The sequence below is a fragment of the Lonchura striata genome, chromosome 1A (assembly GCF_050655825.1).
Source record: "Lonchura striata isolate lonStrDom1 chromosome 1A, ASM5065582v1, whole genome shotgun sequence".
NCBI lineage: Eukaryota > Metazoa > Chordata > Aves > Passeriformes > Estrildidae > Lonchura > Lonchura striata.
Window position 1 is genome coordinate 48,097,584 of NC_140741.1, and position 121,896 is coordinate 48,219,479.

The 121,896-nt window shown below is 38.3% G+C and overlaps 2 protein-coding genes across 4 annotated transcripts; both read left to right on the forward strand.

Annotated features, from left to right (window-relative positions):
- The first annotated feature begins 15,653 nt into the window (after positions 1 to 15,653).
- Positions 15,654 to 98,257, forward strand: CNOT2 (CCR4-NOT transcription complex subunit 2). Of its 3 annotated transcripts, none has more exons than XM_085569828.1 (15): positions 15,654 to 15,755; positions 66,135 to 66,257; positions 76,725 to 76,791; positions 80,138 to 80,285; positions 80,889 to 81,071; positions 83,420 to 83,499; positions 84,649 to 84,774; positions 87,282 to 87,406; positions 88,889 to 89,009; positions 89,121 to 89,277; positions 91,059 to 91,120; positions 91,217 to 91,266; positions 92,071 to 92,171; positions 92,754 to 92,898; positions 97,121 to 98,257. In XM_085569828.1, the coding sequence occupies exons 2-15, from the start codon at positions 66,147 to 66,149 to the stop codon at positions 97,205 to 97,207; spliced, it is 1,563 nt and encodes a 520-aa protein (XP_085425954.1). In that variant the 5' UTR covers positions 15,654 to 15,755; positions 66,135 to 66,146; the 3' UTR covers positions 97,208 to 98,257. The 3 variants fall into 3 exon arrangements, with proteins under 3 accessions (XP_085425954.1, XP_021384635.1, XP_085425953.1); XM_021528960.3 differs by lacking the exon at positions 15,654 to 15,755 and adding an exon at positions 16,234 to 16,277; XM_085569827.1 differs by lacking the exon at positions 15,654 to 15,755 and adding an exon at positions 16,864 to 16,882.
- Positions 98,258 to 98,436: 179 nt separating this feature from the next.
- KCNMB4 (potassium calcium-activated channel subfamily M regulatory beta subunit 4) lies at positions 98,437 to 121,693 on the forward strand. Its single transcript, XM_021528984.4, has 3 exons — positions 98,437 to 104,672; positions 113,059 to 113,186; positions 120,821 to 121,693. Exons 1-3 carry the CDS (start codon positions 104,334 to 104,336, stop codon positions 120,987 to 120,989), a joined length of 636 nt encoding a protein of 211 aa, XP_021384659.1. The 5' UTR covers positions 98,437 to 104,333; the 3' UTR covers positions 120,990 to 121,693.
- Positions 121,694 to 121,896: the final 203 nt, after the last annotated feature.

A 121,896-nucleotide genomic window follows, 5' to 3' on the forward strand; every position in this document is an offset into this window, starting at 1 on the left:
TATTACTGTATACAATTGCAGTGTTTCGTGTGAAACTCAAAATGCAGATACAGATATGCACCATAAAGCTCTAGCTTCCACAAAGTCCACTGAAGGAGAAAATAATTTTGAAGCTAAGCAATGTATGATCAAATAAAATCCCTTGACTGATACTCTAGATTTTTAAACCTTCTTAAGTTTTATGTGCCTTAGTCAAGTAATTTTCTACAGTTTACAAAATACTAACAACAACACAGCTGAAAAATGTGATCTAGTATTTTAAAGGTCTTTCAAATTTTCAGGAAAATATCTGTTATATCTGTTACAATGCATTAACATTGGTGACTATTTTGTTTTGTTTGTGGTATGAACTACTTTATCTAAAGTACGTTACAATAGCAGAATTGCTACTCACCTCATGGAGAACTTCAAAAATATTAAGAAGCTGGTTGCAAAAATTATTGATTGCAAAAATTTTTACTAGAAAGAAATAGGACATAAATTGAAGAGGAGGGGAAAATACCCCTCTATTTTCTTTCAAATTCCATTTTAAAAAGATAGAAAAAGACAGAATAAAGTATAAATAGTGGGAAAGCAAATAGCTTAGCTATATATATTTGCTGAAAATGCTGTGTGTATCACCATGAAGTGCTTGTAGCATTTGGTTTTACAAATCTTAGCAGGGGAAAAATATTTCTCTGTTTAGTGTGCAGAGCTAGAGAGGCAATGTAGAGCTTGACTTGGTCTGTGCCATGCAAGTGATTAACTGTGGATGGTTTTATTCTCTTTGAGGACCAGATAGGATATCCTGAGACAGATGCAGATGGACATTTTTGTCCTAGGACTCAGCATAGTATGCTAAGCACAAGCACCTGGACCTTGTGGGGTCAGGCAGCAGCAGGCAGGGAAGGCAGTGAATATCCTCTGGTGCCCTCCCAGGATGTCACACTGCTGCTCACTGAGCCATGCTCCATGTTTTCACTTGGAAAATACACCCTTAAATCTGACATGACAGATGACATTTTCCATTTTCATACTTTTAAGCTCTGCCTTGTCTTTGCTGAACCTTCGCTGGCGAGCTGAACATGGGCTCATTAAAAGGTTTGCTGTGATATCACCAAGGTGTTGCCACCAAGCTCTATTCTGCCTATCTATTGTGCCAGAGACAGACAAATTTAGCCATGTTTAACAAGTGATCATGATAAACATTGTGTGTGTGTTTGTCATTCCCATGCTTTAACATGTGCTATCGTGGCATTAGCAGAACAAGCATTTATTTTGTAGTAACTTTCACAAGGAGGTACTATAAGAGATCCATGTGATGGGATGCAAAGTGCTGTTAAAAGCTGGCAGGATGCCTGAAATTATCTCACTAATACTTCCCATTATAACATGGTAATCACAGGGGACCGGGATTATTTATAAATGATTGGGTGGGGAGTCTTAGAAATTGTTTTACACACATGGGTAAAAGTATTCAGGCAGTTTCTGGTTTCAAGATGCCCAAGGAACACAAAAAAGAGCTAATAATTTGGCCAGAAATTATTAAGAACAGAAAAAGGGTCGTTTTGAGGCAGTTAACATGATCCAACAGCTAGAGGCAGTGGCCATGTGATCTCAAACTCAGAACCAAGCCGGAAAGCTCAAGAGCCACCCTTGTAGCTCTAGCCTCATCTCCTACTATCACCAATGTGTGTCCCTCCCACCTTCCTCCTGGGAGGGAAAGCAGTGTGAAAAGAGACAATGAGGCCACATGGATGCCTGCTCAGCATGGATGCCCACCATAATTTGAAGAAGAACATGCCCTCAGCTACTGACAGACCTGAAAACCGACGGAGGACAGCGATGGGGCACAGCAGCATCCCTCTGTGTGCACTGCCAGGCTGTTAGGAAGGAAGTTCAGGAGCGCCTCGCTCCCCGTACTTGTACCATGCAACAAGGATACGGATTTGGGCTGCTTGGCCCACAAACTCACTGCGAGAAGCCATCTCAGCACACGGGTGGCATCTCTGGTGGCCAGTAAAATACCGACAGGGCCACTAGAGGGCTCAGAAACTGATACCGTGTAATTGCCATGCACTGCAACTCAGTCGTCACTGCAGCACACATCCGTGTGATTTACTGCGGTGTTTACTTCACTGACCACTACCAGGAATAAATGGCATCTGCAAAATATCTTCTTGTGGGTTTGACACATCAGTCTATTTACTCAGTGATGCATGTCAGCATCATCAAGTCCTATTTGCAAGTGCAGGGCATTAATTGTTACTGAAACTGAGTCTTCAGAAGTTGAAAGCAATTACTTATGGAGTGAATGAAGTCCAAATTACCACCTACAGGGGATTTCCCATTTTGGAAAAAAATTTTACTTTCATCTTACTGAAAAAAACGACATAATAATTTACTGAATACTTCAAAGGTAATACAACAGGGAATTATGTCACAGTTTCAGGTTATATTGTGTGCAGCTCATCTGTGTTTCTCAATTACTGAATAAAAAGGCAAGCTGTTGGTCATGTTGAACTTGCTGACTTTTGTTTTTTTTTTTTTTTTTTTTTTTTTTTGTTTGTTTTTTTTTTGTGTGTTTTTTTTTTTTGGTTGGTTGGTTGGTTGGTTGGTTGGTTGGTTTTTTGCATAGCCTGTAAAAGCTGTTCAAAAGCATTTTGTCTGAACTGTATTCTGTCATTAAAATATAAATATTTTGCAGGAGTGTTTCAATTTAAACAAAATAAGAGATGAGACAAGAGTCTTAAATAAGATTTCATCATGTCATTTTTTTTTAATATTGATTACTAGCTCACTGACTGTACCAGAATATCTCCACTGAATAGCTGAAACTAACTGCTTTTTCTGAGATTCTTCATGGACTCTAATCTGCTGAGTTCAGACACATACCTTTAAAATAAAAAAAAATCTTTCACATAAGGAAACTGCATTACCTATGTACTCCTATTTATTCTCACTATTTAAGTTGTAAGTTTAAAGTACAGAGCTCACAGTTCATGTTCTTGTTGTCATCTCTCCACCTACAAAACAAAGCATTGTCTAAGCACCATCAAATTTCTGCTGAATTCTGCAGACAGGGTGCTCATGTTTACTTTCATTTTAAATATAGTACCATGAATTTTATCATGAAGACATGACATAGTTAAAGAATGTCAAGAAAGGCAAGTTTATCAATGTAAGCCATGTGATCTTATTTTATTGCCCTTAAAATAAACAATGAGATGTGCAATGGCTTCCATTTGACTTCTTACTATGAAGTGTGTAGATAGGCATAACACATTTACAAAATTAGCTGAATTAAATGAACATACTGTCAGACAAACAGTTTTTATCTCAGTCTAACAATATTACATCAGAAGAATAGATTTCTGGTCCTGGGTTTTTGACCCCTTTTTGCCAGAGCTAATGGAGATATTGTGTGCTCAAAAGTTTCTCCTAGTTTTTGTAGATGTTTCACAAAAATATTACCTCTTTCTGCAAGTATTTGCTTGTACCAGATTTTGGAGCATCATGCTTAAAACACTACTATGATAGGTATTTACTAAAACTGATTTTTTTGTTGCCTGACAAAATTTTCTTTAAATATTAATTAAAATATTTGCTACCAGTAAATATCAATTTCCAATGTTTATATAATCAAAGAAGTGTAGTGTGGAATTCTATTTTTTTAGACCTGGGAAGATTCTTCTTGTGTATAGAGGTCTGAGTTACAGCCCTTTTTTGCTCATACCAGTGACTTGCACTGCCCTTCCCATTATTAAATATTTCACTGAAAAAGCTCAGTCTAAAAGTCTATGACATAATATAACTAGATGTTAGAGCTCCAATACTGAAAAATCTCAGCAAAATTCAGCAGATGCCAGAATTTAATCCTGATGGAAGGTGCCTTCTGCATAACCCCAAGTTATTGCACAATGGGTGTTGACTACAAGACCTGCCAACACCAGAGACCTGCAGGGACCTAAGAATTTTGCAGAGAATAAAGTCAATCTGTTCTGAGAGTGGTGATCCTCTTAGAGAAAAATTTTGCAATCCCCCTCTGTTTTCTCTCTTGGTCAGCCAGTGAGTGCTGAAGAACCTCACTATCAACAAGAGATTTTTTGTTGGTTGCAGGAGATGGACACAGACCCTGTTGATGCCTCTCAGCATTCTGACAGAATGCTGAGAGGACAGGGCATTGATTCTACAGTTACTCAGAAGGAAATGTGTCACATAATGAGTCACCTGCATTGCTACTCACAACACCTATGCTCGAGCAATTTAGGTCTCCCATACAAGCTGACAGTGACCTCATCTTACTTGTGATTCCTTGGGATGGTGAAAGCAAGAGATGCCATCATCATGAGGGAAAATTATCATGGAGACTGCTCAGCTGTTACTCTGGAGAAGAAATGTAAACCCAGGACAGCATATTCAGTACACTGCAGCTATTATCAGTATAAGTATAAATATTACTTATGATAAGTCATCGTACACTTTAGACTATGGCTATCTAACTATGATCCACAGCTGGACAAAAATTGGAAACTGTTTCCTTTTCTTTTTTTTTTTTTTAATCTATTAAAAGCATGACTACAAGGAAGAATCGGCTCACAAAGTAAACTGGAAATTAAGAAGGCTGAGACATTACAGGAAGCAGAATGTGCCTCAAAGAAGCTACTCCTAAATAATACATACTCTTTCAGGGGAGGACCTAATATAGTAAACAATCTCTCGCTTTGTTTCCATTTAGATAAAGGTATTGAGTTTGCCATTTAATTTTTCTATGTTACTTCTAAATTTAATATTTCATTTTTTAAAAACAATTTAAATTTAATTAATTTTTAATTTAAGTGGGTGGTTTGTTTCCTGCACTAATGTTTTTAACAATTGCCCCACACACTCCAGTCTGGCTACTCAGAAAAAGAAGATAAAGTAGCACACTGCTAAGGGAAAGATTCTTCTCTAAAAGCTGGTATTTCTGGTAATAAAATACCATAAAATGTTTTTGCTTCTGCATCTCCTACCAGAAGTGGATCACATTCCCCTGAAGATATTAAATCTCTTTGTTTGAAAAGCCACCGAACACTTTAAGGGCACATGAAAAATGAGAGGCTGCCATAAGGTGCTGTGTGATCTTTGCCTTGTCACTCCAAACCCCATCCTGGGTGCCACGGAGCAATGACCACTGATGTCTAAAAGATGGCTGGAGTCAAAGAGCATGACCAGAGGTGCTGCTGTGCTGGCATCAGTCATCTTTGCCGAATTTAATCTCTGGATTAAAAACACCTTGCATAATAAACAAATTGCACTATATGAGACAGAATTTCTGAAACATCAGCAGTTTGGTGATGTGCTTTTATGAGACATGTCATCAATGAATATGTATATAAAGGCTTTTGATTCTTTAATCAAAAGGATGAATTTATCTTGATTCCCCATATGCTAAGTGAGATTGATTAGTGAAAGATATATTATATAAAAACTTCACCTGATTAAAACTAAATTATTCATTGCAAATAAATTATCTGACAAGCTGGCCATTATCCTGTTTCTGAACCAATCAAAAACCAATCTAACATTCTCAAGCTCTGTTTTCTCAAGTTATGTCCAAATACTGACAACACGGGACAAAAACATCTCAGGAAACAAACATGGGCACTTATGTTGATTGTCTATCAATGTAAGATGGATAAGTCTGGATAACTTGGACTGCTCTTAACAATTTTACTGAATATCTGAAAAAATATAGAAATACATCTTATGCATCTTCCAATACACCACTTTTACATATGAATTTTCTGTATCTTGCTAGAAGATATTTAGTTGTTAAGGAACTTATTTTCTATTAGAGGAGGGACACAGTGAAGCATTTACTAGTATATTTTTATGTTTCTGAAGACATGGGTCTGAACAGCTGCAGAATGCAAAATAGTGGTCAAGACCTTGTGGCCTTTTTCAGGTTTTTCATGGACTGCAAGGCTACAATAGCCCCCTTCTCTTTTATTAAACCAGCTTTACACTCTGCTTTTCCTACCTCTAACATCTCAAAGCTTCCTGCTGCTTTCAAAAGCTCAAGCTAGCAAACGCTTCTGTATTTCACACTGACAGGTTCCTCAGGAAGCAGCGTAACATACCAGCTTGCCATGTTGCCCTGTGGTGGCAACAGGCCTTGGCATACCAGTGAGATGTGGCCCTGGCTCCACTGGCTGCCACCTGCAGAGCTGGGACCAGTACCCTCCCTGCTGCCCCCAGCTACCTTCAAGGCTCAGCAGCAGCTAGCTAGGTAACAGTGCAGGAAAGAAACCCAGAAGAGTGAGAAAAGGCTTTTGCAACCCCAAAAGATACTATTTATTGTGGGGTACCAGGCATCCTGTGATGCCTGTACACTCAAACAGCCCCATGCTATTTGGATGCAGTGGTGCCTATGATGGGGACAGAGATATCTATGCCTATATTATGGCACTGGTCAGTGGCTAAGGCTGGCACAAGCCCTTGCCAGTGGGCTGGATGCCACATGAACAGATGAAAAGCAGCACAGCCATGCCAGGGATCTGTCTGAGTTCATCCCAGGAGTAGCAGCACTGAGGTCAGCGGCATCACACCTGCAAGTTGTTGGTGCCAATGTGCTTGGCTAAAGATTTTAGGCTGAAGTTAGTAATGGGTGGGCCACATAGACAGAGGAGAATGTATCATTCCAGGCCAGAAGCAGATTATCCGAAAAATTTTAAATAAGAGTTTAATGGCTGTATGTGAGAAATGGCTGGATTAAGTTTTTAAATTAAAAAAGAGGAAACAATTACTTGCAAGGTTTGGGCAGGGGTTTTGCCTGTTGGAGGGTTTTCAGGCTGTCAGATTACTTGCATTTCAGAGTCATCAGATTAGAAATCCTGTTTGAATTCTTCACACTAGAAGATTACTAGAATGATTGGTATCTGAATTTTGATCAGGTTTTTGAACATTTTCTTCTTTCAAACCAAAATATCTACATAGATGCATCTTTCAGGGAAAAATGTCACCCAGTTTGTTCACGATTAGAAGGATGTTTCAGAAAAGCAAAAGCTTTTACCTACCTTTTATACATGAATGCCATATTTCCATCTGACTAGGAGGGTCACTAGAGTTTGAAACTGAGGTGTATAAAAAGCATTTCCAGGAAAAAACTGCTATGTGATTGAGCAAGGCTGCTGTTATTTAGACTCAATACTCCTGTCACAGTCCTTTCAGACAGAAAGAAGTAAAAGAGCCACCTACTGTGGATTCTGTTTATTATTCTGTCTTTTTCCAGTCTTCTTTTGCAAGAGGAGTGGCTAAAGAGGTACATAATTTGCAGAGAATTGTGCTCTTCTAAGTATTGCACATCCTGGGTTGCCAGACTCAGGTGTGTGTTGCTACTAATAGCAATGCCAGATTTTTTTCTAATCCAAGCACTTTTTTAGCTGCAATCCTTCTCGCTTCTATGAAGCAACTTCATGTGTGACACCAAAGTATGATTGTAAGCAAGGCCAAGGCTGGGGAGAGCTGGAGTACATGACAGGCACATCCTAGTGGGTCTGAAGCTGGCTCTGGCCATCATTGCCTTCCACTGTGAGAGATTTCATGCTGAATAGTCATGGTCACCACGTCCTTGGCCTTGGAGGTGATCCTCCATGATGTGTTGTTGTTGGAAAAAAGCAGCTGACTCCAAGGTGTTGACTCAAAAGCTTATTTTGACATGATGGGGTATGAGTACAATCCCTGATGTATCAGTATGCTCTGATGGCACTGAAGAAATCTGTGTACTACACCTTCCCTCAGAGAGCAGCATCATAGCTAAAGGCTTATAAAATTCCTGTCATGCAAAAGAGTAAATAGAAGCTAAAAAGGTCATGAAGATTTCACACTGAGAAGGGGGGATGTAAAAGAAAGCGCTGGATGGAGGCAAATGTAGAATGCAGAACTATAGCAAGCAGGGTACACAAAACAAAGGTCCAAGGAAGCATCCAGGCTATCAAAGAGCTTGCCAAAATTTGAGATATTGAGAACAGTCTGAAAGACAGAGGTTTATGGGCAAGAATGCCCTTTTCCATGATAAGCCAAATGGAGCTGAAGAAATTGTCAAAGGCCAGAGGGAGAGAGAAAGAAATAAAGAAAGAGCCCCATATGAGATAAAGAGAATAACCTAGAAGGGAATCCCAGAAAAAGGGGGAGGAGGTATGACGAATGGTGTCACAAACACAAAAAATTTACTGACCTAAATCCCAAGTAACAGTAAAATGCAGTAGGGAAATCAAGCAGACATTTGTATGGTAAATTTCTTATGCTGCTTAAAGTGAAATTCAGTTGAACATATTTAGTTCAGAATTAGTGTATCCACAAGATTTGGATTCTGGGATAACACAAACCAAACTAATGGGGTGTATTAAGTGGTTATCACTGCTCCAGTGATGTTCACCACAGCTACATCCCACACACAGTTAGTAGATCATGATGTAGAGATCTGTATATCCTAGACCTTTACTATCTACACTGACACAGGGATCTGGAGAGTGGCCTGAATGGACCAGTGGCAGAGAAAGTGCTGTGGGTTTCCCAGCCCAGGAGAGGCTGGCAACTGCACAGGGCAGTGCTGGCACACAGCACCTAGACATGCAGTGGATGCCCAGTGTGGAGTTTCGTGTCAGGCATTTCATACAAGATGAGAATTTCATTTTGAAAGCTAGAAGAATTCAACATTGAATATATGACTTAGAGAGTACCAATGGATGAAAAATGTTTCTTTTATAAGATGTGAAAAGAAAACCACTTCAGGTCAATCCTTTGAGGAGGTAAACAGGAAAATATTTTTATACGTAAGCTATAAACAAAATAGCAATATATCTACAGTAGAACTGATATAGGGAGGTGAATATTTCTGACATTTTTGGTGTGTTATGGCACTTTGGTTCCTTCTGTATGTGAAGTGGATTTCATTTTTCTGGCAATTTTAGTTTGGTATGGAAGTAGTGTTTCAATACTTCCACCACTGACATACAATAATCAGGGTATATCCCCTCTGGTAAAGTTCAGAGTCTAAAATAAATAAGAACTTGGACTTGAGAAGTATATCTGTTGGCCAAGGACTGCAAATGTCAGCTATATCTTGCAGACAAGAGAAATCAGAACGCATTTTTAAAATATTTTGATTTTACGTATTTTTGCCAGTTAATTGTTGTACTAGAATTTCAGGGAGGGAATGTTTGTGTGGAAATTATAACTAAGCATCTCTTTTTCTCAAGAAAGCCAAAAGAAAAAGAATGCAATGTGATATGTAGCATCAAGGATGACTAGTGAGCTTTTATTTCCATCCCAGGAGATGGGTTTAGAAAGTAGGATCCACAAATTCTGTTTCTCTCCAGAGAACTGTAACAGTACAGTATTCACAGACAAAACACACATGCATGTGACACAGCCCTTAAAACACAATTCTTATTTATTTTCCTTTTTGTGGGTGGGTAAAGCCTCAATGCTCTTATAAAGAAGTGAAAGGCTATTTGCCCAGTTTGGAGATACAAATGAGGAATTATTCTAAGCTAATTAAATAGCTTTTCTTTTCTCCAAACTGTGATAGAATGCAAAATATTTGATAACATTGCAAACAAAAACATCATGTTACAAATGATACATTTTTTAATGCATTAGATATTATTAAACCTATGAAAATGTTCAGTGATGGTAAAAAAATGTAAAGATACATTTTTATGACTAGGGTTAATTCCTTCCTCCAACTTAATTTTATCTATAGTATCAGGAACATCTTCTTTGGAAACTACTGTGAGGCCAAGACACAGAAGTCACTTGACACTAGACTCATGATATTTACTTGCTGATAGCTACTGCAATTTCATTGGATCATGCATTTATTTTATTTGCAATGGCAACAGATAATGGATGGAAAAGTTGAGGATGGACACTTGCAACAGAGCAACCATCTGGAGAAATGCAGAGAACAGGCTGCTTCAGGGGGCAGGGCTCAAGTGATCTGCCCCAGGCTTTGCTGAAAGAATGATAACCTTGGCTCCACAGCAGCTGACTGCTGTTCAGGAAACCTTTCAGGGCAGGTTCTGACCTAACACACTGCAACATGGGCTCTGTTAAACACAAATCTTCCACAGGTAGCAACTATATATAATTAGCAACTATAACAACGATAATACCGATAATAATAATGAATCTTGTCTTCCCAAATCCTGCTTATGAAGGCCAATGAGAATTGCAAGGGTGCCTATAAAACTCCTTAGGTGAATGTGAATTCACTCATGGAGAGGTAAGTCAGCAGAGGTTAATGCCTAGCAAGGTGTTTAAGTTTCAGCTCAGGTTCAGACACTTTTGGCAATGGGTGTCCCACAATTGACTTCCTTTTATTGATTTGTTGGTTCGACAACTGGAAGTGATGACTCCAGCTGTTACTTCAGTGGTTGATGGAACATTGAAACCCACATCTGCACCACAGAAGAGAGCAAAGCCACCTTGAGTACCAAAGGTTGTTATGATGGCTGACTCATGCACTTCCCCCAAGAAAAAGGGGAAGAAGAACAAAGGCCAAACTTCCTGGTGCTTCCCTGCACAGCAGAGCAATACAAGGCAGTGCTCTCAGGGCAGGTACAGTTGATGTTTTGAAGACAGATGTGAGGCCTCTCTAAGAGCTCATCCTCCCTGAAAACAACCCAACTTTGCTAGATGAGCACAGAGATCTTATTATTAGGCTTCCTGGCTAAGCAGCTTTTTGTCAGTTTGCAATGTGACTAGCTGTGTGGGAAAAAAGCAAACCAAGATATGGCTATCTACCCTCAGGCTGTGATGTCATGATGCTTATGCTGGATCTCTACACGGCTGGATTACTGCACACTCTGGCCCACCCCAGGATGAGCTTGCTGACCTGTATAGAGACAGTTCTAAGCTTTTCCTGATTTTACATCAACAGCTGAAGGATGGATAGTACATGGTCTTGATTGGCACAAGACCTGCTGCAATAAAATTATTCCATTTACATTTTTCTTCATATGTGTAAGGAAATATTAACCAACAGAAGAAAGGCCACTGTCTTTGAGAAACAATATTGGGAATGATGAAGTCAGATTTATTTTCTGACCAAACCTCAATTGGTTTCAGGTCTCAGAGTACCAAGTATCCTTTTACTGGTTGAGCATGTGAAATATCCATAAATGTCCTCAATAAAAAACCACTGCAGGCTGAATGGGGATTATAGCACAGGGCCAAAGTATATCTGGTCCACTGAATAGATCTCAGATTATCTCATATTTGTACACAAAAAACCCACAAAAAACCAAAAACATACTCATCAGCCTTTGGCTAGTAGTTTATCTGGGTGTTACTACAGATTGCTAACAAGGATATGGCAACCACAACTATTTCTCACAAAATCTTTTGCCATTCTAACAATACTAAAATGAATAAAATTCTTGCTCGTGATATTCCATGTTTGAATATAACTGTGATTTGTCATATTGTCTTTCTCCCAAGGGAACACTTGAACTGGAAAGGCCAAGCTAACTGTAAGGTAATCTAGTCCATTGGAAGTCCCAGTGAGAAGAATGTGTTCAAAGAATGTGAGAAGGTGGCACTTGGGGACACAGATTAGTGATGAACTTGGGGGCAGAGGTTAGTGATGAACCTGGAAGTACTGGGCTAACAATTAGACTTTCTGATCTTAAAGGTCTTTTCCAACTTAAGCAATTCTATGATTCCATGATTCAATTGTTTCAAAAGAGAAATAGCACTTCTGACCAGGCTGCTCCCCAATGACCATCAGCTGACTGCAATCTTGAGAACTAACATAAAAAGGGTTTCTCTTTCCCCACTGCCATAACTTCCATCTCTTTGGGGATAATGTTGTTCAGGAATGTCAGTCAGCACCTACTCGGGCACTGGCTTGTATCTCTAATGTTTCTCTCCCCCAGAAAACATATTTCCATCTGCATCATTATTCTTCTCTTTGTCTAAACAAACACTTGAAACTGCTATCTCTAATTCTTGATTTATCCTCTCATTTACTAGCACGCTGGTAGACTTCTTAGTTGCTATACAGCAATGTGAAGCATCTTATTTTGGGAAAATGCTACATTTTATCTCCTCTTTGGGGTCATATTACTTTCCAGAATTGTCAGACTTCTTTTTAAATTTGGTATTTTTTCCCCCTGATACTCTGTTATAATTAGCACTAAATCAGACACTGAAGGCACTAGAGCAGAAGGCTGAGAAAGGGTTTCCTGGTAGTAAAAATATGAAAGACTGAGATAAAGATACTTCTGCTCCCAATATTCCCTCCTGGAAACTACAAATCCAGCAGATGAGAAGCCATCTGTGTGGATACCTTGTGATGCATTTTAACGCTAAAATAGTAATTGAGCTGCACTTCTAGGGCTTCCCTTGCCAGCAGCCATCCCTGGAAATCCCCTGTAGGAGTGAAAGGATAGATAAGGACAGTGCCATGGAAACAGCTGATCCTTCCCCTACCTTTCTTAAATGCACTAGCAACTGGAGACTAACTTGCAAAAGTCAAACTATCTAACCAAATCTGCACAAATCTAAATATTTTGTGCTCAATTTCAGTGTAATAGTTAAGAACTACAAGTAAATACACTAAGAAAATGTGAGGTCTCAGTGCTTTTGTTCTTGGGAAAAAAAAAGTGTTGTCAACACCTCTCTAATCTCTAATAATAGATTAATTAATAGATAATCTCTAATATTAGATTTGGTGTACATTTTGACATACCTTTATCCTCCTGTTATAGAAATATTTGAAAAATCAAATAGGCTGTACTAATGAAAAAAATCTGCCACGTTCTTCTAGGGCACAGATTAATGCAGTGCAGTGCTGTAACCCTACAACCTTCCAAAGAAAGCAATGGAGGCACTTTTGAACATCATTAAGTAAGAAATAGATTAGGGAGAAGCTGCAGAAAACAGAAACCTCTGTCTTCTCCTGAAGCAGTATTTCACTGTTTTAGCTGATCAAATGCACTTTGCAATTCAAGCTGTTTCTTCCAAGGGACTTAATCCATAATCTGGGAAAGAAAAATACAACCTTGTTTCACCACTGCTGAAAAGCTGCCAACTCTTGCTCCAGGTGATTGCACTGTATTTGTTTTTCCTGAAAACTCTGGTGACAATACATAGGTGGGAGAAAAACTGCATTTCAATTAACATTTTTGTTCTATTTAAAAATTGCTTATAGGGTTGCTAATTCACCATGTTCTGCCTCCACTCTTAAGTGAGGATGGTCGTCTTACTATGACTAATTTAATTTCACGTTTTGGTGAAGTGGAACAGCCTAACCCTGCCCTACACATACTCTGGGTAATTTCTCCCACTTCTGCACCTGCATTGCCCACATCTGTTGGTGATACTTTGAGTCACGGAGCGTTGATGAACTCTCTGGAGCTAAGCATTTGGGGATTCAAAGCACACCTGACTCTTTTGATGACCTCTTCCCAAACTTTCCAGCCAAGTGCTGTTGGTTTTTAGCCTTCTGTAGGTACTAGCAGAAGCATTAGCCAGTGAAGTCCAAACGGATGGTAGGCAAGTGTTGGGAGTGCTTCAGAACACATGCTTTCAGGCCCAGCTTTCAAGAACATTAGGTAGAAGGCTGTGTCAATGGCAACACATGGATTGTTGACTGCAGGGGCCTGCACACATGATCACATGCAGGACAGGTTTCTGTAATCATGCTTTGTAGTTCCTTCACCTGTGCTGCTATAGACAAAAGTTTTCAGATTGACTCCTACAGGCATTCTTACACTGATTGAAGATGGATGTGTATCAACCTAGCCTGTGGAATAAGTAAATAGTAAGAGACCATTGATTAAATGAGAATAAAAATAACAGATGCATAACAGTTTGTAGACAAAGACCTAAAGAATGAGGTAAAACTCTACCATACATGGTTCAAAATGGATTAGGACTGTCCACACAAATTATCAGTCCTTGTGTTAGTTGCGTTCAGGGCACTTCTTTAATTAAGCAGATGCAACTATGGGAAACAGACCTCACCTTTGTAACAAAATGTATTGAGTCAAGACTAAAAGCAGCAAAGGTATGAGCACATACTTGACAATACACCTTCTTTACTGGTAGCCTTGGACGTTATTTTAACACATCAAAACACTAAATGCTTTCACTTTCTTTAAGAAAACAAAAGAGGAAGTAGAATACACAGCTACTACAGCTTGAGTAATGAACTTCCTCAACTAAACACAGAGTTAAGCAGAAGGACAGGTTAGATTTTTTTCAGTTAACAGAATTTTAATCATAATTTACACATATTGTGAGTGCAGGTTGGGTTGTTTATACTAAACTAACCAGTCTAACACAAGATAACACACTTTTTTCCCCATTACTAGCTCTGTTGAGCTAGTCAAGCTTCTTGTCCTATAAATGCTAATTGATTTGTATGTAAAGTGTTACTTTGCAATGAACCGAGAGATCAGCCCATGTACATGCAATGACAATATCAGGTTCTTAGTTTACTTACAGCATATTGTTTGGTATTGTCTTAATGACTTCTCTTTGGGAAAATTGAAGGAAAATTAGCTTTTAAAAAAGAAAGTCAGACCAGTGAAGAAGTGTGAAATGAAATATAATGAAGCAAGATGTTTATAATCAGATATAAAAGAATCAGACTATATAAACACTAATAACACTGAAGGTTAATAACACTGATTGTATTTTTCAGTATAAAAGTACTGCTTTTGTATTTGATTTGTGGTAAGAGGAAATTTTTGATTTTTCAGACTGAACAACAAAAGTGGTCCAGAAGTTCATACTATAAACAGCATGTCACTTTTGGTACTTTCTAATGGTTTGATTCTAGCAAATGCATGAATTTGTCACAAAGGTTTGTGATTGGAATAATAAAATGCAGTGCCTTCCTGGATGGTGTATATACACATCCATTTCAATGACATGGCAGCCATTCTCATCACACAACTAAAGCTGGTGGCAAAAAGAAACTGGTCTCCTAGCTTAAAAGGAAGGCTGCTCTTTTATCTTCAAAATGTATTTATGTTGATAGACATGTTACTGTAGTACCTTTTTCTATAAAATATTAGTGTTGTGTAACCTAATGAGTTCTTCAGTAATTCTAAATTCAATCTGAAGGTTCAAAATCAAACCTGAGAAGAAAGCACACGTGTGAAACTATTGAAAGAAACCTGCTATTGCTGCTCATATCTTTGCTTGAAATTTTAAACTTTATGATGATTTTACAAACTAAGGTGTCAGTGCCATTGTTTTGTTTTGTTTTGTTTTGGTTTTTTTTGATGGAGCAGAGCACCCAGCTCACAAATGATGTTGGCCATTATCCTGTGAACACTTGTGCAAAGGCTTAGCTTTTTTACCATTGACAGTCTCATTAAATTCAAGGGGATTATTTGCATGAGTGTTTTGTGCATCAGCACTGGCTGTACTGAAGCCACTGCTATAACACACATTTTGTGGGTCGATAAATTAAAAGTCCACTTAGGTCATCTTGTAAATGCTTTTCCTCTTTATTAACACACAAAGTTAATAGCTGGACCTGTCTCTCTACTGCTATCACACTCCAGAGAAAATAGGAACTTTGACACAATTTACCCCATCGTCGGGTCGTTCCTGACCTAGAACCTCCACAGGATGATGCACAGCCTGCGGAGAGGCCAGGCCGTTCCTTCTGCGCTCTGCAACCCAAAGGGAGTTGACAGAGCAGGGCCGTGGAGGATGGGACACCCTCTCTGGAAGCCGGGGCGCTCGCCAAGGGAGCGCGTCCACCCGGGGTAGGTCTCCAGAGGCCCCGGCAGCCCCGGGGAGCACAGCGAGGGGAGGACCGGAGAGCCCCGCTGCGCCCCGACCCTGCTGACCCCCACGCCCCGATCTGGCCCGGCACGCCAGGCCGGCGCCCTCTCCCCTCAGAGAACGGGATCTGGGCCGGGCGCGTCCCCGGCCAGCAGCGTCTCGGCGGGGCCGGCGGGCACCGGCGGCATCCGGCAGCCCCGCGGCCTGCGGGCCCTGCCCCCAGCGCTGGGCCGCGTCTCCCGCGGGAGGCGGAGGGAGCGCAGCCGAGGGAGCCTCGCTGCTCTTCCTCCTCCCCTTCCTCCCGTCCCCCCCAGCCCCTCCGCAGGGCCGAGCCGTTGCGGGCGGTGCAGCGGCGCTGCCCCCGCCCCTCGGCGCCGGCGGCCGGGACGAGCGGCGGCGGGGTCACGGCGGCGGCCGGGTCAGAGGGTAAAGGTTGCTCCCCCAGCATCCTCCGTGCTGGATACTCAGCCATCTTGGATTCGCGGGACAAGAAAATTCATGCGGTGAGTCCGGCCCCGGCCGCCCCTTCCCCGGCCCCGCCGCCGACACGGGCCTCGCCGCCGTCCCGGCCGCGGCCCGATGTGGGAGGCCCGGGCGGCGGCGCGGCCCTCGGCGAGGCTCGGTGGACCTGGGGCCGCCCCGCCGTGTTTCCGTTTGCTTTTGTCTCCGAGGGGGAGCGGGGGGGACGCGCGGCGCCCGAGCCGGGGGCGCAGCCGCAGGCCCGGCCCGGCCCGCCGCCCCCCGCCCTCCTCCGCGGCCGCGGGCGGCGGGACCCCCGGGCGCCGCTGCGGGGACGGGCGAGCCCGCGGCCCGGCTGTGTTTGGGCCCCGCATCCCCGCGGCCGCCGTTGGCAGCTCGCCCTGCGGCCCACTCGGCCCGCCCGACCGGCTTCTTCCCGCCGCCGCCCCGCCGGCTGGTCCCAGGCCTCCTCCGTCCCTCCGAGCCCGGCCCCGCGGGGCTGCGCGGCCGCCCGGCCCCCGCCCGCCGCCTTCCCCGGGCCCGGCGCCGGGGCAGCGGAACCTGCCGCCCACGGCCGGGGCCGCGCTGGCCCCGCGCTCCGCCGAGCGGCCGTGCGGCCTGCGCCGCGGGCCCCGGGCGGAGAAAGGCGGTGAGATGGGGGTGTTGCTGGCTGGCTTTCGGTTGAAAAATTATTTTATTTTCTTTTTTTTTTTTTTACTTTTTTTTTTTTTTTTCTCCTGCGCCTGTTTCACTCTCCTCCTGGTGCAGGTTAAGGCTGTGTGTAAACAGGTTCTGGCTTTCCCTCGAACGTGTTTGTAAAACAAACTTGAAAGGGACAGAGCGCGGGCGCCGGAGGAAGGAACCAGCCTTCCCCTGCCCGCCTGGGCGGCGATGACAAGCTCTGGCGTGAGCCTGACCCGTGCTGGGAGAGGAGGTGGCACAGGGTGACAGGTTAGGGATAAGAGGGGGACAGTAGGGCGGTGGGAAAAGATGCAAGTGTCAGTGTTAGCAGTCTAGTTAGTGTATGTATGCTTCTGGTGAAAACAAGGACCAACTAATGGGTGTTCTTGGTTTTAGGATGGGGTTTTTTTGGTGAAGTTACAAGTAACTTTGTTTTGGAGGCTCTGTAATGTGGGAAAATGAAAATATGTTTGTGTAAGGTGGTATTTGCTTCTGCTGCTTATTCAAATCTAACACAAGCATGTTTAATTTCTGCTGTCTCTTTTATCAGGGAAAAAGTTGTTCCCAACTTTGCAGTGTTTTATCCCCAGGGGAGGATAAGAACTTTCTGTGTATCTTTCATAAACATATATGTGTTTATGTGACTTGAGTGCGTGGAGGAGACACTCCTATGTGCCTGCACAAGCAGCAACATCTGGTGTTGGTGACTGGCTGCTAGTCTTAACTCTTCAGCTGGGGAAGGATAGATTAAGATGATCAAACCTGCTGTCATGCCTGTTATTGGAAAACTTTATGTTTTGGAAAACTTGGATTTGTTTCAGACTTGTGAAGACCTGCAAGAGCAAAGTAATTTTAGAAGTTTATATTGCAAAGGCATCTTCCTTTGGATCTGGAAGAATTGTTGTGTATGTGCTGATGTACTTTTAAGTTACCTTATACTGACACATTAATGGAACATAGCTCACAGGATCAAGTTTTGTGAACTTGAACATGATGTATCTGTCCCATGCCTTTTTTTCCCTCTTTTTGCCCCCCAATTCCACTGTTCTTTGTGTTGTGTATTCAGTTGGTATGCTAAACTTCGAGGTGTTGACTGCTTCTGATTTTAGAAAGGGATTTGAATACTCACTTATCAAGAGCTGACTGACTTGACTTGCAAGTGTATTTCCGTTTCATTTTCAGCAATCTGTTGATAAAGCTAAGAGTGTAGTAGTAGATAAACCTTGTCTACATATCTCTTCTAGAAACTTAATACTGCTGTCAAGGTAGTCATTGTTATTGCAATCTATTTGTGTGTCAGTTCTATCAAGAAATGAAAGAAAAGCCCTTGGCTAAAAACTGAAAATAAAGAAACCCCAGAAATTTATATAAAAAAAACAGATTTGAATTTTCTTTAACAGAATCCAGTTCTAGTAATTGTCATTTAGTGGAAAAAAATAGGACACTTGGTGTGTTCTGAAGTTTGATGCTAAAAAATTGTTTGATGCTAAGAAGTGGCTGTTTCCACCTGAAAATCTTGGTCTTTACCTTAGTAGCTTCATATGAAAATTCTATGTGCCTGCAGTGGACCTTTAGATCTCAGAAAGTATTTCTGTTTAATTTTTTAATATTTCTAAATGCATTTCTGTCTGGATAGAGATTAGCTTTGAAATCAGGAACATTATTGCTGTTTTAGCCTCTGTTGTAGCTTTCTTAAAAATTATCCTAATATTCATGTTGATGGAAGGGCTGTTGTGTAGTAATTGCTAAGTAGTAACCTCATTATGGTTTTAAAGGGGCCTTGTATCATAACTTTGTTTATTCAAAAATATCTTCCACCTCCATCCTTTTATGAACTCAAGAAGATAATAGAACTTAAAAACACACCGTATTTCAATTAAAACAGAGGTTTCGATCACCTGGCTTTCTGACTTTATCTGGAAACTAAAACTAAACATTGAATTGCTTGTTTTCCTTTGAGGTAGTATATAAAGTGCACCAAGTACAGAATTTTATTCTAATGGAAGTAGACCCCTGTATCTAACTTTTAAAATTATGTCTTCCCTTAAAGCTATAATTTGCTTGAATAAAAGGCACCTTAAAAATGCGTTATCAAAAAGGAAAATTTTTAAATTCTTGGCAGAGTATTTGCCACATTTGTTGTGTGTCTTTATAAATGTTAGCTTAAATAGAAAGCCTTTTACCAGTTTCTATGGAAGTACAGTACCTTAGGAAGTCAAATCAAAATTTTTATGACAGATTTAAGTGATTGCTCTGTACATGATACACTTTTTCTTATTTTAAATTGTTATTAATACAGAAGGTATGTAAATTTCAAGGATTGACAAAAGCATAGAAGCTGAAGTTAGGTTAACTTTGCTTTATCTGAGCTTTTGAGACATAAATAAGTAAATATATGTGAGCATTCTGCTATACAGCAGAAATCTGCTAATATATTTGCTTTAAATTTATTACTCAGTTATACTGCACTGAACAATTCAATATTCAATATAACTTGTTTCAGTTGTCTTTCCTGAGTAGAATTGGCCTTTTTTTTTTTTTTTTTTTTTTTTTTTTTTTTTTTTCCCTTTCCAGATGTGCTTTTGCACATAGGTGCTATGTTTGTGTGTGTCTTGTTGGTCTCCTGACCAAAGTTCCTGGAAAAGAACACCTAAACATATGAACACCTGAAAGTTTGTGTGTCGTTTCCTTGCCTTAAAAGCACCTGCTTACATGCTGAGGGTTAACTTTGTGCATGAATTTCCAGGATGGATGGTGTATTTTGACAGCTAACTATGCTTTTATTGAGCATTATAATAGCGTAGGAAGCATTGTGTCAAATGAAAATATTGCACAGTAGGATATTTTAAATTGTCCTTGTGGAATTATTTTGGTTTTGGAGCAGGTGTGTATATACCAAGCATGGTCTGCTAATCAACAAGAGATTCTTACATAGCATTGAAAATATTTTTGTGTTTGTATATGCAAAAATTAAAAAAAATCCTAACCAAACACCCAGCCACAAAATATTCATATTGCTTATAATAATATATTTTATCTTTAATTTTTAATACTCTGATAAAATAGGATATTTTTGTTGTGGTGGTGTGCGCTTGCTCATCTTCTGGTCTGGTTGTGTAATAGGCTCCAAATCAAGGTGTAAGTGGTTCTTGTCCAAAGGGGTTATTGAGAACCCTTAATTTGTCTTGTTATAGCATTGGTTATCAGTAGCATTACAGAAAAGTGTGCTTTATTGTTTCCCCCTGACCTGGTTACTCTGTCCTTTGATTGCTTTTTGCAGTGCTAATACATATAATTTCACAACTCTGCATTTCCTAGGAGGATTCCTTTCAAATTATGCTGGTAGGTTAACATTTTATTACAGTGAAGACTTTTTTTCAGACACATCCTTCTCTTGTTAAATTGCAATGCAAGAGTTGTTAATCAGAAGTTCAGTAGTAAGTAAACCATTGTTTCTTCCTGTTTCCCTTTTGATTTGGGATGATTTATGGAGGGATATTTTTAAATATTATTTTTTACCCCATGTCACTTGGGATTTTTTCCTCGTTTTTTTCATTTATTTAACTTCATAAGCATTTTTAAAATCATACTTTCAGATTTTTTTTATGCAGTTGAGATCAATCAGTGATGCTTGAATATAGCTTGCTGTGGTCAAGCTATTCATCAAATGATATAAAATGCTCTTGGATTTGTGGTACATAAAATGGAAACTCTTATTTTGCATTGCTGTTACTGAGGAGACAATTATCCAGTGGGCTTAGTAGGACCATGCTTTTTGTGTGTGTTACCTACTGAAGTGATGGGTTACTCTGGGTAAGTCATGTAACCAATTCATAGCCAAGTTCTAGTCTGTAGTAAGAAGATAATGGTTCCCTGTGTTTCACTAGCCTGGTTCAGGATTTCTGTGAACCAATACCAGTAGCAGTTAATCCATATGGTACCAGTGCAGTTAATCCATATGGATATCAAAAACAATGTTAACTCTTCCCAAAATGGCCCTGTACCAAGTTCAGTAGGTGGCAGTTGTCTGGTTTGTCCTTACATGTTTCAGAATGGCGCATCCACAATATTTTCATTACAATCTAAATATGTGTGCATTTGGAAACAATAGCAGGGAGTTTTAATTCACCAAAAAGAGGCAGTTGTACTCATTATAGCCAACTATTTTTAATTTTAAAATGTTAACATTTAGATTTGTAGGCAGTGTCTTGGCGAACAAGTTTTCCTAAAGCTGTCTTTATAAAACAGACAATGATAATGTAATATCATATATTATCTTTTCTGTCAAAGGGTTGTAGAAAAATACCTGTCCTGGTGTAAAATGGGCAACTAATGCTTGTGTCAGTGAACTGTGTACTTGTCTTGCTGTCTGTATGACTGTGTGAGTTCTTGATTTGAGCTTCAGTGGAATAGTATTTTTCCCCTTCCAGCTTATGAAAACCTTGCATTGTTTGGGGCAGAATGACTATTCCTTGTAAGCATTTTTCATTTGAATTGTAAAAACTATTCTTGCAAAGGAAATGTTGCCAGAGAATTATAATGATGGAAAAAATATATCTGCCAACCTTCCTTCTGTTGCTCTGCTGTGTAGGGGACTTGTTTGGGTATATGCTTGAAGTCTTTTACCTTTCAGTAGTGATGAGGTTTGTGCGAAAGTACTTGTTGCATATAAATATTTAATTTTGAAAACGTTATACAAGAGGAAAATAGCTGTGAAGCAGGTATTTTATGTAATGACCAAGTAGGCTAAAAAATTGTGTAGAAGAATGTAATCTCTTGAATGTTTGTTTGTACCATGTGTTGTGATGTGGAGAAGTGGAAATCTGAAAGGTTTTCAAATAGAAATCAGCTGGAAGCAATGTCAGTTTTTGAAAGACTGACAAGGTGATGAACAACTCTGAATGTTAAAGTACCTTGCGATACTGTGTCCATCTGTAAAACTGCTTGACTCAAAAAATCTTTTTAATGAGATGTGTGATTACTTATTGCAGTATTGGTACTGGTCTTGATACTTTGCTATGTGGCGTACTTCTCCTAACATGTCAAAAGCACTGTTGTAAAGTAGAGAGGTACCTTATGTTGAAATCTTAATTTGTTGGCTTATTTTCTGGATATGGATGCACATTTCCAGTAAGATGAAATTGATCAAGATCAGCATTACACATGAGAGTAAGTCAGTATCGCTTTTTATTTCATGGTGGAAGTCAAAGTAAATTCAGGAAATCGGGTTCCCTTGCTACTGTGGTATGGAGTTAATTTTTTTGCTTGTTTGGGGTTTTTTGGGTTTTCTTTTGTGTATGTTTTGTCTTTTGTTTTTGGAAATTTCAGGGTGGTATATTTTGGACAATAAATACATGTTTTGTTTCCCCAAGTTTCCTGGAAATTTAATTAGGCAGGAACATAACTGTTGTGAGATATCTGTAATGGAGCAGGGACTGTCAAAATTTCTTGTGAGGATAATATTTAGTTTTCAGAAGTTTGGTGCTCTTTTAAGCTTAGCTTAGGTCAGTGAATACCAGCAATATATGGTTGATGGCAAGTAGTATTTTCATTGGGATCAATATTTTAATTAGGAATTGCAAACTCTTAATATTAGCAGTGGTCCTAATCTTTTTGTCTCTGGAAGACATGCAACTCATTTAAATGATTTTTTTTTAAGCAACTGGCAGTTCTTTTACAGTCCACAGGGCAGATTCAATTTTGTACTAGTCTGAATTAGGTTTTATAGCAAGAGTCCAGCAAGTCTTGAAAACTGGGATGGCCAAGTGTAGGTCTGGTTGGTAACCAGGAGTGACTCACTATAACTTGCTATTTACTAAAAGCTTCAGAGTTTTCTGGAATACTCACTAAGCAGACATCTTTAACTTCACCTTAACAATGTATTGCAGTGTCCAACTGCTGGCCTTTTCTATACTAATGAATACCAGCATCTGCTGAGACCAGTTATTAAAGCAAAACCATTTTGAGCAGTGTATTTTAAAACTTAATAGACTAACGGTACTTCACAGACCCTGATGTTAATGTACTTAGGAGAGAGACTGGAGAGGAGTAACAGAGGCTGCAAATGCTTAAACTGTTGGTGGTAGTAAATAAATAAACTGTTGGTAGTAGAATGTGCTTCATGGATTAATTTATTTTTGTAACTGCAGAAAACATAAAAATTTAAAATAAATCATATATATTTAGGTAACCCAACTTTGGGTTAACTCAAAAGTTAAGCAGTTAACTGAATTTATATAAATATGCTTATATATGGAAACTGAAATCAGAAGGAGAAATTAAGGTATGAATTATGGTCCTACAGACCTCCTAAAATTGTGTCTAGGTGAAGGAAGGAATTTCAAATTAGTGCACCTTCTTGTAAAAGAAATAGTCAGACATGATCTACAGGTATGTATTTGCTAGGATGGCAGCTGGTTAAGCATCCTGTAAACACATGCAGACTTTGAGAGCATCTGCACCACAACTTTTCCCTGAAGTGGGGGGAAAGTCACAAAGAGATCTGGAAAAGAAGGAAGTTGAGGCTTACCATGGTTTAAGTGTTAAGAAGCAGAACAAATCTTTAAGAAACTAATTTTTATTAATTCTGCTGCTCACAGCAAAGGCCTTTATGATTAGTAGGGGTTTTGGTTTGTTTTTTCTTTATCTACTGAATGTAAGTTAAATTTTACAGTCTCAGATGGTTCAGTATTTTTGGGACTGTCAGGACAGAGCTTCAGTCTGAATCGAATCTAATATTCTGCTCCAGCTGAGCAATTGTTCTTTGTGCATATTGATGTAACTGCCCATGGCTCTGCAACAGATTCCAGTGCAGTACTTAATTTTGTAATGTGCTTCTAAAAATAAGTGCATAGTCTTATGTAACACATCTTGTATTGTTAGCACCTAGAGGCTTCATCCCCACTGGTATGAGGTGGAACACATCCTACATGATTTTTGATAGTGGGTATTTACACTTTCGCAGTCATTGGGAATGAGTAGTAGTTTTAAGAATATCAGATACCATGTTTGCATGCTCAAGTATGTTACTCCTCTGCATATCGGAGCAAAACAACAGCTGGAAAGGTACTATCTAGTTCAGTAGATATTTGATTCCTTAAATAAATTCTGTGGATTCCTGCTTATGGATATGTTCACTTTCTCAGAGCTCTCACTTAATTTGGCTCTGCACTGCAAGAGTTCTGAAAGTCTGTGGATGCTGCAGACATGAAAATAAGATATTAATAATATTAATGCAGCTTTGAGAGCAAACTTGAAATCTTGAAAAGGGTGACATTTATGATCAAATTAAACTGTTCTGTTAGTTTTTGTACACCTCTTGCTGTGGTGGTAGCAATGTTTTGATCTCTTTAATGTGGCTTTTCTCATGCTTTTTGAATTCAGGCTGCAGATAACACATTAAATTAGATTATAAAATGCATCATGTCTTGCTGATAGGATGACACCTGTACAGAACAAACTTGTCATATATAAATAAGGGACAGAAATCAAATTTATCAAGAGTTACAGCTTTACCCGAGTAACTTGGTTCTCATTTTTCACCACTTCTTGCAGTAGTTGCTATGCTTTTATGTTAGGGGCACATCTGAAATTTCAGAGTAAAAAATTGAAAGTTCATCTCAAAGTCTGAGGCTGAAAACAGAGGCAATCATTCTTTATTCTATTAGTGTCCCTCTAAAAGTTACTTTTCTATAATGCTGTTTACTGACACCCCACATGCTTCACTTTACAAAGTCCTCCTCTTTCCCTGAGAGATCTGGTACTTCAGTGAAGAATGAATTTAAAGGGATAAAACTAAACAAACAGGTAATCTCTTGATTAGGTTGCATCTTTAACAATAAATGAGATGTTTGTAGATGCTTTTAATGATTGTTTTATCTGAACAATTCAAATTATTTGATTTTCTAGCAATATCTAGGCCAGGTATCCATAACTTTGGGGCAGGGGAAGCACTGTCAGCCCTCACACTTTCTTTTGTCAACTGCGGAGGTAATCTGGAAAGACTGAAAATGTAAAGCTTGGTATTTATGACACCAGACGCCCAAGCTTCAGTGTTAGGTTTACCCTTGGCAAAGTGTGGGTTACTTTTGTCCATCTGGAGGCCAAAAAGCACGTATACATATTCAGGTAGTTAGTTATGTGCCATTTCTATGTGTATAGGTTTCATTCCTTGTATAGAAAGGCTGAGACTGTGCCTGGGCCCTAGTGGAGCAGGCATGCACCTCTGATAGGAGAGGAGAAGGTGGACCAGGGAGGGAAGTGTCACAGAGAGAAAGAGCCTCTGGTGTGCAGACCATGCCATGTTGTTCTGATCCTGGTCTGTCAGCCCAGACCTAGCCTGTCACTTAAAACCTGTGAGAAGAAAGCAGTATTGTTATAGCAAATATGTTCCTCTGTTCTCTCTGGTATTATTTCCTCTTTTTTTTTTCAGTAAGTGCCCAGGGAGCCAAATGCGAGAATAATGTATTGGTTGTGTATTTCAGCATTCTTACACCCAATCCTTTTTTTTTAAAGAGTGTATCCCAGAATTTGCTCACCACAGCTGTCTGTCATCTGTTTGCTCACTGGTAAGAGAAGACTGCTAACATGAAGTAGGTCCTGCTCTGAGCCTTCTTGGCCTCGTGTGAGTAGGGCCGTGTCAGGAAAATGTTGGTGTCACCAGGTTCATAGGGGATTGTTGAGTGAGAGGAGTTTAATGAAAAGAATGTGCCATTATTTTGGTGTGGAGAATCAGTACACACTTTTTACTTTAAACACTTAGTTGTCCTATTAATATAATTTATCTTTGTGAAATTAGTGTGTTTATCCCTCACTCATCATATAACTTGCTATTTACTAAAAGCTTCAGAGTTTTGTGGAAGATGGCATAACCTCCTTTTCCTGTCTAAGCAAAACTTTGAAGTTTTATGTGAGGTTTATTCAATATCTACCTTTTTGACTTGCAGCTTATAGAATTAATCGATAGTCTATTTTATTAATACAGGGTCAGAATGAGCTCATATCCCTCCAATGTCGCCTTTGCCGTAGCATGCTATAAAATTGTGTGGGTGTATTTTGATCCTCCTGAGATACAAATATTTTGGCAATGAACATGTTTTTTCTGAAGACCTATATTCACTAATAATTGTAGTGACACTCTGTCTGTTACTGTTTTTACTGGTAAAGCAAAAAGTGCGTAAGACCACAGAGAATGACAGATTTTGCTTAGAAGGTAAGCTTCTGAAATTGTTATGCATGAAGACCATTAAAAATAATTCAGTTGTGAGTGTTAAACTAATACTGAAACAGAAAAAAAAGTGAAAACAGTCTTGCTTAATCCATTGCCCTCATGCTTTGTAGTGTCAAACCCAGAAGACATACCAAATTTTGCCTTGGTTTGCAAAACAAAGTTCCCTTTCGTAGTGTGTTTCTTCTGTATGAATACAACTGCCATGGTTCTGCCCACAGTATAATTCTTTATTTTAATTTTTTTTTCCCCTATCTTTTCTCTATTTTTCTCTGACAGGTGAGACTCCAGTGGTGGTAAGAGTCTATCTTAAAACAAGATAGACAGCTGCTATTAGAATGGGTTCCACAGCAAGGCCTTGTCATTTCCAGGAAACGTTGCCAGGTCCTGCTCTTGACAGCAGTCTGGCTTCTGTGGAAACTGCCAAACTGGCAAAACAAAACGAACAAAAAATCAGAATTATAAATGGCAAGATTACTTATGAAAATGTGTCCCTTGAGTAAGAATGGGACTCCTAGTGATACCTTGTAATTACACATCTGTTATGAGAATCTAATCTAAATTTGAGGTTTGAAATGATAGAAATCTGTGCAACACTGCTGATATGGTCATATTCTTCATGTATTGGTTCTTTAATATCAAATATGCTTTTAAATCTTAGCAATTAGAAGTTTAAAGTTTTTTTTTTTTTCACTTAGTGTGAGAAGCTTTGAGTTGGGTTAGTACATAAACCTGGAGAGGAGCAGCTCTGTTCCATCAAGTCATGAAGGCTTTCCAGTGTTAATATATATAGGCACATTATGCTGAGAACTAAAGTTTTGTCTGAAGACAGGGGTTTAGGTAAGTGCAAGACACTCCAGGTAGCCTTTTTTAATCTCCTGTATGCCCAGAATGCCTCTGTTTTTTTGCCTTTTTATGATTTGTTGGTTTGTTTTTGTTGGAAGTTTTTTTGTGCTTTTCTTATTCTTTCATCACGTCTTTTCACTGAGTTTCATTTCTTCTCTCACAATTTAAGATTGAAAAGTGAAGTTTTGGATCACCTCATTGTTCTTCCTGATGGTTAGTTTTTATCTTGTGATGTCAGACTTGTCTCATTTTCAGTTCATAAACTGAGAGGGATATAGGTCACTGTTTGAACAAGTGTTTGAAGTTTTCTTGAAAACAAACCCCTCCCTCAGTACATAAGACCTTGCTTCAGTGGCCATTAAAGTTGCAGACTTAAGGGAGTCTGAATTCAAGGAATGCTGGAATGAAGGCTTTCTTTCCCATCTTAACTCGGGTTCCATCTGCATGTCACCATTACACAGTTTTTTAAAATCAAATAGTGTTTTTCCCAGAGCACTCTGGTCTTACTGGTTAGAGAGATTTCATGGTGTTCTCACACTGAGGTTTTTCTTTTTTAATCCTATTGTTCATATCATGCTATCCAAAATTATAGGCAAATTCAGGATTAATGTTTTCTCTCCAATTTCTCCATTACAGTTTCATGGAAGTGCTTTATAATATGTTTTTGAAAAGTTATATTTTTAAATTGTCTCACTGAAGTGACAGCCATGCATTACAAATAGAGAAACTGAGACACTAGCGTAGTATATCATAACATAAATACCTTCATTTAATTTGTGAATAGTTAATGCTTCTCCATAGACTGAAATATTTCAAGCAGAAGAACTTGTAAAAATCTGTGTGTAGCTCCCCCAGCATTATTTAAAAAAATTAAAATACAAACCTTAATGGACAGGCATAAAATTAGTCTACATATGTGGCATTTAAACATCTTAGCTAGACATGTTTTCTCTCTGTAGTTTCTGTGCCATTAATTCGAAGAGGACGGAGGTAGATCTTGACAGTGGTCCCTGTGCCATTGAACAAAATAATGGGAAAATCCAGAAGGGGTGGGTCCAGGATCTTTAGGCTCTGCATGCTGTAGTGTGTGTGTCTTTGGGGCTCTCTGCCTACCCATCAGCACCTTACACATCTGTCTTTTTCTTTCTGCAATTTCTTTTTGTGTTCTGAACTCCAATTCCTCTTCTGGTTTCCTCCTCCCCTGTGTTCTAGCTATTCTCCTGATAGCACCCAACTGGTATTTAAAACAATGACAAGCATTTCTCAGTCCTAGGATGACAGGTCCTTAGCTGTCTCATGGCTGAGCTTACATCCACGCCATCGCACAGCAGTCCTGTGCAAGAAGGGGAAATGTGTTGTAGATAGCCGAGAGCCTGCAGGATCTCAGGGTAGCATATGAGCATGGCGATGCAGAGCCTTGCAGCTGAAACAGATTTGAGCAGGTCTTCATTGTGGTGGTACGCAGTGGTTTCCTAAGACAAGAACAGACTGAACTTGTCACTGTTGCACAGCATTCAAGTACCAGAGCATCCCAACAGACTAGATTTTTGAAATGTTTTCAGCTGGAGGGGGCTATTTTTCTGTTGAAAAACATTGAACTATATTAGTGGCTCTAAAAAAGAATAAATGTTAGCAGTTTTGCCCAAAAGCTGGTTAAAGGTTGTGTTTAGTCCTAAAAGGCTTATGCATTCTGTGATTTGGCCAAGTGAATGAATATGGGGTCTTAATGACTACTGTTATACAATACAATATTACTGCCTATGCTTTCTGTAACAATTTAAGATGGTATTAATTTAGTAAGACTGAATCGGTATGGTTTCATAGCTTTTTCTTCTTCCAAAGCAATGCATTAGAAGGCAATTTTAAACAAGGCCCAAATTAAAGTGCATTTCATGTGCATGCAATTTATTGTGCTGTTCTGAACATGAAGCATAGGAAGAACTCTAAAAAATTTCTTGAAAATCCTTAGTTTAGAAATGTTGTCTTCAAATTACAGGATTTTGTTCGGAAATCCCAGTGTTAAAATAGGGACTTTTCAAAGGGGGCTATCCGCTCAAGATTTCTTTTGAAAATGGCTCGGGAGTAAATGCTTAGAAAAAGTATTTTTTATTTATTTTTGATTTTTTTATTTTCTTTCTGAAAGAACGTGTCACTTTAGGAGATATATTGTGTCTGTGGGAAAATTATTGATACTCTTAGAAATTGATTGGAAAGCAGCTTAACTTCATGTTTAAGGAATGGTTATCACTGTGTTGTAAATGAAGATATTTCTATCTTCAGGGTAAGCATATAGGAGGATTATGTCATGAGAAGTAGAGTGAAGCAATTAAAAGTGGAACTGTTACAAGAGGAGTGGATGCTCTCAGGTGAGGTGAAGGTTTTAGTTTTATTTGGTGTGTTCACCTGCATTAAAACTATTGTGAAAATAGTGAAGCTATTTATTTAAGGAATATGTGACTAATTTTCTCCACTTTTCTCCACTTTGTTTTACAAGTGAGACTTAATACCCAGACTCAGCTGTAAGTCTTGGGGTGTCAGCTGTAAGATCCAGATTTATCCCATATATCTTTCTTCACTTAGTTTTATTGCTGTTGAGTCTTCTGACTTCAGCTAGCTAATATGTAGGCATTTAAGCCTCTGCAAGTCCAGGTAAAGAAGTACAAGAGCTTGAGTATCCTTGAAAGTGCATACATACAGCAGGATGAGCCTTTGCTCTGTGAATGAATATGTGTACCTGAAAGAGTATGTGTGTAACAGGTCACAGGGACATCATGGATGTTGCTGTGCCCCTGTCCTCCTTTTCGGACTGTGCTTGTGGCAATACACTTACAGCCAGGCTTTATGTTGTGCACATACGCTGCAGATAACAGTCGGGGATTTTCACTAGGATGGACTTAAATGTGTGAGTAGCTGACATTGTGAGTTGCTGAACTAAAACTTCCTCTTTTTATGCCTCAATTTTTAGATAGGGATATCTTTTTCTTATTATGCAAGTCTTGTTTTCTGTGTGTAATTCAAGGTTTTGGTAAAAATCTTCCCATGTAAATAGGCAGTAGAGCTGGTAGACCAGTGCTAAAGCATAAGAACCCTGATAAACCTGGTATCACTGTAGCAATTACAGTGTAATGATGATTGATAAACCTTTGAATAATCTTTAAAAAACCCAAAAAAACCCCAAAACCAAACCCCATGCAACAGTGTATAGATAGTAGGATCCCTATGGGATTATGCTTTTTTTGAAGATTGCCTCTATGTGCCTGTGTGAGTAGCGATTATCGAGATCTCAAATGGGAGTATAGTTAGCATATTTTGCTGTTAGGGATCAGTTCTGGACTGATATTTTCTTTTCTGCCACTCTGTCCTCTCTGCATTGTGGTCATTGTCTTTCTTGGTGAAGGGCCTGTATTGAATTTTGGTTTGTTTACTCTCTTTTCTTGGACTGCTTACTGCCTGCTTTTTAGGCACAGCACCTCTGGAATCTTTCCTCTTCAAACTTCTTTGTCTGACAAAGCCAGAGTTTGTACTTCAGAAAATTTATTTAGATTCTCTTGGTTGACAGATGTGATAATTTTTGATGTATAATTTTATAAGGATGGGTGGTATTGCTTTTGCAGTCTCTGTGCTTCTCCTTTCAGATGCATATATAAATGATTACTAGTTCTGACTAAAAAATGTGTTTAAGTTACAGTTTCTTGCAGTTTTTTTTTTCTTACTAATGAATCAGAACAGTATTAATTGGATTAGGAGAAGAACATTCAGAATAAAAAGTCTGCAATATGTAAATTTTGCTCAATGACTCAGTGTCCTCTCTAATTGTGGACTTCTCTTGAGATCTACTGTGAAAAGGTCCCTACTGGGCCACCATGACAGTATGAAGTTAATTCAAGGTACAGACTTTGCTTGCAAAAACCTCCTTAAAATGTAAGCTACAGTACTTGCCACCAGTTTGTCCTAACAAAGTTCAAAATCAGGATACATATTTTTCCAGATTTTTCAATGCCTTTTTATTGTATTTTTTTTTCAAGTATGTAATGTACTCAAGAATCACTGACTTTTAACAGTGTTAATTTATCATATTGATGTTTTTGTTCTTTAAAATGGCTATTAGGCTTTCTAACTGTAAAAATATGCTTGATACTGATGGGCTTATGTAAACTGGTGGACTTGCTTGTAAACAGTTACTTGAATTATTTTTTTTTTAAAGAGTTCTGGATAATTAAGAAATATAATGGAAAAAATACAATTTTCTGGAAAGAGATAAATGGTTAAAGGAGCATCCATTAGGGCTGCAGACATACGTTACTCCCATGTACATCACATAACTGACACATGTTAATGGTTGTGTGCTTCAAAAGAGTAAACTACTGACACAATTTCTTTCATTTGGGTTTTTACCTAACTAAACCAATTAGAAAAGATCATGACACTCTTTCATACTTTATTTAAAACTTTTAACTTATGTTTCATGTGGTTTTGAAAATTCTTGAAGGGTCAATTCTTCTAAAAGGTGAGTTTTCTGTTGTGTTACGTGTCAGCCTTGCTGCACTTAATTTCAGTATTAAAACCAATAGTTTCTCAATATTGTAGTTAATAAATTTAGTTGTGAAGATTCTTTTTGTGTATGTGTACATGTGTCTTCATCTTGTTACAGAGAAGTTTTGACATTGCTGGATATTTTTTTCTATTTTGGCAATTCTGTAGTGAAGTGTAGTGAAAAATTTGCAGACATGAGTTGAAAACTCTGAACTGATATGCCATCAGGTATATATTCCAAAATGGGACAGTTGGGCTTTTTTACATCTAGATTTTTTTTGAGGGATAATATAACCTGAGATTGTGGATATGGTACATTTTTCTTTTTTGCAGAATTAAGTAAGCAATTCTCAAATGAGTGTCTTCCTTATAAAACCTTCTTATGGGAAATACACCAAAATTACAAGCATGATATCCATGCAAAAATATCTTTAGCTTGTGTCCAGATAGGAGACAGAGTACTGTCTTTTGTTTGTTTCAAAGTACACCTTTGTTAAGTGAACACTTTGGATTATTAGGATGCTTAAAATGACCTGATGGACATTTTAAATAAGGTCTTTCCTCTAATGTCTCTGTTAACCCATTAAATAAATAAGGTTAAAGGGTTAACACAGACATTACTTAGGCATTAAGTCTAGCTTTCCTTAGTTAACTCCAAGGAACTTGCTATAGGGTTGTTGTAAAAAGTAAATTCCAGTGTGGCGGCCAAATTAGGAGCAGGAGAACGGATTTGGAATCTCCTGTTTTGGCTTTCAGTGTATTGGAAGGTACTAGTAGGTGATAAAGAGATACCATTAAAGACTGTAAGGAGGGTGCCCCTTGAAAGCTGTTTAAGGGTTTATAAAGTAGAAGTTGTTATTATTAAGCTTTTATTCATTTATGTGGTTTCTCTGATCCCTTGCAGCTGGTCTTTCAGCTCCCCATTCCAAGGGCAGAGAGGAATAAGCTGTGTCTCTTAGAATTATTTTTATTTAACTGTCATTTCTTGAGAATGCTGGTGGTAACCATTCATAGCCTGCAAAAGGTTTTTTCTACAGGCAGTTGTAGTGGGTTTGGCTGAGATGAATTCATTTTCCCAGAGCAGTCCTCACAGTGCTGTGCTTTGCATCAATGGCTAGAAGGGGGTTGATAACGCACCACTGTTTTGGCTACATCTGAGCAGCTGTGGCACAGCATCAGACCTGTATCTCCAACATTTCCCCCACATCAGCAGGCTGGGGGTGGGCAAAATCCTGGGAGGGGACACAAATAGGCCAGCTGACCCAAAATAACCAAAGGATGTTCCATACCATATGAAGTCAGCTCTGATGTAAGAGCTAAGACAAAGAGGAGGAAGGGAGGTGGTATTTGTTATTTTACAAAGTTTGCCTTCTGCAGCAGTTGCTACAGATGCTGAAGCCCTCCTTCCTGGGAAGTGGCTTGCTGATGGGAAGTGGAGAATTAGCCTTTTTTTTTTTTCCTTTTTACTTCTGCACGTGTTAACTTCTGGTTTCAGTTTAGTAAATGGACTTAACTCTAGAGTTGTTTTCTGTCTTACTTTCCCCAGTGCATCTGGGAATGAAGAGCGATAGAGCAGCTTGGTGGGCATCTGGTATCCAGCCAAGGTCAACCCATTACAGAAGCAAAAAGCATTAGATAGAGAGATTTTAGAAAAATTGTGGAAATTAAGGTTTTGGACAATGTGGACAGTGTCACATTTTCTCTTTTGGAAGCAAGACACAGAAACTGTTTATCCAAGATGCTGCTTTCCCCTAGACAGAGATCATAAAAGAACAATGTAAACATTCTGTGGTGTCAGCCTTTCAAGTGAAATATCAGCTGCAGAGCAATGGCTTTGATACAGCCATGTCTGAGCAAGCTATTTATGACCATTACCAGCACAAAAAGTGTTCTTCCTTTTTCCTCTACGTTTATGAATGCTTCCTGGCAAACAATAGTCTGCCAGCACAGGTACCTGTATGACAGGGAAGTGAGCAACTGAACAAACCCAAGAGATCTGGCCAGTCAGTAAACTGGCTAGAAAGTTGCTGTTAGAACCAACGGATAAGTTGGTTGGCAGAGCCTGCTCTGATAAATGAGGAAAGTAATTTTTAAACTGTTCCTTGCTAGACAGGCAGACACTGCCTTAGGCTCTAACAATTATCTCTGATTTCCAGCAAGGCAGCTGAGTTAAGAGCTGCAACATCAGGAAAAGAGGAACAAGTTTCTAAAGAGGTATTTCAGGTAGTTTGCTGTGTTCTTCTCCAGTTTGGGAGTTTCCACTGAATGTAGTTTTGGAGGTCATAGATGGGAGTATTTCATAGATGGAGCAAGATCTTGGCTTGGCAATTAATTTAAACATGTCATTGAACTAAGATGTTTTTGGTCTGCTCATGGTGTGACTAATGTGATATTTCATACAGTATCCACTGGAAATTGGCTGAGTTGAGGTGAAGTCTGAGATTCTTTCTGTATCGGATGCCCTTTTTTCTGTACAACTGTTTGTAGCAGGTATACTTCTTTTGCACACCATTTTCAGAATAACTTCAGCTTTTTACAAATATAACTTAGTAAGCTACTAACCTAAAATAGAACAGTTCAGTTGGGATGAATTTGCAAAATGAGTTAAGGCAAAATTAAGCTTTGTGGGGGAAAATCTTCAAATCTGCCATCTTACATGCCTCTCAGTGGTTTGTTTATGTTTTGGTTTTGTTCAGATTTTATCTGTATGCCTGTCTTATCCAAAGGTAGTTTTCTGATACTTTCCTAACAATTAAATTACTTTTTGTCTTCAAGTGTGTCTGTTTACAGGAGCCAGACTTCTGTAGCAGCAAGTCCTAAGTCGAGTTCTTGGCTGCTATAGTCTGAGTATCCATTATAATAGACTTACAGAATTTATTTTGCTAAGAATAGCAGTTTTTATAGTAAGTTCTGTTTGTTTCACTTCTCAAACTTTAAATGGAGACAGAAGCTGCATTCTTAGCATTCTATCCATAGTGAGGGAATGAAGGAGGGAACTCGTGCCTTTCAGTAAAGAGTACAAACCTGGGATTTGCTCTTCTGTGTAGTTGCAAAATATGCTAACAATTCCCTCTAACTTTTGTTTGTGCTACTATGCTCAGCTGGTTAAGATCTGTCCAGTACTAAAAAAAAATTCAGTGCAGAATTTTAGCTTTAGAGACTCTTCAATAATATGCAAAGGAAGAAAAAATAGCTCCTATCATGTTAATTCCTTTTGCCAGTCTTACGGACAATGGGGATTACAGTATTACCAATGTGTTGCTCTCAGTGTTTAAAGGGTACTGTCTGAGACTTTTGGGGTTTTTCCCCTGGTCTCAGTTTCTCTTTATGCTCTTGTTAAAGTGAGCAAAAATTAATATAGACTTGCTCAATTTAACTAAAAGCAAACTCAAAAAGAGACCAGTTATTTAATAATATTTTTAATTAATCATGAACTGTTACATTATACTTTTTCCAAATCTTTCAATTTGTTCTGTTATGTTTTTTTGTTTGAAGAGTATGTTGAACTTTCAAAAATGTTTTGCATATTGATATTGTAACTTAAAACATACTCAGACTCCAGATATGTATAAGAACGGAGATTATACCAGCATTATTTCTTAATAGATTTGCTATGGAAGGGTTTTGTGTACTTGTTTTGTTATTGTATTGTTACAGCAGCTATCTTTAAGGGACAAAAGGCTGTCAAATGGGTAGCAAGAAGTACTGGAATGTAGCTGGGGATGAAACTACTGGGAAAACTTCCTAAAAATACTATATATTTTTATATTTAAATCTGTGTAAATATCATGACCTCTAGCCTTGACTTTGGAGCATTTTTTGGATGCTTTTGGATGATACATATCTTTTGGTCTTAAATACATATAGTCAAGATAATATCTGGGTGCTCATTTTTAGATGCTTAATACTGCAGGAGAAGGATTTAGCATACATAGTAACATTTAGCATACATAGTAATAATGAAATTTGACTTAGTCTTAAATGTTCTAGTGTATCTTACCTTAAAAGAATGGTTCTTAATATATTATGAAATAAAGGTGTGCTCTGTAGCTCCATTTATGAGTGCCTGTGTAATGACACAGTTTTAATTACAAGGTCATTGTACTTTCAGATGTATCTGTGCTTACGTTTTTTTTTTTCCTTTAGCTGCCATCTGAATGTTTCTAGTGCCTTATGAACTAGTGAGTGCAATTACTGTTCTGGTCCATCAATAAATTGAGAGTGGGGTAGCATAGACAATAGTGAAGCAATAGTTAGACCCAAAGAGTTCTCACATGATCATCTGCAATACATCAAAAGAAAAGTTTGCCATTTAGCTATTCCAATTTAAAGAGCAAAAGGCTGAATCATCTGCTGACTAGAGAACTGAACAGGTTTATGAGAGAGGAAATGAATAAATTTCATGTTTTTTCTAGGTACTTTGGATTTACTAATCAGTAATAGAAAGGTGTTTTTTCTAATCAAAAGCAAAATAACCTGGACACTAATCAGCTGGAAGAGATGTGTAGTTTGCTTAATTGTCAGTACTACCTTGCTCCACCTTATTAAATGAGTGTAAAATCTGGATGGGCCCTGGAAGGAGTAATTATAGGCTTATTTTTCATGTTAAATGCAGTTAGGTTTTTGCAGTTAGAGAAGGACAAGTGATGTGCAAAAAAAAAATTGTTTTATCTGTTAACCAATGTCTACATATAAGCAGTAAAGTCTAAATTGTTAGCGTACGTGGCCAAAGACAGTTTTCAGTTAAACATTCAATTATAAGAGACTGTGCTGTGATATTTAATGTGAAACCCAACTTTTTTGGACATTCCCGTATTAAGGATATGTTATCATGGGGCAGTTATATCATGGTGTGCTTTTTTTTGTATTTTTCTCCTTGAATTTTTTTCCCCTTGCTGTCTGTTTAAAACAAGAGGAGGGAAAAACGAAAGGTGAAAGTCTCTTCTACAACCCTCTTTCCCTCCTTACAAAAAGGGGTATGGATACAGCTTTATTTTCAGACCCTAATTTAAAACGGTTTGCACCCTGTTGGTATCAGTAAAATTCCCTGTGTGTAAAAGTGCTTGCTTTGGGGAAGGGATTGACTTCAATCCCTAACTAAATATAGCTTAATTTAAGTAATGAGTTTCTCATTTGACTTCAGTGAGGCTCATTGTGCATATGACATTCCCACTTAAAAGTATGTTGTGTAAAAATAAAGTAGAAGAGTGATTGAAAGGGCACTGCTAATTTGTTTTAAGTTTATATTTTCCAATAATGCATTTTAAGTACTTTACCATGAGGCCTTTTTATTTATTCAAATACACGGTTTTTTCCCCTGCATATCTCTTGCTGATCTACAATTAGCTGCAGAAACCTTTGCTAGTCAGCAAACGTATCTTGCTACTCTGTTCTGGAGCACCTTGTACTGTCTGCTCTCTCTTCAGGGACAGGGCTGTTGCCCTTGTTGCTCTTGTACACTGGTTGGTCTGGGCAGGTGGGAGTGCATGAGCAGAGTGCAGCATCCATGGATCAAACGCAAAGGGCCTGTAAGAATGAAACCAGTGATCTGCAAAGTGCTCTCAAGCCAAACAAGCAAAAAAGCTAATGATATTTTGAATTAACTTTCCTTAGTGATTTGGCATGTGTTTGCTAGTGGGGCTGAAAAGAGTGTAAACCACTGTTCATGGTTTAATAAAGTCCACAAGGGTTATTTAGTGAAGTCATGTGCTCTTGATTCTCTGCAGAGTATGTGTATATTAAGGGTGAAGGCATATCTCCTTACTTTTGTATTCCTGAGTCCTACTTAGGAGATATGTAGCTGTTTATCATTAATTGCAATTTTATTTTGATCTCGTATTGTTGCTGCATTACTATAAAGTTGCTTTACTGATAATCTAAAAATAAGGACATTCACAGTTTTCTTAATATCCACTTAACTGTCAGTGGATGAAATTCTTGAAACATGCATGGGGTAACGTACTGTGGTGTTGAGTTAAATGGAGCAACTGGAGAAAAAAGATACGCCCATGTCTGGACTGTGTTGTTTGAATAAATTAAACAAAATGGAATGGATCTGCATCAGTACCTGACTGGGCTAGACTAGCCCAGATGTGTGCCTATAGCTCCACATAAATATATGATGCTTGAGGAATTAAATGGGGGGAAACTTGGAGAAGTCAGAATCTATTAGATGAAATAGAATCAAATTCAGTTTCAGTATATGAATTGATGTAGCTGCAATGTTGTGTACTGACCAACTTCAAACAAAAAAGCAGGAATATTGCAGATGTGCTCAGATGAGTGCTGTTGATGTGTGTTGAACTTCCAGTGTCCAGGGGCTGGGTTGTTCCTGTTGGGACTGTCTTGGCTCTATTTCTGCACACATTGTGCCAAAGGCTGCACGTGCCCTAAAGCTGGAGCTTATATCCTGCATAAAACATTTGGACAAATACTTAGTTGATCTGTTAACTTATTTGCCCAAACATCTAATTCAATGTAGTAGTCCTTTAACTATACTAAACAAACAAAAATTTATTTTTGCAGATTTTTTTTAACAGATGTAAAGATGGCTTTACCTTTGAGGTATGAGTCACATAGGTGTTCACACAGAGATCCTTGTATGCTCACAGCTATTTGAATTAGAGACTTCTTCTATTTGTAAGTGGTATTTAGCTGGAATATTCTTGGTGCCCTCCCCTGTTTACTAACAACACTTGGCTATTTTTGTTTTTTCCTGAGCTGCACAGTTTTTTACTTGGAGTTCCTGGCCTTTAAATCTACTTGCCCTACTTGTCATTGGTATTTGTGGTAGTGGCTTTATTGTTTCTTCAAGCTCTGTGTATTGTAGGACAGGGCCAAAAGATGGTGGCAAGGTGAAAAAGCTTTTCAATAGCAGATGAGATGGATGTTTGCTTATTTAACCTGTCTGGGCATGTCCTCCAGGCTGCAGATTTGTGGGGCATAGTAGTGGATCTGTCTTTCCCACATAATCTGGGAATGAAGTAACTTCATAATACAATGCAGGTCTTCAGTCATCTTCATATATCAGAGAGAGTACAATCCCCAGGTGTTAGTAGGATAATGGCTTTGCTTCCAGGATTTAGATGAAAGCACGGCAATGGCCTGTGTATTAGAAACAGAAGAGGGAAGGGAAACATCCTGCGACTTCACAGATGCTGTGTGGTAGCTAGATTGTTCTTACCTGCAGGTGTGGCTGAAGCACAACTCTGCTTCATTGTTGATTTCTGTTTTCTTGGCTGTAGGAGAGAAAGGTCAGGAGTTCTACCCTTCTTGGGGGATATTCTTGGTCTTGCCTTCATGTCTGGCTGTCCTGACACAGTCAGAGAAAATTTAATAGTTAGAGTTTAGGGATAGGCAGGAATATGTTTTGCTAAAGCACTTGTGTTTGTTGTAGGGGATTTGCCTGTGTTATTTGACCTGAAAACATATGGTCTCATGTTGACAGGTTTTCTAGCTGACAGCATCCTTTCTTTTGCCTCATATTTTTTAGGTTTTTGTTTTGTTTGGGTTTTTTGTTTTGTTTTGTTTTTTGGGTTTTTTTTTTTGTTTGTTTTTTTTCCAGATAAGATAGCTTTTACAGTGCTTGGAGACCTTGGCTTCAGCTTTTCCTTACTCTCTTTTCAGACATGAAGAAAGAGAGTCACGGTTGAAGACTTTATAAGCTTCACCTCTAGCTCTAATGACCCATTTGTATTCAGCCTGTTGCTCTCACTGTAGGTGTCCCAGCCAGTTGATATTGCCCATTTTGTCCACCCTGCCTGCAGTTTCCTTTTGCTAGAGTGAAAAAAATCCCAGACAACCAACCCAAACCCACAACAAACTCACTCCTGTTTTTGATGCACTTAGCCACCAGTCCTACCATTCGTATATATCCTGTTTGCCACTACCTCTATCTTTCTGGAGTTACTGTGGAATTTTGTTGTATACAATTTCATTGCACTACAGAGAGGATATTTTATTTCGTGTTCTACTATCAAAAAGAAGGAGAAAAGTGACATAATTTTATTCTGAAGCATTCATTTTCTCTCCCTTTTCCTTCAGGCTTTGTGATTGGCCATTCTCTTGGCCATTTGGGAAGTTAATTGGTGTCTCCCTTAATTTCAAGACACTGCAATGGAAATATGGAAGTGAGTGTCACAGAGCAAATACCTGTATTTTTTTAGTGATGCAGATCTGCCAACAGTAAAATACCTGATTGATTGGCTTCTTTATGGCACTAGGGTTTGGTGATGATATCTCCTTCTGTGGGAATAAAATAGGGTTCTCTTAACTGAGATTCAAGAAACTGTATAGTTGACTTGAAGCATCGTTTTTTTTTTTTTTCCTTCTCAGTGGAAAACTAAACTTTAGGCCCAGTGCCCAGAAATTTTGCCTATGTCCTATTAAGTTGGATACAGCTGACTGGGTCATTTGTCCTGTTACCTGGAGTAAGGTCCTTATGATTATTTTCCAAACAGCTTTCTCCTTCCAATGTAAAGTTTAATTAGGGTTAGTTTTACTGACTCTACAATGGGATGCACAGGTCTTGAACTTTAGAGTTGTCCATTCCAGAGAAACAGAAATGTTACATCATTTCTTTGTAGCTGGTATGTGAAGTGGAAGGACTGAGAGGTTGCTGTCTTTGGGTGACAGTGATGGTATATATCACTACAGTATGGCAGTATTGAAGAAGATGTTGTAAAGTCATATGATGTTCATCAAGACAAAATAACATGTCAGGGATTGAATTTGCTTTTTGTTGTACTCTGGATGTTTTGAGTACCTTAGCAAAAGCGTCAGTCTCTTCATGACTTGGATCCTGAGTGGGAGGTTTGGACCTGTGAGGTAGACATCTACAGATAGATCCATCATCTCTGTTATGTATTCAGAGAATAATTCTTGAAATATCAATTCGGTTTATGATGGTGCTGAAATGGTGTGTGTTGTGATTTGAACACTTTAGCACAGCAGACTTAAAGTTTGCCTTAGACCAGTGAGAAAGTTTGTTACTCGTTTAAATAATATCCACGCTCCTGTTTGAACTTGCTTCTGCCTATTGTTGGAAACCTAAAGATATTTTTTCATTTTCCTTTTTCCAGCAGTAATGTCTTCTGGTTTTTAGGATAATACTGGTCTAATATTTCTTGAATGAAAATTTGGGATTAAAATAGTGATCACACACAATGGATATTTTGAAATATCCTTATTGAGAAAAACACTAAAACAGCATAATGGTTAGGGTAGCTGTAATTTCCAAGTAACAGAAGAGAGAGATGAGACTATAAAAGCAGGTAGTATCAACAGAAAATTATGTCATTTCGCTGACATTGTAGACACTTACTTATCTTGGCCCAAACCAGAGTTACTTTTTTTTTATTTTTTTTTTTTGATCATATACCCATATGAAGTTGCTTTCATCTGTATGTTTATTCTCATTTTGGGTTATCTCAGCACTGGAAATGGCTCAATATTACAGTGATGTCAATTAGCTACTTTTCATACTTTTCCCTGTACAGCATATTAAGATTTTCTTCCTAGTGTATTGTGTAAGAAGACTACTCGTGTTCATTTTTACCACTCCTCCTTGTAAGGAACCTCTATTACATCTGTGCAATTTGGACCAAGTCAGTGTCTTTGCAATGCTCCATTTTTAGGAGGTTTTTTTGTGACATTACTTGCCCCTTTTTATCCATTTAGCAATCTGAAATCTAATTAAATGAATGTTTTGTAATTTTTGGTTATATTTATTAAAAATAAGTAGTTTTTCCATTGGAACTTCACTCCCCAGATGAAATCTTAAGTGTATATGCTCTCCCAAATATGGAAAAAGACATGAATTTGTGCACAGATAAGAGATGTTGATTTTAGTTATCTTGTCAGAGGTCCAATATGTGGAGGAATTAAAAGTGAAAGATGAAAAGGAGTTGTCAAGTCATACAGGCTAATGAAGAATTTTGTATGAAGCAGTTAAGAAATGCAATTTAATGTGAATATAGTTAGCCAGAAACTGAATATTGTCTTAGGTTTTATGAGTTTCAATATTCTTCCATTGCTTATTGTGATCTTTTCAGGACAGGAGAGATAAAAGAAAGCTTACATTATGAAAGTTTTATATTTAATTTTTTTTTAAATCCTGCCAGTTGGTAAAGCTTTTGTCACCTGTAGTTGATTGGGAGACCTTTTTATTGAGATCTATATGTTTACACACGTGTGTGTGTGTATTGTTTATATCTTGATCTGTGGGTTGTTATACCCGACCCCCTAAGCTTGGTGAAATGAGAATGTTTGTTCTGCTAGGCTGTCTATGTGATCCAAGTGAACAAGAATTTGTTATGTACCAAGAAGAGAGGTTCATTTTTGTCTACAAGGATACTTGACAGAAAAGTATACAGACATGTGCATGTTTTAGGATTATCTCTCCATTAATATGTCAAAGCTAGTAATTAATAATCCTGCATTATTTTTCTTCCTAATTATCAGCTGATGACTTTGTGAATGGAAACTGTTGTTGTAATTAGGACTTAATGTATGCAAAGAAAGACAGTGGTGATTTTATTTCATGAAGTGGTTAAAGGGGAAACTGGTGCTAGAACAAACTGCAAGTGCTTTCTCCCTGCTTAATTTTACTTGGATAATTAGAAGATTAACTTGGATATTTCCATGCATCTCTGATTTCTAAGTGTGACCCTCACATCCTGGAGGTGAACAGTTGTCTGCAAAGTTATGGTGGTTCTGCTTTGAGAACCGTCTCCCACTCAAGTTAATAGTGGTAGTATCTGTAGCAAAAGATCATTCAGGATTAGTAGTCCTTTATGCTTAATGTTTGTTTTCTTTTAACTGTCTTTTGTATAGTTATTTTGTGCTCTTGCCAAAGCTCTGCATGTTTGAGCAGTTTATAAATAATTTTTGATTGTCCTAAGTGCAGTTCAGTGATGCCTGTTTTACTTCAGGCTTCAGGTGCTGCGTCCTGAGATACAAATGTCAATGTAGAGCTGTCTTAGGCGAGTGTAAGATGCAGTTGAAATAGAATGTGGGAGAGAATAACTAAATGAGCTGCAGATAAATATAATAAGTTGGTAAACTTAGGTTGTGTGTGTTTGTTCAGTTATTCATTTTAGATGCTGGTTGCATATCTGTGTGACAGATAAAATGATTGTATTCTCTTTAGCATGAGCCATTAGAATTCTGGTGTGACAAATTTAGCATTATTGGCTTTGTTCCAATCAGTAAGATCAGAGGAAATGTGAAGTATGCTCCAGTAGATGCAGTGACTAGGTCTGCCTCACGTATGCTTTACTACTTCTAACAAGTTTGAAATGTGATTCACCTGCCTCTTCAGAAATCTTTTGTAGGCAGTGGCTTGAGATCGCTCCAGGAGCAATTGCTTCCATGACACTACTCTTGCCTGTTGGTAAGGCAAACCTAGGTGTTGCTTTTGAAAGCAGGAATCTTAATGCAGCTGTTTCTGAGTTCTTCAATTACTGGCAAAGAAACTGTACTGCAAACTTGGTTGGTTTGGTGGAGCATACAAAAGGGCCTTATTACCTAGAAAAACATTTTTTTTTTAATTTATGCATTTGTACACACAGGAGGACAGTGATTTAATTTCAAAATTAAATAATGAAATCTTTCCAGTAATGAAATACTTCCTGTTGTCTTTGTTCTATGTGACCTAACGTTTTAATGTCAGAAGCATCTTTGTTTTCGCTTTTCATTAATCTGTATTAAAGTTTGGAATGCTTGAGAAAAAACCAGTTTTTCTGGCCCATATCATATGTGTTTTGGTATATTTTTTAACTGAGATTTCTTTGTATTGAGACAGTTGTCCAAAGTATATGGTCCAAGATTGAAAGTGGGACTTGTCAATGAATACTGTGTAGTTTTTCTGAAAATCAAATGGAGGAGGGAGGAAGAGAAGCTGTTCTTCAGGAAAAATGTTTTAATTTTTTTCCTATCAAATCTAATATTAATAGCCATTTTTTCTTTTTATTTTTCATAGATTTTTATTTCTTTTCTGTGACCTCTACTCTGTCTTACTTTTTCTGAAATAAGATCATTCTTAGTGTATGTTGTCTTCTTGGGGGGTTAGGTTTTTTGCATGTTTGTTTGGTTTTTTTATAATGTTACTGTTAAGATTTTTACACATCTAGCAATGTTTTTTCTCAGTTTGTTTAAATGGAGGGTGAGTTACTTAGAGTTTGTAAAGCTAAAGCCTAAACTTAGGTTGCAGATGGAGTCTGATTGGGTGTTACTCTTGAAGCTTATTTTGAAAGGTTTTGTACAGAACCAAACTGTGCTGAAACAACCATGTTCTCCAGTGGTGGAGCAGGATATTTGAGTAGAGAAGCAAGAGATCCTGTATATTTCAACAAGAGCTTTTGACATACACTGGTGTGGCCTACATAACTTAGTTAAGGAGGCGTGTCATAGACTGAAGCTTCTGTAAGTTGTTTGGAAAACCCTAGTATGAATATTTCACTGTGAAATTGTAGGGAAATTTCAGGTTTTGTATGCATTTTCTTGAGGGTAGTACTTGACAGTACTTCTCCTGAATTACTGGCTGATAGAATACAAAGTAAATGTATGCACTTTGCATAAAAAGGCTAATAGAGAAATGCCAAACAGTACAAATATATGATGAGTACTGCTCAATTAGCAGGAAAGGAGGTAGTGCTTGCACTGAGCAGTAGGGCATTCAAACCCTGCAGTATGTTGTTGAGGGAAAGAGGGAAACTGACATTGTTCTGGGATGTATTCATAGCAGTGCCTCTTGTCCAAACACTAGTGAAGTACAGTGGCTGTGTTCAACAATGTTAAGACCTCACATGGAGCACTGTACTTAAAGAAGTATATTAACTGCTACAAGGACTAAAAAGGAATGGTTCTAGCAATTTGCATCAAAAATGCAGAGACGAAGAACTGGAGATGTGCAACAGGAAAGTGAGAGGAAAATGGAATTGACAATATTGTTATAAAGGTTTGAATAAAAAGGTTTTTAAGAAGCTGAAGAGTATTTGGTCAGATACTGGGATAGGTTCCTCAGGGAGGTTGTATAAGGGCTCTCATGGGTTTGAGAGCCATTTAATGATACTGTTAGATAGTAGATACTGGCTTGTATCTTCTGGAGAACTGAAACCTCAGGAGCCAGAAGCTACCACGCAGAATATGGCAGCAACTACTCTTGAATGTGAGGTATCTCTTTGCTAGGGAGAATCTCATGTTTCCTGCAAAAATTTTAATCAAGTTAACATCTAATTTGGAAGAGAAGAATACAGTTTGATGCACAGCCTTTGGCTTGAAGAATTCTCATTTCCTATAAAACACAGAAAATGGGGTGAAATAAGGGTGACTTTAATGAGAATAGAGTTTGTGTTTGTGGAGGTGAAATAGACTAATACTTGGATAAGCATGTTGTCTTCTTAATATAACATTACATACATATCTAACAAAATAATGAAGATTGGCATTTTCTCATTGAAAAGATACTAATTTCTAATTTGGTTTGGCCATAGTGCTCTCAAGTCTTACCTATTTTGGTACTTGAGTAGAGTCCCACTCATGCTTTATCAATCCCTATTTTAGGGATGATGAGACTGGAGTGTTGTGGAATTTCAGCAGTACTGTTTTAACTGGTCTGGTAAAGTTCACATTGTAAGGGTGTGAGATGCCTTTCTTCCCTTGGAGCTAAACAAAAGGCTGCTCTTGTGTAGTTGTTTGATTCTGTCAAGAGAGGAGAAGGAGGAGCTGAGTGAAACCCAGCTTCCTGTGTGACGCTGCCTAGAGAGGCTTTGCAACTCAAGCCTTTCCCTTTCTGCCAGGTAAAGGAGCAATCTAGATTTGTGTTGGAATTATGACACTTTAGGGTTTATCCCCTGATACTAGTTGCTTATGCTGTGATTAAGTTTGTCATATCTGATCAGGAAAAGAATGTAACTCTTTCTAATTTCTCTTACAGCCTCAATATTATTTGCATGCCAGCTATGGTGCATGTTCCCATCAGTATGTTTATAAGACTCATTGACGGAGGCTATTCCATGTATAGCAAGTCTGAACTTAATGTAATAAATAAATGTAGTAGTCTTATGTTTATACAGTGTTAGAAGAAATACTTGATACTGTTAAGTATAAGGATGCTAGAATTGAAATAGTAACATTTTAAGGCAAGTAAAGAAAGCAGCCTTAGGGAGTGTGAGGTGAATACAGGATCTACCCAGAAGAGAGTTGAGGAAGCACTGAAGTTTTATGTTCTCTATGTTGAAGCTCCTGAAGGATCCAGTCCCTTTCCAGGCAGAAGGATTGTTCCTGTAAGACTTAGGTGGTAGAATTTGTACTCTTTATAGCCAGTGAAGTTATTACAGAAACCTCTTCCTCAAAAAAAGAAATCTATGGGTTTTCCACAGTACTTGATACCACCTCCATTTTGTCAGAGGAAGAGCCATTTGTCAGACACATCTTGTATCCAGCAGTGCCAGGTTCCACTTGCTTTGGGCAGCAGTACTGCTCTTTGCTAGTGCTGGTGAAGGGAGTGCGTCTCTGGATTATCTGGTTATGTAACTTGGGAGGCTAGGTTTGTTTGCAGAACCAGAGGCATATGAAACTCTCTCCTGTCTTTTTGGTGGTGTATGTTGACTTTGCAGGAAGGAGGAAGACAGCAACTTGCCTGCTGCCCTGCTGTTTCTTTACTGGATGAGATGAGGCTGAGTGTGCTGCTGTACAGTGGTGTGCCAACATTGGAGACAACAACCTTTCCTGCTTTTCTTCCTCCCATTGCCCCACCATTGCCAGACTGGGTTGTGTTGCTTGGTGCACTGGACCTGGGGCTGCGCTTGAATTGCTCAGGGACCACAGGGCTGACTGCTGTGGAGTTGGGCAACTTGTTTGCTTTCTTCAGGCTTTCATCTAGGCTGTGTTTGGCGATAGCCTTCTTGAATAGGTCAAGTGCTTCAGGAATGATTTCACTGAAGTGTTTTGGTTGAATGGTTTAAAAAATTTTGCAGAATTAAGTATGTCCAAATTAGTTAGCAAAAGGTAATTTGAAATGTTGCCACTTTTCTGAGGTAAAGAGCTGTACAAAAGTATTGTGAGAAGGGATGATGCAAAATGCTTAGTGGAGTTCTACCATGCAGCTGCAGGACCCCCACCTGGTTGTGTTATGCCTCTTCTGGGCATCTCTCTTACAGTGTGAATGTGCTCTTTGGCTTTCTGATGAAAAACAGGTTACAATTTTGTGATTGTGTGCAACAGCAGGTTCCTTCTCTAGACCCCGAAAGGTCACCATCTGCTTGCTCGATTGCTTTTTGGTGATATTTTTTTTTTCTGTTTGTTTGTTTTTAATTATTTTTATTTTTCTTTCCATTATTTTCTCATTAAACTAAGTTTTCTGTTGGGGGTGGTTTTAGTTTTCCTTTTTCTTTGGATTTGGAAATAGGGATTCTACACTTTCAACTTCTGGTTTTGGCTTTCCAATCATCTCTAAAAACTGTTGGTTCATGAATTTGAACTTGTTCTTTTTCTGTCCCAAGCATTGGGTTTGGAAGCATTTCTTTTTGGAAGGAGGAAGAGTTCCCTGTAAGGTAGATAATAGGAGTTGTCAGTATTCAAGTTCTGTTTGGGTTAGCAGAGAATAAATTGCATACAGTTAAAAATAACTTCAGGGGCATTTGTGATTTCTTACGTGGTTTTCTTACAAGGCAAATCTGTATTACTAGAATAACTTGTCTGTACAAGATCAAGGCATCTATGGCTTTGTGCTTGGAGAAAGGGTCTCAAGATACTATAGATCTAGATCTCTGCAGCCTTTAATTATTTTTTTTTTCTGGGAAAAAAGACACCAGCACCTACTGCTGATCCATCTTTTTCCTAAGTCTTTGAACGAGTAATAATTTTGTTTTTAAAATGTTAATGACTTCTGCTTTAGTTGGAGTGTGATTATTGTTTTTTATGGCATTTAGATTTTGCTTTAAAACTACTCAGAACCATTTTAGTATACTTTCATTTTATTTTCAGTGTATAGTAAATGTTTGCAAATGTTTTTTTTTTTTTCCTGTTTATGGAACAATAGGACTCGTAAGGTTGGAAGATAACAATATATTTTACTAATCTACTTTCTCCTCCATTTACAGGAAGCAGTCATCAGTCAAAATTTACTTACCTGAGCAGACACAAAAAATTAATGGGCAAAAGTACAGAGTATGTTGTGATTTTCAGTGTGCTTAAGGTTCTTTGAGGAGAACCTTATTCTAAGGGAATGGGATGTTTGTACTCTCAAAATGTAAGATTTTGGTTTTAAAAATATTTAGGTAGTAGATTCACAGTAAGATGTTGGAGGAACTGGTTTTGAAGTATATATTAATGTGTTCCCTACCTTTTTGAGTTTTTATTAAAAAGTGAAATGGAATGGTGTGTATATGCATTTGAGTGGTCAAGAGAAATTTTTTAAAGTCTGCATGTACTTTAAAAATTTTTGGAAATACTTTTCTTTAAGATTTGTAAACAGTGTTCCCACCCAAAAGTGACAGTCTTCCCAAATTTGAATGTTACTAATTTATAAAGTGGTATAGCATCTTTCGTTTTTTTTGAATGGTGTTTTACTGCATTCAGTGCATTGAAACATGGTGCAATAATTGTTACATTTCAGTATCATTTACTGCAGTCTGTAATCATAATGAAAGTTAGTCAAGGTTCTGTGATTGTAAATTTGCAGCAGCTTTACCACACAGTGAGTGGTTGAGTTCTATGTTTTGGAATATGAATAAGAAACATGTTTTATTTGGCCCCTTTTAAGGGGCTAAAAAATACAACCTTCATATTAAAGTCTGCTTTACTCATAAACATTATTTGGAATTCCTAGTGTACCTTCAGCTGAAATGGCAAAGACTTAGAAAGATCTATGAAAAACCCCCTTGGTTTTGCTTTTACAGAAATGTATGTTGTTAATAACGGTATGAAATACTTTGGGATAGCATTGCATTTAATTCAATAAAATCATCTTTGAAGATGAAAGGTTCAATTTCAGGACTGTTTTGGTTTTTGTTTTAACATCAATAAGTAGAATTTCAGTGGCTTTGTTTTTTATTGCAAGTCTCAAACTGCGGTGCTATGCAGCATAGCCAGTTTTTATATTTATTGCCTAAACATAGAGTAGGAAGGAGGTGACGTTTCTAAATTGGGTGTTTTGCCATTTTAAATGTAAAATTTGTTACATTCTTGTGAATTAGGGAGGAATTTGAGTGGACTGGATTCTGTGAGTTAGTAAAAGCTGACAAATTATTGGGAAAAAATGTGTACATGACAAATCACGAAGTTAAAAACAGATGAGTTGGCTTTGGGGTTTTGCCAATTTGCATTTGAAAGTAGCATGGTCACGTTCCCAGGAACATGTCATGACATGCTTAGGATTCATTAAGCTAAGATGATCAGAAATGTCAAAACCTCAAGAATAGCTTGCTTTTGTGATTACTCTGTTTTACATTTTGGCAATATGTGTTTGAATTTAATGATACACTCTGGAAAGTCCCAGAAGTGATTTTGAAGAATTCTTCCTTTCTGTTGTCATGTGTTGTTTGTTATGCTCAGTTGGCATGGATTGGTTTCTTGTTCCTCGGGGTAATTTATCAATGTGTTCCTTTTCCATCCAAGATAGTCTGCAGATTGTTTTGGCTTTCCTAGAGCAAGGCTGGGTAGGTAGTTTACCATTAGGGACTCTGGCTTTCACCAGTAGTTTCTAAAAATTATCTTTGTGGCAGTGTGTTTCTCCTCAGTCTCCCATGTAGTGTTTAAGCTGAGACCAGAGAAGCCTGTGGTGTGGAATTGCGGTTCTTTTTGCAGGTGAGAGCCAGTGTTTAAATTGCAGCAATGGTATGTGTAGACTGGTAACCATGAGTTTGAAAAATTCTAGTTCCAGATATCCTTGGTATCAGGATGACAAAAGTTGTCCTGACTTAGGTGCTGTGATAAGGAAGGCAGATGAGTGTTCTCGTTCATGAATTTATATATTCTGAACCAGTCAGTAGGATCCAGTCTTAAAGCCAGTAGTGCTTGAGACACATGCAGTACCAGGGTAGGAGGAATAAGGACTAGCAGAACTTGAGAGCCCCATGGGAAGTGATTCAGTGTATTTAAATTTGGACTAGATCTGATACTTCATGAAGCAGTACCAGACAGACCTGTTTTGAAAAACTAGATCCACAGATGAAAAGTCATTCATTTATTGAGAGTAATCTTCAGCCTTGTTCTTTCTGAAGCATTATAATTGAGTTTGTCTTGTAAAGGAAACCTTCTTTGGTTGAGCACATCTTTATCCATATTGTCTCTCATTTCCAGTCCAGCAATTTTTGTACCAAGGAATTTTACAGAAGCCTGTCATCCAAGACTGTATGTTTTGCTTCCTTTAAAAGTAGGTATTTTAGAACAGGATTTAAAACTTAGGAATGCTTTTGTAGGAACATTTTCTGATCTAGATTTTTGTATTAAATCCTTCGTTGATTTGAACAAGAAAGTTGTATTTCAGAGCCCCTGATTTAGAAGATACCATTGTCCCTATGAGCATATATGGGAAGAGGGAGCAAACTGTAAAGTTCTACTTTATGTTAAAGTGCAAGGCCAGTTACAAAATTTAGTAATGTTTATGGAAAGGGATTGGAAAATTGCTGTAGACAACCACATGCCTACTTTGCTCTTGATGAGAAGAAATTCAGAAACATCAGTACAGAGTAGAAAATCAGGTAAGTATTGGAAGTCACAAAGATCCCAGAGGGGCTCCTGTCTTTCTCCTAACTAGGTTAAGTCACGACTTTTCTTCCTTGTTTGTTGGGTCACTATAAACAATTGATATTTAAAATAATTTTTCTCTGAAATTCAACAACGTTTTAAGAAAGTAGGCTGTTAAACTGGAAAACAATAACAAAAGGGGGAAAATTGAACTAACCAAGGATGCACTTTCTAGAAAACCTAAAGGTTTTCGTTTCAATCTTTTGTCAATTAATCTGACTTAGACTTTACAGGAAGCCCATAGAAATTTATGCACAAAGGATTCAGAGAATAATTTTGAAGTGCATAAAGCCATAGTATAGTGAAAGTCTTCGTAGAATTATTTTTTGTAAATAATCTGAAATGTAGAAACTTGTAAGTCCTTTTTAAAAGAACATTTACCTCTACTTAATTTTATCTGCTTAACTAGAGCTATGCATGCCCAAACTAGCTATCTAAGCCTTTCATCTAAAGTTTAGCAAATTTATCTTTATTAACAAAAAAGGCGCTTCAGATCATGCATCTTTTCTCTGTATGTTCTTCATGGCTTGCTGACAGATTGTTTTCTTTTAATGTTTTTGAATCATTAATTAACAGGTATTGGTCAATATTCTGTTCTCTTCAATTGAAATTTTAGACTGGGGGTTAATGTTTGATGCTATGTGAGAAGCGTGCAGGTAACAATAGTTAAGATCTTTAAGTTCCCTTGGATTTATTAGGGTTTTATTGTCATTTTTTTCCCAGTGAAAAGACAGTTGAGCAAATAAAGAAAACCATGCCCAGGTGCTGGGTGCCAAGTGACACCCTGTGCAGGAGAAGTGGTGTGGTGCATGTGGTTACTCCCCTTGGCTGTGCTCTTGCTCCTGTCCCTGAGGTGTCTGTAGTTGCTGTAGGGATGGTTGGACAAGGTATTGTAACAAAGCCTGTGGAACTTCAGTATAACCTACCACAAGTAAATTGGTGGTACCCCAGTTGTTACTTATGTTTGCAGCTTGTGAGCAGCCCTCATGGAACAGGCATGATGGAAAAATTTAGGATGGCAACTTCATTGGTCACCCTAGTTCAATTTTACCATTACAGACGGTCAGTTACTTACTATACTTGCTTGATAGTGTTTTCTATCATACAAGAATGTGTCCTTTTGATAAAGTGAATATGGACAACGGGGTGCTTCCCTTGATCTTCCGATACAGTTTTTCGGCTGTTAAGATACTGTAAACTGGGGCTGTGTCTATTGCATTGTCCCATCTGCTATGGCTTAGTGTAACCATGGCTGTAACCACACAGCTGGACCAAGAACACAGCTGGTTGAAAACTTAAGAAGCCAGCCAGGAGCAGGACTGGGTCAGTAGGCTTCACTGCTGTGAAACATTATTCCTTGTGAAAATTCTACTTGGTGATGATTCAAACTGTAGTAAATCTTTCATTATGAAACACAAAATCTTCCTATTCAAAGCCTTAGTATAGAAATTGTATTCTTAATGTAAGAATTGTCTATTGAATGTATAGGTTTCTCTCTGTCATTTCAAAATCCAAAAAGCTTGCTTTTCATAAAAATTTTGTAGTTGCAGCCTGTAGTGAACCATGGTTATGTGTTTGTATTCTACCTTCCTGTGACTTACTGTCACTTTTAAACTAATTTTAAAATACCCTAAATAACCTTAGTCTCAAAGAATGCTTTGAGAGTTAAGTGAACAGCATTCTGCCAGCTATCTCTACTACATCTGGTTTTCCTTGTTCTGCTTTCAAAGCTTTTGTTAGGTGTTCAATTTATTGAATTATCTAGACTTTGCCGTTGCTTAAAATAATTAATACCAGTACTTTAGAAGTAGTAGATCTCCCTTTCTAGAAATCTCCAGTATTGGAAACAACTGGTTTGTGTGCATTAGTATTTGTTAGATAGATGTTTAAGTTCAGATTATTTTTAAAAAATCATGTATTTGTGACTGATTCTTCTTCTGTGTTTCACTTAGATGTGGGTGATATAGTCTTGTCAAGGTTTTTTTCTATTAATAAGCAAAAAACTTTATATGATATATATCCAGTCACTATATTAAATACATATTTTTGGCTCTTTTATACTTACGTGTATACATTAATAATATTGCCATTTCTGAACTAGTTTGAAGATAAATTCTGGTTAGAGCTAAGAAAACATACTTTTTCTTGTGTGGCTAGGTTTGGGGAGTTACAAATTGTGTGTCATCCTTACTCTATAGGCAGTTCATTTGTGCTGCCTCTGGGAACATTATTCTTCATAGCAATCAGCATTTGGGTATGTTCTTTTTTAAAAAGGGGGGGAAGGGGTTAAAAAAAACTGCAAGGAATATATTTAACAGAAAAAACTTACAGCACCACAGAGATACATAAACAATTTTTTAAAAAATTACAGTATTGAAGGAGAATACTTAAATACTTTGTAAACACTTTTGACATTTGCACTTTTTGAGAGCTAGTTACTGTATAATTTAGTCACTTAAAGAGAGCTGTAGAATCTGGGTGGCATTTTGTTTAAATTAAGAATAACTATAAACTTATGCAACATGTAGCTGCCTCCAGTTATCCGGTATATAGGTCCATGATGAAATAAATCACCCTCCATATTCTTGCCAGCCTGATGCTAAGAGAAAGACATATTCATAACTTTACTGTATTAATTTAGATTTTGAAAATATGGTAAAGAAATTAGTTTTTATCTTTCCTGAACAAGATTTATATCAGGAACAATGTTTCTTTTTAATACAAAACTTCTAAGATTCTGCTTCAAAATTGTGTGGGCCAGAGAGGGCAGGAAAGGGATTGTATCACTCAGGAAGCAAGAACTTCTTACAGGACTTGGCTGATTCTGAGAATTCTTCAAAGAATTTGGCATCAGATTGTGATGTAGTGATTTAAATTGCTTTCCCCATCTGCAATACTGGTAAAGTATGTTAAGACTAAAGTTCATTTGACTGTTTTGCTATTGCAAGTTTAGGTGAAAGTGAGGTAATGCTGCTGGTCAGGATAACTTCTGAATTTTGTGAAATCAGAAGTAGGAACTCCGAGTAAAGTGTATACATTAACTGAAGATTGAGAAGTCCCAATTTCAGTAAATGTACTCTTCTTTTTTTTTTTCCCAATGGCAATGAGACCAGAATAATGGGAAGCAATGCCTATTGGTTGTTTTACTGGGCTGTTGAGGCACTAAATATTGCTGTTCTGTTTTGTACCTCTGTATACAACTATTCTCTGAGAAACTGTGAGGAAGGTGTGAGATGGATGAGACCATCCCATGTCTGGGACTTGGGCCAGGTCTCAGCAACATTTGCAGTCTGAGCTTACACTGCCAATTTGAGATAGCTCTGTTTTAAAATGTTGTGGTGTGAAGTTTGCCCATTCCAAGAAGAGTTACTTTTAATTCAAAACTGGTATGTTATTTCAGTTTCTGATATTTAAACAAAGTTTACAACATAAAGCCAGATTCTTACAATATGGAAGTCTGACTAAAGTCCATATGCATAAATTGAGAGGGTGCATGACAGCTTTAATGGGCAACAGAGTGTTTGGAGAGATTTAACTACAACGTGTGGAAGATTAGTACAGTGGAAAGGCATAATAGGTGCAGTTACCACTTCCTTAATTTTACTTGTTGATTGCATTTGTGATAGTATGCTACGGAGCTCACTCTGATTTATCTTTTCCACTGTGGAGTACTATCACTTAAATAACGAGAAATGATGAGGAATTGCAGTTCACAAATTTAAAGTTTTAAATAATACCAGTACTTATCTATTATCTTTTTTAAAAGATCAACATTTTTTAAGACTGGTTTGGCCTTGTACTTCAGATATGATGTAAAAACATTCAAAGTTGTTTTGTCACACTTTATTTTGTCTGAACCTCGTTCAGCTGTAATCACAACATAGCCTGGTTGTATAATCAGAAGGTCGCAAGAAACAGGCCCTGGAATATGTAGGAAGCATCTGAAGGGTTTTATTTAATAAAAAACACAGTAAATAAATAATCAAAGGGTAAAAGTTTGTAATTTTGACTTGAATTTTTTCATTTGCCTTGTATAGTTACAGAGTTGTACATATGTTTTAGGAGGACACTTCAAAAACCCATAAATGAATTTAACTTTAACATGTCTGTGCTCTTGGGAAGTGTTTCTACTTTTGTAGACTGTAACATTAGTCTGGAGAAGGAGAGTCACTGAGAGGCAGGTATGCTGCCAGGAGGTTGTGCAGCTCATAAATACTTCTTTTCCTTCAAGGATTCAATATATTAAACATACTTAATGTTTTGAATTTTGAAGTTGTATTTTAAGGTAAGAAAGATGTTTGATGTGCTGTGTGCACAGAATAAATTTTTTGGCCAGAAATATTGTCAGTTCTTTCTATTTTTAAAACACCTCCAGGAAGCAGGGAAAAAAAAAAAAAAAAAAGCCCAAACCAAAGGGAAGCCTGTATTTCTTAAAATTCAGCTTAAATTAAAAATACTGTGATTACCTCCTTCCTGAGATGCTTCAAACAAATGGTTAGTGGCTTACATTAAATACTGTATGTGTGAATGTACTGATAGAAGATAAAAAGTACTGGATCTCTTATTCAGTTAAGATTTATCTACCTTGTGCTTCCTGTACAAACTCCCCCCACCCTGACACCTTCCCCCACCCCCCATCTTGGCAGAACCTGGAGTAGAAATGTGTCTGTATTGTGATTTATTTAATGTCAACAAACTTCATAAAAGTAATGAAAGATAAAAATACTCTGTTGTTACTCTGTTAATCATGTTGCACATCTCGCTGTATGTACAGTGCTTAACTGCAGGAAATGCTCAGGAAAGCAGGGCTTTTTTAAAATACAGTATTTTAGGTTAACCAAAGATGAAAGTTTTGACTCTATCCAGGAAGAAAAAGGAAGGCAGTGCAGCTGTCTTAAAAAGTTAGTGGAATTGGTACTATGCTTAAAAAAACCCAAAAAACAACAAAAGAACAAAAAAGCCTGCAGTATTCCTGGAAAGAGGAGCCTCTTCAAAATCATTGTGGAAGTGTCCCAGCTGGAGCAATGGTTGCCCATTTAGCTGAAGCACAGATGTAGAAATCTAACCTCCTGGCTGAGAGTATCAGCTGAAAGCAAGTAAAAAGTCAGAGGAGCCTGTTCTTTAATTGTTTATTCTTCTCATACAATAAATGAGATTTGGCATGATGAAAACACCTAAATCATGTTATTATGAACCAAAAATTAATTAACACTTCAGAATTTGTTTTTTCCATTTGGTTTGCAAGCTTTCATCTGCATGTCTGTTATACAGTGCAAAAGTTTTTAAACAAAAAACCAACAAAAAACGGTGTCCAGTGAACAGATGCAGAATACCTAATAGATATTGTGACACACATCATCTAATAAGACTTAATATTTTGTAGGAATACAGGTCTAGAAAGCTTATCAATGGGCATTTTGGTTTAAATTGATTAGGGCGTGTAGGAAGTGTTAAATATTACTTGAACGGTATGTACAGTAGTGACTACAGAGATAGCTGGAGGCACTTAGCAGATGAAACTCTGTCAGATTGGTTTAGGTGTCATGTAAAGGACCACAACAAGGTTAAGAGAAATGGGAAAAAGATACTCTCCCAGTAATAGAGCAGGCACGTGGTAATGGTGCTTGCTCACTGACAAGCATATCAACACTATCCTTGCAACCATCTTCCCTTCCCAGTGAGACCCAGCTGACCTTCATGTTTCCAACTCATCCACTCCCATCCCCATGCTACCGCCTCCTGCCCTGACAGTGTCCTTGATGCAGGCTATTTTCACTTTTGATCCCCTGGAGGGATACAGCCTCCCTAAAATCTGGGAGTGTTGTTTCCTCTTTCCTCACCACTAGTTTTCCTTAAATGTTTGTATGTTACTCCACCAGGGTGGTGGTGTTGTGTTTTGTTTGGGTGTTTTTTTTTTTTTGTTATTGTTTTTTTTGTTTTGTTTTGATGGCTTCTTAGAGGATTCATCAACATAAAAGGTTTTTGAGCTGCTCCTTATTAATGAAACCTTTGTATCATTTGATACTGAGAGCAGTTACCTGTGCTTCAGAAGTCAGACTATAGTTCTGGCTTAGAGTAGACAAGGACCTAGTTTGTTTTCCAGTTTAAGCTGTGTTGGTCCATTTGTTCATTGTCTGAGTTGTCTGTTTATGGAAAATATTTTTGAGAAGCTGTGAGCGATACCAAACATCAGAGGTAGCAAAGTATGTCATGCTGATATCAAAGCTGTAAAGTTCATAGAGAAAAAATACTTGAACACTGCAGTTCTCTTAATTGTGAAGCTGAAGTCCAAACTACTTAATCTTACTCAGTTAACTTCTGTTATAATTGCTATTTAAAAGTCTTTTTTTTTTTAATATGTGATGACTGTTAAACGCCAGTGATGAATGAAAAGTCTTAAAAGTGTTTGTCTTCCCCCAGAACTGTTCTATGGTTTTTATCAGAAGTCATACTATATTTCTTTGTATTTTTGAACATATTTGACTTGTCTGGGGATTCAATGAATTAAGATGCTGGTATTCCAAACTTGGCTTATGGCCTGTCTGATTATCACTTCACCTGCTTAGCTGCCTTCATAGGGAGTGCATTTATGTCCCATAAGAATCTTTCCTCTGCTACATGCCCATACACGTGTCGCAAAACATGTATTGAACAACTTCCCTGTTTTAGTGCATTCTATCAGAGGGGGAAAACTTACCTCAAGAGAGGACCAATACTCTGAGGTCAGAATGGTATGTCCCTGTTAAAATCCCATTTTCTGTTGCCAGTACAAGACGCAACAAATTTTTTAAGACACAAGCTTCTTATTCCCTCTATATGCTTTGCCTCATCTTGGCATCACTCTTTGAATTTTCAGCTGAAATTACTTATAACCAGTTCTGTGAATTACTTCATACAGAAATGAGTTTTTAGAGTAGGAAGTACAAACTTCTTTGAACTATTGGCTTTGGTCACAATTTTCTTATTTGCTTCTATGAAAAATTTATAGAATCTGTCACATTTCTAAGTAATTCAGTACAATGTGCATGTGCTTAGTGTGATTTTACTTTGTGGGTTCATTTCTCTAGTTACCTTATCCTTTCAGCTTTCAGACTGCACATGCATCAAGTGAGTTTGGCCATATACACAGTTTGCTGCAACAGAATTTTACTGAACACAGAAGTTGCATGTTTATTAATTTGCTCTGAGGATCACAGTGTTTAATAAAATGCCATATTCCAGCTTCTTGCTCTGGGGCCTGGAGGAAATGGTAGGATTTTGTTGTATCTGAAGACCTTACTATATTAGGCATTTTCTGATCTTCTAAAGCTGGGCTTTACAACTGGATATGCTCTACAAAGGAAGTCTCTAGACAATATCTGAGTAGATCTAGAATTTCTAATTGGTTAAAGTGTCGTTTTATTTATTTCTTTAAAGAATGTGCCACAAAGCAACACAAAAGGCAAGCCCAGGTATGAAACGGGAAATAAAATTCAAATAGATGAACTTGCTGAATAAGAGGTTATCTTATTCTGATTTGTTATAAAAGTGAAATTTATGAGAAACAACTAAACTTGTTGTGTCAAAAGTGAAATACTTAAAAGCACTAATGCATCTCATATGGCAAACTGCAATGTTTTTCAATTAGAAAATAAAATTTTTATTTTAAACTGCAAATAGTTTGCAACCAGTATGTCTCTGAATTACATAATGGGATGAGTCAAAGGTTATCAAGGTAGGAAAGTGCTATTCTGAGACCTTCTAACAGCAGTTTTTTATTATGACTGAGGTGTAAAATAGTGATTGGGAGAAACTCGCAAAATAAATTTTTGAGGAGCCAGGAAAAGTGTCACTGTAGTAATGCATTTATTATGAGGATATTTGAAGATATTTCATTGTCTTTCTGGAATGGAATTTTGAGGTTTTTTGCTTATTTATTTACAGACCTTGCAGCTGAATTTCTCCTAAGAATCACCCATTCCTACATTAACCAAGTACCAGTTTTTATAGGAAAAGTTTATTTTTATAATTATATCAGACAAGTAGTCATTGTTCCCAATGGATGATAGTCCTTAAACCATGGCATTGACAAGAAAATACAGCTGTGTGTTTTATAGTATGTGTGTGGCTGTGCAGATGTCTGCAGTAGTCAGGACTTGTGATTTCATTGCCATGTCTATGGAGGAGACACGTTCCTCCTACTCGGGTCATGCCATTGACTAAGGTGGATTGAATGTGCCATCATCCTTATTTCTCCCCAAATTGCTCTAGATGGAGTGCGAGTTTGTTTGCCCTTGTCACTTCTTCAAATCTGTTGCTGCTTTTCTTGTATTTGAAGTCTTTCTTGTATGTGTTTGGATTTTGTTGAATGGCCTATCAGTAGACTATTTTCCTTATGAGTATAACTCATTGATCAGACCCATAAAAGGCATTCAGCTTAAAGAGAAGTCATATCCCAAACTACTGTTGGTTGCTAATATATTCCAAGTGTTATTTCTGTACCAGGAGGAGAACCTGCAAGACTTTGTCCGAGGATGGGAACGGTGTCAACCATGTTACAAGACAAAATGGAGTTTCTTATAATCACAGTTTTCAAGTTCAGCTTTAGTAATTTCAGCGTTAGTTTATTCTTGTTTTAATGTAGGATAGTTTTTCCTACTCCTCCTGTGCTGTTTCAGGAGTGTTGTAAAATGTTTATTTCATAAGAGTTAAAGATGGTTAACAACAGTTAGGATGTCGATCTTGTTCAGGAGAATTTCTGTGGCTTGTTTGATGTTAGGGACTGCCATTTCTTGGATATAGTTTGTATGCAGCATAGATTCACTGTTTTAGTGTAGCTTTTGAAAGCATTATTATACTTCATAGAATACTTGTGAAACTTCACCCTGTAGATGATTGTTCTTGAGAACATGAGTGGAGGGTAGTCTAAAATCATAACTATTTATCCTTTATTTCTTTGATGCTCAAAATTTTGTGTGGAGTTCCTGCATTTAGATTGCTGTGCATCTTGTCTGTCATAGTTATATTACAAGAGGAAAGACTATGTAATGTTTTAAGGAGATCAGTTGCATCTTCAACTACTCAAGAGACTTGACGTAAGTCTGTAATTGCTGTTATTTTCTACAATGCTGTGTGAATTTGGAAAATAATTTATCATATGACACAAGTACCTGGAGTTTATTCTAAAGGCTGTCCAACTTAAAAGTTTTTTGACAGATTTATGTCTTATTTTGTGGTGGTCTTTTAGTCTTCTATGTTTGTGATTGAAACTTGGGGATTGACATAACTTAAAAGAATATGAAGCCATTTATTAAAGATCGCAGAATCATTAGGGTTGGAAGGGACTTCTGGAAATCATCTAGACCAACCCCCTGCCAAGGCAGGGCCACCCAGAGCAGGTCACATAGAAAAAACCATGAACAAAATACCTATTATACGATTTTATTCTTACAATGGGTAAACTGTGCCAGTATTAAGCTAATCAAGAAGAAAAAGAAAGAGAAATATAGTGAAATGTTCTGTTTACCATGATGACGTTCTTTTGGTACTACAAAGTTGTTATTTGTAGTCAGAGCATAATCATAAAGTGTACTGGTAGAGGTTATCATTCACCTTGAAGAAGCAGAGTGCAATTAGGAAATGAGAGCAGAGGATCTCAGCTTCTGGTTTTTTTTTTGTCTTCCATGAAGAAAAGGAAATCTATTTCTAGCAGTGCACTTTTTAAAATATTATTTTTAATAGCTTTACTTATCACTAAAGGTTTGGGATTTGAATGATTTTTTGGATTTAGCAACTTGGTAATATATATTCTATTGTATATCAGTTCCACTTAAGTTAAATAGGAATTATCTTTGACACTCAGAAATAGGACCATAAACTGTAGTAGTTTTTACTAAATTGAATTTATGCTAGCAAACCAACTGATGGAATTTCAGATTCTGTATTTTGACTTAAATTGCAGGCTCATTTGGTGTTCCATGTGATTTTTGATAGGATTTTGAGAGACACTTATTTCTCACTAAAAAGCTCATTAAGGGTCACTTTTGTAGATACTGCCAATGTGTAAGTATGTTATTTTCTGTGAAAAGAGTGATTTGTGACAGAAAAGAAATACAGTAAATTATTGCCTTTGCTTATTAAGACCTAGGCAGCAACATCAGAAGCAGTAGTATATAATTGGGTAGAAGCTCTGTAGCATCAAACTGAGATTACAAATTTTAATTTCTTCCATGTAGTGATAGTGTGTCTACTGTAGTCACTGGAGAGGCAGGAAAGGGAAGATGCTGCTAGAATTCCTAAAATGGTTTATCTTTTTTTTTTCCAACTTGTATTACTGTGTATAGTTTTAATCTCATTAAGATTAATGAGTTTAATCGGTTGTAGTTCAGAGTTGGTTTTTCTACTCTATGGAAATTTAAAAGTATTCATTCTCCTGCAAGATTTTATAGTATCATCTTAGTTTAGATTTGGCTATATTAATAGTGTGAGTGAGCACTCTTTAGGCACTGCCTATAGTAATATGGCAAAACAAAAATATAAAATTAATTTTCATTTTTTAATAGTATTATTTGCTTCAGGATGTTAAATTAACATTGATATACAGTCACAAAACCTCTTTATAAGTAAATTTTGAAGATTTTCTTGCAGCTTAAGACAAAATTTTTAATAGTTTTTCATACAAATTCAGTTTCAATAAGATATTTTCAGTTACTGGTGAGACATTTTTGTGTGCTGAATTATGCTACACTGCAGTATTCCTCCCAATTAAAAATATTTCTCTTTATATCTTTTTAAAATAAGTATTGATTATTGTTTTTGGTTATTTTCTTACCTGAAGGATAAAGGTCAACGACCACAGCAAACTGGTTATTAGATCCTTCAAGTTCATAACATTTGTACAGTGCTTCTAGTTCTTTTGTTGTTGGGAAATGTTCCACTGAAGAATTTAAAAGTCTTGTCAGGTTTCTGACTGCATTTTGCTTGATGAACATTAACTTGAAATGGTGAGTTTTAAACATAGAATCATAGAATGGCCTAGACTGGAAGGGGCCTTAAAGATTATCTGTTTCCAGACCCCTGCCATGGCAGAGATACTTTCCACTAGACCAGGTTGCTCACAGCCCCATCCAGCCTGAAAACTCTGGGGATGGGGCATCTAGAGCTTCACTGGGCAGCCTGTGCCACTGCCTCATTACCCTTACAGTAAGGAATTTCTTCGTAACATTAATCTAAACCTACTCACTGTCAGTTTAAAACCATTTCCCTTTTGTCCTGTCAGTACATGATCCATATTTTATGTAGGCTCCCTTCAGGTACTCCAGGGCCACAATTAAAATATCCTTAAAACTTCTCTTTTCCAGGCTGAAAAACCTCATTTCTCTCAGCCTTTCCTCATAGGAGAGGTGCTCCATCCCTGTAATCATCTTGGTGACCCATCTGTGGATTCATTCCATTAGGGCAATGTCCTTTCCACGCTGGGAACCTCAGAGCTGGATGCAGCTCTCCAGGTGGGGGTCTCACCAGAGCAGAGCAGAGGGGCAGAATCCCTTCCCTCACCCTGCTGGCCACACTGCTTTGGACAGCCAAGATCCAGTTGGTGTTCTAGTCTGTGAGTGCACACTGCTGGCGCATGTCCAGCCTTTCATTTATCAGCACACCCAAGTCCTTCTTGGCAGGGCTGCTCTCTCTCTGTTCATCCCCCAGCCTTGGTTAATACCAAGGGTTGCCCTGACCTAGGTGCAGCTTGTGCTTCAAAAGAAAAACCTGTGTTCACCTGATCAGAACACATGGCCATGTGTTTGGTGAGTTCTGTTAACTCCATCCTAATGTGTAGTTCCTTCCCTTTCTTTCCTCTGTCACCATGAATATTTTCTAATAATATTTTGCATGGGATTACCAGTGGAAGTTGTTAGTACTTTTGCAACACTATGCTAAAGAATGAATTTACCTAAGTGCACCGTTTTTACATTTTTAATGAATGGTTACACTGCCAGTCTGTCCTGTGCAACAGAGAACTGAGTTCCCAGAGTAGAACAGGAAGAGTAATTAGAGGATTAGAAATTGCCATGCAATTGGCATACTACTTCTGTGAGATTGTGTTGGCATATGGGTGTGTGTGTGTGTCTATGTATATATATGAAAGAGGAACTGAAATACAAGACCTGATTCCTACGTTTCTTCACCTCACCAGTCTAGACCCTGTGTACCTGAAGGTCCAAAACCTCAGGTCACTGTTACTTTCCAAAGGGTTTAAGACCTATTTGTAATAACTTCATGAACTTTGCTGTATTTACTTTCATAGCTGATTGGGCAGTGATCTGTCTGTCTGAAAAGCAAGCTGCAGTCTGTGTATGAGGTTTCCCAGTGGCTTCTTGTCCTAGGAAATAAGCAACTAAGTTCCATCTGCATATCTGCCTGCATTTGGCACAGACCCAGTTATTCTCACACCTTCTTACAAAGAGTACCACAACAGTGTTTTTCCAATATCTGTGCATATGCTTGTAGCATGAGTGACTAAATGAGTGTGTTAGTGAATACTGGAATAAGGTAACATGGATTGGAAGGTGCCTGCTGCTAACCTGGCAACAGTATGACACCATAATTGCATAAAGCTGCTGTAATATAAAAGTCTGCATGGGGATAAGTGCTCTGATTCAGAAGTCTGCCAGCTGTTTACTGTCCCCAGTGACTATTGGGAAGTAGATAAATTGGCTGCTGGTTTTAGCTTCAGAATGAGCACAAAGTAAGCAACCTGGCTACAGCAGCTGCAGCTTAAGTCTCTAATCCCAGTTTCTACTCTTTTTGTTACTGGTTTTTAGCAGCTTGCCTCATGTTACTGTGCTGTTAGTTTTGTGACAGGGATGGATAGTGGTGTGAATTGTACCACCACATTTCTTTGTTGTGACCTGTGCTGTGGTTCACCCTAAGAACAGGTGACAGCTCTTTCTAGTGGAGTGGAATCCTGTTAGGAGTGCAGGCAGTTGCCAGAATACCCTCCAGTGCCTGTCCCACTTCCCCTGGGAGTTTGGACAGCTTGGACACTGCATGTGACTGCTTCACTTGGCAGCATCGAGCAACACAAAATCACATACAAAAATGCTGCTGTTAGGAAGTGTCAGCAAAAAGTCTTTGAAGGTCTTCAGGGTAGTTGGGTGCAGTGATGCAATTGGGTAGCAGACAGGAGCACTGCAGGCTCTTAAGCCTTCCCCTCTTCCCCTACAGCTGCAGCCTGCTCTGTTTTCTCTGGAGTTCATCAGCACAGTTCTGTTAGGTGTCATGTAGAAATACAGGTTTCCAATTAAAAAACCCAATATTTATCTAATATTAGAAGTTTTCTTCATTTTCTTTCTTTATAACCATGCTATTGTCAGACTTCATATTAATATCATCGTACTTCATCAGTGTTCAGGGAATAATAGTCTTGATTAGTTTTTTGGGCCACTGTCATTTATGATTTTCAGTACAGAATATAATCTTTTAGAAAGTTTAAATTTAGTGGAGAATTTAAAATATCTTTCAACTTTTCAGTGAAAAGATTATATTTGGACATACTAACTTCTGTGCAGCAGCTACAGACATACATTTTGAGAGCTCTGACCCACCGACTCAGAAATCTTTGTGATGCATATGTAGCCAGCCACGTGTAAACCTTTGCAGAAATAAGATAAAAATCTTCTGGGTCAAAGACAATAGTTTTTTCCCCTTATATAGCTCCTGTATTGTAGCTCAGGGTTTATTATTACATTAGTACTGTACCACGTATGCATCAGTGACTTGCTTTCTATCACAATTCAGTTGTTATTCTGATGATGTATCACAAGAGAAGGTTATGTGGCAAAAAAATAATCCTTTTTTTATCCCAGGTGTTGTTAAAGGAATACCAAATAATTCTTTGGGACTTGTGAGAAGCTTCTTTTCTGTTTCTGAAGAGCAGCAGTTGGGTGAGACTCCAGTTTCTGTTTGTTGCTGAAGATAGCTTCACCAAAGTATTTCACTATCCCTTTTACTGCAGTTAAAGGCAACTGCTCATCTCTCTGCACTTTACTGAGGCAGAGCAAAGGACAAGATAATCCCCTTAGCCTGTTAAATGCTCCATCCCATCTGGTAGGTGATAATTGCATTGTAAGGGGATTAACACAGTGGGATATGCTTACAGTGTAATGAAAGCTTCACTGTAAGTGTGAAAGTCGACTGATTGCATCTAGCACGTGGGGACCTTAAATTTGCATGCATTTTTTATAAAACTTAAAAGACAAGTTACATTTGGGGAAGGTACACAGTACCTTTACATGCCATCTTTTACATATTTGTAACAGAATTTACATTTGTTCTGGACTATTAGTAGTCTGAATATCTGAAATCCTCTTGTAGGAGTAGAGCAGTAGATGCCTGTTTAGCCAAATGTTTTGACATCATTCTGTGGACTATAGCTGTATTAAATGCATCCCAGGTGTTGACTACTGTTAATCAAAAGTACTATGACTTTGAAACCATGGAGTTTAATTGTTACCAATCTAGGAACAGCCATGTTATTTAAACACTGCCTGGAAATCTTTATCAGTAAAGGTGAAATTTGAATAAGCCATGCTGTGAGGAATATCATTGTAATTTTGTGTCAGCGGGGATTTCTGTCAAGAAGATTTCTGGCTGAAAGTAATTCTTTGTGTACCAACCAAAATAAATACTTTGAAATTTTAGTTCGAAGCATGAGCTTAAGGTAATGCAGATTGACTTATTATTTTACAAAAAAAGTTTAAAATCCTATGGTATTTAAGTTTATCTAATGCTGTAGTGAAGATAGTAAATCTTAAGCATTTCATAAGCTAATTGCACCTTACCTTACCTTTCAAGATGATAAAGATCCTTGAGAAGATAATTTATGTAGAGCAGTAGCTCAGAGTTGATTATCACCCTGTTGGATTGCACTCTCTCTAGTCTTCCCATATGGTACAAGAAACTGGGCAAGTTGCTCTGTGCTGACCTGCATGTGCCACGTCACTGGTTTGAACATTAACCTGAGTGGTTAAAACAGGGTTTGGTTAGTGCACACTGTGCTGGGATAGATCTTTGTAGTCAGGTGATCAAATGAAAGTTGTGTATAGAAGTACCCACTGTGTGCAGAAGATGCTTTAGTGACATTGTATGACCTTGCTGCAGGATTAAATTTTGTAATGAATTAAGGTTCTGTGTGGCTGCTGTTTCTCTGGTTTCCATTTCCTGACTTAGCAGCACTGTGTGCATGTGTGATTCTGAGAGTAATGGTAAAATAAAATCTAGAGGGGTTTTGTGGGTGTCTGCAGTAATTTTGCCAGTCTGTGATGAGGTTGTTGAGTGTGGTTAAGCTCAACCTTCTCTTACTTAATCATGGATCTGAGTGGGGTCAAGTAGAAGGCTGGTTTTCCAGGTTCTGGTGATGAGACATGGAATATTTCACAGATTTTTTTTTCTTCTTCTATTTTTGCTATTTCTTTTAAGGCGACTGAACTCTAAAGAATATTCTTAATTATTTCCTTTTAGGCTGAAAACGTTTACCTGAGGAGAAGAAAACTAGAGAAGTTTGCTCTTGTTTTCTGACATGTTGTAATTTTAAATAAGCTTAGGTGTAAGGTCATGGAACTCAAAAACTAAACAACATCCTTCCACAAAATGAATACATTCCCCTTTTCCCACCTCACTCATTTCTGGAATATGAGTTTATGTCACATGAAAATCCCTCTTGAAAGAACCATTATGCTTGCAATATACAGAAAGTATTTTTAAGAGCAATTTTCAGATATTTAGAAATGGGTTTTTAACTGTCCTTCCATAGATATATATTTAAAATATATACCAACTATGTAGCAAACCAAATAATATATGGTATATAATAAATTTTCTTCTTATTTAGGTGACAAACAGCATGTTTGGTGCTTCAAGGAAGAAGTTTGTAGAGGGGGTTGATGGTGACTACCATGATGAGAACATGTACTACAGCCAATCATCAATGTTCCCACATCGGTCAGAAAAAGATGTAAGTTGAATAAGCTTATTTTTTCTCCTTTCAGTACTGAGATAGTTTCAAGTATGTGAAATGTATGTAAAGAAGCGCTTCATTTAGCTTTAAGTTGTACATTTCCAGTGGAAAGTGCTTTAATTTAGTGAATGTATTAATGTAAACTTCAGCCATATGCTTGCAATTGTTGTTTGGGTTTTTTCATCTTGAAGCATTGCAATTGTAATTTAAATTGAGTTATTGATTATATCTTGTGCTTCTGTGCAGTGTCTACAGGTTTGTTGTTGTGTTTTTGCATTTTAAATCTTCAACCATTTTTAGTTTCTGAAAATGCTTTGTGCAGTTTGTTTGCTGAAGTAATCTAAGTTAGGTATTTCTCCTATTTGGAGTGCCGCACGGTTACAAAACTAGTAATTCCTAAACAATTTTCCCCTCAGTAATGACAAATTTGATGTTAGAACTGTACTGACATTACTGAAGCTCTGTTGCTTCTTACCAAAGAGAAATAGATTAGGCAATAAAGTATTTCACTTTTATATGGAGTGGCATGAAGAAATACATGAAGGACTTGAAAGTATGACTTGAAGTTAAAGTCACCTGCAGGTCACTAATATCATCTCATGGCCGGCTTGCATTTAATATGTGTAGACAACATATTCTTCCTAATTAAAAAAAAAAATTCATTCTAATTTTTAAAAATGTAAAAATGCTTCAAGTCTTCCTCCAAGACTCTTCAGAAATATGGTTAATAGCAGTTGTGAATATAGTCTTGATAGACCTTGACCTGTGTCAATAGAAGCATTTCCTACAGACTCTTAGCTGAATTTTAATTTAGATTTTCAAAGAGAAGGAAATAGATTTAGAGTAGAAGGCCTTTTTCAGACAAAATTGAATTAAAAAAAAAAGGCGCAAATGCAGCTTTCCAGCTCAGTTTCATAAACTGATAATAGACAGCAAAGGATTAAAATGTAGTACAGTGTAAACAGAACTAAATGGGCTGCTCTTTTCTCTTTATGTTGATTACATGTGTACATGTACCACAGATGCACAGTGGAATATTTATGATGTGGAATATACATCCTTTTTCTGGTCACCGAGAGGTGCAGCTAACACTCAAAAACAATAGACAGAATTTCTCCAAAGTGATTTTTGTACATTAAATCCCTACTTTTAGATTTGATACGCTGAGGGTAAAATCATTATGGTGTAGTAAGAAAGGTAAAGTGAGATAAATGCTGCACTGCACAGCATACACGGTGAAAGCTGATGGCTTGACACATTGTTGACACCGTGAATGAATGTTTTATTTCCCTACTTTTTCTGTAGGTAGAATTGTAGAAGTGCATCTTAGAATGGCACTTCAAGAGGAGGAAGGTGGGTGTTCCATACATCAGGAATGATAAATGAGAAATCTTGAAGGCTTGTGGGAGAAGTGGCCAAAATGGGGCACAGAAGCCTGCTGTAGTTGGCAGAATAATGCTGCCATTTCAACAGGAAATAGAAGAGCAGATTTGCAAAAGCTTTTTAAAATTTTATTTCCAAATTATTTTAAGGTTACACAAGTCCTGTAGCTTCACTATTGACCATTACAACTGTCTGAGTTTGTTTATGAAATTTTAAACTGTTACATGTTACTCTAATTTTTTAAAATAAGCTTATAAAATAAATTTATGGTGATAATATTGACTGTACACCTTTGATCACTCAGGTATAGCTAAATGCATACTGTGAATTACATGTTCCATTTGCTGTTTCATTTGGCTCACAGTAGATAAAAGGAGGATTGGAAAGGTTGTTACATTCTCTTGGTCTCCAACTTCTTTCACAGCTTTGTAAACCTTTACGTATTGAAAATAACCATGTTTTCAAGTAGTCTTTAAACTAGAATTCAGCTAAAAATGTTGTATATGAAAATAAAAGAAATATATTGATTGCTGTTTATATAAGTGTTGACAGACTAAAATAAAATTGCTCAAAGTTTTTCCAAGTAAGCTAATAAAGACTAATGTTCAAAATCTAGATCTAGTTTTATGAATACCTGGGGGAAAAATTCCAGCATTCTAGATCTTGAAGCACTTTGAATCATTCTGTCTTCACATCTACTATGGGAATAAAATAAAGACAGAAGAAGTATTGGGGAAAGAAGCAAATTACTCTTATATTATCCAAACAAGGTGCAATTCTACTGCAATTTAAGCTATTCCTCTTTTTTCATTTTCAGCTTCATTTATGTCTTTACTGAAAGCAGATAAAATTAATGTTGAAGGCTTTTGCAACTGACCTATAAAAATTACAGGAATTTATTTTTTTTTTATCTTTGATGTATGATATGAACATATGAATGCAGAGTCCTTCATTTATGCTGTGTTTATCTTCTAGAGTTCTTCCAACAAAAATAGAATGGTTTTGGTGGAAACTTCTGTGAATGGCCTCCCTAAATACTGTTTTTCAGCAATGGCTAAAGCTTGTTTAGTATTTACCCTTATACTGGATATAACTAGGTGTTTCTGGTTTTCATTTTCTTGAAGTTTTACTGATTCTGATCTTGAAAGTTGCTGCTTTCCAAGGAACTGTTGCTGCTTGTGTGTATGTGTGCTCCAAGCTGAGTATAGGAATGGGGGAGCATAGGGAATGGTGAAATCCTCCTAAAATTTAGAGTAAAGGCTATTACTGCAAGTGTATTTGTACAAACTTCAAAACTTAGTTTTCACTTTATTTTTGCAGTAAAGTCAAGCCAAATCCTGTCCTAAATTTCAAAGACTTCTGACATGGGGAAAGAACTGGCAGCAAGTAATTTTGGACACGTTACTTTTATTTCAGCCTCAGTTTAGCTAAGAGATTTTTCTTTTCATTTACCTGTTCTTTCACTAGAGAAAGCAGCTGTAGATAAACAGGACTAATATGGTAATAGAAATTGAAAAGTTGCATGTTACTCACATGCACAAGTGCTTCCAAGATCATGTGGATACTGACTGGATAACTTATTTTAGACCCCCAGTTATGGTTCCTATCTGTGAATATTTCTGCACTTGGTCAGTGCATTATAACCAGGTCAATAATCCTTTGGCAAATAAATTAGGTGTTTTACAGTACTTTCAGAACAAAGAATAGGTTAAAGGAGTGTAACTTTTTACTGGCAACAAGTGGCATCCTTTTACTATAAATTGACAAGATGGTGCACTGGACACCTGCAAAACAATTGCAGAGCTTACTTGTAGCTAATTTCATCAACTTAATTGAGCTGTCTGTGCACGCAGCAAAATAATTTTCAGGACATGGATACATGTACTTTTATTTGGATAGAGTGACAATGGTATAAATTGGTAGCTCAAGGCCCTCATGTACTTTTGAAACTACAGTTGTTAAATGAACAAAACAAAAATGCAGATGAGCTTTGAGAAAAGATTGGACCAATTCAGTTTGAACTTCTTTGATTTCTCATGTATGAGAATATAAGAAGGACTCCACAAGGTTTGACCAATCTAGCCCAACCCACTGAAAATGTGTACATGAGAGTGTAAGATAAGGGCATAGTCTGTTGCTTTGTAGTCATAAATCTGACAGTAGACACACATGCATTTTAATTAAGGTCTACCCAATCAGAAAACGTAAGAGATTTTTTTCAGTTAGTATTGTTCCAAATCTTGGCCCAGTTCTTTGCTGTTCATTTTCATTTTGGGTTGCTCAACAGATAGTAAAATGCTTGCAGTGAGGTAGTAGTAATGCTTCTGATTTGTGTTTTTAATTGCAGCAGGTGAGATTTAGCTTGAAGATTAGATTAGTGTCATTGTAATTGTTTGTCTGACTCCCTAGCACTAGGAAGTCCTCAGATTTGGATACTGAGTACAGAGAAATGGATTGTTGGTTCTGAGAGCTTGCTTTCCAGAGGTTTCTGCCATCCTGAGCTGAAGCATGTCTGTGGTGGATGAAATTCAGGTGTTCCTTTGTCATGAGACAAAGTTGCACAAAGGCAGATATCAGTGGTGCTGATACAACAAAGGGTGATCACAGGCCTTTTACTGTGATTCTGTTAAACTGATTTATAGAACCTTTACTTTTACCATGTTTTGAAATACTTGGCCTTAGAAGGTGGTACTTTTACAAGAGAGAAAACCTTGAAGGTTTAGCTTACTGTTGTGATTGAGATGCAGAATCTTGCTAAGTTTTGGAAACTAGGTGCGTAAGAGTTTAGTCAGTTTTCTGGAGACAGCTTTGACTTTAAGGCTGCTGAACCTCATTGATCCAGATGAATTGCTGTCTTTTTAATGCTATTATTTCAGGATTCTGAGGATACCTATGGTATCATGTTCCATAAGGTATCTTTCTTGCTTTAGTCATAATTTACTTCAGATACTTTACATAGAGTTCTACGTATTTAACAATTCCCATTAAACCCCCTTGTGTCAGGAGCAGTTGTAGCATTCACACTTAATGCTGGTTGGCTGAATAGCTGAATATACTGTACTTGAACCTAAATTGTAATTGTCTGAATAGTTTTGATCCATTTGTGGACTGAGAAAAAACCCTAAAGTTTATTTTGAGAAATGAATAGATTAATGTTGTAATTATAAATGGCAAATGAATGTTTTCACATGCATTACTTTGCATGTAAACATTCTTACAGGTTTGACTGAATAGCGAGTTGGTTTGCCCTGCTTGCTTCGTGGAAAACATGATTTAGGCTTCACTCTTTGAAGTGTGAGTTACAAAGCAACAGAGTTACTTTTCACTGTCCAGAAGAGTGATTAAATATTCCTTGCATGTATTATTGAGTACACAATAAGGGTTGGTTTTTTTTTTAACCAAACAACCAACAAATGAAACAAAAATAAAACAAAAACCCTAATGGAAACAAACTTTAAATGTATGAAAATTGCAATGCCACTGATAGTGGCAAATGTGGCAAAGTAGTTGGAATAGTTGGATTTGAAGGGATTGAGATTAGTAACAGTTGAAGGAACTTTGTGTTTTAATGCAATTCCCTTTCAGAGCCTATCATCATTCTGCCTATAGTGTACATTTTCGTAATAAAAGTTATACATTATGCTGAAAGAACAAAAAGTTTCAAATACAAAATGCATGCTTTACTGTGTCACCTATAAATTTGCACATGAATGGATTTATCAAATAAAACAATACATCATAAACTAATTTTACTTAGAGACAAAACTGTCTTTATACTGTTTCACACAGTATATGTATCTGAAAAATATATATCTGAATGTAAGTTAGTTTAGCATCCCTTTAGAATCTGGAAATACGTCACAAGGAAATTAATTTTACTGTTAATGACTGTAGTATAATTTTCACTATGATTGTGTTTGTACTTAGGCTTTTTATAGGATAATTGAATGCCTATGGTAGGTGTTTATACTTTCCTGTGCCTTATCATTGCTTCATCTAGAAGCTTTATTTTCACTTCACCGTGTATAATAATTTTCATATGTCAGCTCTAGCTTTTGAAGTGGTGCCTTTAACTAGATTAATTCCATGCATAAAATCATGTGCATTTTCTAGAAGGGGAAGGTTATGGTTTCTTGCCCAATAACTCAATTCATTGAACATGCTGTTGTATAATATTGATGGTTTATGAGCTCAGTGGTGGGCGTTTTGTTTGGTTTGTTGTTGTTGTTTTTTTTTTTAATGTAGCTGGTTATTTAGTTGGTATAAAATATTTGCTTTGTTGTCCTAGTTCTTAATTGCTCTGGCATTTTTTATAGCATCTTTCAATGAGCTTTCAGTAGTCATTTGGCTCATTGATAAACTGTACTATCAAACAATTTCTCTGCACAGGGAGAATTTGTTTTTACTTGGGTAGCCATGTTAACCTCACGTTAATAATGTCATTGTCATTCAAAGGCAAAATCTTGTCTCTAAGGTCTTGAGATATTGCTGCTCTCAGCAGTATGGTCCTACCTCCTTGTATTCTCCAAGTGCTGCTGGAGGCAGAAGATCACAACAAATGAGAAATTATGAAATAGGAAAGACTGAATAAAATTTCATTTATTTTACATATTCTACATATGTTTATATTTCACAAATTATTTACATCAGTAGTAATTTTCACTGGCAGATAATACCCTATATTTATATATGTATACAAGTTTTTATTGATTTTTGATACTGAAATTTGGAAATACTTTATTGTAACATGGAACTGTTGTGAGTGCTGTATTACAAGGTGGTGTAAAGGGGAAGACTAATAACACTACTAAAAAACTGCCTGAATTCTAGTATTTTTATCTGTTATTTGTTGACTTGTTTTAGTACTGTTTTTTACATCAGTATAACACCACTTCTTTTGAGGCTGTGGGTCAGATGTTGTTACTAAATAGTGCAGCACAGATGGCAGATACCAGAAATAAAGTATTGTAAATACAAAATTATGCTGATGTTTGCATCTGTGAGAAACCCATCATTTATCAGGCCAGATACTTCTCACGAACTTGCTTATTCTAACACATTTTGCTTCTAGCAGTTGACTTTATAGTGCTAAATCAATATATTTTAGCTACAGCTTGTCTCATGTTTAAGAAAGTAGTTTTCTGCTATAACTACATAATGTAGCAGCCGTCACAGAATTGCTTTACTGAGTTTTCTTGGTGCCACCCTGCTGCCGTGGCAGCAGTGGTGGTAGGCAGCTGTCCCCACGCTGAGCTGGAGCTTTGCTGGGAGGAGGTGAGATGCTGCAGTGCACAGGGAGGCAGGAGCCTGTTCAGCCATCGCTGCTGCTGGACTTCCTCCCACCACCCCTCTGCTCGCAGTAAGACTGCAGCATATCTTCTGCACTCTCCCGAGGGGGTTGTAAGGTGCAGGGCTTTCTTCACAGTTCTGACAAATGTAAACATTTCTTGGTGCTGGTTTTATTTTTTTTTGGATTTGTTGACACTGTCAAACTGCAGTAAACTGATCAAGAGTAATAAAAGCAGGTTTGTTTATTTTTTTAATCTCTCAGCACTAGGGATTAGAAATTATCTGATATCCCATTGCAGCTTGTTGATTCTTTGTGTGAACCAGTCCAGCAAAATGGGGTCATCTGCTTGGATCATCACTTGGTTTGAGTTAAGATGCATAATCTTCTATGATCAAAATTGCACTGTCTCTGTTTGAGACTTCGGAGTAAAATTATGTCCATGTCTTGAGTGTCATGAACTCAAGTCTCTCAGCCTGCCAGTACTGAGTGTTGGTCTTTCCTGTATCCTGGCAAAATAAAGTGCAGCCTCCATGTTACACAAGGTCGTTTATGCTCAGTAGGACCCCTGTTCCCATGGGATAAGTTGTAGGCCTCCTCTGTCTCTTAAAAACAACATAGGGAAAGCTAGTTGGAAAAAAAAAAATCTACCTAGTTCAGTATTACAACTTTGGAATAGAAGCAGAAGTCCCATGCTGAGTTTAGTGGCTGTTAACCACTACCAAATAGATTTAGGTTGTGACAACTATAATTCTGAATTGCTTTTCCCTAAGATTCTTACATAATTGGGTAAAGTTTAATAAGTATTAGCAACTGGAAAAGGCTTTAGTCACCTTAAGGCTTAGTGTGCTTTGGTTTTCATTAAGGTTATGACTTTTGGCTGTTGCAGTCAAAAAGAAATTCAAGTGACTTCCAGTCAGAGTTGCAAGTATGCTCTTGGAGAGTTGTTTTATTTTCTGTATTGTGTAGCAAGTAGCCCAGTCAGATGTAATAATGATTGCAAAATGCCAGAAGAAATTGTTTTAGTACTACTAATACCATTAATCTTGAATCTTCATTATCTTTGCTGGACCAAGCTTGAGTAGACTGTCATAGTGACTCAGAGACTTTGAATGAAAGTCAAAGTTCCAGTAATAGAGGTTAAGGTTTTGCTGAATTTGTTGCTGATCTGAATTGTATGGAAATAAAAAACCAAGACAATTTTAAACTGTATTACTTAGATATGACAGAAAAATATGTTTAACAAAGTAGAGATTAAATAAATTAGGTATCCATACAGAATATTCCTGGTCCATAAAGTTTGAGAAATGCTGCATTTAATTTGCCTGGAACAGATCCACTGGATTTTTTATTGATTTTTTTTTTTTTCTTGAGGCTTTTTAACTTGGATGTTTTAAGTATGTTATGACATTAAATTATCAGAGTTACTGAATTCAACACTTGGCCTTTATTATGATTTTCTATAAAGGTTTCTCTACAAGTCATTTTGCATTAACTTTTTATGTAAAAGTAAGTGGCACAATAGATGTAACCTACTTTGCAATGTTTCAAAAGAAAATCTTTCTAATAAGCAGTGTTCAATAAATATTATTTGCTACTGCTTTTAATTGAATTTTAAAAATCAAGTAGTACTCATTGTACAATAGGTAGGATTCTTTTTTCTCTCTTTAAAGTAAATTATTGCCTCTTAGAGGTTTTCTAGTTATTGGGGTTTTTTACTCCAAATTAACATTATAAATAGAAGACTTTATGCTGAGGTCTGTACCATTTTCTGCTTATTACATCACATGCCACCACAGCAATTTTTTAATTCCCTGAGCAGATGTGCTTATGGGATATTCCTTTTTGACTTAACTGTTTTGCTTATCTGTCCCAAAGCTGGTAGTACTTTTTGAGTGATGTTTCTAGCGCATTGTCTGTTGTACTGGCTTTTATTTTTGACCTTGCGTGCCTTTATCATTGTCTCAGAAGGTGTCTTATGACTTTCTGCCTCTCATTTTTTCCCACAGAATTACAATTTTCCACACCTTGCAACATGTTCTAGGCTGTCAACTTGTTCTAGGTGTTCCTTGCAACTTGTCAAACTTGAATGTTGTTTTTTTTAACCTCATCATTTTACTTTCTTTCCTTTCTTAAAAACTACTGTCAGCTTGTTTTATCAGTGTTTAATGAACATCAGTTTGCTAGCTTGGGGTGGGGGGAAGTGTGCTTTTGAAATCTTGCCTCCCAAGTGTCTCTGCTTCAGCATGATCTGGTTTGTGTTGCAGAGCAATATTATTGTGAGTGAATTTTAATCCTCCCGAATGAAGAGTGGTTGGAAGATATGCTGCAGCACTGAATCAGACATGTGCCACTCACTAATGGACATCTAGTCTATGGCATCAAGTGTTTTAGTTTAGGAAAGCATACAGCAGCTGGTAGGCCCCCAGAGCCAACTTATCTTTTCACAAATGTATTTCCCTCTGGCTGCATCACTTGCTGATGCAGATATGGCCTGTGAACCTGGTTGTATGAATGCTGAGCTGAATCCACTGGGTGTTACTTAAAGTGGGTTTCTGTTCACAGTAAGTTCTTCACTAAGAAAGAAGATCTGTCTTCTTTCTCATTTCTACCATCTGGATTTGGCCCCAGTATAGACAATTAGCACATTCAGCTTATAAGGTTTGTTTGAATTTTACATCTGCCTAGATGATATCAACTAAGCCATTTTTAATTTACCACAGTAAAGTTATTTTGATTTGAATTCTTTACTCTCAAGCTGAAACCCCAGAAAGCCTTATGTCTAAGAATTCAGACATTTCTTTCCTTGAAACCATCCTAAAATTTAGTCTAAGTCTAGATTAATTCACTAAACAAGCAGCTATTTGCCCATGTGTTACTAAGTAGAAGTAACATGTTCTGTTGTGGATGGACGGATTAGGTCAGATAAAAACTCTTCTTGCTCCAGGGGGACAATCAGCTATATCCTAGTGTTGGTGATGATCAACAAAAACAGAGATGGATGTTCCAATATTTAACTTCCCTTAAGATTACAAAGGGTTTTTTTCCAAGTGTTTATGTTCTATGTCCCGTTTCTCAAAGTTATTAATGCTTTATATTTCTTCAGAAGCATGGAGAACTATTTATTCTTTTCCTCTTAAAACAGTGGCTGGAAATCTGATAGCAAGTGCCTACATTAGTTGCCTTCTTTCTTGGTAATACATGACTTCTCTAAAGTGGTCATGGTAGAGCAGGAAATATTGCTTCTGACATTTGTAGGTCCTATTATATCTGTGTACAAGCATGAAGCCAGCTCTTACGGCAATATATTATAATTTTAACATTAGAATCTTACCTGAAGTTCGTGTTGGTATATACCTGTTGCTACCTATCTAATCATATTGTAAATGATAGTATGAAACTCTCTTCTGATGAACAGGAAAGGATCTGGTTGTGTGAGACATGTTTTGCAAAGGAAAAGGACCTCTGATTTAAGTAAATAAGTGTTTTTTTTCTTCTGTAATGATGGGTCTTCTGGCTGCAAGGGTAGAAAACCTGAAAGCTTTAAATCTTCTGTGCTCTTTGTTGCAAGTAAAATCTGTGTTTATATAGATAGTCATGCATTTTTATTGATGTGTAATATACTGCTACACGTGTTAATGTACAGATATTTTGGGGAGTTTCTAAAATTTTTCATGACTTTGAATGAGTTTTCAATTGTTTTGGTTTTCTTGGCATAACACGGTGTTGACAACTTCCAGAGCAAGATAGCACAATAGCTTTGTCTTTAATAACCTCTTATTCTTACGTTTTAGATGCTGGCATCACCATCAACATCAGGTCAGCTGTCTCAGTTTGGGGCAAGTTTATACGGGCAACAAAGTAAGAATTCTTTTTATTAATAATATGTTTATTTTATGCTAAATAGATTACCGTTTGATAATCTGGAACATGCAGATGGCTTTGTTTTCTGGTGACTATGTCTCCTTATGTACAGTTATTTTAAGATACATTTTTGCTTTGCTTAGTATGCATTTTTGCACTGTTTAGTGTGCAAAATGTCATATTGTCACTTTATAACTGCTAAATATTCAAACACAATCATACTGTAAAAAATTTTTCTATGATTTAACAGACTCTCTGAAGGAAATCATAAAGAAGGCTGAGCCAAAATGAGCCTATTTCAGAAAACTATGTAAGGAATAGAAGGAAATTATACCTTAAATATAACTGGTACTTCCATGCTCTGTGTGAGCACAGTACATCTTGTGTACCTGTTTGGCAACTTGCATTTGACAAAGAGCTGTGCCATTAAGATTATTGCTTTCTGCATCACTGTATTTTTTCTTTCCCTGGCGATGTCATGTGTCTGCCACTCATGGACACTGTTGCAATAGAAGAGCTATAGAGCGACAGTCACGGGGTAATGCTGACTTAAGAACCACCTCACTTAGGGCCAGCATTGAGAATTGAGCCTTGTGGTAACTGAGAGTTGCACTCAGGCAGTGACTCAGAATATCTGAGATACACTTTCACAAGTAAAACTGCTTATGAATGTCATCTCTCCTGTGTCACTGTATGCTTTTAAATGTTTCTGCTGTCTTACTGAGTGCATCTAACTCAGATTCCAAGAAAAAGTGTACCCTTCAGAGTACTTTTAGAGAGACTGGACTTTATCTAGACAAACGCAAAGCTTTGCTTGCTAGATGCATGGCCTTCCCAACTTCTTTTGGCTTTCTTCAAATGGTTTGAAAAATACAGTGGTGTTTAGGTGTGGCTTTTTTTCTTTGTTTGTTTTTTGTTGGCATTGGTTTTTTACAAGTTTTTTTTTTCCTATCTCAATGGTTGTTGAACATTGACTCTGTAATATAAACTGCTATTTTATTATGCTACTTGAGATTTATATGAGCAGTTTCTAGCCAGTCTGAGAGTTGTGTTTGGTTATTTTAGGTGCTGATTCTGGCACTGTTGAACCTTTCAGACTTTACTGTATATAGATACCAAAGTCGTTTATTCATTTTGTTTATCACAGTTATTTGTTGTTTATTTTTTAAGGTGTTGTTTTTATCAGCTTGTTTTTTCATTCAGTTGGTTGCTGTGCCCAGGATGTAATCTCTGTAACATGTAGACATACATACCTACAACCTTGAAAGTAAATATCAGATGTCAGTTTCTATGAGATCTTGAGAAAAAGGGGCAAGAAACTTTTTTGTTGAAGTCATAGTTATGATTAAAATACTCTTTGGGAAAAACAAAACTGATAGTGCCTATGCACTTTTAATGATTGGTCAGTCATTAAGCAAGATGTCATATTACAGCATTAATGTAACCTAAATTTGACAAGTAGAAAGGAAATTGGCCATTTCATTAGTCTGCCTTCAACATAACCCATATAGGTCTCATCTCAGTGAGAAAACTGGGAAAAGAAAGTGTAAGAAAAAAGGGTTTTGGGTTTTTTTTTCTTCTTACAGTGAGTATTTCAACTGCCCTTCCTTGCCAGCAATATGGTTCTACTTCCCTATAACAGCCCTCATCAGTAAAAAAAAAATCTACTTTAATGAAAGCCAATGAGAAGAAATAACCATTAGTCTAAAAGTGGCTTTGCTAAAACAAGTGCTTGCACAAAATTAGGTTGAATATCCTAATTGTGTTTTTTGGTGTGCTGTATCTAGTTTGGAAGTGTATGTATTTTTTCTTTACAGTTTTATTTTTAAAATCCCATGTAATTGTTAATCAACATGAAATATTATTTATAATACATATTTATGCTCATTGAAATTATTCTGATGCAGCAAATTGCCAAAATATTTACAGTGAACACTTCAATGTAATCAACTTTTAATGAAATGTTAGGATGCTTGTTATAGCAAATCACACTACCACTTAATCTGAATGTATAGAGATAAATCTGAGTGTTACACACTTGAATTTTACTGCAAACTCCCTGGATTTGCAAATTGTAGGGTAGGACACAGACTACAGCTCTTATAGTGTAAAAGCTCAGTGACTGGGAGATTTCTTCAGACCTTGTCTGTGATAATAATTTGAGCATATGCTGTGTCTGTTCTTTGCATTCTTAATATTTAACCACGTTATACATTGGCATATTCAGCTCTTCTGCTGAGGTGTTCTACCATGGGAGAGTGCTGATCCATCAGAATTTTCTTTTGTTTGGTCTGCAAGATAACATTTTGAGTTCTGTCAGTCTGCCCCAGCAGCATTTATGCCAAAGCAATAGGAACTGTCACAGCCGTCATTTTTTATATGCAGAGTTTGTTATTATTGCCATGTTGCACTAAATGACTTTTTCTTGTCTTTGAACATAATTCTGAAACTTCTTAAACACAGAAAAGTGATGTGAGAATGATGAAAAACTTAATAAAGTTTTTTGACATTTTGAAAGAGGACAGTAACTGATTTCCAGCTGTTCTCAGTTGAAGTAATTTAATTTTTTTACCTCACTGAAAAGCTTGGTTTATTCCGTCACACACAATTGTTTGTGTAGAAAATACTTCTGATCACATGGTTATAACCATTCTCTGTTTCTAAATGCTAATAGAACGCTGTTAAAATTCTGCTTGCTTTCTTTTCTGATAAGGTCAAACTTACCACAGACATTGGAGTACTGTTGCCATAAAGAAGCAACTTGAACTGTAAAGAGAGAATTGGCCTAAAATGTTGCTTTTGTTGTCCTAGAAACAGTGTTATTATTAATTAAAGATCCATCACTTTCTTTTTTTATCAGAGATTTGCTTAATTTTTAGCAAGATAAATCAGTGTTCTAAATACTGGTCAAATACCTACTTATTTATTCAAAAGTATTATTTCTTGAGTGCATATTCAAAAGCATATTTCTTGAGTGCAGTTATTGATTTTCCTAAAATGCTGCTTTCTTTTGAGATAACTGTAGATTTTCATGTCCTTATTGAAAATCTCAAAATTCAATCCTTCATGTATACTATGTATGTCAAAGGAAACAAAATTTTCTAAGTGACTTCAGAGAAATTTCTTAAAGAGCTTTTCCAAAGTTAAACAGATATGAGGATAAATTTGATAGTTGAGTTTCTTCTATCCAAACAAGGACTTAATTTTTACACTGCACTTTCCTTCAGTCTTTACACTTTTTTTTGTACATTGTCAGCATAAATTGTTTCCATCTCTACCTGATGGAGAAGACCTTGTTGCTGATTGCTCTGTATCTCCACCCCTCTGAATCTTTTTTCAATAGGTGCACTAGGCCTTCCAATGAGGGGAATGAGCAACAATACCCCTCAGTTAAATCGCAGCTTATCACAAGGCACTCAGTTACCGAGCCACGTAACGCCAACAACAGGGGTACCAACAATGTCACTTCACACGCCTCCATCTCCGAGCAGGTATTTATCAATAGCCGATATTTCTGCCATTGTGTCTTTCTGCAGAGCTCTTGTTAAGTGTTCTGCATATTTTGCCTCATACTTTACAGTCTGATAAATTAAAAAAAAAAAAAAGTAGGTTTATGGATCACTTCCTATGTTAGGGAAATAATACCATTAAAAAGTAAGGGTTTACTGTAACACAGTATTTTATTTTTGTATGTAAAGAACAAATTGCTGGCATGTTCTGCTTCAGAATGTAAGAGGTGGTTATTTGATGTAATAGTTAAAATTTTGCTATGATGTCATACACTGCATGAGAATATAAAGGTAGTAGATCTGAAGTGCTCTTTAGAAAAGAGCTGTAACACCTTTTCATATGTATAATACTTAAGTATTTTTCTAAACCTGATGAAGGACTTGATTAGCATGTAATGGGTCATTTGGTAGTTCTGAAGAAATCCAGAACTGCGTTAATTATAGAGAATAATCCAAACTCAGTGTTTGGTCGCTAAGCACAAATTAAGGTGCAACAGCTTGGAGTCCATCCTGCGTTAGTAATCTAAATGAGTAGCCAAATACTGTTGTACAGATTCATCTGTGTGGATGGTTTTTCTTTTTCAGGGGGATATTGCCTATGAATCCTAGGAATATGATGAACCACTCCCAGGTTGGTCAGGGCATTGGAATTCCCAGCAGGACAAACAGCATGAGCAGTTCAGGGTTAGGCAGCCCTAACAGAAGCTCTCCAAGCATAATATGTATGCCAAAGCAGCAACCCTCTCGACAACCTTTTACTGTGAACAGGTAAGGCGCTTTAATTGGACCATCCCTGTACAGCCATATACATGCTGCTCTGGAAATGTAATTTTTATCCATTAGAATAAATCTTGAAACCTGTGTCATCTACTCATGTCTGGCAATAAACTTTGAAGCTCATTGTAATATTCTTGTAAGGTCTTTGACACCTTTAAGCTAAGTTCTCTTCATGACTGTTGAATTTCTGCTGCATCCGCTTTAAAGTATGTGATGTTTCTCATGTATTTCCAAGTTTATTTTTGAAACATACCTTGAATTTTCAGCATATGCATCTGTTTTAAAATTGTTCATCTAGGACTTTGGGAAGAAGTAAGGCAAAATTTAAAAACATGCTAGTTATTCTGCAAGGGAAGTAAACTGATTCAGACACAGTAAGGATCTGATATTTAACTACTTTAAATTCTGGAATGATGCAGAAAATAGTGGCTTGCCATTTGTTTAAGGACTTAGTGCTCATTTGGTTGCCAAAAGTTTCTCAATAGCTTCTTCTCTTTCTAACTCTGAGCAGGATACTAACATCACAAATCATTAGGCTTTAAGTGTGTTAAGTGCTGTGTTCATGCTTCATTCATAATGATAAAATTGTAGTAAACACTGTCTTAGTTCTAATTATTTAATGTGTGTAGTCACAGCTTAATATGGCTGTCTGCTTTTGATACGTGGTTCCATTACCTCCTGATCTCTGCTCCCAGTTAAGTCCTTTTCCTTCCTTCAGACCCTTCCTTAGAGGAGTGACAATTAGACAGATCATAAACAAGCTCGTAGTGGCCAGGTGCCACCTTTAACCCCATCTAGTATTTTACCTAATAGCTAAAGGAAAGTGAAGACGAGCGTTACAATTATCTGATTAGTTTTGTCGCTTCACATTGATATAGGCATACAGATACTGTTCTCAAGCACAGCAAATAATGATCCCTTAATAGCTGTTTGTGGTCTTGGAGTGTGAAAAGACTTTGTATCTTGCTTCTGATTACACAGAATTTTCCTTTTCTATCCTGTCTAGTGGCAAGCAGAGCTGATAATTTTAAAAAATACTATATTTTAAAGTATTTTTGAAATTTGAGATCACAACCAGATGAAATAGTAATGTACTTAACTGTGTAGAGGACAACGATACTGAATATTGATACATGTATACAAAGTACTTGTTTAAGTAGGTAATTAATTACTTAGCTGTAGGGTAGATAATTAAATACCTGTGTGTAGGAACTTTTGAATTAAAATGCTCATCTTTTATTATTTGCATTTCTTACTTTCAATAAGCTACAAATTTTACAAATTCAGAAGGAGATATCTCCGAAACAATGACTGGCTCTTATTCCACAGTTTATTAACCTGTGGAAGTATAGTAGTAGTACGTATCCAATGGCTAATTAAGGTGTTTAACAAAATTTGGAAATTACTCTTGGGGAAAAGAACTTACGGCATTTGCTTGTCAGGTTCATCAATTATGGAACTTTCAAGAAGTGTTTTCTGAATAGTTTAGGTTAGGTTTTTGAACATGAAGCATTTCAAGGTATTTCAAATTTAGAGTTAAATGCTTCAGCTTTGTAACTGTAGAAATTTTGCATAGGTAAAATTTCCACTAGGGAACCCTTTTCATATTTTTATTTATGGAAACTTCCAAAATACCAGCTTCTATTCTGTTGCAGGGAGAAGTGGATGTTGTGATTTCTCACAGCTCAAACATTCAGAATTTCAGTCACCTGAGGGCCTACCTTTGGGCTTCTCAACATCTGATTCCCACAGGATGAAAGTGATTATTTGTGAAGCTGTGCAACCACAGTAGTTCTCTATGATACTTAGATGTTTTCAAGCCTTTTTTGCTTGACTATATGAAATTTTAGCTCGTGTCCTTGTATGACAGAGACCATCCCTCTGCTCACAGTAATGCCGTGTGTACATGGTCATGATTGCATACCATAACTGTTCAGCTTATAAAGACAAACATGGTCATTTTCTTGATCCAGCTTCCCACCTGCCAATGAATGGATTGCAGCCTGATTTTTAATTACTGCATTTAATGTTGCTTCATTTTTGTATATTATATTATTGAGTAATGATCATGTTAGTCATAAATTGTTTGTTGAGAGATGTCTTAATACACAATGGCTATTAAAAAACTAAGCTATTTTGAAGTCATTCCAGTTGACCTGATTGAGCAGTGCCTGATGCTGGTGCTCAATGTTTTCAGAAAATAATTAAAAAACAAGTTGAGGCTAATATGGGTTGCTTAGACTTGAAATAATTTCAATTTTTTTCTCCCTTTAATATCTTCCACTAGAAATACAAAGTATCTATATTCTTTTGTCTGACTTCCTGGATTTTTTTCACAGTATGTCTGGATTTGGGATGAACAGAAATCAGGCATTTGGAATGAATAACTCCTTATCAAGTAACATTTTTAATGGAACAGGTGAGTTTACTCTCTTTAATGTTGAGCTTAAACTACAGTAGATTTTTTTTTTAATAAGTCTAATTAATAATCCTTTGTTCTGTTGCAGTGCAACTTTCTAACAATTTTCAGATGTTCCGTAGAAATGCTGCTCCAAAAGCAGTGCTAGGTAACTGGTACTACTTTATAGCAATGGATTGTAATACTTTTGAATACAAAGTGCAAGTAGTTCTGTAATATATTTGCTGTACGTCACTTGCCTATAGATTATACGTAATCAGTTAGGAATGCAAAACATCTCTTGAACTTGAAAAGGGTATTGGAGAAGATTTATCCATATTCTAGGAAAACATTAGGTATGTAAAAGTAGTGGGGAAGCATTTTTTTTTATATCAAACTCCTTTTGAACAGCTGGTTTATCATCTGATCCTTTCAGTCAGTTGTTTAAGTTATGATTTTTCTCTGGGAATTACTTCTTCACCTGAACTTAATGAACTAGAGAGGGGAAACTATCTTCGTCCATAAATGCTTTGGGTTCATATGTGCTTTTGTTTCTCTATGTGGCTGTGTATATGAAGCAACCTGAGGTGCTGGTGATGTCACAAGAGTTGAATGGTTTGGGAATTCCCTAGGACATTGTGACATTTTTATAGAACTCCAGCTCTGGCCTCACCTATGTAGCATTTCTGGCTGCAAATCAAAAAGTGTTCCCATGTAACTTGCACTGCATTGGCTTTTCAGCTGCTTCAGCTTTATCTTGCCTTATCTAAGGACAGTAGAACTCTTTGATGCTGCTGCTGCTAATATGGGTTATTCTCTCAAATTTCTTCTTGATAATTCTTCAAATTTAAAACAAATTTAAATACCTTTTCTGAACTGAAGTTTTGGTAATTTGTCTGTATTTTATATGTACAGACTAATTCAAGAGGAGTAGAGGAGGAGTCAGTACCATTACTAAATGGTATTGACTGTTGTTTGAAGGCAAACTTCAAACATACTGATGCTCTTCAGGGTATTTTTGTAACAAAAAGTCTGTAGTTATATGCAATAATTAGAGAATGAGAAAAAAGATCAACTTGAAAGAAAATATGTCCTACATTTATCTTGCTCACAATGAAGTCTTTGAAAAAAAATACATAACAGAGTTAAAAATATCTGTTTTTATTATAGATGGAAGTGAAAATGTGACAGGACTGGACCTCTCAGATTTTCCAGCACTAGCAGACAGAAACAGAAGGGAAGGAAGTGGCAATCCAACTCCATTAATAAACCCTTTAGCTGGAAGGGCACCCTATGGTAAGACCATACTTTTGAAAGCTCTTTGAATGAAATGAAATTTGCTTGATTCACCTGTTGCTGTTCATTAGACAATAGAGAGTATTTTCAAAAATGCCATAGGTGAGATGATAAGACTCATTTTTTAAAATGAATAATTGATCCTGTGATTGGAGAGTCCCTTTCATAGGTATTAGAATGTGTTTCTTTTAGTTTTACTGTCAGTAGGGATTGTTGGGGAATTTGGTTTGTATGGTATGATTGCTCTGAGGCTGCTCACTCTAGAAATTTCTTAGTTAATAGGTTTTATTCAAATTACATATATACAAGAGCTGTTGATGTCCGAGTAGCAAACTGCAGGAATAGTGTATTATTAGTAGAGGTGTTACTGTGTAAAAGGTCCTGAGCTGTAAACATACTGTAAACTTTTCCTGTTTATTTGATAGTATTTGCTGTTGTACTGTTCGGTGTGACCCTTATGATGAACATCTGATTTCAAAAAATAACCTGTAAGCATCAATTATTATCACTCAGATTCCAAGTATGTGTCATATAATTCTTGCTATACAGGTTAAAAAATAATAAAAGGAAAAACCTTTAGGTGGATACAAATCTTACTATTTGGGTCTTGAAAAAATTCAGGTAAGCTTAGCGTGAGGCACAAAACTTTCTTTTTGTTACTGCTTTAGTATTTTGTTACGCATGTTGCATCGGCTCTTGTGAAAAGTTGCTTTTATAACCATAAGTTAAACTTTTGTGACACTTGTCAAATTTTGAACCAGAAATAACCTAGTGTTTTCTAACTATAAAACACTAGTGTTTTTCAGAGATAGCGCCAACTTTAATTGGACAAAAGAGATACCACATTATCAAGAAAAAGTAGCCTCGTGGATTTGGCATAACCAGGGCCCTCTGCATAAGATAGCTGATAAGAAAGAGTTAAACAAGTTAAACTGAATTTTTAAACACGAGGAAAAAAGTGACTTCCCCAGGTAAAGACACTCGGAACCAAGCATGAGTGGAGACTTAATACAGCTTGAGGCTTATGTAAGATTTTGTTCAACACAGAATGGCTTGGGTTGGAAGGAACCTTAAAGACAATCTAGTTCCAGCTCTGGAAAAAGAAGACAGTATGTGAAAAATTGGTAGAAGATAGGCGGGAGATCCACACAGATGTACTTCCAGCACGGAGCTTGAATTCAGTATTAAACAGTACTGCAACATAAAAATACCTGTAATTGTTCTTTTGCTTACACCATTTCCCCATTTGTTGCTAGCATAGCTGTTTGCATGACTGCATGATAAACCAGGAAATAAAGTTCTCTAAAGAGCTACTCTGAGCATCTGCTTAGTGCAGCAAATGTGTATGGAGGTAGAAACAGTCAAAAAATGAAAATGTGAAAAACTGTGGATGTTACCTTTCAGCACAAAATGCAGAGAACACTTGGTTGTGGACAAGAAAAGGACAAGTTCAAAACAGAGCAGAGATCTATCTACTTTCCTCGTACTTAATTAATTATTCAGGAAATTGTACTTCAGATAACTTTTAGATGGAATAAGAATATCCATTAAAGTGAATTCATTATCAATTTTATTCATCCAGTGGAAGAAATTACTTCATCGTAACTCTGGATGAATAGCAGAAACAAGATTAATTCAATGTTGGTTTTTTCCTTAAATAAAGGAACTTTGATCTCTAATTCCAGATCACTGAAAAAAGTCATGTATTGTCATCTAGTGAACCATTTTAGTCCTATCCATCTATTAAGAATCTTCAACGTAGACTTCCTTCTGTCTTCTGTTCTTCTAGTGCAGTGTTCTTTGCAACCAAATCAATGTATTATGTCTCAGCAAAGTCTAATCACCCTTGGGTGCGTGTGTGGTGGCTTGTTTGGTTTGGTTTGAACTGGCATTAAAAAAAAGTTCCTGTTAAGTTGTCAGAATCCATGTTCCAGTGTGACTGGGCTGCTTTTTTTAAAGTTAGGATCAGAGCACTGAGAGTTGCAGGCTAAATGTTTTCAGTTTTAGTACTGAAAGTAGAAGTCACTTTTATGTCATGGGCAAGTATTTAATTGTTAACATACTCTGCTGCAAGTTAGCTGGTTGTCCATTGAGAATATTTGCTTCTGAAGAGATTATGCAAAAAAATTCTTCATGCACTTAGGAGATGGAGAAAAAAAGTATTATACGTGTAAAAGCAGTACATCTTTCATCAGTGGATTTACCTAAATACAGCTTTAACAATGCCTGTAAAGATTATTTGGTTATTTAGATGTGTGAAACAGGTGCAGTGGATGTTTCTATGAATTTAACCCGGAGTGTTTCTCAGCTCACACTTAAATAAGAGGCTTTAGTCTAATATGTGTGGATGTTTTGAATGAATATGCTTTATTTTGCTTTACCTGTTTCTTAAGTCATCGCTATGCAGCTTGTGCGTAATGAAAATGGACAGTAAGCAAGATCAACAGAAGAAAATTTTTTTACTTAGCAGTCATTTAATGTTATTCTTGCTTTCATTTTGATGATAGTTGGAATGGTAACAAAACCAGCAAGTGAGCAGTCCCAGGACTTTTCAATACACAATGAAGATTTTCCAGCATTACCAGGCTCCAGCTACAAAGATCCAACATCTAGTAATGATGACAATAAATCTGTAAGCAAACCTTAAATCTTCTCTTATTTTCAGTGTTCATACTTCTTTTGATGATTATATTTTAAAATGGTCAGTGATTATATTTATAATAAGATATTTTCAATTCCACCCCTCTAAATTAATGATTTTGTATAAGCAGCATTTAAAATGTAATTATATAAATGGAATTTCTCAGCAAGGTTTTTGGTTGAAACAGTCACCCTGCTTGGTCATGTCAAAACTTATTTTTGAGAACTGATAATATTTTTTAAGTTTACAATTTATAGTTTTTTTCCTATCAATTGTAGCTCATCTTTTTGCTACTGATGCAGTAGTAGTAATCGACACATTATAAGATTTTTCTTCAAAGTTGTCCAATCCTTTAAAAGTTAAGGGGTACAATATCTCCTTAAGGTGAAATGCTTAATTGTGATGTGGAATCAGAGAGCATTAATAGAGAGCATTGGTGACTATATTGTAGACTGCTGAGGTTGATTATATCTTAAGTATTGGCATAATTATTGTGCATTAGATATATAGCTTAGAGCATAAGATTATGGGCTTTTCTTCATTGTTTACTCTGAAAACTTTGTAATTAAAAAAATGCTATTTTATGCAAACAGGTGAATAAAATGTGGATGGCAGAGGACACTTTCCTGCACTATTTGACAAAATGTTCTAGTTTCAGATTTTTTTATTATTTCTAATTGCAAAAAATATGTTAATGACAGTGCCATAAATATTGGTGAGCAAGTAGTAGACATGACTACAAACTCATGTAAGAACTAAAAAATGAACTGTTCAAAAAGAGAGACATGAGGAAGTCTGTCCCCCAAGTGTTGTGGGTAGTTTTATCATGAGGAAAATGTTCTGATAGGATTAGTACTGTGTACAGTAAGGGGAGAGTAAATGTGATTAATTGTATAACTGTAGACTTGTTATGAAGATTATGAAAGAGTTAGAAGTTTTACATAGGGCAAATATATTTTCTCAGTATATAGATTTCTGGAGCATAGTCTGTTTTCCTGCCAGACATAGTCTGGCATAGTGTTTATATCAGACATAGTATTTACATGTCTTTCCTGATAGGTGCAAATTGTATGTTGCTTGCACCTGAAGTTGGCCTGAGTATTACCTGTTACTGTGTCACAGAGTGTTATTCAGGAGCAGGCCTTTGGGGAAAATCCATGATATGGTGATCCAAAGGAACCTCTAGTCACAGGCACTTGGGATAGCCCCTGTATATTCCAACTTGAGTGTAAAATAATTTATTCTTTTGACTGCAAACCTTTAGCCTATTAATACCTGTATGACAGGTATACTTTGGAAAATTATAAGTAACATATAAGGTTTGCCAGCAGAGCTCAGGGGCTTCAGCTTGATGCCATTTATGAAGTGACTTGATATACTGGCTTAGAGTGCTTGACTGAAAAGATATAGTCAATAAGTGTTTCCATATTGGTTTGTTTTCATCATACCAACTCTGCAAATTATCTTTACTAGAATTTGAGTACATCAGGCAAAACATCATCCAGCACAGATGGGCCCAAGTTTCCTGGAGATAAAAGTTCGACTACGCAAAACAACAACCAGCAGAAAAAAGGGATCCAGGTGTTACCTGATGGTATGTATAATTCCATTTTTTCTGCTTTGAAAGTTTTGACAGTCATTTAGATTACCTTGTTGCTTCCTCTGCTTCTTAAAAGAAGAAAATTAATTTGTTCTTCTTTCCCAGGCCGGGTTACCAACATTCCTCAAGGGATGGTGACGGACCAGTTTGGAATGATTGGCTTGTTAACATTCATCAGGGCAGCAGAGACAGATCCAGGAATGGTACATCTTGCATTAGGAAGTGATTTAACAACATTAGGTCTCAATCTCAACTCTCCTGAGTAAGTTTCTGGGATTTAATCCCATCTTCACTTTAGATTTTATTATGCTGTCTTTCAGAGTCTGTTCACTTAGTTCACTTGACTATTAAACCCACATGCTGGCTTGCCAAATAAAATTTGAAAATGTAATGACAATAAAAAAATTTTCGTAACAAGGAGAACGTTGCTTTTGGGCAAGCATTCAATAAATCTAGTGGCTTTGCTTATTCTTTTAACTTCTTTAGGACTTTCTTCAAGGAATTGACAGTATATTGTTTGTAAATGTAATGTATGCATTCCTTTTCTAATAATAATTTTCCTTGGGGATATTTATACTTAATTCTTGGCAGTTTGGGAATAAATTAGATTTATACAGTGTAATGATCAACAGAACACCTGCAGTGTTAGGCTGCATTGAAGATTAGTTTAAATGAAGGTAGTTAACTTCCAGTGGCTTGGTTCACCTAAATAAACTAGTATAGCCATCTATTTTTGCTGCAGAGGCAGTGGGGAGAAAAGTAGTCAGTGACTGCACAAACACTAGAAGAAGTGCTTTAGACAGGGGAGATGAATAGCCAGCCAACCCAGGGTGCCTTTCTTTTTACGATAATTACTGAAGGAACTTGGATCAGTTTAAACAAAACTGGTGTCTTTCAGGTGACTGCAGTTGTGAGAAAAAATTAATTTCTGATGTTCTGACTTTCAGCTGAAAATCTCACACCTTTTCATCACAGATTCATATAGTGTTAGCCTTATAGACAGAGTAGTATATATATTTTAAGGTTTGCCCATACTGTATTAAAAAAATGACAGCAAACTCACTCAGTTTCCATCTTTCATAAATTTATATCGAGCTGCATGTAATTCAGGAAAGCTTGATGAATGTGGATATTAAGCACAGGAAAAATGGCTCCTTATTACTCTGCTTTTCTTAGCAGCTGTGTTGTAAATAACTGTATTTTTAGTATTTAATTACCATATATAGTGTATTTAGGTTCTTGGATGGGGAGGATAGGAGTTAACATTTGATGCAGTCAGTTCCTATACTATAAAGCCGGTCTTACTTCATGCTGCAGAAAAGCTTTGCAAGCAGCCCATGCAGACCTCAGTGTCTGGACTGCCATCCTTCCTTATGTTAAATGTTCTTCCCTTGCTCTATGAATTTTTGTTTGAAAAACTAAAACTGTGTCACATATGAAAAGGCAAATGTTTCTGCCCTGTCTGGTAGTTTGGTTGGTAAAAATACCTGTGTGACATAAAAGCCTAGCACAATGAATGTTCTTTTGGAAAAAAAAAATTCAGAACTTTGTATACATTGCTAGTGGATTAAATTATCCCTTCTAACTCCTGTTTTGAAGAAGAGTAAGATCTTTACTGATCAGATTTAAAAAGCAACCTACCAATATAAATGTTTCCTCCCATTTTAAATCATAGACTAATAAATCAGAACCCACCAGGCTTGTGACAACTATTGCTAGTTAAATTGAAACCATGCATAATAACACTGGATACCTGAAAAAGGTTGGGACCTCTGGCATCTAACTTGAATGAAAGATAGATTTAAAAGGAAATCTTGACCCTATAGTTTCCCATGTCAATTTAAATGCAACCTTGTTCTGCATATAAAAAGAAAAGTAATAAATGTAACTGCTTTAGGAAAGTTTCCTTTTTACTTCTTACCCCAGCTAGGGATTTGGTTGTGTAATATAGTTCTTAGGTTAGTGAAATTGATTACAGAGGGGTTTTGTTGGTTGGTTGGTTTGGCGGTTAATTTTTATAAATTTATGTTTCTCTTTTCTCAGAAATCTTTATCCCAAATTTGCATCCCCATGGGCATCGTCACCTTGTCGACCTCAAGACATAGGTAAGAGAGAAATAACTATTAAATTCAATCTTACTATTTGCAAATTATATAAATTTACATGTCTTAATAGTTGCATCAATTCCGATTCTTTTTTAGACTTCCATGTTCCATCTGAATACTTAACTAACATTCACATTAGGGATAAGGTGAGTACGTGTATATGTGTGTGCATTTTTTGTTAATTTATTACCAGTAATTTTCTAAATTTTCTTTCAGACAGATGTTCAAAATAAGTCCATTTTGTGCATGTCTTCAATCTTTCTAGAAGCAGAGCTGAGTTAACAGGCTGATGGGACACATCAAACACCCATTGTGTATCTTATGAAAAAAGAATGGGTATAAAAAAGAACAGCTAAAAAAGCACAGCATGTTTTTAAGAGTTTGCCCTTCATATGAAGTTGAAGTTTTTTGTGATATAATTAAAATGGCAAATTAAATTGAGGTATTTCTTCTTGAGATAAGCTCAGAATTGTGTTCTCATTTATCTGTTGCATTCGATATCTACATGAAAAGGGATTTTTTGAGATATATTTTGTTTCAGCTATTTGAAGGGATCATTGAAAAATAGCATAAGAAATTTTAGTAGTGTTACTTAATAGGACGTGAAGGGAGCAAATACATGCAGAAGTTGTGGTTGTGGGTTTTTTGAAGTAAAATATGAAGATGGGAATACACAGATAACAAACAGGGAGAAAATTCTGTCTTGCTGGTTTGTTGCATGTGTATTTTTCTATTGTATCCTTTAACTTGGAAAGGTTAACTAAAAGTGAAGAAAAACTTATTGTTCTAATAATTATTACTCCTGTTGTATTAGAATATAATTTTCAACACTCTTAGAATAGAAGGATGGAAGTTCTGGATGTATCCTTGTATTATTTAAGTGGGGTAGTGTGTTTTAAAACATTTATCTATTGTGATTTTTCATCCTCATTTTCTTCAATCTTTTGCAGCTGGCTGCAATAAAACTTGGCCGATATGGAGAAGATCTCCTGTTTTATCTCTATTACATGAATGGAGGAGATGTATTACAGCTATTAGCAGCAGTAGAGCTGTACGTTCAAACCATTTTGTCAGTCTTATATGAGTTAATCTATTGCAATAATGAAATGGCAGATGTTAAAAAAAAAACCAAAACAAAACCCAGAACACCCAAACAAGTTAGACATTGAAAGAAAGAAGCTTAGTCAATCTTTAACTGTAAAGCTTTTTTTAAAATACCTCCTCCAACCTTGGTGTCATTTTGTACAGAGTTTTTTTTACATTGGTATAGTGGAAATCAGAAGCCCATTTCATGTATTTTGCATATGAAACACTGTGGAAAAAGTGGCAGGTGCCAGTCTTTATTGAATGTGTAACTTGCCTGTCATCGACCAGATAAGAACCAAGTAAATACTCATAAAAAGAGTTTGCTGTTAGAACCTGCCAGGCTTGAAATTTCTCATGTGTTTTAGTTTGAGGTGTAATAACTATACGGAAGAGGTATGAAATTACAGGTTTGACCATGTTGTAGAAATTTTGTTTAGGATTTGAATGCAATGTAGAGTTCTGATTGAAACCTTTAAAGTTAGTCTATGAAGTCAATTTCAGATAACTAACACAAAGAATTATTTTTTCTTTCTGTTACAAATTAAAGATTTAATCGGGATTGGAGATACCACAAAGAAGAACGAGTATGGATCACCAGGGCACCCGGCATGGAGCCAACAATGAAAACCAATACGTACGAGAGGGGAACATATTACTTCTTTGACTGTCTTAACTGGAGGAAAGTAGCTAAGGTACCTCTTTTCCCTTGTGTAGATACTTTAAGTCTGTCAGCCATGTATTTTTACAACAACAAGAGTAAAACACAAAAATCTCTTGTCTTTTTATTCTCCTGTTATTTAGGTTCGTTACCTTAATTTCTGATATGTGAGAGAAAAAAAGTTGTTTAAAACATTGGCTTGCTTGTGGAAAATAAGGAGCTGTCTCTCTTATTTCCAGTTTTCTTTGGGAGGTAGAAGGACAAAAGACTTCTTTTAGGAGTTTTGTTGAAATTGAAAGCTCTTCCCACAGCATAGAGTTGAAGAATGAAAAGCATTATTTGGAGTTTTAGAAGTTGTACTTGCAAACATTTTATTACTTTGCTTTAGAAAATTAAATAGGATGCTGCTACACCTCACTTAGGAATTTAAAATGGATGTGGGGTGGGTGCGGGGAATGCTTTTTTGGTTTTTGGGTACAATCTCACCTTAACCATACTTAGGAATTCCATGCTTTGTTATTTGCAAATCAGAGTTCTTCTAAGGAGGAGGCATATTTCTATGATGCTTGTTTTCTATACTGTAGACCAAGAGGCATTAAAAATCAGAAGGCTATAGTTTTTTCCTATCCCAACTGTCATAACCTATTGGTCCCATTCTGTCCATTAATACTGTCAATAATATTCTGTGTTGGACCATCTGTAGATACTGTATCACACTCTTCTTTTCTCTAAAAAACAACAGATCAAATCAGATTAACCTTGAAGCCTTGAACTCAGTAGATGTGTTCCAGCATATTGTAACTATATTCTGTGGTTCCACGTGCTTAGGTATTTCATAGAATAAGAAATCTTTTCACCACCAGCCCAATTTATGAATTGTTTGCTGAAAAGGCATTTCATTTGGAGATTATGGAACATTGCATGAAATAGTTACGTGTCTGTTGATATGATTTTAAACATCCATTTTAAAAAGAATAAAGTTCAGTGTCTTCCTCTGTCTATACAGCCATTTACCATTTAGATAAGTATTAACTAGATACATGATATTTTTATTTCCTCCCCCACTCCACCCAGTAATTTTGCATAGTTTGTGCAAACTCCCCTCAGGAATTAACATTCCACTTGCCCTGAAGGATACAGGAGGTTCTTTAGTCCAATTGCATATGTGACTCCTTGCCTCTGCTGACTTTTACTGCTGCAAGAAAACCCAAGAATCTGTAACTGACAGTTTTAGCGGTGAGCCCTGCTTTCATAGTTTTTCCTAAGTGCAAGGCAATTCCAAAACTTCTAAACAAAAGCACACTCCTCAAAAAGAAAACAGAAACAAAAGGAAACCTTTTGTTTTTACTTGAATTACTCATTTGCTGCATGGTATGCTTCCTTAAGTTCCCCAAGATTCTATTTAAAGCTATTTTATTATTGCATAATGTCATCAGAGAGGAAGTAATTACCTTTTGAAAGGATAGGTTTCTTTTTTGGAGTCAAATGTATGTTTTCCATTTATTTACAAGCAGTGAGCCTCACGTAGTTTCACGTATCAATGGAATTGTAGTTTTAGCTTGTATGGACACACAGCATTTCTTTTTACTTAGGAGCATTATATAAGGATAATAGTAACCACTTCAGGATCTCCTTTTACTTCCTGTGGTAAATGTATGCAGCTGCTATTTGATGCTTAGCATTACTTTTAAAGACAGTATTGTCTCTGAGACATTAATTTCTGTAGTGGACATTTCCTCTGAGGAAGACTAATACAGACCCACCCTAACAAGAACAGTTTCCAGAAATACTGGTCAATTAATTCTTTTTTAGGTACTGTCAGACAGAACTTCAGGTGTTCTTACATGCCACTGAATATTGAATTTGAACTTTACTGACACTGGGATGCAAATCAAGAAGGCTGTTTTAAGCCTGTTTATTTTAGCAGTCAATGATATTTTGAAGTATGAACTTACATACTTCTAGAGAAAATTTGATAGGGAAACATACTCCTTCTGAAAGAGGGACTTCCAATTTGTGGGACACAAAGGATTGCTCAGCCTCCTGAGCATTTATTCCAGGCACCTTGTTAGCAGCTCCCACTGCCAGTAGAGGCTCACAACAACCTCAAGTTTGGAAAACCCTTTTTTAGGATACTGATACTCTCTGGTTTCTGATACTTACTGTATCTTACCGGTTTGGTTAGCAATTTGCCATGGGTAATTTTGAAGGCATTTCAGAGCTTGTGGAAGCTCAGTTAACTGGTTGAAGCTGACCATAGATAGATAGTATCTGCAGGCCCTTCCTTGATTATTTAAAAGAAAGAAACTTTGACAGTCATGAAAGGCAGAGAAAGCTGGAGTAATACCTTTTAATAAAATGACTGCAGAATTACTGGAGATCGTGGAATCATAGAATGGTTTGGGTTGGAAGAAACATTAAAGACCATCTACTTAAACACCTGTACCATGGACAAGGACACCTTCCACTTGATCAGGTTGCTCAAAGACCCATCCAACCTGGTCTTAAACACTACCAGGGATGGGGTAGCCACAGCTTCTCTGGGTAGCCTATTCCAGTGCCTCACCACTCTCATAGTGAAGAATTTATTTCTAATATCTAATCTAAATGCTGCCCTTCTTCAGCTTAAAGCCACTCCCCCTTGTCCTATGCCCTTGCAAAAAGTCCCTCTCCATCCTTCCTGATGGCCCCCTGAGATCCACCCAACCTAATCCAGCCTTTGACACCAAAGTAGATGTATGGACTTGTACCCCTTGATCTCGCTTCTTACCCAGGGAGGGAGAGTTGCAGCATCTTTTCAGTCTCAGCATGTGTGTATCTGCTCAAAAAGAGAACTTACACCAACTGGCATGCAGTTTTTATTAGGAATGCCAGAAATGATTCACTTTTGTATATATGACCTAAAAAAGCCCAAACACCAACTAAATAAATAAATAAAGAACCCCCAAAAACCAACCAACCAAAACAAAAACAGCAACAAAAAATCTTTGGTTGGAATAGAGAGCCGGGAACTAGAAATAAAGCAGATGTGCAACATTTCAGTGCAGATGGCTGTAACCTCACACAGGTTTTTCTAGGGTTTTCCAGTTTTAGGAACAGTATTCTCAGGGGAGTGCATAATGCATCACATTTTCCACTACTTTTTTTCCTTACCATTCTGAATGTTCTTTCTGTGCTGAATGGACCTTGTTTTGCCATGAAAAAAGAGAGGTGTAAGAGTTGGATTTCCTAAATTTTATTTCTGTTCTTGCATTAATTTAGTACAGATTTATATGTACTGAAGTATTAGACTATTTAATCACTTTTGAGAGTGTTCTGAAATAATCATTACTCATGTGTTTTCATCTTTGTGTAAAAATAGTGGGCTAAGTTTTCTTTGCAGATGATGTTCTGCTGAGGTTCTCCACCAAGTTAGATAAAACAAGTTACTATTCATGCCCAAAGTTGTTGTTGTTGAATTACCAAGAACTACCCCTAAAAAACAGTTCTGAAACTTCTGCTTACCCTGTTTCTTGAATGAAGACTAAATGGGATGATACACAGTTAAACTTAGGAAAGGTCTGAAGAGTATAAGATTTCAGGTTTGGTGGGTCTGGGGCTTAAATATGAGCATGAAATGCGGAGAAATATGTCAATATTGGCTTAAATAAGTCTCAGTACTTTGTACATAGACATTTTCACAGAATCATTTACATTAGAAGATACCTATAAGATCAGATACAGCCTTTGGCTGATCACCGCCATGTCAAACAGACTAAGTCCAGTTGTTTCTGGAACACCTCCCTCATGTCTAACCTGAACCTCCCCTGGTGCGTCATGAAGCAATTTGACCTGGTAGTATGACATGAAAATGTTCCCAAACTTTAGTCCATCCAGTATAAGCCTCTGTACTCCTAGCATGTTTTAAGACAGCTTTTGTTTATAATTCAGCTCATGCTGTGATTGTTTGTGTTTTGTGTATGTGCATATATAAAATTGTTTGAGATTGTAACAGGGGTTCTGAGTCATGTAGCATTCAGAAGGAGAGCCTACATGTTGCAGGTGTAAAGGCTTTAGTATTGTTGTAATTTTTTCTTCTTAAAATATGGAATTCAAGATAGCAAAGTCATGTGGTTTTGCCTTAGGGTAATTTAGTACTTGACCTCCTCTGTATTTGTGCTTTTCAAGTATGGCTGGTAGACCAGGTGTTGACAGGTAAATGATACATTGTTTTATTTGTGTTTGTCTTTTTTTTCTTTTTTTTTTTTTAATTGTAGGAGTTCCACCTGGAATATGACAAATTAGAAGAAAGGCCTCATCTGCCATCAACCTTCAACTACAACCCTGCTCAGCAAGCCTTCTAAAGACTTCCCTTTTCTTGGGGTATGGCTGTCTCAGCACAATACTCAACATAACTGCAGAACTGATGTGGCTCAGGCATCCTGGTTTTAATTCCTTGAGGATCTGGCAATTGGCTCATGCGAAGGGTCACCATTTGAGGTCCTGCCTTACTAATTATGTGCTGCCCAACAACTAAATTTGTAATTGTTTTTCTTTAGTTTGAGCAGGGTCTGAATTTTTGTTTGTTTTCTTTTTTGCCAGCAGACAAGCTTGGGTCTGTAAAGACAAGCGAGTACACTGACAAAAGTTTACCACTTAGTTTTCCAAAATGTAAAAACAAAAAAAAGAAAAAAGACAAAAAATTAGACAACAAAATTTGCATTGTTCATTGTAGCACTATTGGTAATAAAAAATGTTTGTGCATTTTTATGTGAAGATCCTTCTCGTATTTCATTTGGAAAGATGAGCAAGGTTTGCTTCCTTCATTTTACTTCCCCTTCTGTCTTTGAAAGGCAGTTTTCGCCAAGCTTAATGCAAGAATATCTGACTGTTTAGAAGAAAGATATTGCCACAGTCTCTGGTTAGTTTCCAGGGTTGTGTATTACTGAGCTTCATCTTTCCAGAATGAGCAAAACACTGTCCAGTCTTTGTTACGATTTTGTAATAAATGTGTACATTTTTTTTAAATTTTTGGACATCACATGAATAAAGGTATGTATGTACGAATGTGTATATATTATATATATGACATCTATTTTGGAAAATGTTTGCCCTGCTGTACCTCATTTTTAGGAGGTGTGCATGGATGCAATATATGAAAACGGGACATTCTGGAACTGCTGGTCAGGGGACTACTTTGTCGCCCTGTGCACTAAAGGGCCAGATTTTCAGCAGCCAAGGACATCCATACCCAAGTGAATGTGATGGGACTTAAAGAAGTGAACTGAGACAATTCACTCTGGCTGTTTGAACAGCAGCGTTTCATAGGAAGAGAAAAAAAAAAGATCAATCTTGTATTTTCTGACCACATAAAGGCTTCTTCTCTTTGTAATAAAGTAGAAAAGCTCTCCTCACTGCAGTGTTGACTTTGATTTGAGATTGTGAAATTATTTCTTCAACAATGAAATATGGAAAAAAAAATTGACGTATTAAAACTATCGAGCTGTACAGTGGTTAAGACACTTGAAGAGTCTTTTTGCTGCTGACAAGTAAATTTATGAGAATTTCATATTCTTTTCCACAGTAAAGTTTCCATGGCTAAAAACTTTGGTTAACCTTGGTTTCAGATCCCCTCTTTATAATAGCAGATAATTTTTAGAAAGCTGGGTGGGTACCATGTCAAATGATAGAAAGATGCTTCAAGAATTCATCACTTGGGAGAAGCTTGGGTTAGAACTGATCACAGCTTAGTTCCATGTTGGTGTTTTCCCACTGAAATCAGAAATATACTTCATTTGGTGATTGCTATTACGTGAACTTCCAGATGCAAATAAACATGAATATAGACTGGTTCTGAAAACTGCAACTGTTCTGAGTGGAGAAAAAAAAACTTGAACTGTTTGGGATAGTTTTATTTTTCTAGATATGGTTGCTACTTCTCATTGAGTTGCCTCTGGTGATGCAGATCATTGAAAAATACCTGAAATTACCAAAGCAAGACATGTTAGTGAATCCTGGGATTTGGGGTTTCTTTTTCCATTTTGACCCATTTTTCTATGTAGTGCAAAACCAGTTTGTTTGCATGTATTGAATTATGCTTGGAAACTGGACCATTAGTGGCCTTGCTGTGGTTCTGTATCAGGTGTATGGTGAATTTTAAATTCTGAACTTTTTTTAATACCTATTTTAAGATTGTAAACATAAAAATACAAGCCTGTTGATGATTTTTTTTTTCTATTATGAAAGCAAAGTTTTCCCAGCCTGAAGGAAGAGAGTGGTTATAATCCATATAAATAGCACAGCTGAAAAAGATGGTGGCTTGTTCCGTTTCTCAAACCAGAGCAGATTCAAACATATATTTGATTATCCAAATACAAATTTATAAATTTTCAGAATGATAATTTTCCAAAAGCATATTGTTCCCTCCACAATTAATGTTACATTTTTTACTGTCAGAGGTTCATTATGACCTGTGTGGTTTGTTTTTTTTTTTTTTTTTGGTAAGGATTCCCAAAATTATATTTCCTTCTTCAAATCAAATGCAATTATTTTTCATGTTCATGGAAATTAACAATATATGGTAAAGAGAGCAAGATCACTTACATTAAAATACTAAATACCTATGTCACTTTAAAAGCAATTAAACTGAAATTGGGAACCCAAGTTCTCCCAAAAAATACATGATGATACGGTTGTATTCAACTTCCCAGTCTTTCAAAAATGTGAAATGCCTGATTTTGGAAAACTTCTCACCAGTGAGCATGGAACTGGTGCTTTGCTCCTTCCAGGTGGAAGAACAGTCTGGCTCCTGATTATCAGTAAAATAAGTATGTATGGAGACTTTAAAATCTGTGACCTAATTTCATTTTACACTGTGGGTTGAAGCAAGAGCAATAGATATAAACAGAAAACAAGGTGTAAGATTGAAACCACTTCTTAACTGATACCATATTAATTTTAAAAATTGAAAAAAAAGAACATACTGCTTTTTTTTACTGAAAGGAAGAAAACCTCAGCCCTCATTTACATACTCATGTGGCAAATGGGTGACTGAATTGCCCTGCAGATTTTCAGACTGACTATTAAGCTCTGAGGCTTATTTAATATGTTTTTACATTCCACTAATGCTATAAATAGGGATATACTAGAATGCTGTTTTTAAATTTGAGGTGGGTGTTTTTCCCCATAACTAGTTTTATACAACAGTGTGCAAGGTAAGTTCTGAGTAGAAAACCCAGTCTTCTTGGAAAGAAGTAGAAGTATTCCTGTTTCTTACCTGTCCAACATGTCTCATAGTCCTTGTGGCATATTGTTTACAAATCTTTACTGAATAGTTAGCTCCACTTTCTCTACAGATCTACTACCTTCAACTTCCAGGGTTTAACATAAGTTTCACTGATTTGATTACATCTGGTATTGCAAAAGACACTTCTTATTTCAGCAATTGTTACTTAGACTACCCTGCTTGTGGGAAAATCACAGGTACCAGAGTGTCATGAAGGAAAGGGTTAAGTATATTCCACTGGGGTCTTTAAAAATGAGCAAACAAAAAACCACCCCACACTTGGTCTCCTCAACCTTAGTGGTGTGGTGCTGCAAATACACACATGAGAACTTTCATGGGCATGAAGTAATCTAATTGAAGCCCCAAGTAATCCAGGAAAGCCTGCAGATGCTCACATGGGTAAAAATATTTCTCATGTGACTGACCTTTGATGAAGTGTTGGCTGCATCTGTTGGGGTTCACAACTGACCACACCACTCCATCATGGCTGTGTAGCATTTCTACAGTACGAAGATGTATGATTGTATCACTTGGCTGCATGGCGTGTCTGAAATCCTCTCTGACCCCAAGCCAGTATTTCTTGTCTGTTTGTTTTACAGTTTCCATGAAAAAAAAAGGAGAATGTAACCAAATAAGAATTTGTGTATTGTATTCAGATGCAGGAGAGACCAGAAACAGTCTTTGGCATGACCTAGGCAGGGCTGGGAAACAGAGGTCTGTGGGTCCATCATCTTGCTCCTGAGTGGCTCCTAGGTGGCCATGGCTATGGCAGAAGGCTGTCCATCTTCTAAATAATGCTGTTCAAAGTTGCTAGTCACCTCTAAGAAAATTCCCTCTCCCCCTGCCTCCCTCACCCCCCCCTTCCCCAATCCCTTGGTAACTTCCAATTGAAAATAATTCCATGGCTGGACATTGAATGAAACAGAAAGGAAAAATTGGTTGCTGTCATACTCAAGAAAAGCCTCTAAATGCACAGCTGCCATTCTAACCATGGGATAGCTAGACAGTGCTTTTGGTTTAAGACCCTAAATATAACAGTTACTATTCAAGCCAAATTTCAGCATGTGAAATTAGTTGTCAAGTACCTTTTCATTGTGTCCCTCAAAATTTGCCACTACCCAAAGCCAGTAGAAATTGAATTCTGGTAATGCAGATTGGATTTAGCAGTTAGTCTGGATTGACAGCTGCTGGTTTTATTTTCATATATAGTATGTCAATTAAGTTTTTATTTTTCTGTGATAAGTATGCATGCTCTTGTTTCCATAAATCTGAAAGTTTCCACTATGTTAAAAAGACCTGAGGAAATGCAGCTGGATAACCTACTTTGAAATTTTGGGTTTAATAGTTTCAGTGGCTTTAGCACTTAAAACCACTTTACTGTTAGAGGTAAACTTTTGAAAGCAATGTTAAAGCACATTGAACGATAGTTTTGACTGTTACTGATTCAGCTCACTTCTGGATTAGCAGTGTTGAACTGAGTTTGTGTATTGTTTTTCTAGGCTTCAGTTTCTCATTTGTATTTTATATTGTCTTCTTGGTACTAGTGAGTTAATACATGTCAGGTTTTTCCTGTTGAAACTACCAAAATAATTTTCTGTAAAATCACCTTTTGAACTCCCTCTGGTTTAGCAAACAATCCAGTGAAGTAGCCAGTTGTTATGATTGGGCCATCCTTCATCAGCTGTAAACAGTCCTGATGAGGAGCGAAAGGAAGGCAGGTGTCCCAAAGCTCTCTGGTGCAGACATTGATGAACCTCTGTGGAAACCCTTCAGCATTCTCTAAACTTATTCTTGAGTAAAGGGTGGGTTTGGTTGTTTCAGAGATCTGTCTTCCCTTGGAAGGCCAGTTAACTTTCTGGTGGGCATCACAGCATTTGTTTTATAAAGGCACTCAGTTGTTCTATTTAGATATTTGCTTTTGGAAAAGGTAGTTCATTTCCTGGAAGAGGGGCAGTCAGCATCCTGCACTCCAGCACGAGGCTTGTGCAAGGAAACAGGGAGGTGTGAGCCCAGGCCCAGTGAGCAGTCGGAGTGGGTGTGGTGGCAGAGCTGCGCTGTGGCTGCCCAGCCTCCAGCTGCCTGACCAAGGCAGAGGTGTTCTCAGCACTGGCCATACCAGGTGGGTCAGCTGCAATTGGCCACAGGTAAGGCTGTCCCTTGGTTGTGGGGCAAGGAAGGGCCCAAAAGAGCAGGCAGCAATCTGGTCTTCTGCTGTTGAGATTTTCATATAGACGTTGGACTTCATATGCCAGCTTTCTCAGCCCTGGTGGCTCCTGGTGCAGCCCATGGTCCTGGAGCCAGCATCCCCACTCCTGCCCTCAACAGGTGACAGCAGAGCTAAAATCTTTATAATGGGCCCCCTTTACTCTGCTACAGTGATCAGGCACTGATGATCATTTTTCACTTCAAATTGATCCAAATAGACTTTAAGTCTTGACTGAGTCATTGGTGCAGAAGTTCAGAATCTATGAGATCACCTGGTGAATGCTTAGTCCATTTCTAGTTAAAGTACAACTTCAGCATCTCCCCAGCTGTGGAGGATGTAGGGCTTGGATGCACACAGGAGGACTAGCTCAAGGTTGCTCTGTCACCCAGTGAGCTGTTGCCTTAATTTCCATCTGACAGCACTTTATGTACAAGGGATTGCAGGGACTTGAACCAAGTATGGAAGGCCAGCTGTTCAGGAGGTAAGACAGAAGGAAGCCGCAGCTCATTTAAACTGAGAAAGCAGAGCTGGAGCTTCCCTTTCAGGTGGTACGTGACTGATCAACCTGATTATAATTTTATTTTTTATATTATGAAAACTATGCAACAAGCCTCTACCATTAGAGACTGCTGTCACTACAAGTGCTGGCGGCACAGAGCCAAGGACTAGGCAAGAGGAGTTGAGTTTCTAGTATAAACACCTATAGGAGTTTTAAGTAAAAAAACCCATAATTCCAGCTCAGAGCTGGTATACTTTTTCAGAAACCCTTTGATAATCAGGGCAGGCTACTGCAAAGCAGCTGGCTTGAGGGGAGTGTGGTGGTTCACTTGTGCAAGCAAGGACAATATTTACATCCATCTATATTCATGGCACAGCGTGGACTTAATAGCCTTCCTGCCAAACCTTGCTTAATAGTCCATTTGGAGAACCTACGGATCAGCTTCATTTATAAAAGTTTGATGTTGCAGTCTGCAGTGGGAAAGAAATTGGAAAAGGAAAGTGCTATTTCCCAAACTTTTTCTGCATTTCTGTACCTTCTTGTCTACAGTGCCATCAAGTTCAGCTATCAGCTCGGGCCTCATTTTGTTATACTAATTGCCTGTGATAAAGACTACAGAATAGAACTATAAGTATTGCATATGGTACTTTGGCACCGAAGAATTTGTGTTGCCACAGTGGGAAATGCTGGCTAATAACCAAGCTTTATTTGCCAAATAAATACATTTTCTTGAATCAGCAGCTTTTCTTGCAAACCTGCTTGGAAGACAGCATTTCTTAGGGTGAACCTTCAAGGGTCAATACCTTCCTGTTCAAAGCAACTCCTGTGTGTGATAGCTATCATCTTGCTTGTCTTGTTATCTCTGTCCCTACTGTGCAGATGCTGGTTTTGGGGCTGGCCAGAACACTTTACTTTGAACTCCAAAAATGTTAACATTTGGCTAATTCCCATTATGCCCTTCTTTATTAATAAGGTGAAAATAGAAGCTGACTTCTCACTTGTGGATGCTTAATTTCTTTCATTTCATATCCATTTCCTCCTCTGCTCATAGAGACCTTGCAGACTGTGATGCCTTAGGGGTACTGAATGGAACTTTACACAAGATCTCCAAGATTTAAGAAGGAAGCCAGTGGTGAGATGTTGCCTTAGGGGGGGGCCACAATGCACCCAAAGGACCCCACCCACCCTCTTCTAGATATTGTACATTGCATGATGGTACCCAATATTAATCCGGACTAACCCTCCGCACAGCAAATCTCCAGTCAGATAATCGGGTTGCAAGCTGTCCCTTTCCACTCCCGGAGGGCTCTGAATTAGGTCAGACGGGATTAAATTTGCTTTTTTTATTATTTGTCTTTTTTTTTTTTTTTTTTTTTTTTTCGTGCTGGTTACACGCGCAATCAGCCTCGGAGGAGGCGGGGATGGAGGCGGGGAGCGGCGGTAGTTTTAGCCGATGGCAGTGGCTGATGCCCGGCGGCGGATGCCAGCGGCAGCCGGGCGATGGCGAGGAGCCGGGCGGCTTACGAGTACACGGAGGCTGAGGACAAGAGCATGCGGCTGGGTTTCCTCCTCATCGCCGCCGGCTTGCTTTCCCTCTTGGGTTTGGGTTGTTGCTGGCTTCGCCCGGCGCTGCAGGAGCGGGGCGGCGGCGGCTCCGCCAACTGCACGGTGCTGGCGGTGCGGCAGCTGGGGGAGCGCTTCGCCTGCACCTTCTCCTGCGGGGCCGCCTGCCGCGGCACCGCCCGCTACCCCTGCCTCCAGGTGCTGGTCCGCACCTCCCGCTCCTCCGCACCCGCCCTGCTCCATGAGGACGAGCGGCAGCTGCGCACCAACCCCAAGGTGAGACCTGCGGACGCCCTCCTCTCCCAAAATGCGGGCGGTGGTCCCGTCGCGGCTGTCGGTGCCCGTTCACCGCTCCTGGCACTCGCCCTCTGTTCGGTGCGGGGATTTCTCTTTTGGGAGGTGGAGGGTGGTAAGTGAAGTGGGGGAGTATCCGTCCGAAATGCCGCTCTGCTTGTTGCTCAGCAAAAAGTAGTATATCTCTACAGTGTTTATATACATATATAATCTCAGGGAAGGCTTAGGCTCGATACTTGGAAAAGGCTCTTCACCCAGAGGGTGGTTGGGCACCGGAGCAGGCTCCCCAGGGAAGTAGTCACAGCACCAAAGCTGACAGAGTTCAAGAAGCGTTCGCTCTCAAGTACATGGTGTGACTCCTGGGGCTGTCCTGTGCAGGGCCAGGAGGTGATCTGGATGATCCCAGTGAGTGCCTTCCAATTCGGGATATTTTGTGATTCTATATAGCATAGTATAACATACTGTATGTAATGTATACTGTACTATATAGTGTATTACACTGTACTATATACTGTATAGTATGGTACATGCACACACATACACACACATACACACACACACTGTCTCACTCTCACACACTCTCACCCTCCGCGGCCAGCTCCATTCCGTCCGTCCCACCCGCGTCCGGAGCGCAGCCCCGGGCGGCAGCGCAGGGACGGCAGCGGAGGCTCCTCTGCCGTTCCCCGGCTCTCCCCGCCGGAGCCCCGGGACGCCGGTGCGGAGAGGAGGCGAAAGTCCTGCTGCCGGCGGGGAGGTCTGTGTGCTCGGGCAGCGCCCGGTGCCGCTGCGGTGCGCGTCCCGGAGGGTGCGGGACTTCGCAGTGCCGCTCCCCGGAGCGCACGGAGAAATGCTAATGGGGCCGCTGCTGGCGGGGAGCTGGGGAAAGGGCTACACCAAAACTAAAGTTTCCCCCGTGCTGTTTTGATTCTTAAACTCCTCCAAGGACCAAACGAAGAATTTGTAAAGTTGCATCTTCCAGCAAACTGGGGGAGTCTGAAGGCAATGTACGATTTGTACTTTCTCTTTCCTTAAAGGCAGTTATTCCTCCTTCTCCTTTTTCTTTTTATGCTGGGTAAAATGGCTTTCCTAGCACGCACATGAGTGGAGGAGATATTATTAAGTAGTTTGAAGAAGATGTCGGAATCCTCCTCCTTCTGAAATAACTTGGAATTAGCACTATGTTGCATCCACATCTCTGTCAAAGAGCTGAAATTTCCTTGCCACTACACTCTTAAGGGCCATGCTCAGCACAATGCAGGGGTGTGTTTGCAGGGCTGGGAAGCATGCTTTGGTGTCCAGCTGGGATGTGCAGCCTCACATCTCCTCAGTCATACTTGCACGGGTGTGCTCCATCACTTGGAAGGCAGATAAAGTTTCACACTCAGGGTTTGAGGGTTGCTTTTCCCCCCTTGGCAGCTTGGAAGGGTGGTCAGGGTAAAAATCAGAAGAGTAAGTAGCAGGATAGTAAATCTGACAGGATTTGGATTAAATTTTTGGCACTGCTCAGAAGTGATGAGTGATTGAAGCTGCAGTGCTGGATGGAGCCTGATTAGAAAGCAGATGAAATGCTGGCCTGTGAGGGAGCTTTGCAAATCTTTTCCTGGGAGTGCTGCTGCCAGGCTCCCTGTGCAGAGGGGTGTGGTGGCAGAGGTGTGCTGGGAGTGCCCTAGCTGTCCGAGCTGCAGGACTTCTCTAAGCATCTCTCCATTTTCAGATGGGCAGGGGGGAGTTGGTAAAATGCAGGAGAAAAGTCACCCTTTTGATATGGGGTAAAGATGACGTGGCTCTGCAGAGGGGCAGCATGGCTCTCCCTGAGCGTGGCTCTGTGGCTCAGTCGTGGTCATCTCCAGCAAGGAGCTGGGAGATGGAAAGTGGGAGATGGGAGGTGAGTGCTGATTGCCACCAGAATGCCTGGGCTCAGCAGCTCTGGCAGCATCTGCAGGTTCAGCAGCAGCTTTCAAATTGGACCTTTCTGAGTAGTCCAAGTGTTTTGTTTTGTTTTTACTTCTTGATCTTATTTACTTCTGCCTTTCTGTAACTATGGTGGGAAGAGAAGGATTACACCTGCCCGGGGGCTGAATTGCAATTGCAGGGAGGCACTCCAAGCTTGAGAAGTAATGCCTGTAAATATCACTCAGAAAACTATTTTTATTTAACAATTAATTTCATGTTAACTCTTAATAATAAAACAGGGCTGTTGGCTGTGTGTGGTACTTTCCTGCTTTTACAAATATAATCTCTTTTCTTTACCTTCCACCTTGTGTTTCTAGGTGTGGGCTGTTTACCCTGGGATATTGATTGCTGAGTATTAAATCTGATTTACCAGATGTGACCAAGCAAAAAAGGATGCATTTTTTTTGATGTAACTGTAGTCTTTGGTAGTAACTGAATTTATCTCAGTGGAAAATTGTGCAGAAAAAAAATGTGCTCTAATTATTGTCCCTACTTTAAGAAGCTTATGTAAAACAAATACAAAATAAGCAGAAAAGTCAGGTCTCATCAGGAAACATACCTTTGTAAGGGACTGAAGTCTGGATCTGTTTATTTGGTTTTCCCTTTTTTTCCCTAATTCAATGTCTGCAGAGACAAACAGTTATACTCTCCTTTAATTTTTGATTTAAAGTCTTGCTGTCTTTGAAAGCTTTCAGGATTTTATGTTGAGGTACATTAGTTAGAGCACAGAGTAAGAATCTGCTGGATTTAATGCTTGGGATCCCATATATATTTATGAACAAACACTTGGAGAGCTGTTTAACCCTTCCTGTTCCCATCACATTTTTGCACTATGCTTCCTTGTGTTGATGCACTTAGACATATATACATGTGAAACAGTTCCAACTAGCTAGAAGGGGAAAAGAAGAGCAATTTTGTTTTGAACATTTTTTAATTTTAATTTCTGCTTAGGTGCTTCTCTTTGTAGGGTAGCAATTTTTCTCTGTAAATCAATAGTGAGAAAAGGCATAGTTCAGGCTCCTTACAACACACAACAATAACAAATCAGCTGGCAGCTTCACTCCACCCAAAAATCCCAAGTGTATTTGATTAAAAATCTTCTATGTTCTGTAGTAGAGCAGGCTGACACATAAGCATATCACAGATATGAATGTCTGTTCCAGTGAGGAAAAATATTTTTCTAGATGCAGGAAAAAGAATTTTTTTTCTTCTCTTGCTTTCTAAGATAATCACATTATCTTAGAAATACATACATATATATATATATATATATATAATATATTATGTACAGCCCAGGATTCATTTTAGCTCTTAAAAGATTATATAGCTGGGTCAGAGATAATCCAGGAATGTATATATAAAGCACTGAACGTGATTACATTTGTGTTCAGTCTCAGTGATCTGTGGATTTCTTTTTTGTTTTTTTCATTGCTGTCTCAGAGGAAGAAATTTATTGGAGTGACTGTAGCCTTTCTTCAGCTGCCTTGATAGCAATAATAATCTCTGAGATAAGGCTTAAGCAGGATTAATTCCAAAGTCAATTTGTCGCTATTACTCCCTGGCCATTAGGCATGTTGGTGGTGCACACAGCCAGCGCAGGGACCAGGCCACAGCTCTGCCTGGAAAAATGGCAAGGGAGTATGTCAGCTGCTGAAAACATCTGTTTTCTGGCTTTTTAGACATTTCCCTTTCTACATCTGCAGTTAAGTGTAGGGTTGGAAGAAGTTGCCCTCTGTTCTTCCAAAGAAACTTTTAGGGAGTGACTGGTAAGACAGAGGAAGAAGAAGGTACCCCAGTAGTGCATGGAGACACACACAAAGTTAGGAGAAGCTCCTCTATTGCTTGGTGTGGTGGGTTGACCCTGGCTGGATTTCAGGTGCCCACCCAAGCTGCTGTATCACTCCTCAGGTGGATAGGGGAAAGAAAATATAATGAAAGGCTTGTGGGTTGAGATAAGGACAGGGAGAGATCACTTACCCTTTAACATCATGGGAAAAATGGACTTGACTTAGGGAAATTAATCTGCTTTATTGCCAAATAAATCAGAGAAGGGTACTGCATAAATAAAATAAAATCTAAAAATGCCTTTCCCCTACTCATCTTTTCTTCCTGAGCTTAACTTCACTCCTAATTTTCTTTACCTTCTCCTTCCCACCAGCACAGAGGGACAGGGAATGTGGGCTGTAGTCAGTTCATCACACATTTGCACTCCTTCCTCTTCACACTTTTTCCCTGCTCTAGTGTGGGGTCTCTCCCACAGGAGACAGTCCTCCATTGCCTTCTCCAGTGTGGGTCCTTCCACAGGCAGTAGCTCTTTATGAAGTGCTCCAGCATGGCTTCCCCGCAGGGTCACAAGTCCTGCTGGAAAACCTGCTCCAGCACGGGCTCCTCCCTCCACAGGATCACAGGTCCTGCCAGGACCCTGCTCCCATGTGGGCTTCCCCCAAAGTGACAACCTCCTTTGGGCGTCCCTTTGTGTGGTGTGGGGTCCACCATGGGCTGCAGGTGGATCTCTACTCCAGCAGGTGTTGTAGGGCTTGCCCCACCAAACAGATGGTACATGTCTGTCCCATAGCTCACCAGGAGCCAGAAGGACGGTCACTTGGAAAGTGAGTTTAAAATCTTGCTCTGGAATTCCTTTGGTTTGTCTTTTGGGCTGAATTGCTTCTATTTTGGGCCAGGATGTCTCTTCACATTTTAAACTTTCCTGGACTTGTAGTCTATCAAGTCTGTCTTCTTATTAAAATGTGACTGAATTAGGCAATAATTGATCTTTGAAAAGCATGAAATTCAATCTGGAAATTAAGCCATAGTCAAGAGTTCATGCATCTGTTCTTTCTCTGTGATATGGAAGAATATCTGCCCTCATGAAGTGTTCAGAAGCACCAGGAATCTTCCCAGGCATCTGCAGGGACACTGAAGTGGGAGCATCCAGCAGCAAACACAAATACAAATCCTACAAAACCTTGGTGTAAAGATGTATTGGCTATTAAGTGACATTTTTACTAGTGTCCTAGCTTGCTTTCAGTTGGCATTTGTTTATGTTTTGATGCCAGTATTTCATCCCATGTCTTGTAAGGGAGGACTACAGATTTAACGTTTCAGAAACTGCCTACTGCCAAAGTGGAGTTATTTCACATTCATCCATCAACTCACAGCAGCAAAGTTTGTGAGGATATGATCCCCTTTTATCTGCCTGCTGAATCTGTTTTGGAGGGAATAGAGCTGGTCAAGCAAGTGCCCTAGAAATGTGCTTGGGAGGCTGAGTAAAGGGAGATCCACCCCCTATGTGGGTCAGAAAGAGACAAAAAGCACCTTGGGTTCGTGGGGACTATGCTGGTCCTGGGCTGGTAAACAAGCTCCAGTGTTCGTGCAGCAGCTTATAATGTTCACACTGGGATTGCATCTTGGGTGTTTTCTGGGGCTCAAGGTCTTTGCCACATGGAGTTGATGTTTCAGGGTGGCCCTTGGGATTCATATTTGGACAGGGACCATTCCTCTCTTCAAGACTGTTAATCTTCAACAGGCAGAAGCAGTGACACCACATGAATTTATGGCAAAACCCCAGGTGTCTCCTTTGTGTTTTCCACATGAAGATAAAGAGGAAGAGGTAGAAATGTATCCAGCATGCTTTCTGTCAGCAGGGAATAGGTGTGCAGAGAATGATGTGAAGTTTGAGTTATGGAAAGCATTTGCTGTTGTTCCCAACTTCTAGGGGTCCCTCCTGGTAATAGTCCCATGCACTCATGCTTTGGCATAGGAAAATATAAGTGCTGCCCAGAGAAACTGTCTGTGGGCCCCTTTGCATCTTCCAAACCAAGAAAATCCCTGTCCTGAAAAACTCAATTTTAATATCTTCATTTTGAGCTAACAGCATGGGGACTGATGGGAAAAAATGTGAAGTGCTCTGTGATGAAATGTCCTGGGAGACTGCTAAAACTTGATACTTGTCTGTTCAGACAGACATCTCTTGGGAAAAGAGCTCTCTGGTTGTTTCTAAGCCTAAAACTCAGGATGGGGCTAACCAACAATTCACCAGGTTATGAACTTTGTGAAGGATTCAAGTAATATTTTGTGGGGGTGGAAGGTCTCTGAAGGATCCAGAGAAAGTTTAACCAGGACTGGTGGGGTGGTTGCATTTTCATAGCAGAGGACAGCAGCAGGCTGAGCCAGGAAGAGGAAACATTTCAGAGGATGGAGGAAATATGTGTACTGGAGCCAGGAACACAGAATAGGAGTTTTGAGATAGCTGGGTGTGTTTAGGCAAAGTAATGTCTATTGGTACTTAGCTGGTTTGTCTAGTTATTAATTTTGAGTGCTGGCTAAAGAGTGGTTGGTTTGAGGGCTCTTTCTAGAGCCCCTAAAAGCTGGGGGCTACCTACAGGCTGGGGGCTTGGGAAGAGCAGCATGGTGATTACTGTCAGATGTAGGCAGTGAGTGCACAGCTCGTGGGATGTGGTGCCATTTCCAAAGCAGGAAATGCTCCATAAAGGAAAACATCAGAGTGGAGGATGTTGGAAGGGCTGGATCCCAGGCCAAGCAGGGAGGAGGGGACCAGCTAGGAAGGTGCAGCACGTTGGTGCTGTCAGGGGTCAGAGCAGAGCCAGCAGCACTCTCAGGTGTCTTCTGCCAAATTTGCTGACTCTGCCCAGCTGCTGCACAAATGTGTTTATGCACCAGGAGTGTGGAGGAAAACGGGGGGTGTCTGATGCTTCCAAAGTGGACAACCAAACCAAAAGTTCTGTTGACCAAGGAATATTATCAAAGATGGCAATAACAGTATGTAACAAATCCTGCATTCTGGTTTCCGAATTAGAGTGGTGTTGCCATTCATTTCTGTCCTCCATCATCAGCAGTGGGACAATGTCTCACTACGACAACCCTTGTTTAGGGTCCCGTGAACAGGGAAATAAAGTGAGCTCTGTGCCATGGCAACACCAGCCAGGAGTCCATGTGAAAATGGAGATCCTTGCATGTGGAAAAGGTAGGTTTCAGTTTGGAAGCAGTAAGGAAGACCTTGCAGATTCTTTTCATTCTGAAGTATGCAAAACACTGGCAGCAATTGCGGGTGCTGACCGAAGTGGTCAGATTTTACATGATCAGGGGAATAAAATCCTGAGATTTATCTCTTGCCCTTGGAATGGCAAATCTTCAAGATGTTGTATGGTGAACATGGTCTTGTAGGTCTGTACATCTTAGGTATAGTGTGCAGCTGGGCACAAGGTAAGCCCCTGTGACACCTCAGCAGAAGGAGAGGAAGCACTCGCTAGGCACAGTGAGCCATGGTGATCTTTATTCTCATGTCAGAGAGGGTATCACTGTCCTTGCTGTACTGCCTTCAGGACACTGTGGAGAAATTAATGTTGTGATCATATGTGGGCTCCCTTTAGGGGCTTCCCACACCCTTCACCTCCTGCTCCCTTATCCTTCCTAAGTAGGAGGCTTTTAACTGCCTTCCCAGTCACACTTTTTTCTATTTGCAGCTCCCAGTTTTAAAGGAATTAAAATTCAGTGTGTGCTCTTGGTGTCTGTACGTCCTGCAGGGTGAAAGGTCTCTGTGTTACAGGAGGATCTGCTGAGCTGAGTTACTCAGTGTGGTTCAACAGCTCCTGTCATGATCTCCAGTATGGATGCCTGGTAAAAATGAGAGGGATTGTGCTTGGACACAGAACTCTGATAGTGCTGACACTTGATTCAGTGAACTGTTTGTTTTATGTTGTTCAACTGCCTGTGGCTATGAATTAAGTGTGGTGTGTCAAAGACTTTGAAACAAGTTGTGTGTGTGTGTGTGTGTGTGTGTGTGACCAAAAGAGGGGAAGAAATTCCCTTGATCTCTGGACTTTGAAGCAGATGTCTTAAGGTGAGATCTGCAGGTAGCTCAGTTGCATGCTCAGCTCTCCTTGACTTCTGTACAGCAGAAGATGCAGACAGTGGAAGAATACCTTCTTGTATCAGTGGACATCAGCCAGATATCCCATCACCTGGGAAAGCTTGCTGGACTCTTTGGATTATTTATTAGCATGATACTTAACAAAACTTGTGATTACATGCCTCACTGAAAATAGGAAGTTATTCAAATCCAATCCATGCAGCTGGCTAGGAATATATCAAAATGAAATGATCATTTTCACGTTCATCATGCCAGACCCCAAGATGTTATGATGTGGTTTGGTTTAAGAGTGGAACAAACATGTCAAAGCCTTTATTTTCTTTCTGAATGCTATTATATTCTTTTCCAGTACCTGCACAGAATAATTAGCAATTAAAGTTAAATTTCTTTTCTGTTTCTTTGGAGATTTTGTTTATTATTCTCAGTCCATTTCAGTCACGCTGGTATCATGAGGAAAACACAGAGAAGTGATGCCCTGTGTTCTTGAGCACAGCAGTAACTCTGTTTTGCAATGTGTCTTGGCAGTGCTCATACATCCCTCCCTGTGCAAGAGATGATCAGGAGAACTCTGAGAACGTCACGTACAAGCAGAAGTACTGGAAAGAGAAAGTGGGTTCTCAACCATTTACGTGCTATTTTAACCAGCACTTGAGGTGAGTAATGTCCATTTGGCTAGGCAGGCGTGCTCATGCATCTGCTTAACAGCTGTCCATTGGTTCTGCTTGAAAATACATATAAATGCATGCATATGTATATACACACAGAGACCCCCTCCAGGGCAATGTGGTTTATCACGCAGAGCTCAGTGCAGAACTTTGCAAGACAACTCTATTGATGAAAAACTATACAGAAAGGAAAGGAGTATTTTTACCACTTGAAGTAAAAATATAAAACTCCGAGAAAAGTTTTCCTTAAAGTGTGCAATTTTTATAGCAAAAAGCATCTTGGCTTTTACCACTCAGCAGATTTCTGGTGTGGATATTAGCATTCCTTTCCTCCACAGAAAATAAACTCTACTCTATTCACGGGAGAAAAGAAGAGAACAAATAGGGCAAACTAACTCAGTAATTTTGTTCATAGAAGATTTGTGGATCAGATGTGTGTAATAAACAGCAACAGAACTGCCAGGTTTCCTACATGCTTGCAGAGTAGAAAGTTGTAACCTAAAGCATCTCCCCTTCTGTTTCAGTTCTTACTTTTACTGCCAGTGTTGATGTGGCTGCCATGCACATGAGAGTGATGTGTGGTTTCCTTCCTTCAGTAAACAGAAAGGGGAGGGAGTCCTTTTTCCTGTCTCTGATGGTGATATGCCAGGAAATAAAAGGCAATGTGGCTGCAGGAGGAGGTTAGTCCTAGCCCACAAACACTTGAAAGTTAAATAGACGAGGGAATAGCTCATGACTTGCAGGTGCAATTCAGGGCTCAGTGTGGGAGCATTGGCACCAGATACTTAAGTTCAGAAAGACAATCAGGAGGAGAATGGATGGCAGGTGGAGAAATGCCTGACTCTCTTGTGGGTGTCCTGCTGAGTGCCTTGGGGCCTCCAGGTTTGTCCTAGGCTGCCTATAATAGTTTTCTCCCTGAAGAGACTGTAGACCCAGCCAGCATGCCCAGGATGAGTTTGTTGTCCCTGGTTAACTCTTTGCAGAGGGACACCACCAAAGCTTTGTAGCAATTTTTTTTCCTTTAGAGGGTGAAGAAACATTGCTTACAGCATGCAGGGGTTAAAACTTAGGGCACTCTGAGTGATGACATCAGACCTGTCTGGGACTTTCTTGGGAGTCCTCTGGTCCACAAGGTGCCAAAGCTTGGATCTGGTAACCAGGAGCCAAGTTATGATTCTGGTTTTTGTGGGCAGGCAGGTGTTGCCTGTTCCTTGTACTCCTGAAAACTGGGACTTGCAGGATCCACTGCCCAAGTGAGCAGGAGAGTCAGAAACATGGGTTTGTCTGCAGGAGAAGTCATGGCTAGGATACATCTAAAACTGATGTGGAAAGGATGATGTGAATGTTAACTTTTTTAGTCAGTGGAGAGAAACGGGCCTTTTATCCTACCCCAGAGTAAATGCCTGATACAGGTCAGATGCCCAGAGGTGTTTATTTCTCTCCTGTAGAGGAGTGTAGCTGTCCAGAGCTATGGGAGCTGATTCTCAATTACATTTTGATAGAGCAAAGACAAACCTTTTCTGCAAAGGCTGCATGCTGCCTAGCATCTGACATTTATGTAAGCTGGCGCTGAGAAATTGTGCAGCATTCAGGAAGGCTTTTTTCCCCTAAAGATGCTGAATCCTATACTGCTAAAAGTTCTTGCCAGCACAATGGCTGCCTTGAAACACTGCCTTTTGCTGATCATACAACAATTCATACACAGGATAAGAGAGGCTCGCTGCCAGAGATACTAGAAGATAGCCTAAGCTGAAATGTGTACACCATCTATTTTCTTCTGGAGATAGCAAAGAGCTTTGGGAGATAAGTTCTGCTGACTGGGAATGTGCTTGCTTGGGTATACTTTTAGAGCAATGATGACTAAGCAGCCTGCAAAGCAGTAAAAAGAAACCATAACAAACTGAGGGAGAAGCCTGTTCCCTTCAAAATAGAAGTGTGCATGTTTTCTGACAGTATTTTTTCACTGTGTGAATAAACTAACTGTTGTCTGTCAGTCTGTATAAAATAATATATATAATAATTATATAACAAATAAATTTTTAGAGAATTTAGTATTTGTAATATTAATATTCCCTCTTTTGAAACAGCATCTAGGTAAATATACAGGCAATTAATGAATATCATCTGCTCTTCATCGAATTTACTCAATCTTCATTGTCAGAACTATTGCTGCATGCAGAGTATACTGTTAGGAACATCTTCCTTTCAGTTTGGTGGGTTCAATAGGTTATTTTGAAAAGATTAAAAAAGGGATGCCATTCTTACAGTTCAAAGTTATACGAAAGGGATGAGAAGCAGATTTGGCAATTTCAACCATTCTCAGTTACCATAAATCAAACTTCCCAGCAAAATGAGCTGCCTGACATTTCTCTTAGGGAACCAAGTACAGCTTATCTTAGAGCTCAGACCTTACTGAAGAGCAAGGTGTTGCATTGCCACCGTAGGCTCTTCACTTTAGTGTCGCACTCTTCTGTGACAAGCTTTGGGACAAAGGGTTCAAGCTACATAGGGAAGTTGCTTTTTTGGATCTCTGGTGAAGATGCCTGTCTGTTGGCATGATGATATCCCAGTCTGAAGGAAGACCAGCACAGCAGAAACCAACCTTCAGTGTTTCAGACTCTAAAATAAAGGATGAAGTTCTCAGGCTGTTGCCAAAGGTTTTGAGAAGGCACTGAGCTCTAGGGCTTTGCTGTTCTGGATCTCACACCCAGTGTCCCAGCAGTCTGCAGTCATGACCTCATGCAAACAAGGGCCACAGCTGCATGCCCTAAAGTGGGAGGCCTGAGGGAACAGGCAGGCATGGGGAAGATCCTGACAATTTACTTCTTCATGTTCCAGGTGACATTGACATCTATGACAAGAACAAAAAAAAGAGAGAAACTAAGATTGCCATGAGGTGAGACCTCACTGTTTCATGCCACGCAGAGACAGGCACCTTGTGTCAAGTCATTTCTTTTTAGTGGCTGATTTATATGGCATTGTTGCTTGTTGACTCTGGGTTTGTTCCATACACAGGAACACTCTGTGTTTCCTTTGCTGTGGCACAGCAGATGAGCCAGCCATGCTTTAACCTCCTCTATGTTTGCTGCAGGATGCTGTACACAAATTTATCAGAGATTTGAAGAGCAAACCCTGTCAAGTGATCAGTGACAACCTGTATGTTGTTGGGATGCCCTGCAGGGTTCCCACTTATGTCAGAATAATTATGTGTGTAAGCCAAGGGTGCTCAGGTAGTAAGGCTGCTCATCCATAAAATCTTGGAACATAAATTTTGGTTTGCTCTATTACTTCACAGTTTTCTAAATTAATTCCCTCCACCTCTGGAGCAGTGCTTGGGACTGAGGGGGAAAGGACTTGACTGCCAGTGAGACACTGTGCTGCCTCTGCATGCAGCCATCCAGCTGAGGATCTCTGCATCTTGCAATAAGGGAAGAAAAGACTGCTTGTCAGAGCGAAGGGATGTGAATATCTGTGGGAACAAATTAGTGTATTGCAAACATCTTTAAATCCAGATTGTTTGAATACAAAAGCATTTGTAAGGTTTCCTATCCTGTGCCTCCACTTCTGTCAGCTATTGTTGTGCGGCGCTAGGTTCACAGTTTGGTTCATAAGTGACGACAGAAATGTTTATGTCCTGTAATCTTTTGGTCCTACATGACATTTTGGTAATCCCTGCACTGAAATTCTCCCCATGGTGTTCAGTAATTGCTCTGAAGGCTCTGATGGAGGCCTGTTTTGTCTGGTGTCTGAACTACCTGGCAGAACCTAACAGGGATGTGTTGTATAATGCAATTAATCCAGTTAGCCCTGCTCAAAGCACCACAAATGTCCAGCCTTGAGCTCAAAGTCCTGCTAAAAATAAGTCCTGGTCTCACCTTTTAGCAATGAAAACAAAATTCCTTCCTTCTTGTCTGTTCAATGAAAGAGAAAGCTGTGTTTTCAGGGTTAAGGCAAAGGCTTCTTCAGGGATTTTTTTTTCAGTTTGTTGTTTCACTGTGGCTGCTGCTGGGCAGTGGTAGTGCTGCACAGTGGCCATCACTATTTGCAGCAAGAACCAGCTCTGAATGCCTGAGCATGCTTTGCAATCACTGCAGGGTTTCCCCCTTTTGTCCCACTGGGTCTCTTTCTTGCCTCTGTCGCTGTTATGTGCATGGATAACTGGTGTTAAGATTTTGGGTGCATCCCCTCAAGAGGCTTTACATATACTGGCAACCTGACTGGCAGCATTGGTAGAAAGAAGAGACTGCCAATAATCAAGCTGAGTGTGAAGATGCCCAACCCCTCTGCCAACGTATTTGAACTGAAGTAGTATATAAAGTCACAGAGCAAAGATGCATTATTAAAGACACTGTACTTACAGGAGCAAAGCAACAAATTCATTTGTATCGGCTGATTTTCATAGGGAAAAGAAACGTGTTTCTAGGCATTTCTAGGTACTTCTAGGATGTACTTCCTTTGAGTTCAACATCACTGCCTCAGCACCAGGGAGTGACACTCTTAGGCTTTCCAGGAAAGACAGGTCTTTACCATGAGAAGTCTTCCCTTGGGGACAGAACACCTTTGCATTTCTGTTTCCAAGTAAAACAACAAGCCTTCAGACTGTGGGAGCAGGCAGGTCACCTTTAAAAAAATAGCATGAAAAGTCAAAACTGCTAGATTTGCCAAGCAAACCTAAAGCAGTTACATCACTGTGTTTCAAGTGCCACAGAATCACAGAATACTCTGAATTGGAAGGCGCTCACCAGTATCATCGAATCCAGCTAAGGACCCTGCCCAGCACCGCTCCCAAGAGTCACACTGGGTGCCTGAGAGCACTGTCCAAATGTTTCTTGAGCTCAGACAGGCTTGGTGCTGTGACCACTGCTCTGGAGAGCCTGTTCCAGTGCCCAACAACCCTGTGGATGAAGAACATTTTCCTAATATCCAACCTGAACCTCCCCTGACAAAGCTTCATGTCATTCCCTTGGGTTCTGTCACTGGGCACCACAGAGAAGAGGTCAGTGTCTGCCCCTGCTCTTCCCCTTGTGAGGATGTGACTGCAATGAGGTCTCCCCTTAATCTTCTCCACACTGAACAAGGCAACCTCAGCCACTACATATATGACTTCCCTCAAGTCTCTTCACCATCCTCATGTCCCTCTTTTGGATTCTCTCCAACAACTTAACATCTTTCTTATATTGTGGCACCCAAAACTGCACACAGGAATCATGGTGAGGCCACTCCAGTGCACAGGGACTTTTACTGTACTTAAAAGTAGCAGTAATACCCATCTAAACCCAAACCTCATCTCAAAGCTTACTTAAAGGCTTTGTCTTTGACTCTTTGCCAAAAGGGAAACTCTTTCAAATTTCAAAAGTCACAGTCACATCTATAATGGGTGTTTGACATCCATTGCTGCTACCTTTGGTATCTATGGTTTTCAAAACATTTAAGATTCAGTCTAAAGGTTATCTTACTTTCCCCAGTCACACTTTCTTTCCTCTAATTGAATCCAATTTTCTAGGTTTTTGCTTGTCCCTTCTTTTTGAACTAACATCTGCTTAAAAAAAAATACTTTAAATGTCGCTAATAAGTTCAGAGCTGTGAAGATCGAGTGTTGCCTACTTATAGCCTCCTTGTCAAGTAGCACTCTAATTCACAGGTGATGATACAATAACTGTGAGGGAGCAGGCTTATACCTTTTGTGAAAGGATATCTCTCTTCAGGTGCACAGGCTGGTGAGTTTGCACCCATGAAGTTAATACTGCTTTATTCAATTTATAGCGTTCACCTTGCCTGCTTATGTATCTGGAGATTTTTGGTTGCACAGAATTCATACATTTCACTACTGAATACACCTGGGATTCTTTTGATATCTTTCTGTGCTCCTGAATTTCAAATTTTATATAGCTGAGCTGCTCACAATTAGAGTTTTATTCTGCTCCTTACTGCAGAAACATAGACAGGTGTATGAAGTTGGCCTTGGGGACTTTCAGGCTGGCACAGTGCACAGTATTCACTGCACAGCAATTTTGGGTGAGAGACCCCCAAATGCAAATGCAGGTGTAATTAAATCTAGCATCAGGTGTAGCTGGCAGTCTGGCTCCAGTAACTCCTTAAGGATGGATAAAAACTCTGCAGACATGCAAGCCATTCAATTTCTCAGTGTAGCAAAAAGAGTTCCTTCTTTTTCCCTGACAGAATTCTCTCTTAGGGCTCCTTTCTGATCAGGACAAAGCTATCATGGGTGAGACAGCACAGTCATTGAACAGGTCTCTGCTCCCTTGGGCCACCATGTTAGGAGACCTTGATTCCCAGGACATTGCTGGATGAATCTGCTTCTCCAGGATTTTAGGTTGTGAGGTTTGTTGCTCCAAGAAGTGTCAGGGGTCATTGGCGAAGCGACATGCGATGGGAGTGTTTGATGTAAGTGAGGACCAACAGGAGTCAAGACTATAGATATTTTTCTAATTGGAGAAAGTTCTCTTTTTCTCCTTTGCAGATAGTTTTCCAGCAGACTGCGTGTCTCTGGCTGTAGATGGGAAAGCAAGAGTGAAGTGCAAATGCCATGAGACTGATTTAATAACTATTAAACTGCAAGGGAGGGCAGAAAGAGCCAGAGCTGAGGAAAACCTGCCATCACATTTCCCCAACAACATCCCAGACTTGGATGAGGCAGATAGACAGCAGATCTTTCAGACATGTGGCACAGCTAAATTTCCAAATGTCTCAAGATACTTCCACCTCAGTTCTCCTCCTCTCTCCATTTCCCTTTGGAAATGCATAAACCTGTCACAGACCCCACCATGACTGTGTATTAGATGCTGCTGGTGGAGGCCAGGAGGTTCAGGCTTCAAACCTTGCCAAATTGTCCCTGTAGGAGTCTGCTCAAGTCTACTGAGGCACTGCTGTCCAGCAGCCCCAAATCACAGTGTACTGCTGAAACAGACTCTGCTGGGAAGGAGCTGACCTGGGAGCCTTAGGCACGCCAGGGCAGGCTGCAGTCCTCCTGGGGACAGATTTCTTGCAGGCTGCTGCCTGCCACTGCAGCTGGGCTGGTCTGGGCACCAGCAGTCCAGAGCTGAGGACAGGGACCAGCTCCCTGCCCAGACCCAATCCACAGCCAGGGCTGGCTTCATCAGGAGCCTCCATGTAGCCCCATGGACACATCAGTGCCCAAAGCTAAAAGTGAAGCTTTAATTACTGTTTAAATCTATTTCACAGGACCTGATAAGATTTGAGGTAGATATGTATAAATGATGCTTGGTATTATGTTTTTGCCAGAGTGGTTTTGCAATCCACAGTCAGTATGATACTGTATCTTTCATGGCTGTTTGTGATGACCACATTCCCTGGAAGATCTAGAGCACCAACACTGTTTTTCTTTCTTTATTTTTTTTTTAATTTTTTAATCCAGGACTTTTTAGCCTGTAAACACTGCAAGTGGAAAGTTCTCATCATCTGCCATGAGTGCTGGTGATAAGAAGGCAAATAGAAGCATTGAATAAAATAGTCCATTTAATCATCTAGCACTTTGGCAAATAAATCACCTTTACTCTTACCATGTTAGATGATTTCCACTTATGAATTGATGATATTATGTTGATTTATATTTTTTCCATATTCTGTTCCTCCTTTCACAGGCCGGATGATGTGATGCTGAAGCGCACCCATGATGAGACTGTTCTCTTGCACTGCTTCCTCTGGCCCGTGGTGACTTTCCTGGTTGGAGTCCTCATCGTGGTCCTGACCATCTGTGCCAAGAGCTTGGCTATCAGGGCAGAGGCAATAAAAAAGAAGAAGCATTTGTGAGTGGCAAGGCTGCTTGTGGAAAAGAAAAACCTGCAAGAAGGTCTCAGGCAGGTCAACCTGACACACCTGCAGGTCTGTGGGGCACCCAGCTGCATCTCCTTCCAGGGTCTTATCTGTGGTGGAGTAGCTCTTGTCTCAGGACTGTTCTTGGGGTGACTGCCCCATGAAATGCCTGCTAATTGCTTCTTCTGCTATGGCACTAAATAAGTATATTCTACCAAAAAAAAAAAAAAAATCTACACTGCACCAAATATGCTGTGTTCTGTTAGTACTGAAGAGCAGCTACGCAGAAATTGAGACAGTTTATGAAACTCCCTGATGATGTTACTTTCATCTCCACAAAGTGATATTTCCTAATATTTAATACTAAATATTTAAAATATTTACTTTAGCTAGAACATATTTCCAAAATAATAAAATTTTATTGTTTTGGGGGTTTTAACTTTTGGAGGTTTTCTCTATTTTTTTTTCTTTTTTTTATTTTCTTTTTTTTTTTTTTTTAAGATTTAAGGCAAATCTAACATTGTGCTGGCTAGGTTTTTTCTCACTGTGTAGAACTTAATTTTAAAGTTCAAACTTTACCTTCTGTCTAGACAAAATCTTTCATTGCCACCCATTCACTGTGATGAAATGTAGAAATCTCTCAGAAATACTTCTTAAAAATTAAACAGTTATTGGAAAAGATTATTAAATAATGAATTTACTTTATTGCCTCAGTGGTATTCCATCCCTACAGTTTTTCTTGTCCCCTCTCAGATACCCTCTTCATGAATGCTCCAGGCTGTAAGGAGCAGGGATTTTACAGTAGTGGTTTTAGAGGAGTATGTTTTACCAGCATCTTGCCCAAGTAATGGAGTGGCTGAGTGCTTGCTGAGGAGAGCCTGTGTGCCATTGGTGTGACTCACGC

Bases quoted from the DNA above. Each gene is read 5' to 3' on its own strand.
- KCNMB4 (XM_021528984.4), top strand. From the start codon at position 104,334: ATGGCGAGGAGCCGGGCGGCTTACGAGTACACGGAGGCTGAGGACAAG. The intron at 104,673-113,058 runs GTGAGACCTGCG...GTGTCTTGGCAG, and splicing joins AGCTGCGCACCAACCCCAAG to TGCTCATACATCCCTCCCTG. The intron at 113,187-120,820 runs GTGAGTAATGTC...CTCCTTTCACAG, and splicing joins TATTTTAACCAGCACTTGAG to GCCGGATGATGTGATGCTGA.
- CNOT2 (XM_085569828.1), top strand. From the start codon at position 66,147: ATGTTTGGTGCTTCAAGGAAGAAGTTTGTAGAGGGGGTTGATGGTGAC. The intron at 76,792-80,137 runs GTAAGAATTCTT...TTTTTTCAATAG, and splicing joins AAGTTTATACGGGCAACAAA to GTGCACTAGGCCTTCCAATG. The intron at 92,172-92,753 runs GTACGTTCAAAC...TACAAATTAAAG, and splicing joins CTATTAGCAGCAGTAGAGCT to ATTTAATCGGGATTGGAGAT.